The 144,179-nt window shown below is 43.1% G+C and overlaps 1 protein-coding gene and 1 pseudogene across 3 annotated transcripts; both read right to left on the bottom strand.

The window, feature by feature from the left end:
• LOC147459639 (uncharacterized) overlaps positions 1 to 6,272 on the bottom strand; it is a 7,757-nt pseudogene extending 1,485 nt beyond the window's left edge.
• A 54,444-nt stretch (positions 6,273 to 60,716) lies between these two features.
• On the bottom strand, positions 60,717 to 117,078 carry ARC3 (GTP binding protein). Of its 3 annotated transcripts, XM_086510853.1 has the most exons (15): positions 116,670 to 117,078; positions 88,146 to 88,219; positions 87,621 to 87,658; positions 87,266 to 87,400; positions 74,307 to 74,355; positions 73,907 to 74,019; positions 73,703 to 73,774; positions 64,266 to 64,376; positions 64,003 to 64,184; positions 62,573 to 62,940; positions 61,833 to 62,482; positions 61,646 to 61,747; positions 61,332 to 61,469; positions 61,089 to 61,252; positions 60,717 to 61,018 (listed from the first exon to the last, which is right to left on the bottom strand). In XM_086510853.1, the coding sequence occupies exons 1-15, from the start codon at positions 117,002 to 117,004 to the stop codon at positions 60,949 to 60,951; spliced, it is 2,601 nt and encodes an 866-aa protein (XP_086366979.1). In that variant the 5' UTR covers positions 117,005 to 117,078; the 3' UTR covers positions 60,717 to 60,948. The 3 variants fall into 3 exon arrangements, with proteins under 3 accessions (XP_086366979.1, XP_086366978.1, XP_086366980.1); XM_086510852.1 differs by having other exon boundaries at positions 61,833 to 62,940; XM_086510854.1 differs by lacking the exon at positions 74,307 to 74,355 and having other exon boundaries at positions 61,833 to 62,940; positions 73,703 to 73,778; positions 73,907 to 73,971.
• Between the last annotated feature and the right edge of the window lie 27,101 nt (positions 117,079 to 144,179).

Here is a 144,179-nt window from a genome sequence, read left to right as displayed (position 1 = left end):
GAATCTTATCCATTTCAGCCTTTTCTTCCTCAGACACAGGACAATCTTGTTTGCTAAGTTTCACATATGGTGGCAATGGAACACTCAATGCCTTTCCCTTCTCCATATTGAAACGTTGCAAAACCTTGTCAATATACTCTGTTTGAGATAACCAAATCAACTTCTTTGATCTGTCTCTCTCAATGCGCATACCAAGTATATGACTTGCCTCACCCATGTCTTTCATGTCAAACGATTTTGCCATCTTTGACTTCAAAGCTGAAATTTCTTCCAAGTGTTTGCCAGCAATCAACATGTCATCCACATACAAAATAAGGATCAGCCAACTGCCATCCTTAGCCTTCTTTGTATATAGACAGTGATCGAACTCACTACGTTTGTAGCCTTGAGAAAGCATAAACTGGTGGAACTTATGGTACCATGCCCTCGGTGATTGTTTTAAGCCATAAAGACTCTTTAACAACTGGCATACCAAATGTTCCATGCCTTTCTCAACAAACCCTTCTGGCTGCTGCATGTAAATTTCCACATCTAAATCACCATGCAAGAACGCTGTCTTGACATCCATTTGGTGCAACACCAAATCCAATATAGCAACCAATGCAAGAAAGCATCTCAATGTAGTCATCTTGACCACTGGAGAGAAGACTTCGTCAAAGTCAATGCCTTGTTCTTGCTTAAAGCCCTTGGCAACAAGCCTTGCTTTGTACTTTGGCTGACTATCATGAGCGGTGATCTTATACCTGTAAACCCATTTACAAGGTAGAGCCTTTTTGCCCTGTGGTAATTTAACCAACTTCCATGTCTGGTTTTTATGCAGAGCTGTCATCTCTGACTGCATGGCCAACTGCCATTTTTTCGAGTCAACCACTTGTAATGCTTCCTTGTAACAAGATGGTTCTCCGCAATCTGTGAGCATGACATAATTTAGAGATGGCACATAACGATCAGGTGGTTTGGAGACACGCTCAGAACGTCTCACCACAACTGATTCTGCCTCTCTAGCCACTATAGGCTGTTCCTGAGCCTGACTATGCTGTCTTGATGTGCTAGCACTAGGTCCATCTTCCCTGAAGACAACTCTTCTGATCTCCTCTGTCTTCTCTGGCTTAGAGTGAAACTTGGCTTCATTGAAATGCACATCATTGCTATGAATAAGCTTTCTGGACTCAGGATCCCAAAGCCGGTAACCCATCTCGCCCGATTCTCCGTAGCCAAGAAATATACACTTCTTGCTCTTTGGTTCTAACTTATTTCTGAACTCCTTAGGAATATGGCTATAAGCTTCACAACCAAAGACTCTGAGATGCTTATACGAAGGTGCCTTGCCTGTCCATAGCATCTCGGCCACTGCACTCTTATCCAGAACCCTACTAGGAGACCTGTTGATCAAATGGACTGCTGTAGCCACTGCTTCCGCCCAAAATCCATCAGGCAACTCAGCATTTGACAACATGCTTCTGACCTTCTCTTGTATGGTCCTATTCATACGTTCTGCAACCCCATTCTGTGAAGGATTATATGGTGCAGTAAGTTCCCGCTTAATCCCTTTTTCTTCACAAAAGTCTTGAAAAGCTTTGGAAACGTACTCTCCACCATTGTCAGTTCTCAAGCACTTCAGCTTCTGACCACTTTGATTCTCCACCAGCTGCAAGAATGTCTTAAAGACCTTGAGCACCTCATCCTTGTGCTTCAAGAAGTAAACCCATACTTTGCGAGAATAGTCATCTATGAATGTACAAAAGTACGCTGCTCCCCCTAGTGACAAACTAGGCATTGGTCCGCATAGGTCACTGTGTACAAGAGCTAACCGTTCGTCCCTACGATTCCTCTTTGATCTGTGCGGTTCCTGTGTTTGCTTACCATAAACACAATGCTCACAAAACTCGAAATCTTGAAATGAAAAGCCAGGCAAATAACCATAATGAGAAAGTATTTCCATTCCTCTTTTTGACATATGTCCCAACCTACGATGCCACAGTGACACACTTGGCTGCTCAATCACATTAATTACATGGTTTTTAACCTCTGAAACATGTAAAGTGTACAGAGTTCCTGACTTGCTGCCATGTGCTACAGTCATCGAACCTTTGGAGATCTTCCAAGCGCTGTTCCCAAAAACTGTCACATAACCCGCATCATCCAACTTCCCTGTACTAATCAAGCTCTTTCGGATTGCTGGAACATGTCTGACACTCTTGAGCCATAAAGAAGAGCCATTCTGAAACTTCAACTGCACATCTCCCACTCCAAGTATGTCACAAACCTGCTCATTGCCAAGTCTGACATAATCTTTAGTAGCCACATATGATGTAAACCACTCTTTGTGCGGAGAAACATGTAAAGATGCCCCTGAGTCGATAATCCAATCACTCATAGCATGTCCATCCTCTGCAGTCAAGAAAACAGAATCAAGATTGCTTGTAAGGAAGATGTCACCAGCTGCTATACCAGAATCACTGTCTGAACCAGATCCTGTGACATTCACCTCTTCAATCTTCACTGAACTCTTCTTTTCATCTTGCTCAGAACTCTTTGTTTTGCCTTTTTCTTGTTTCCACTTCGTACAGTCTCGCTTCATGTGACCCTTCTTGCCACAATGGTAGCATTCTATGTCATCCTTTGACTTCGAATCACGAGACTTACTTCGGTTTTGTGCCTTCTTACCCTTCTTCTCTTTAAACTGTTGTCTCCCTCGAACGACCAAAGCACTATTGCCTTTGCCTTTGTCAATGTTCTTCCTGTTCACTTCCTCTGTGAGCAAGCTGCCTTCTACATTGGCACTTGTAAGACCTTCTGGCGCGACAGAATTACTTAATGCTGTACGAAAAGTATCCCAACTGTCTGGCAAAGTGATTAAGAGAAACATAGCCTTCACTGAATCTGGAAAGACTATCTCCTGTGCTGTTAACTGGCTGAAAATTGAGTGAAATTCATTCAGATGATTTGACATGGCTGTCCCTTCCTTCATCTTCAAATCCACCAATTTCTTGAGCCAGTAAATCTGAGAAGCAGCACTTTGTTTCTCGTACATACCACATAGCTTTTGCCATACGCCATACGCTGTAGTCTCTTCTGCTACGTTGAAGTAAACATTTTCTGCCAGTGTCAGCATGATTGTGGAACAAGCTAACTCGTCAAGCTCTTCCCACTCATCTTCAGCCATAAATTCTGGTCTCTCCCCTTTGAGCTTCAGTGGCTTCACTTGTTTTTTCTGCACCAAAACCTGCCAAATCTGCTTCTTCCAGAATGGAAAGTTTGTGCCATCCAGCTTCTTTATGTTGTAAAGAGTCTCACTGTGAGAAGATGCCATATCTGCCAAACTTTTTACTCCTGAGAAAAATCCGGCAGAGTTTCCCCTGTAAACTGGCCTCTGTACACAGTAAACAAGCTGTAATCAACAAGCTGAACACCTCTCCTCAGGAACTGTCAGTATTTTGAAAATTTTTGACAGAGTCTCCCCTGTAAACTGAGCTCTGGGAACCAAACGATAGCTCAAGAAACAATCATAAATAGCTGACCAGTGACAAATCCTGTAAGCATACACTGTCTCCTCTCTGGGCGATGACAGAACCTGTATCTGTCTCAAGACTGAACTCTGAACAATGCCTCAACGGCCTGACGCATAAGATGCAATCCAGTGTCTACACAAAGTCATACATCCTAAGGGATAAAAGTCGCCGAAGAGGATGCGTGTAGAGGGGAACTCCAGCAACCTAATCCACCTCACACTGGGTAACCGAGCCCCCAGTGCTTGGCTTCAAAAAACCTCACACACGACCCTCTCAGATGGCTCAGCAAACTGCCCAGAACTAGCATACATCCTATAATAGACCAATCACTGTCCTATGACCGCTGCGGCGGTCTGTCTGCTAGCGTGACTCACAACTAGCAGACCCATAATCACAGTACATCAATCTGCAATACATGCCAGTGGTGTCAAGCCGTCGTATGGCCACACCTCCCCTGGAACCTGGCAAGCACAAGAAGTAACAATGCAGACTGCAATATATATATCTGATGATATATATGTGTACCTGGTCTATAGATGATGCTCTGAAGACGAATAAGTGATGTATGTCGATGTCGATATTGATGTCGACCACCTCCTGCTTGCCAATCTACACAAGACGGATTTCTTTGCGGCTGAAATCTATCTTCTGCTGTAGTGCTCAGAACGAAATTCTGAGGGCATAAACGGCTTCGAAAGGGGGGTAAAACCCCAGGTCGCCTGGTGGAAACGCTCCCGGAACGCCGAGTGTGAATTTTCGAACTCCGGATCCAGAATCTGCCGGAAAAGTGCGCGCGCGCGCGATTGCGCAAATCCGCACTGAACCAAGGCTCTGATACCAATTGAAGTCGCGGAGCGGAGCGTGGGTCGACTCTCTCTCACACACACACACACACACACAGTGAGCTTACACAGTACAGTACGCAGAGATCTGTTAGAAGGGTTATCTCACAATTCCTTAGTATTCACAAAGAATATGTTAGTATATACAAAGAGTTAGAGGTAAGTGAGTTAGGCGGGCGGCCGGCCATATCCGCATAAGAGGCCACTTGGGCTTTAATCCCAACACTCAAGAAGACCCATATCAGGAAACCGCTCATGCAAATTTTGAATCAAAAACTTAGAGAACTGCATTTGGAAAGCTATTGCATTTTCCATATCCTTACCAGATCTTACCCTTTTGATCTCCACAGATCTATACATGTTGCTTCGCATGGATGCACGTAATGCTGCAAGCTGTCCATTACGTGGTCCATAATCTGGAATTATTGGATATTCTAGACGATCAAGAATGCAAGCATTCACATCCATGATAGGCATTTCTACAAACTGTGCAGTGATTATACGCATTTCTGCTTCAACAAGACCAACCACAATTGTTACATCAACAAATGCACTCTGAAAGATCTTTGACAAAGTGGCCAACCGTTGCAAAATGTCAGCCATAAAGTGCAAATTGTACATAAATTGAAAGTTTCTAACCTTCTCAAAGAGAAAGATTAACAATGGCTCAAGAGACTCGCACACTTTATGAACGCATAGTGATCTGCTCAACCATCTCACCTTATGAATGCGACTCATCTGTAAGGCTGCACATCCAAACTCAGACTCTAACTCTTCCAATTTTGCGCTTTTAGCAGAACTCTTACTAAAAGTCGCTGCAATTTCATTTACGACCTGATCAATAAATTGTGCATATTCACTTGCTTTCACAGCATCAACAAGACATAGACTAGTGCGATGAGCAATTCAATGAATGGAAGTCATGAATGGATTCTCTCGTTTAAAACGGGTTGTCACCCCATTATGCCGACCAACCATGGCTGAGGCACCATCAGTGCCTATACATGCCATTTTGGATCGATCTAATTGCATCTACGACAAAAAGAACTTGCACGTTCATGTAAATGGTGAGAAGTACCTTCATCAATCTCTAACAAACCTAGAAAAACTGTAACAGGCTTTGAGTCTTCTATGAAAGATGCATACACAATCATATGCTGATCCAAACTTACATCAGTTGACTCATCAAGCATGATGCTGTAGAAATTTGAAGCCTTAAGACGTTGCAAGATTTTTATTAGCAAATCCTCACTAATATACCGCACAAAAGAGCTGCATGCTTTATCATTTTGATAAAGGTCTCTCAACAACTGAGGACACTCGCAATACTCTAACAAGTCAAGAGTAGATATGAACTTACTAAAAGCCAAATCTTCTTTCGCAACATAATAAGATGCAGCAAACAATTTTCTAGTGCTTACCATTCCAACATCTTGATGCCTTTGAATCCCATCATCCACAGTCATCTTGGTTTTTCCAAACATGTAGCGTGCATCCTCATGAGATCTGGTACCTGCATGCTCTGTTAATGCACTATGTTGTATATTGATGGATCCATTCTTTCCAAATTCACTTCTTGAATTTTTTACTTGCTTACAATACTTACAAAAAATTCAAGCACTTACTGACTCAAACTCTGCCCATTCAAAAGCACCATTGCTTCCAGCCCAAGCAGGATTCCATGCAAGCCTACGTAGTGCTTTTTGAGATTCGGTATCTTTTTCATGAACATTAGGTGCATTCTTACTATTTGTGGTGTCATCATTACTTACTCCTAAGCTATTGCTACCATGGGCATGCAGCTCTGTGTCCTCCTCAATAGAGAGACCGTCTTTGATACGGCGTCTTTTTTTTGTTTTCTTTGGAGGTGGTTGTTGTTTGTGAAACGGGGCATAGCCCACAACGTTCTTTGAGACATTGTAAAATCTAAAAGAAAAAGGCAAACACCCGCATCAAAACTCCAAACTTTAAGCTTGAGAGCAATTTGACAACCAGACACAACACATGAGATCAACGCAATTGCTAATTGACAAGGCTGAGGAGCACTCACAATATGAGGATTATGCATAATCAGCCAAAAACAACGCACAAAGTCTCTGCAATCTGTAGGAAGGCACTCCTCTGCCCAAAAACAACAATAGATAAAAACTACATTTCATTTTTTTGGCACACACCAGCATTTTTCTTTTCCAAGAAGATGTCACACTTCCAAACAATACAAGCAGATTCATAGTACAAGTCATGATGAAATTGCCATACCTTCTCCAAAAAATGTTCACAAGATAAAGTTCAAACAAGTAGTAGCGATTCAAGAGAATCTGCACATGCAAAATCAACTCAAAAGTTTGAGAAATTCATCATGCAAAATTTTTATTTTGCTAGTGCACAAATTTATCAAGCTGCCATATCTTAGATTTTGCTGCCATACCTTAGACTTTGCGAGAAGTAATAGTTGTCATCCGTGAGAATTTTTTGCACTATGTTTGTGAATTGCAAGGGTGAAGAAGGACTGAATCAAAAGAGTCTCGGGGCTGAATCACAAGGGAGACTCAAGTTACTCGAGATGGAATCATGCCTTGAGCTTGCTGATTGTTGTGACGTTGTTGTAGTTTCCAGACCAAACTTTGTGTTTGTGAATCTTAGAGTCGGTAAGAAAGGCTTGATTGGTTGTGTTGGTGTCCCTACTTGCTGAATGAGGACCCTTGAAACTCCAGCATCTAGACCAATTACCAAAAGGCCATTATAGGCATCAACAAAGTAGAGATTGTCATCAGCCTTGTTGAATTGCATCCCCAATGGGCCAGTACATCATTCCTTGTATTTTGTGCGTTCGTTGGCTCTCGTCGATGACTTGCTTGGGGCCTTGGGTTGGTGAGGCAGCTTGTATTCCTACACCATTCCCATGAGAAAAGAGCTCAACATTGGTATCCTAATCAAGGGATGACAAGCAATTGACAGTCCAGAACGAGTATGCAAAAGCGAATATGCATTGAGTGGCGGATTCATCGCTTTGCATCATGAGACAGTCAAAAGCAAGATAGGTGCTCAGTGCTCACTACTATCACACTTCAGAAAAATTGTTCACTTACGTGTATTAGCGGATGTGCCATGGACCATGAACCAAGTTGAATATCATAAGAAGGTGAGTAACGGGTTCAGCTCCTAACTGTGTATCCATGGAGAAGCTCCTTGCCACAATAGTCTATCGTCTCATTCAGTGGCTACCTAATAGCATGCAAACTCCAAACTTATGCATCTTCCGCCTGTATTCTCATGGGCCTCCTTAACCACCTCCCTGAGCGCTCACTATTTCCTTTTCCAGCTCAAGCTCCATGTGGCACTTTGGGAGCTTGCCTTCCCTCGAGTATAATCTTGCAGAGTCGCAGAATTGCCACTCTTCAAAAAAGGACAATGCAGGTCATGACTCACAATGATGGCGGGAATGAGTGTCCCCTTCATGCTTGCACTAGAGTCAGAGTCTAGACTTTGGAGTCAAATTGCGCTCAAGCCTCAAATACCTCCTCTAGCTACAGCCAGGTCGCTCATTCTCCCCGCCTTCTGCAGCCAACCCGAGTCCCGACTCCCGTAACCCACTATGGTGAATATGCACGTAACGCTATGGCTAGCAGAGCTGCAAAAACAATGTGTTTGTCGTCGACTCATCCCGACTCCCCACTCTCTAGCTACCAGCAGAATCGCAGATGTATCCCGATTCCCATGCCTTCTGAAGTTCTGAGTCCTCAATGCTCACAATTGAGGAACTTTCTTACTCCAGTCGACCTATCACGTTTTGAATTGAATTGCATGTCGCAAACTTCAAAACTGTCGGCGATGAAGCCCCAGCACTCTTTAGTATTTAGTATTTACTAAGGCCTTGTGCATCTGGACGACAACCTGAAGTTTACAATTTACTTTGCCACCTACAGCTCTAAATCGAGACCCCTACCTCTAAGCTATAGGTTAATGTTACCTGCCCCTTCAAGATCTAACCTTGAAAATAAAGACATGCTCTTAAGAAAACCATTTAAATAAAGCGTTCATACCTTTTGGCCTTTAAAGTAAAGGTTTCTTGCATCTATGGGGCAGTTGTATGGAAGGGCATCCCCTTCGGAGATCCGGTTTTGAAAAATTCAAGCCGGTTATTTTACATGTAACCCCGGTTTTTTTCAAACACTGGACGGATCTCAACATTGCCAAAAGGGGCAGCTTCTTACTTTACGTAAGTTATTTGTTCTTAAAGGCAGTTCCCACAGGGCAACAACAAAAAAAAGAAAAAGAAAAGGTGGAGGGTTTCAGCGAAGGGTTCCATCGAACTTCTTCTTGTTGAAGAGAACAACACTCACTTTTGATCCCACTTGCTAGCATTTTCTAATTCACGATGCTTGGGCAAGAAATAAATGAGTTAGGGACTTGTTTTGCATCGACCACTTTTCCCATAATTCCCTGTTTTGCTCATCCTCATTGCCTGGCAAAAACTCTTTTCAAAACATCGTTTCGAACTCTGCCCAAGCGAGGAGATGCTTTGCAAAATCGCGATTACATCAACATGTACTTTTTCTAAGGTGGTCAACTTAGTATTAAAATATTTGAGCATACTGCTAGAGAGCTCTGTCCCAATAAAGATATCAACAAGATCGGCTAGGTCATAATCCTCATCATCATCCTCCAAGGATTCATTGTTGTTTGTCCCCTCGACGATATCGGTCTCAATGACCTCTAGCTCCTCGTCCAAAAGTGGATCGATAGGGCCGACGGCCTCTACGAGTGCGTTGAGTCTAAAGGCAGGGTCTATAATCATGGAGGGCGTTAGTGGATCATATGAAGTGATCAAAAAATTCTCTCCAAAGCGGTAAAGTACCTGGCGTCTATGACAAGCGTCTACGGTCTATGGTCTACGGTCAGATAGTTTGATTGGGGTTACGCCCGCAAATGTTGACAACAAGCCCAAAAATCCTAAAGAGTTAGAAGGTGGTTTTTTTTTTTTTAATTTAGCTAATAAATGCACTAAACTTTTTTTAAAAAAAAATTACAGAAAAACGCTAAAATATAAGCAAGGATGGAGTAGTTACCCCCCTCGACGTAGAAGTTAGCGGTGCCAAATTGACGGAGCACCAAAGTCGACGGTGTCAAGTCAGTAGAGCACCAAAGTCAGTGGTGCCAAGTCGATGGAGCACAAAGGTCGGCGGCGCAAAGTCAATGGAGCCTGCAAATGGTTGAATCCGATGAACTTTGCTTTGACAGCCTCTTGAGACAGAGAGATGGTGCTCAATCTAAAAGGAATGGATGAATTCCAATGTTTTTGGGGCTTAAAGAGGGGCCTCACAAATGACTACCTCGAGGATGTTGAGCCTCTTTAGTAGAAAGATTTATATAAGGGGATCAAATATGCACAGATATCAAATATGCACAAATATATGATGACATCAAGCGTTGTGGTGCACGAGATGGCGCAAATAGGGCTAGTAAAAAAGAGAAAAAGGGGTCAAGGTTTAAATGAAAGGTAGGAGGAGAGGACTGACTAGAGTGATTGTTGGACTTAAAAATCGCGACCTTTTAAAAAGAAAAGAGAGACCAAATCGCAAAAAAAAGAGATTAGTGTTAAAGCGCAAAAGAAAAATCACCTCTCTAGTTGCAATGAAGTAGGACACACCAAAGCCAAATGCCCAAAGCTCAAAGCTAGCATTAGTGCCAATGAGCCTAAGAGAGATGGTAAATCCTCTAGGCAGTTGCACTCAATGCAAACACTTTCTCTCAGTTCTAGAGAGTTTAGGGAGTTGATAGTGTGCCATTGTGATGAGCTCCGTGCTTGTTCAATGACACTAGCTATGTGGAAACCTAGTGTAGATCCGCATAACATGGTGTGCATGCATGGCACCATAGGTGGCCGTAGAGTCATTGTTTTCATAGATGATGGAGCTAGCCATAAATTCTTAAACTACTCATTGGTTAAGAAGTTAAGGTTGCTTGAGACCACGACGATCATGAGTACATTGTTGGCTTGACTAATGGTTATGATAAGATGGTATGGAATATAGTCTTGGGGGTTCCAATAGCCATGCGGGACTATGAGGCTATGCTTGATTTTCAGATCATGCATTTGGCTAGGGCAGACATGTACCTTGGTAGGGAGTGGTTGTACAACCTAAGCCCTAGACTAGTGAGAAGTTATTTGCATTAGAGTTTGAGGAGTTAGTGAGGAGTCCCCTCTAGCCCTCTCATCTCTTCCATGGAGCTACATTGTGCATCCCGTAGAGGCCAGATAGTTGAGGTATTTTCTTATTAATATTAAGCTATTGACAACAGTTGAGGACCGGATTTGCATGGAGCCGGTCCCCCCTCCAAAAGGCTTTGTTAAATCCTGTTGTTTTAAGTGAAAATAATAAAAATGTTTTTGTAGTTGAAATTGCGTAGAGAATCACACTAAAAAATATGGCCTTGGACGAGACCCACTGTTTGAGAACCCTATTTGCCATGCATGCGGTTGGCAAGCATGCAATTTTAAAACGAAAATATCCAAGGAAAAAGAGACCCTTAAGAAAAAGCATATAAATGCTCTTTGGATCAAAATATTTTTTTACAAATTAACATGACATTTGGCTATCATCATGTCAAAATTAGACTAGAAGATTTTGCAAAGACAGCATTTAGGATTCGATTTGGGCAATTGAGTTCTTGGGTATGCCATTTGGGCTAACCAATGCACCAACAACATTTATGGCACTGATGGACAATATATTATGGCCATACTTAGGAAAACTTGTAGTAATTTTCCTACACAATATAAGTCTATAGTAAATCTCCAAAAGAACACTTAGAACATTTGCATCTAGTGTTTGAGCTATTTGAGAAAACATAAATTACTTGGGAAGGAAAGAAAATGTGATTTATTTGAGACTGAGATTCATTATTAGGGTCACATCATATCCTTAAGGGAATTAGAATAAATACTCGATGCTACGTATAATGGATGAGTTGTTTGGTCAACTCTTTGGGTCAAAATATTTTTCCAAGATTGACCTGACATTTGGCTATCATCAGGTCAAAATGAGACTAGAAGATGTTGCAAAGACAACTTTTAGGATCTGATTTTGGCATTTGGGTTCTTGGTTATGCCATTTGGGCTAACGAATGCACCAAGAACATTTATGACACTGATGAATAGCATATTACGTCCATACATAGGAAAATTTGTAATAGTTTCCTAAACACTATACTAGTCTATAATAAATCTCAAAAAAAAAATTATAGCATTTGCATCTACTGTTCGAACTATTGAGAAAAAATAAATTCGGAAGGAGAGAAAATGTGATTTCTTTGAGACCGAGATTCATTATCTGGGTCACATTATATCCACAGAGAAAATTAGAATAAAATCCCAATTTCACGTTGGATGAATTGTTTGATCAACTCTTTGGGTCGATTTTTTTTTCCAAAATTGACCTGACATCTGGCTATCATCGGGCCAAAATTGGACTAGAAGATGTTGCAAAGACGACATTTAGAACCCAATTTGGGCATTTGAGTTCGTGGTTATACCATTTGGGCTAACCAATGCACCAACGACATTTATGACATTGATGAACAACGTGTTACTTCCATACTCAGGGAAATTCATGATAGTTTTCATAAACAATATACTAGTCTATAGTAAATCTCCAAAAGAGCACTTAGAACATTTGTGTCTAGTGTTCAAACAATTGAGAAAATATAAATTACTTGCAAAAGAAAGAAATGTGGCTTCTTTGAGATCGAGAACATTATCTGGGTCACATTATATCTGCAAAGGGAATGTGGATGGAACTTGAGAAAGTAGAATCTATTCTCAAATGGCCAGCACAAAAAAATCTCAAAAAATTATAGATTTTCTCGGTATATTGGGCTTTTACCGACAATACATAAAGGATGCAATCCTATTGACATATCAATTGAGGTCAAAAAGTAAGAATGTAAGTTGGGGGGAAGCCCAATAGAGAAGCTTTGAAAAGCTTAAATGTGGCTATAGTAGTTGCACTTGTATTGACTATAGTGGATCCAAATGAGCCGTTTGTCTTGGAGACAAATGCAAGTAATGAGGCCGTAGGAGTCGTGCTTATGCAAAGGGAACACCCAATTGCATTTGAGAGAAAAAAATTAGATTGTACCTAGCGTAACTACTCGGCCCATGAGCGAGAGTTACTGGCTATAATACATGCACTTAAAAAGTGGAGACACTATTTATATGGTTCCACTTTTGAGGTCCAAATGGACCATGAAATTCTAAAGTGATTTTCTAATCAGAATGAATTGAAGGGTAGAAAAGCTCAGTGGTGGAGATACTCTAGGGGTTTGACCTTCAAATATGTTACTAGAGAAGTAAATATAATAAAGTGGCAGATGCACTCAGCCACGTGTTTCAAATTAATGAATTAATCTTCATAGTTTTCAAGAATGAGCTCTTGAAGTCACTTTGTGGCTTAGATGAGCACGACCTATCCTTTACAGAGGTTTGGTGGACTGTACACGATTGCATTACTTCACAGACATGACCACCTCCCTCATTGGCATATAGTGCGAGTCCGGAGAGAGGCTGTAGGTGTGACAAGTAGGGCAACAAGAGTTAGTACAGAGTGACTAATCAAGACTTTCGGGTATAGTTAGTTTGGGGCTAGAGAGATTTGACGTAGACCATCACCTTTGATAGGTTTGGCTTCAAAGGGGGGTGATAAACTTTGTCGGGGGGGAGAAGCATGCTAAGTACTCCATTGATGAGGGGTAATTATTCTACAAGTGTAGAGTATGGTACCAACTACTCGCAACTTTCAGGCCCACATCCTAAAAGAAAGTCACAATAGTCCAAGTGCAAGTCATCCCGGGATTCAAAGGACCTATGCACCAGTTGAAGACAATTTTATAGGCCTAGTTTGTTTAAGTACTTCTAGGCTTATGTGCTCAAATGCAATAAGTATCAGGTTCAATAAACATGAGCTTCTCAAGGTTTCCATCCTTTGGAGATTCCTCAAGGGAAACGGGAAAGTGTTTCCATGGGTTGCATTACCTATTCACCCAAGACTAGTCGAGGAAATGAATTAGTGTGTGTGGTAGTGGACAAGTTAACTAAAATGGCAAAGTTTATTGCTACAAAGAAAATGGTTAAATGGAGTTGAAATGCTAGATTTGGAAAAACTCTTTATTGGACATCTCTACAAGCTATATGGCATGCCCATAGATATAGTGTCAAATAAAAGTAGAAAATTCAAAAGTCATGTTTGGAGGAGGTCTTCAAAATTTTGGATACTACTCTGAGCATGAGTACAAAAAATCATCTACAATCTGATGGTCAAACCAAATGGTTAACCAAATCCTAGAGGACAAGTTGCATTCTTATGTAAGAAAGAAGCAATCTAACTGGGAAGAATACTTACCCATTTTGGAATGCTTATAATAGTTTCAAACATGCAGCAACAATTGGATTCACACCATTCATTTAGTGTATGGTTTTCAGCCAAGATTTCCTATGGCCGTAGGCTTAGAGAAGAAGAAAATTCAATTTGTTTCTCGGATTTCCTTGAAGATATGAATGATATGCTGAAAGCGCAAAGGAAAGCATTTATAGTGCATAGGATCGTGTTAAGATGTATCCTACCATAATATGGTAATATTGTGGCATGCAAGCTCTCTGATGCTATAGCTGCATCTTAGGGGGATCATAATCTATTATGATGGGTGCTCCTCCCTGTAAGCCTTGTTGTATGCCTCTCCTCATAAAGACGTATGTGCCTACTTATCTTGGAATTGTATGATGAGGGCTCTCTTCTTTGTTGGTTCCCTTCATGGATTTCCAAGCTTTGAAAGGGGGGGGCGCTATTGTGTGGATATCCAAAGAATTTCCATAATGTCCACCCATCTACTTTGGGAGTAGAGTGAAATACTCATGACTCTCGCATGAATATGTGTGCATGTTGCATCTCCTCCTCCTCGATGGCTTTGTTGACAATTTGGAGTCTCTCCTTTTGAGCGTCCTCCTTCACTTCCTTTCATATGTTTTGCTTCACCACTTTCACCCTTTCCTCTCTTGTTGCCTCCATCTTACCCCCAATGATTTTGATTATCCTTTTAGTTAGCTTCTCTTTGATTGCATCCTAGTCTATCTTCATAATCTCTCCTTCATTGCATGATGGGGGTCTCATAGAAAGACAAGCTTCGTTTTATGGAAATCTCATCTCATGTCCTTGTCCTTCTTTCGCTCCTCTTTCTCTCTTCCACTCTTTCCCTTGCTTCCATGCCTATCTCACTTCTCCATTCATTCATTTCTTTCACCATTTTGATAAATATTGCAGAGGATGTTGCAGTTGATAGGTATAATATCACCATCAATTGTCTAGTTGTTGTTTTGGGTGATGTCGGTGAGCTTTGCATTGAGCTTCTCTATGTCCTTTGATGGTTTGGTTGCCAGTTCGTGGTCTGAAAGAAGCTCGGGGGGTTGGGGTGTTGGGGGGGGGGGGGGGGGGGGGGGGGCATGTTGTCCTTTGTGTGGATATCCAAGGCATCTCCATAATGTCCACCCATCTACTTTGGGAATAAACTCGACTCTCTCAAAAATATTTGTGACTCTCACATTGAGTCTATGTGCATGTCACATATCCTCCTTCTCCATGGTTGTGTTGACATTTTGTAGTCGCTCCTTGTGGGTGTCCTCCTTCACTTCCTTTCATATGTTTTGATTCACCACTTCCATCCTTCCCTCTCTTGTTGCCTCTCATTGCTTTTGATTATCCTTTTGGTTAGCTTCTCTTTTATTGCATCCTAATCTATCTCCATAATCTCTCCTTCCTCATGATGGACAGTCACGTAAAAATGCAAGCTTTGTTTATGGGCATCCATCTCCTCTCATCTCATTTCCTTGTCCTTCTTCCACTCATGGGAGTGCTTCCATGCCAACACCATGCATATCTCTCTTCTCCATTCTCTCATTTGTTTCACCATTTTGAAAATCTTTTGGAGGATGTTGTAGGTGATAGGTGTAATATTGCCATCAACGATCTTGTTATTGCTTTGGATGATGTTGGTGAGCTTTGTATTGAGCTTCTCTATGTTCTTTGATGGTTTGGTTTCCATTTTGTGGTCCGAAAGAAGCACAAGAGGAGGAAGGTCCTTCATGTGGATATCTAAGGCATTTTCAAAGTTTCCACCCATCTACTTTTGTAAGAGAGTCTACTCTCTCAAGAATACTCATGACTCTCACATTGAGTCTATGCACATGCCGCATCTCCACCTTTGCGATGGTTGTGTTGAAAATTTGGAGTTCCCTTTTTCGGACCTATGGGTCCAAATCATGTATAGGGAGCACTTTTGTCCCTCTATGTCGCTCACAAGCATCTTTTTGGCTGAAGCATGTTATGGAAATAACACCCACCAAGCTAGAAAATGGAAGCCTAGGGCATTGTGGCCACCACATGTGCCTTATCTCTCTCTTGGTGGAGTAAAAGCCTCTGCTATCCTTGTTGAGCTTGCCTTTGCCTTTGTCCTTTTACTTGCTCTTCCTTTTTCCTTTAGCTTCACAATACCAAGACAACCGGATCGACACTTCCCTTGAGGACTTTGAGAGTCCTAAGGTGAGTACTATTCGAGTCACTTCCCATACCCATGTTGATCTTCGAGGTCATGGGATGATACCATGGGAATAGTGTTGCCTTAGGGCCTTGAAACAACTAGCGAATCAATGTCCACCAAAATGTTGGTCCATAGAGCCTAGACCTTTGTGTTTCAAAATGCTAGCATGAAGGAAAATCCATCCTAAGGACTGCTTCTCAAAAGGCAAGAAATGGGGGGCCGTTTGAAGCCCTCTTCTTGCCTAGGCACCTCAAAGGCTATCATCAGAGATAGTTGCCGCCAAGCATACACCACAACATTTTGTAACACACCCAGACCACCCAGCCCTCTTTGCAAACAATGTCTTAGCACGTTGGAGGATGAATCTCTTACACTTCAAAACGCTTGGCATGTAATGGAAATGGCCTATGAACTTTGAGAATAGCGGAATTAGGAGAATTAAAGAGAGCATTTTTGTGAGACTACTTTGAGAACATAGAGGGTGAACTTAATTGACTGTAGCAACGTAATCATAGTACTTAATTAACTTGGCATGAATAATACTTTTGCAAGAGAGAGAGTTTAGAGAACTTGACAACATTTGAGGACCAGATTTATGTGGAGCCGGTCCCCCTCCAATAGGCTTTTGTATTATAGATTCTCCCATCAAGAGAGACTTGGTACAATACAACCTTTGTGTTCCTTGTCACCTAGGTAATGCAATGAAGATGGAAAGCTTCATGCATCACGAGCATAACATAGACTTTGGAAAAAGCATTAACTATCCCAAGCCTCAGTCCCAAGGCCTCAAACACCTTCAAAGGTGGAAAGAGCTAGTGAGGAATAAGGCTAGGGAAGAGGAAGAAGAAACATTCATAGGAGAAAGAAGTAGTTCCTCACTTATCATCACTCTTCTTGCGAGCATACATAATAGCATTGAATCATGGCTCTTGGTTGGATTTGTATTCCATAGCCAAGAGTGTTGGTGTAGGCTCTCAACTTCTCTACTAGCTTGGAGAAGGAGAAGGACCTCTTGCACTTTGCACTTCACACCATGAGAGAGATAGAGAGAGAGAGAGAGAGAGGGAGAGAGAGAGAGAGAGAGAGAGTGTTGGGGGGGGGGGAGAGTATATCCCCCAAACAACCCCCCTTTTTTCTTTGGTCGACCCCCTCTTCTAGCACTCTTTGGCATTTGATTGGACCTCCTCAAGCTTGGCCAATCACAGGTCTAGTGCATAACAAGCAACAAGGGTAGCCTTGGAACAAGTGTCCCCCTTTCCCTTTTGAGAGAGAGGACTTGATAAATGCAAAAACAATTAATTAAATCAAATAAATTATCATTGGACCCCTTGGGAGGCTAACCTATAGTGTGCCTAACAATTAATTAAATCGACTAAATTATCATTGGACCCCTTAGGAGGCTAACCTATAGGCTTTAGGCACACTATGAGAGCAACATGAGGAGGAGCTTGACAAGTGTCCTATTTGACTTCTTGGTACCAAGCTTGCCTTGTGTGATGGTGTGTGTGTGTTCTCTCTCTAGCCCCTAGAATGACGGCTCTCCCCCCCTTGAGTAGGGACATGCATTGACTTTGTGGAACACCTTACCCTCAAGTACCTTAGTCATGGAGCACCTTAGCACCTTAGTCATTAAGCACCTCAAGCACCTTAGTCAGCAAGCACGACAAGCACCAAAAGTTCTAGGTGCTTGTCGTGCCCGACAAGCTCCTCCCTATGTGGGGCATATAGGCATTCAACCTACTCTCCGAGGAGTAGAGAAGTATTTCTATTGGCCGACCATGAAAGTGGACATACAAGAGTATGTTTCAAAATGTGTGGTATGCCAAAAGACTAAGTATGATAGAGGGAAGCAACCTGGAATACTCCATCCATTGCCTATCCCAAATTCACCATGGGAGAGTATATCCATGGATTTTATCTTTGGATTACCCAAGTCTATCCATGGGAGTATGGAAATATGGACAGTAGTCGACAGGTTTAGCAAGCAAGCATACTTTATTCCTGTCAAAAAGACTATTAAGGCACACTGGCAAATGGAAACTCTCTTCATATCCCAGATTTCCAAACACCATGGATTGCCAACATCCATCATGTTAGATAGGGATCCTAGAATGACCAGTAATTTCTGGAAAAGTCTCTTTGAAAATCTATGTACAAGATTGAATTTCTCTTCGGCCTATCACCCACAAACGGATGGTCAAAGTGAGATAGCCAATCTTACAATACTCGATCTACTAAAGACTTATGTTATAGAAGTAGATCAACACTCACAATGGGAAAAGTAATTACCTCTTGTGGAGTATGGGTACAATAACACAGTCCATGCTTCTATGAGAAAATCACCTTTTGAAATCATAGAGGGAAGACCTAAAAGTCCCTTGCTACTTAAAGTACATGGGAAGATCTTCGTTGCCGATGAGTATAGTCGTGAAATACAAGAATCTCTACAAAAGATTAAGGAGGCTATATCCATCTCTCAACAAAAGCAAAAAGCTATTATTGACAAGCATAGAAGGGCCCTAATTACCTTTTGTGGAGTATGGGTACAATAACACAGTCCATGCTTCTATGAGAAAATCACCTTTTGAAATCATAGAGAGAAGACCTAAAAGTCCCTTGCTACTTAAAGTACATGGGAAGATCTTCGTTGCCGATGAGTATAGTCGTGAAATACAAGAATCTCTACAAAAGATTAAGGAGGCTATATCCATCCCTCAACAAAGGCAAAAAGCTTTTATTGACAAGCATAGAAGGGCCCTAATGTTGAAAGAAAATTATTGGGTCTTACTTAAGTTTCCCAAGGCTCGATTGAGGCAAATGACAGGTAAAAATCCTACGGGCCATCAAAAGTATTATGTTAAACTAACAAAAAGATACTATGGTCCTTTTCAAATTTTGAAGCCAATCAATGAGATGGCTTATCAACTCAAGTTTCCCTAAGGCATAGATCCTTCTTAAAGAACCCTATCTTCCACAATCTTTGTATCCATTTGTAGACCTTCCTTGCCAGGCCTCTAATTTGTGGGCATTCTATAAACAGGTGGGCGAGGTCTTCGATACCCAATTTGCACCCTGAACATCTATCAGACCCCATACCACATGCCTGAATTTTGACACCTGTTGGAAGAGCCCCCCACAACACCTTCCACATAAAAACCTTCATGAATTGAGGCCACTTTAGATTCCAAATGTTCTTTGTGACCTCAACCCATCGAGCTTCCAACCATTGTATCTTCCACTATTTGTTCAAGGGGTCAAACCAATCAGCCTCGTGCAATAAAGCTTGGTAAATGCCCTTGGTTTGTGGTTTTTTTAAAAAAAAGGAAATTCTTGGGCCATTTCCAAGCTTTCCACTCGAAAGTAGAATCTGAAGGAGTACGAGCGGAAGTGCGACGTGAGAGAGAGTGCGAGAAGAAGAGCACGACGATATGGTGAACTCGCTCTACTGTAATGTGTAGAGCATAGTTAGTTCTTATTAGGTTTTTACAAAAGAATATGTGTACATACCTGGCGGCCCGCCCACTTACCTGGGCGACCACATTGGGCTTTATACCCCAACAACCTCCCACTTAAAGTCCAATGTGGTACTTTAAGTGTGAGAGAAGCTACTATACAAGCTAATATACAAGAGATGTTGAGAAGTGATGTACTACCCTACACCTACTACTTGCGAAAATGCGCAAAGCTCTCTGAGGGAAGTCCTTTTGTAAGTAGATCAGCAGGATTTTCTGTGGTGTGAACTTTGACAAGCTGAAGTTGCTTATCCTCGAGCATTTCCCTGATGAAATGATACTTCACATCCACATGCTTTGTCTTTGAGTGATAAACTGGATTGCCAGCCAATTGTATAGCACTTTGACTATCACAATATAACACAGGCATCTCTTCTTTGATTCCCAAATCTGTTACTAGTCGATTAAGCCAAATTAATTCTTTGCATGCCTTTGATGCTGCAACATATTCAGCCTCTGTAGTAGACTGAGTAACACAATCTTGTAATCTAGAGCGCCATGATACTGCTCCACCAGCCAATGTAAAGACATACCCTGACGTAGACCTTCGGTTGTCTAAGTCACCTGCATAATCTGAGTCTGTAAAACCCTTTACACTTAGCTCCTGACTCCCATAGCATATACGCATACTCTTTGTAGCTTTCAGGTATCTCAATATTCCTTTCACTGCCTCCCAATGTTTCTTGCCTGGGTTTGACATGTATCGACTTACTACTCCCACTCCAAATGCAATGTCTGGGCGAGTAGCAATCATTGCATACATCAAACTACCCACTGCAGACGCATATGGAATCTTATCCATTTCATGTCATTCTTCCTCAGACACAGGACAATCTTGTTTGCTAAGTTTCACATATGGTGGCAATGGAACACTCAGTGCCTTTTCCTTCTCCATATTGAAACGTTGCAAAACCTTGTCAATATACTCTGTTTGAGATAACCAAATCAACTTCTTTGATCTGTCTCTCTCAATGCACATACCAAGTATATGACTTGCCTCACCCATGTCTTTCATGTCAAACAATTTTGCCATCTTTGACTTCAAAGCTGAAATTTCTTCCAAGTGCTTGCCAGCAATCAACATGTCATCCACATACAAAATAAGGATCAGCCAACTACCATCCTTAGCCTTCTTTGTATATAGACAGTGATCGAACTCACTACGTTTGTAGCCTTGAGAAAGCATAAACTTGTGGAATTTATGGTACCATGCCCTCGGTGATTGTTTTAAGCCATAAAGACTCTTTAACAACTGGCATACCCAATCTTTGCCTTTCTCAACAAACCCTTCTGGCTGCTGCATGTAAATTTCCACATCTAAATCACCATGCAAGAACATTGTCTTGACATCCATTTGGTGCAACACCAAATCTAATATGGCAACCAATGCAAGAAAGCATCTCAATGTAGTCATCTTGACCACCGGAGAGAAGACTTCATCAAAGTCAATGCCTTGTTCTTGCTTAAAGCCCTTGGCAACAAGCCTTGCTTTGTACTTTGGCTGACTATCATGAGCGGTGATCTTATACCTGTAAACCCATTTACAAGGTAGAGCCTTTTTGCCCTGTGGTAATTTAACTAGCTTCCATGTCTTGTTTTTATGCAGAGCTGTCAGCTCTGACTGCATGGCGAATTGCCAATTCCCGGAGTCCTTCATTTGCACTGCTTCCTTGTAACATGAAGGCTCATTGCAATCAGTCAACATGACATAGTTCATAGATGGAACAAACCTATCAGGAGGTCGCGTGACACGTCCAGATCTACACACAATAGGTGGCTCAGGCTCAGCCACAACCTGTGGTTCCACTCTATCCTGTCCTTGCTCCTCTTGAGCCCTGACATTTTGTCTTGCACGTGCAGGTCCATCTTCTTGGAAGACAACTCTTCTAATCTCCTCAACCCTCTCTGGTTTAGAATGATATTTGGATTCATTAAAGTGAACATCATTGCTGCGGACAACCTTTCTGGATTTGGGATCCCAAAGTCTGTACCCCATCTCACCAGAATTACCATAGCCTAGAAAGATGCACTTTCTACTCTTTGGCTCAAGTTTGTTCCTAAATTCCTTTGGAACATGAGTATATGCCTCACAGCCAAAGACTCTGAGATGCTTGTATAAGGGCATTTTGCCTGACCATAATCCTTCTGCAAAACCTTGCTAGGAGATCTATTTACAAGATGAACAGCTGTTGATACAGCTTCAGCCCAAAACCCATTTGGCAGTTGTGCATTAGACAACATACTTCTGACCTTCTCTTGTATGGTCCTATTCATCCTCTCAGCAACACTATTTTGAGGAGGATTGTAAGGAGCAATAAGTTCACGTTTTATACCTTTTGACTCACAAAAGTCCTGAAAGGCCTTTGAAACATACTCTCCACCATTGTCAGTGCGTAATCATTTAAGCTTCTTGCCACTTTGATTCTCCACAAGTGTCACAAACGTTTTGAAAACACTAAACACTTCATCCTTGTGCTTGAGAAAGTAAACCCATACTTTCCTCGAGTAATCATCTATAAATGTCATAAAGTAAGAAGCTCCCCCTAGAGATAGGTTAGGCATAGGTCCACACAAATCACTATGAACAAGTGCCAACTGTGTATCTCTTCTACTGCTTCTATGCTTATGTGGCTGCTGTGTTTGCTTACCATACAGACAATGTTCACAGAATTCAAAATCATTAAATGAAAATCCAGGCAAATAACCAGAACGAGACAAGATTTCCATTCCCTTCTTGGACATATGTCCTAACCGGCTATGCCACAAAGAAACGTTCGGCTGCTCGGTTACATTGATTACATTTTTAGAGACATTTGATACATAAATCATGTAAAGTCCTCCAGACTTTACTCCATGTGCTACTGTCATAGAACCCTTGGATATCTTCCACATGTTCTGTCCAAAAATGGTGACGTAGCCAGCATCATCAAGTAAACCTGTGCTGATCAAGCTCTTTGTAATTGCGGGAACATGTCTCACATTCTTCAGCGTGAAAGAAGAGCCATTCTGAAACTTCAATTGAACATCTCCAACACCTAAGATCTCACATGTCTGCCCATTGCCTAGCCGAACATGATCTTTAGTGGTCACATAAGAGGTAAACCACTTCTTGTTTGGAGACACATGAAGTGATGCCCCTGAGTCTATAATCTAGTCACTCAGTGCATTTCCATCAGATTCTATAAGAAGAGCTGAGTCCATTGTATTCTTCAAGAAGTAGATGTCTCCTGACACTAGACTGTCATCCTCTGCAACAGTGTTTGTCACATTTATTTCTTGAATCTTCACTGAGGACTTGTTCTTCTCACCATGGTCTTCAGCTTTCTCTTTGCCTTTTTCTGCTTTCCATTCTCTGCAGTCTCTTTTCATGTGACCCTTCTTGCCACAATGGTAGCATTCTATGTCACTCTTGCCTTTAGCACTGCGGGACTTGCTACGAGACTGATTCCTCTTTCCACCTTTGTACTTTTCTTTGGTCCTTCCCCTGACAACTAAGGTTGTTCCTTTGCCTTTGTCCATTGTCTTTCTATTGGTTTCTTCAGTAATCAGACTTCCTTCTACACCTGCTATGTTCGAACCATCTGGAGGTGCAGAATTACTCAAAGCTGTGCGAAAAGTGTCCCAACTTTCCGGCAATGTGATCAACAGGAACATAGCTCTAACAGGTTCATCAAACTTGACACCTTGAGCTGACAACTGACTATAGATTGTGTTGAATTCATTCAGATGATTGGACATAGGTGTCCCTTCTTTCATCTTCAAGTCAACAAGCTTCTTAAGCCAGTATACCTGTGAAGCTGCACTCTTCTTCTCATAAAGATCACTCATCTTTAACCATGCTTGATAAGCCGACATCTCGTCTGCTACATTGAAGTAAACGCTTTCTGCCAAAGTCAGCATAATGGTAGAAAGTGCCAATTCATCCATTTCGCTCCATTCATCTTCGTCCATATCTTCTGGTTTTATCCCCTTGAGATTTATAGGTTTTATCTGCTTCTTTTGTACCAACACGTGTCAAATCTGCTTCTTCCACAATGGAAAATTGGTTCTATCTAGCTTCTTGATATTGTAAAGAGCAGTGTCTTGTGATCCAGCCATAGCTACGCTTCACAATGGTTTACTTTCCTGGGAAAAATTCGGCAGAGTTTCCCTTGTAAACTGACGTCTGAACCAATATCAACCTGTCAAATGAACCAAGAAAGCTTCAGATTCTGTATAAATTTTGGCAGAGTCTCCTTTGTAAAATGGCTCTGGTGTACTCAAAAAACAGACCAAAAACAGCTCAAAAAACACTGTCTCTCTGACACTGTAAGCTGCGGGTAAACCTGTCATGCACCTGTACTGTCTCTCACTATCCTGTCACTGTCCTGTAAGCATAGACTGCGACAATGCCTCAACAGCAGTAAAGCAAAGATGCAATCCCAACTGTCTAACTCACAGTCAATACATCCTAGCTGCCTATCTAAGGGTGCTCGAGGGATCGCTCCAAGACCTGTATCACCGAAAGGATCTCAACATTCGAGAATCCCCCAGCTCAATAAAACCTCACTCGACCCTCAACAAAGGCTGCAGTAAATCTGACAGTACATAGACTTCCCACAAAGTCATACATCCACAAATTTCCCACTATATGTTGTAACCGCTGCAGCGGTTGTTTGCTGCGTGACTCACAGCCAGCAAACCCTCAACAGACATACATCATCTCTGACAATACATCCCATGTGGAAGTACATGCAATGTCAGGATGAAATCTGGAATATCAAGCAACAAGCACAAGCTACCTGATGAACTAGTGGATGTCGCCTACAGTCTGTGTGTAGATGCGCCCGTGTCGTATGTGACACGCCTCCAAGAACTGTGAGCCGTCCTTCGATGTGTAGACAGCCACAAATCAGCACTCTGGGAGTGCGGATATCCTCAGCACCTGCAGTCGTAGGCCGAAAACCCCAAATTTACAAAGTCGGATCTGCACCCACTGAGACCACGTAGTCAAAAATGGCCTGCGCAGAACTTTGTCGAAGCCGAACGGTGACCGAGATGTCCTCAGAATGAAATTCTGAGCACACCAAGCCCTACGGACTGACCCACAAGATTTGGGGCCGTGTCTTCGCCTGTCGAATTTCACTCCAATCTGAGCTGGTGACTCTAGCCTCCTGCAGTGCTGCCCCGAGCCTCGATCTGAGCTCTGATACCAGTTGAAGGAGTACGAGCAGAAGTGCGACGCAAGAGAGAGTGCGAGAAGAAGAGCACGATGATATGGTGAACACGCTCTACTGTAATGTGTAGAGCATAGTTAGTTCTTATTAGGTTTTTACAAAAGAATATGTGTACATACCTGGCGGCCCACCCACTTACCTGGGCGACCACATTGGGCTTTATACCCCAACAGAATCCCATATCGGCATCATAATATTGCCCATAACTTCTACAACTCTACTGACAAGTAGCTTCTCAGTGCCATCGAGTTGAAACTTGGCAGTTAGGTCGTCAGAGGATTTCCAGTCCTTGCTGTTTATATCCCAAAAGTTGACGAATCGTTGGAGTCCTTTATTGTTCACCCTTCTTGCAATTCTCTCCAATAAGAGTTCAAGATTACACCATCACCTTTACACAGCCAAGGGGATCAGTGTGAGAGGGAGTTTTGGAAGTATTTGGTTAATTCACCCCATTATAGTACCCTAGTTTCTCTATTGCACTTTCATACCAGCTCTTTCGTGATGCCACCGAGTCTCAAGCTAGACCAACTTGGGGCTAATAGTTTGTCGTGCACCTCGATCCCTTTCCACTGACCACCTTTAGAGCCAAGTTTTGCCTTGTCTATCATATCCTTGGTCTTGATAGCCCAAGACTAGTCTTGTTTTGCTATTGAGACCACAAATTCAACATGCACAGCTGGGTTGAGAATCCCAAGGCCACCTTGTAACACCAATCAAGAGCGATGATGTCCCACTTTGCCCATTGCCATGGCAGCGAGGATTTAGTGTTGTTCCTCCATAAGATTCTTTAATAGTTCTCAAAAATTCCTTCCATTTACATTTGGCTATTTTGAGGAGCGGGCTGATGAAGGCAATATAAGGAAGCATAAATGAATTGATCACTTTGACCCGACTCAAGAATGGAAGCAACACATACTCCCACCTTCTCATTTTTCCCTGTATCTTTTAGCTTTTTTGGAAGTTAGCCGAGCAACCTCCTCTTTGAGCTGCTTCTAATGCTCTTCCCGGGCCTTATTCATTCAAGGGCCTGAACTTTTGATCGCTTTCTATATGCTTCGAGAAAAGAGTTCCCAAGCTTTAGTTTTACTAAAGTAATATTTATATTGAGTTTACTCAAAGATTTCTTAGTAAGCCTTCTAAACAGAGGATATTTGAACAGGTGTGCCCCAGAAACCAGCAACTTCTTACGCCCTCTAGGGGCCTACCCCTCCCCTTTAACTTTATCGAGTTTCATGTTAAAGGAAGATGGTCCGACACACTCTTTGTTGGCAGCACCTTCATCTCAAGTAGTGGTGGGATCTAGTCAGCTTGGTGAGAGCAGTAACATATGCCAAGCCGAGAAGCCGTGTAGGCATACTGAAGGCTTGCGTATGTGAATCCATGCGTGCTGCTCCAAGGTCCGACCTCGCACACGTACATCATAGTCCATTTCTCACAGAGACCCAATATTTGGTTTTTCCAAAACCTGCCAACAGATTGGATGATTCTATTTTGTCCTTGTTCTTTTCCACCATATTAAAGTCATCTATCAGAAGCCACTCTCCTTCAATAGGGGAATCCCTAAGGTGCACCCACAATTTGGCTCTATCCTTGGCATTGCATGCCTATATGTTTACTATGGTGATATGTTGACCTACCCACGTTACTCTCACTCCTAAGACTCTCCCAGAGGGATGAAAAGGACCACTTTGGGCTCCAGGTCCTTGTCCACAATAGAGAGAATGCCATTGAACCCGTCCACTCCCTCTCCATAGAATACCAACTTCTTCCCCAATGCGTGTTTTCTTTTACTGCGAGAATCCAGATGATGTTCTTGGATGGCCCAACAATTAGCTTCCTTATCCTTTCTAACTTCCTCTTGAAAGAGGGTGTGCTTCTTCTGGGTCTTTAAACCTTTTACGTTCCATGGTTCAATAGCTAGAATTTTCCATCATTGTTGGGAGAGCGGGACGAATTCCTCAAACTTCCGCCAGCCTCCCAGTCCCTGACCCGGAGGATTACCTCGATCAGGGGATTTTTTTTCTTGAAGTACATCAAAGGGGTTGTGAAGTGGGCTGAAACAATCTCCGCTTTTAAGTTGACCGAGGGGGGGAGAGAAGCCTTTCCCTTTCAAGCCTCCAATACCCTCTAGCGTCCTAGTCTCTCTGGCCACTACTTTCACCCTTTTGACCCTTTTTAGACCTGGGGTTTGCATAGTTGACGAAGTTGTTACAGTCAGAGGCTTATGTGAATAGGTAGTAAAAACAAGGGAATTCTCATAGTGTAGCCTTTGTGGGATATTCATTGTGAAGCTCTGTTTCTCCACAATCTTCTCTTGTAGTTTGGTGGCCTCCTTGTCACAGACCATAGCCTCTTTTTCCTCCCCTGCTCTTGTCCCTTTGCAAATATGTAACTGTTCCTCATGAGCTCCTCGCTCCCCATCTCAGTTGTTCCCTTGGTAGTGTTCTAAATGCCGCCTCTTGATCAAGAGTCATGTACTATGGGATTGGTATTTTTTTTAACCTTCATGGCGCAGTCCTTTGCAAAGTGCCCAAATTTGGTGCACTTGTAGCAAGCCCAAAAGTATGTTTCGAAATTGAGCGGAATGGTAAGTAACCCAACTCCCACATTGATCACCATGCTCTTTGGTGGGGTCTTAGATATATTCCACCCTATGCAAACCCTATTAGAGGATCTGCCTAGACCCCTCTTGTTGTGGACAAATAGGTGGGTGTCCAACTGACTGGCCAGCAACTTGATATTATCCCAGAGCTAGCTCGGAAACCTCGCGAACTCGACCCAAACTGCATGAATCCCCTGGAGGGATTCGATCGAATCAAAAGTTGGTTCCTAGGGTACGACACAGACAATTGTCCTATTGAACAGTAGGGGATCCTTCTCCAGAATCTTCGAAACGTCGGAGTCCTCCTTGAACCTAACTAAGTAGAAGCCCTTCGCAAGGTAGTATTTTCGACTACTCCACCATGCCCAAGGATTTGTGGACCCTGAATCCATTGAATTATCTCATATCTATTTGGAACTCTCCCATTAAAGCCAAACACAAGTGTGAGCTTAGCTTGCATGGCTAATTGCTTTTTGATGGGTGTAGGCGGAATCGCCACAGTGATCACCTCGCCACCTCCACCTGCTGCGGCAGAGCCTTCTTTAGAGAACTATATGCTCGATCTGCAAACCCATCTTCGAGAAGCCCCCTACTATTTTCTTGTGAGCTAGTTCTTTTGTTTTTGTTGGGACCGGCCTCTATCTGCCTATTCACTTCTTTGAGTTCCTTTTTGAGACGAGCATTAATACTTTACAACTTTTCCTGGTCTTCAACACATGTTGCCTCAACGGTTTTAATGGAGTCAATGTCCATAGGGATATGACCCTTCAGAATGCTAGCAAAAGAGATGCATGGTCTGAGGGATGTTGCACCGGCACCCACCTTGCTACTTATCATGTAGATCGAGGATCCCCTGCCCCGAGCGTCCACCTCGAAATTGATGCCTTTTGCCAATTTGTCAATCAATTTTTGCTTTCCTTTACCCAAGGGGGACTCCTCCAATGGCCGTGCTTTATCATCCCCTTAACTCGGGCCCTTATTCAAGGCTTCTCCTGCCTTTATGTCCACAATCGATGTGCACGGCTCCAATCCTTCCCCTTCTTCAATTGGCACAACCCCATCACAAAGTGGTGGTTTCCTAGCTGCAAGCATATGCAAAAAAATTATGATGTCCTCCTGCATAGGTAAAGCGTCAGACTCCATGGCATGCACCACAAAAAAGCAATATAAGGCTAGATGGAGAAGAGGGCAAGCAACAGCGGGGGACCAACTCCTAGGGAGGGACCACAAGCAAAAGGGTGTGAAAGCACTCCTAAGGTGGCCCACCTATGTGGAGGATACAACCAAAAGGTGTTGAAGATAAAAAGGCCACCTGCAATAATAGCAAAACCCAACCACATATATTGTGATGTACATGGGAATAAGACCAAACTAAGTGTGCCTCTCTCTCTTCCGGCACTTCCTTATATTACCATCAAGTGGTTACAACCATAATGTGTCCGACCACACTAGGTGGCCGGAATCTACCTGCACGACCACACACGACACCTCCCCCTTTAGGGAGAAAAAGATGGACATCTTTTTAAAGTTTTGGGCTGAGAAAGGACTCGACACAAAGGGATCAACTCCAACGCCTCATCCGGGGGGAGTGATCATACAACGGCTTCAAGGCTAAAGGACTGAGCTTGGGGGCTAGACTCGTCATCATGCCGACATCAAGGCATGGAACTCATACATTTTGCTCATGCAAACATCAGGTCACTATCCCGATGTAATGGACGAAACGAGGAAGGACAAACTGAGGACTCAACAAGAAAATCTCTCGACATAGGCAACGCACTAGGTCGCTATCCCAATGCGAATGGCTAAACAAGGAATGACTACGACATACAATCTCCAATCCACTTCAGAGTTTGGTGTGGGTGTGGTGTTGTTTATTGAAAAAGAACTACATGCTTGATTAAAATGCAGAACAGCTAACGAAGTGGCATTGTCGACCTATATGCGGAAACTGAAACAACAAGTGTAGATGTGGCTTTGAAAAACTCTGCTGGGCTTTTGACTTGTTGAATAAAACACTTGCGAAAATTAAGATGCATCAAAAATCTCGCCACTGCTTTGTTGTGATTGACTCGTATGTTTCTAGAAGGCAAGTGTAGGACAGTGAACCCTTGATTGCTGGCCCCATTGGAAATGATGGCTTGCTTCTAACTCATTGAATCCAAAGTGTTGTTTGAATTTTCATCCTCCCACTTTGCAGCCGGCGGTGTGTGCGAAAGACAGCTTGCAGCTTGACTGTTCATGACCCTCCTGGGTGATACTGTACCAAACAAACCCACATGCAATTGCTGCGTGTTGTTATACGTGTGGGCACTTGTTGTGGTCAAACGGCCATTCCCTTCTTCTTCAGCTCGCACAAACTTTGAGTCCTCTCCATTCAGTTTGAAAGGGCCTGTAACCAGTAGCAAGCCAGAATCTAGCTGCTTCAAGAAGACAACACGCTTGCCCGTGAAGTGACCAGCCAATAAGATGAGCACTGTTCCTGGGGTAATGCTGGCCCTGATCTTGGTCTTCTTGATTGCCCGCCTGTTGCACAGAGGCTTTGGCACATCGTCTGCTGGGTAGAACTTGGGTGCCTTTGCAGCAGCTGGGGCGGCCACCTCCTTCTTGGCATGGGTCGGAAAGTATCCACCATGCTTGGCCTTGATTGCCCAAAGGCCGCGCTTGTGGTAGACACGCGATCGTGAAAGGCGCCCAACGCTACGCACTAACTCCTTGTTGCGAGGGGCTCTCGCTGCAGACTTGGCCATCGCTGCGGCCGACCTTCTGACCTCCTTAGTCCCTCTGCCTGATCGAAGCCCTCAGCAAGTGCAGGTAAGAAAGGCCATGTTTTTGCTGCGGCTCGATTCTGGCTATGGAGGGGAGAATGTACGAGAACTCCTTCTCTCTCTCTCTCTCTCTCTCTCTCTCTCTCTCTCTCTCTCTCTCTCTCTCTCTCTCTCTCTCTCTCTCTCTCTCTCTCTCTCTCTCTCTCTCTCTCTCTCTGGTGGACAAGTATCAGGAGCAGGGGTTGCAACCGATTGCAAGAAGAGAGTATTCAGACAGTGCGGTTGAGCTTTGAGGCTCAAGGGCTTGTGAGCCTGGGCATGCACTTTGAGTGTGTAGGGCAACAAGCTCTCTCACGATGTTATCACCCTTCTTGGGCCTGGCCGATTGGGGCTGCAGAGAATATTGGAAGCTGCTAATCTGGTTCTAAACTATAAGCCATCACCGAACTCACTGCAAATCAAGAAAGGGATTCAAGAAAATGTGCCCGTCAACTCCACCAATGTGATGTACATGGGAATAAGACCAAACTGAGTGTGCCTCTCTCTCTTCCGGCACTTCCTTATATTACCATCAAGTGGTTACAACCATAACGTGTCCGACCACACTAGGTGGCCGGACTCTACCTGCACGACCACACACGACAATATTAAAGGAAAATGTGTGCACGTAACAATGCCCAAAGACGATCGCGGAAGATAAATTCAGCGTAGATAATTAATCACCACAACCACGCATAATAACGATAATGTGCGCACCTAACACAGCCCTGAGGCGGGTACGGCAGGCTCGCTAAGGCCGACAAGGGAGAATGGAGCCACAAGAGGTGAGACGCAAAGCCTTCCCAATATGCTCACAAGGGGCAGCTGCTAGCCGAGGATGCAAACCACAAAGGCACTATGCTACAAAAACCTTAGTAGCAGCCCTAGCTCGAGCAGGAAAATGATGGTCACAAATCCCAAACCTTAGCCACGGTTTGCGGATCTTTGACAGAGCTTACCCTGCACTTACTATGCACCCATCACTGTAGAACTCTACCATCACAACCTAGCTCCGAGTTAACCTCTCCCTCTTTGTTGTTCTTATTACTATTACATATGGATGCTTTTAAGAGTGTCATTGCTTGTGGTGCAAATAATTCTTCACTGTAAAACAAATACCTCAGTAAAGTGCTACGAAAATTTGTCTCAGAAAGAAATGGTTCGATAAAAGAATGTTGAGGTGCTCCAAAGTTGGTAATGGGGTTTGTAAGTGATATCGATAGAAAGGTTACCAAAATCATATAAGTGCATATACCTATTGTGCTTTTTTTTAATTTGCCAAACTCACAATACGTCAATGAATTGTATTAAGAAAAGCATTGAATCACAAACCAACCTCAAGCTCAGATCGAGCCTTGAGGTGTTGATGACTACAAATTGGATATCTAACGCCTCTCGTTGAGGCATATCATCATTGGCCTAAAAGAGTAGGTGAACTATATCTCTAGGCTTTACTTATTGCATGGGTGGCCCTAGACCAGTCTTCCAAGTCTTGCTTGCATCCTAGCATAAAGATCACCACTTTGCTTTCTTGTATAATCTTTATATGATGAAAGAAGAAGCACTTGATAGTTTGAGTGCAGATGGGCAAATCAGAGCTTTCCAACTTCTTGCCACCAAGGAATTTATCAATCTTGAAGAATCTGATCTGCCATGTCCTTTGGACCCATTTTCAATTTTTTCCTATGAGACCTTTGATCGCCTGACATTCCATGATACCTAAGGTGCTTCTTAAAACAAAGCAAAGAACATGGGAAGTAAATGTACAATTTTCTTAAACTTATGGGAAAGCATATGCATGTGGTAATTCATGGAGAAACTTAAAAGGAAAGAGTGAACGGATCGTTGGTAATTCAACACTCATGGAAACAAATATATATATATATATATATAAAGAAAATTTAGGTTCAAAGGCGGTGAAGGTCCTCTTGCATTCACTGCAAACTTTCTTTCATTGTCCTCGAACCGCTTCTTTACCCCGGGGCAGTCACTTTTTAGAATGTGTATGCTATCACATGAGTTAACCGGAGAGGATTATTAAAAGATCAAAATGTATACATACAGAGGGGGGTGGGGGTTTTTTAAATAGGCACGTAGTGTAAATATAGTATGTATATTGAGGTATTATTAATAACCTCTTGAACGCACGTGATATAGGAAGCTTTTGATAAGTGACCGCCCCGGGTTCTTTACCACCTTGTGCCATTGAGTTTTCTCTAGCCGTGCACTTGGTGCCTTGGCCCTCAAGCCCAAATCAGCCTTGGAGGGGTGACATGACTTCCATACAGAGATGTGTATGACAAGGCCATGCTCTTTCTTGAGATGATTCTCCATTCGCCACCTCTTCAACTCAAAGCAAAAACGTCCAAAGAATTCATCGCTTGCACGACATTTCCAGGCAAGCCTCCCTTCGAGCAAGAAGACCTCCAGATATGGTAGCGGCACGAAATACATCTACTACGTGTTACTATCCGAAATCCCTTTGCCATCTTCCTTGCATAAACCTGCTACTATTTTGACTCGACCTAGCTGCTCAACCTCCACCTAGAACTCACACACCTCCTCATCTTGGATCAATTTCCCTTTCCTTTTGCAATTGCAGTCTTAAATGGCTTTTTGGCATGTTGTCCAACCAACGTCTCATCCACCTTCTCCTCATGGCAATCAAACACCTTCTCCAATTTCTTCTTAGGTCATGCATTGATAGAAACGGGCGTTTTCGGTTGGTGTTCTCCTAAAATGAAAGGGGTGGCATTCAAGTCAAACTCTTGTGTGTCTGTTAAGTATGGAGCCTGATTTACCCCTTGTAATTTTCTGTGGTAAAAACGCACATTTATAAGGTCTCCATTATGAGGAGAAGCCATCATGCGTGAAGGAAAATCACTCGCCAAAAATAAAAATCACTCGCCGGAAACCAAAATTTTCACGGCCAAAATTCAGGGGCAACTTTAGGGGCCTCGCGGGCAGAAGCCTCCGAGACTATTTTTTTTCCTTCACTGGAATATTATGGCCGGACGGCGGCCGGAAAGTGGTCGGCAAACGACCGGTCAGTTGGCCGGTAGTCAATGGCCGGTGGCCGGTGGTTGGAAGTCAATAGCCGGTGGTGGCTAGTGGCCGAATTCAAAAGTGGACTTGTCTTCTCAAGGGCGGCCACACATGGACAGATTGGAGGGTCCGATTTGGACTTATCTACACAAGGGCGGCTACACATGGCTGCCTCTCATGAGAGAGGGCAGCCCCTTTGGCCTATAAAAGGAGGCCATTTCTACACACATAATATAGTGTGAAGTTGATGCAACAAGGTGGGAGGTGGTGAGAGTGAAGCAAGGCGGGAGCTCTATTAAGGGTATAATCCCTTTGTAAACTACTTCTTGTTTTGAAGTACTAAAGCCATTGAGTGGCTGCTTTCCCGTGGACGTAGCCCACATTGGGTGAATCACATATATCGTGTGTACTCTCTCTCTCTCTCTCTCTCTCTCTCTCTCTCTCTCTCTCTCTCTCTCTCTCTCTCTCTACTCTATAATCTCTTGTGTGTGAAATCTATCTCTCTCCATTAAGTAATCTACTCAAATATCTATTTAGCTACATCATATTTGTTAACAACTGGTATCAGAGAAAGGTTTGCTCGTAGCTAAATTATCTCAAGAAAAGGATTCCTTGAATTGAGTGGGAGTTATGGCGGAGGAAGGGAAGCTCAAGATTGAGAAGTTCAACGACAAAAACTACCAACATTGGAAGATGCAAATTGAAGACTATCTCTACCAGAAGGACCTCTATTTGCCACTAGGAGGTCTTGCGAAGAAGCCCGCAACAATGACAGATGAAGCATGGATTGTCCTTGATTGAAAGACACTGGGAACAATCCGGTTAAGCTTGGCGTCAACAGTGGCCTTCAATGTTTCAGAGATGAAGACCACGGAGGACTTGATGAAGTCACTTGATGACTTCTACAGGAAACCATCGACATCCAATAAGGTATTTCTAATGAAGCGCTTGTTCAATCTAAAGATAGTAGAGAATGGTTCACTTGCAGAACACCTAAATGACTTTAACACAAACATAAGTCAACTTCGATCGGTGAAAATCAATTTCGATGACGAAGTGCGAGCTCTCCTTATACTATCATCTCTACCAGATAGTTGGGACAGCCTTGTGATGGCTGTAAGTAATTCTATCTCTGGCACAAATACTCTTAAGTTTGATGATATTGTGGGTGTTCTCCTAAGCAAGGAAATGCGAAGGAGAAGCACAAGAGAATCATCAAGTGCTGCACTATCAGTGGAAACAAGAGGAAGGCCTAAGGAGAGGTTTAGAAACCAAAAGGGTCGTGATCGCTCAAGACGGAGCAAGTCACGCACAAAGTCAGTTCTTGAATGTTGGAACTTCGACACGAAGAGCCACGTCAGGAAGGATTGCTGGTCCAAGAAGAAGAAGGAGACTGAGTCTCAAGACAACAAGCCAACATCGGAGGCCAATGTGGCAGGTAAAGTAGAGCAAGATGCTCTAATTCTCTCATTAGACGATGTGTCTAATTCCTAGATAGTAGATTCCGGGGCTTCCTTCCATGCGACACCACACAAGCAACATTTCCAAGATTACACCAAAGGTAATTTTGGGTATGTATACTTGGGAGATGATGAAGCTTGTGAGATTGTCGGCAAAGGTACAGTTTCTATCAAAACTGCTAACGAAAATGAATGGAAGCTTAAAGATGTTAGGCATGTTCCTTCTCTTCGCAAAAATTTGATCTCTACAGGACAATTGGACGAGGAAGGTCACAACATTGCATTCGGAAACAAACGGTGGAAGATCTCAAAGGGATCTTTGGTGGTTGCCAAGGGAGAAAAGGTCGGTACACTTTACTTGTGTACTATTAGCACGCAACCTTCAGCTTGTGCAGCAACTGCAGAAGTTGACAGTGCGGTGTGGCACTATCGGCTTGGGCATATGAGTGCCAAAGGAATGCAAATCCTTCAAACAAAGAAGCTTCTACCATGTTTGAAAGAAGTGAACTTAGAGTTCTATGGAGATTGTGTTTATGGTAAACAAAAGAGGGTAAAATTTCAAAAATCAGGAAATGAAAGAAAAAATAGAAACCTTGAGTTGGTTCATTCTGATGTTTGGGGTCCTGCAAGTACACCATCACTTGGTGGCTCATTGTACTATGTAACATTCATAGACGACGCGACTAGAAAAAAATGGGTTTATGTCATGAAGAATAAGTCCGATTATTTTCCATATTTCAAAGGTGGAAAGCCTTTGTGGAGAATGAAACAGGTACCAAGGTTAAATGCCTCAGATCCGACAATGGAGGCGAATATTGCAGCCAAGCTTTTGAAAGCTTTTGTCCTAGCAATGGCATTCGGAGGCAAAGGACAACCCCAAGGACACCTCAACAAAATGGGATTTCGGAAAGGATGGATAGGACAATCATGGAATGAGCATGAAGCATGCGGCTACATGCAGGCCTACCGCTTGAGCTTTGGGCGGAAGCTGTAAGTACGTCTGTGTACTTAATCAACGGTCACCCTCAACGGCATTGGATGGGGGAGTTCCAGAAGAGACATGGACAGGTAAACCGGTGAATTATGCATTTCTCAAAGTGTCTGGGTGTGAGGCTTTCATGCACATAGATAGAAGCTTAAGATCAAAGCTAGATGCAAAGTCCAAAAAGTGTTTCTTCATTGGCTATGGAGAAGGTGACTTTGGGTATCTCCTATGGAATCCTGAAGATGGTAAAATCTTAAGGAGTGGGGATGTAATTTTTAACGAACAAAATATGTACAAAGATTACTTGGAAAGAAAACAAACAAAAGAAATAGGTGATGAGTACATGGAGCTTGAGGATGGTGAAGACTCAAGGACTGCAAAGGGGGACAATGTGCAACAACGTTAACCAATTGAGGAGCCTCAACCTATTCCCCGAAGATCTACAAGAGCAAGTAAACCTCCAGAAAGGTTTTTGCCGTCCTTCAACCATCTCTTAATCTCAGATTCTGGAGAGCCGGACTCAAGGAATGCAAACGGGGACAATGTGCAACAACGTTAACCAATTGAGGAGCCTCAAACTATTCCCCGAAGATCTACAAGAGCAAGTAGACCTCCAGAAAGGTTTGTTCCTTCCTTCAACCATCTCTTGATCTCATATTCTGGAGAGCCGAAATCATACGAAGAAGCTATGCAACATGAATCCAAAGAAGAATGGACGAAGAGCATGCAAGGGGAGATGGACTCACTACATCGCAACCAAACATAGGAGTTGGTTGAGTTGCCTAAATGTAAGCGGGCACTTCAAAACAAATGGGTGTACAAGGTGAAGGAAAAAGAAGGTGGGAAGAAAAGGTACAAGTCTATGCTTGTGGTAAAAGGGTTTTCTCAAAAGAAAGGTATTGACTTCAATGAAATATTTTCTCCTGTTGTAAAAATGAACTCAATCAGGATTGTCTTAAGCCTTGTGGCTGCTCATGATCTAAATCTCGAGCAAATGGATGTAAATACGGCATTCCCTCACGGTGACTTAGAGGAGGAAATCTACATGCTTCAACCAAAGGGGTATGAAGTAAAAGGTAAGGAGAAAATGGTTTGCAGATTAAAGAAGAGCTAAAACAAGCATCAAGACAATGGTACTTGAAGTTTGATCGATGGATGTTGAATCATGGATTCACAAGATGCAGCTCGGATCACTGCGTCTACACAAAGAATTTGGGAGATGGGAAATTCATCATCCTAATGTTGTATGTTGATGACATGTTGATTGCAAGTGCTAACATGCAGGACATCAAAGAGCTAAAAGAGGAGTTGTCTAAATCTTTTTCAATGAAAGATTTAGGTGCTGCAAAGAGGATACTTGGTATGAAAATATCAAGGGACGGGACGAAGAAGACAATAAAGCTATTTCAAGAGGATTACATCAAGAAGATACTAGAAAGGTTTACAATGCAAAATGCAAAACCAGTTTCTACACCTTTGACTGGTCACTTTACATTAACAAAGGATATGTGTCCAAAGACACAAGAGGAGATAGCCTATATGTCTAAAGTTCCATATGCTACAGCGGTAGATTCTCTAATGTATGCTATGGTCTGGACAAGGCCAAACATTGCACATATAGTGGGAGTTGTGAGTGGGTTCATGGACAACCAGTGTAAAGAGCATTGGCAAGCTGTGAAGTGGATACTTAGGTATCTAAAAGGGACAACAACAAATGCTTTGTATTTTGGAGGAATTGATATTTTTCTTCAAGGGTATGGTGATGCAGATATGGCAGGTGACAAAGATACTCGAAGGAGCACTACGGGCTATGTCTTCACGGTTGGAGGCACAACAGTAAGCTAGGCTTCAAAGCTGCAGAAAGTGGTCTCACTTTCTTCCACGGAAGCAGAGTATGTAGCAATGACAGAGGCAAGCAAAGAAATTATGTGGCTTCACATATTATTAGAAGTGCTTGGATTCAAACAAGACAATTGTGTCTTGTACAGTGATAGCCAAAGCGCTATCCACCTTGCGAAGAACTCAGCGTTTCATTCAAGGACAAAGCACATTGAGGTGAGATATCACTTCATACGCACTCTATTAGAAGAGGGACAGCTAAAGCTAGGAAAGGTGCATACAAGTGAAAATCTTGCAGACATGTTTACAAAGGTGGTCAACAAGGAGAAGTTGAACTTTTGCTCATCTTCAATCGGCATTCAAGGATAAGAAGCCAGGATGGAAAGCAGTCACAGGTTTGGTTTGGAGATCAGTCTCCAAGTGGGAGATTGTTAAGTATGGAGCCTGATTTACCCCTTGTAATTTTCTATGGTTAAAAACGCACATTTGTAAGGCCCCCATTATGAGGAGAAGCCATCATGCGTGAAGGAAAATCACTCGCTGGAAATAAAAATCACTCGTCGGAAACCAAAATTTTCACGGCCAAAATTCAGGGGCAACTTTAGGGGCCTCGCGGGTGGAAAGCCTCTGAGACTTTTTTTTTTTCCTTCGTCGGAATATTATGGCTGGACGGCGGTTGGAAAGTGGTCGGAAAATGACAAGTCGGTTGGCAGGTAGTCAATGGTCGGTGGCCAGTGGTCGGAAGTCAATAGCCGGTGGTGGCCGTTGGCCGAATTCAATGGCCGGTGGCCAAATTCAAAAGTTCACTTGTCTTCTCAAGGGCGGCCACACATGGGCGGATTGGAGGGTCCGATTTAGACTTATCTACACAAGGGCGGCTACACATGGCTGCCTCTCATGAGAGAGGGAAACCCTTTTGGCCTATAAAAGGAGGCCATATCTACACACATAATATAGTGTGAACTTGATGCAACAAGGTGGGTGTGAGGTGGTGAGAGTGAAGCAAGACGGGAGCTCTATTAAGGGTATAATCCCTTTGTAAACTACTTCTTGTTTTGAAGTACTAAAGCCATTGAGTGGCTGCTTTCCCGTGGGCGTAGCCCACATTGGGTGAACCACGTATATCGTGTGCACTCTCTCTCTCTCTCTCTCTCTCTCTCTCTCTATATATATATATATATATAATCTCTTGTGTGTAAAATCTATCTCTCTCCATTAAGTAATCTACTCAAATATCTATTTAGCTACGTCATATTTCTTAACAGTGTCGACACCCCCTTTCTCTCAAACTGGGGACTACTTCGAAGAGGTTTTGGAGGTGTGACCTCTCCTGCAAATATATTGTTGGTGTTGCACCTTCTCCTCATGGCAATCAAACACCTTCCTTCAATTTCTTCTTAGGTTGTGCATTGATAAAAACGGGGGTTTTCGGTTGGTGTTCTCCTTCAATAAAAGGGGTGGCATTCAAGTCAAACTCCTGTCGACACTCCCTTTCTCTCAAACGGGGGCTACTTCTGAGAGGTTTTGGAGGTGTGACCTCTCTTGCAAATATACTATTGGTTCTGCTTCATTCTTGCCCACAACAAGCTTCTTGCCACCAAAAAATATTCCTCCTCTTATTTATGCCATTGGGGTTTCAACCTTGAGATGCTAAGGCATGAAAAAATTAGAAAGAGTTGTCCACATACATTGCTAAAACGAACACACACACACACACGCATCTTGTCATAAAATCTAATATTTAACCAACCCAAATGATTCTATCATATTAAACTGATCATTTAATGTGGAAGAATAAATGGGAACAAGGGTTAGAATATAGACATGTGCTTTCAAATCTATCTCAACACGGGGCCAATGATAAAGGGGTCCAAATGAGAGATGGTCTGTCAAAGAGCAAGGCTAGCTAATGGAGCTCAAAGACCTTAGGGTTAGCTTCATTAAAGGCCTCCAAAGGTTAGTGTTAAAAAGTCCTTGGACCTTAGGTAAGCTAGGGCTGAGCTTGAGGTGGGAACCTGACCCAAGCTTGAGGTGCTTGTCGTGCTTGCTGAGTAAGGTGCTTCAGGTGCTTGTCGTGCTTGCTAAGTAAGGTGCTTGTTGTGATTGACGACTAAGATGCTTGAGGTGCTTTATCATGCTTGCTGACTAAGGTGCTTGGGGGTAAGGTGTCCTGAAAGTAAAATCCCATCCCTACAAGAGAGGGGGCGAGTCCTAAAGCTAGAATGATGAGAGAGAACACACACACCCTCACACAAGGCAAGCTTGGTACAAAGAAAGCAAAAGGGACACTTGTCAAGCTCCTCCTCATGTTGCCCTCATGGTGTGCCTAAAGCCTATTGGTTGGTCTCCCAAGGGGTCCAATGACAAATTAGTTAATTAATTAATTGTTTTTGCATTTATCAAGTCCTCTCTCTCAATAAGGAAAGGGGGACACTTGTCCCAAGACTAGCATGCTTGCTTGATATGCCTCTTGCTTTGTGATTGGCTAGGCCTAGAGGGGTCCAAAGAGCTTCAAGCATGAGCTACAAGGGGGGGTCAACCAAAGCAAGCTAGGGGGTTGCTTGAGGGTATACTCTCCCACACACACTCACACACACTCTCATTGTGTGAAGTGCAAAGTGCAAGAGCTCCATCTCCTTCTCCAAGCTAGTAGAGAAGTTGAGAGCCTTCACCAATGATCTTGGCTATGGAATGCAAATCCAACCAAGAGCCATTCTTCAATGCTTAAGCTTGCCATCTTCTCCATTTTCATTACTATGCTATTATGTATGCTAGCAAGAAGAGTGATGATAAGTGATAAACTATTTATTTCTCCTATGAAATGTTTCTTCTTCCTCTTCCCTACCCTCATTCCCCGCTAGCTCTCTCCACCTTCGAAGGTGTTTGAGGCCTTGGGACTGAGGCTTGGGAAAGTTAATGATTTCCACAAAGTTTATGTTATGCTCATGATGCATGAAGATTTCCATCTTCATTGCATCACCCAGGTCACAAGGAACACATAGATTGTATTGTACCAAGTCTCTCTTGATGGAAGAAACTATAATACAAATGTCTATTGGAGGGGGGACCGACTCCACATAAATCCGGTCCTCACCTGTTGTCGTATTCTCTAAACTCTCTCTCTTGCAAAAGTATTGTTCATGCCAAGTTAACTAAATGCTATGTTTATGTTGCTACCATCAATTAAGTTCACCCGCTATGTTCACAAAGTAATTCACATAAGTACTTTCTCTAATTCTGCTAATCTCAAAGTTAATAGGCCAATTCCATTACACGTATCATTGCCCATCCTCGCCCATGGGCCACAAGAAAAGACATCTTGTGCTTTGTATGTTGTTCACAAACAAACCTTAGGCACACACATAATGACCAGCCAGGAAAAAACACACACACACACACACCTGGTGCCTCACACACTGCCACCTACCACACACACGCAAACACACTGTTGGAGTAATACCAAACCTGCTTTCAAATCCTCGAGGTCCCCTTTCCTCTGCTGTGTCAATTGCAATTCTCTCACAAAGCCATGTTAACATGCCAGCATGTCCTTTGCCATTTGGCTTACTTTAACTCGATCTACGGCCATCCAATGGCGATGACAATCCTTCCTTGCATGCTCACGAGGCCTCAAAACCTCAGCTCCCAACCTTGCATGCACGTGACTCTCTCCATTTTTGGTACCTTCTCCACTTGCATGGAGGGTACAACCCACGTGCCTCCATGATGCCCCATTTTTGGTACAACCCTCCACTTGCATGGAGGGTACAACCCACGCGCCTCCATGATGCCCCTTAGTTAGCCTCCATGCAAGCTCCACCTCAACGTCACACTCCCCTGTCAGCCCCCCCATCCCACCCCCTACACCACATCAAAACTGACGTCCAAGAGTTTACTTTTAACGATTATGTGGATGGTCGCGATCCTCTCTCCTCTCGGGCCACTTCCCAACCATGGTGAAAGGCCATAGGGAAGATAGACATGCCAATAACCACCCAACCATACCTATATATATGCCCTTGGCCTTGATGTTCTTAGCTATATATAACCCCTGTACTGCATGTGTATCCGTCGGACCTTGGCCAGGGTCGTACCCTCCTATAGTCCTACCCTTGGCGTGACATTACTCCCCCCTTGGAGAAGCGTTTTCATCCTCGAAAACAAGAGTGATGATACACTAATGTTTTCTACAGTGGTATCCTTCATGGATCCAGCTGTTTGCTTCACCGGAACACGGTTCAATAGGAGTTTCAATGAAACCAAGAGGAACATCTTGATTTTCCACATGGTTGTCCATTTGCAACTATCTTGTGTTACCGGTTCCTACCCAATCATAATGTGTATACTCCATTTAGAATGCACATGAGCATGCTAAACGAGTTATCACAACAAAAATGTACCTAAAAGAGTATTGCTTTTCACTTTCCATGAAAGTAACTTGCTGACATACTTATTAGCCAATTTTAAGTCCTTGACTTGTTCTCAAATTTCATCAGTAAACAACCCCACCATAACTAGTGTTCAAGGTTGAGAACCTGATCTATACATGAAAAGACTATACCTAGTAGCAAACATGCTTTAACTTATGGTAAGAAAACTCCAAATAGAGCATTTAATAGTAGAGCAATAAATGCTTACTAATTGGATTCCTTGTGCTAACGTACGCACTTTGCATATCCTTTAGCACAAGATTACACTTTGTAATCTGCCTATCCCCTTGGATAACGGATATGACTGAGGTGTTTTCCCCATGGTTTATAGATAGTCATCCCAGATGACTGGTAAACGGGGATCACAATATCGTCCAACATTGCTAAGGAATCAACAATGTCCCGAATAACCATCGTGGTTAACTTGAAAGATCCACAAGCACCCAAACCGAGCCATGACCTCTAGTGGTGATTGGTAGACCCAAAACTAATCTCATAGAGATATTGCACATAGAGTGCAAAATGCTTCAAAAAAGCAACTAATGTGATGAATATGCATGCCGCTCCAAATCAGCCTTTGCTAAACACTAGGGCCCATAACACCTAGTGTGCCTGCATTTAGCAAAAAAGAGATCCGAACCTGTATATCCATGATCATCCTTGCCAATACTGATGGCGAATGTGATACTCTTAGCACACATCAAAGAGGAATGTAAATAGTTCTGAAAAGAAACTAAATACTTTCTACTGCAATCATTTGCGAGCCTTGCTAAAATGTTTGAACCATAATAGAAGGTGAAATATTAATCACTTCTAAGTACAAACAATGAAACCTTTTCATTAACAACTCATAGCCATGCTATATGCATAAACAACAACCCGTTGATGTTGTTTAGCAACACTTGTACCTTAACAAGTCAGTCTGAGTATTCGACAATTTCTGGCCACGAAAATTGTTCCTGATACAACGTGCTGAAAACAGTCTAGAAAACGGATTCGACAAACACCTAGGGACTTTTCGTGACACAAAATTGAAATAGTGGGCGCCAGTATCAGTCCCAGAAACTTGTATTCTCCACATGTGGAATATGTCTCATGTAAGGGTGTCTGAAAAAAGAACATCCTTCAAGTACGAGATGTACTTGTGTGTGGAGGTAACTGCAAACACTCTACGACGGGAGTGAGAGGGACCCTCATTAGCCTTGCTCCACACTAGCTAAACTGAACTCCTTGAGTTCCTAGACCATGTTGTATCCCATGTGACAACATGTGCCAAATAAACCCTACAAGTGGGTCTATAACTGCATAATGCAAAAACTTATTTTAAACACTATAGCCAAAGTTTCTTGGCTGTTACATGACCTTGTCATTTCTCTTAAGAGCAAAAATGGATGATAACATAGTTTGTGCATCCTACGTGGAAAAGGCAAACAAAAAGGAAACAAAACCAAATCAGATGCGTACCTGAAGGTTGAACATAGTGTTCACTAATCTGTAATCAAAAAGCACTGCCCAAATTTCTCACCTGCAAAGGCCTAGGAACACTAACTGAAAATTAGTGAAATGCAAGTAGTATTGCACATGTAACCTTGGGTGTTGCCTTTGCAATCCAGACCCCTTGGTTAAACTTTGCAAGAAAACTGCTCAAGTAGCAGCCGGCCCTAGGCCCTTGGCCTATGTCCGTGATCCCCCTTGGGTTTGCCCGTGGCATTACATCCTTTGGAAGTTGAAAGTTTTCCACTACCCCTTGGTAGTCTGTGGACTTCTTTTCTTGGAAATGCAAGTGTGAAGGTTCCAAGAATTGATCATCAACCCTTACTAAGCGATCTAGTAATCACGAGCTGGGTCTTACCCCAAAACTATACTCATATAAGCACTCTTAGTGCTAATAGGAGCTCCACTGAAGTTGAAATTGTATTCACAACTAGATCTTTTCCGGACCCAAAAATCCATAAGCTTGGTTTTTTGTGAATAGCCGTGCTGTCGGAAATGCTGGCATCATCTATACACCTTGGTAGAGATATGCCCTTGCGAGTTTAAGACGTTCAAGAACACCCAAAAAATCGCTAATGGCAAGACTCTTTCTTGTCCATTAGAATTGAGGGGCACTCAACTGAATAGAATTGTGCGAGCTTGAAAGCAATCATTGATGGATTACAAACCGATGGCTCTTAGCCATTCCAAAATAGGTGGCAATAAAATCATGCTTAGTTTCACCTTATTCGAATGTGTTGTATGCCACTTGCATATGATCTCGTGCAGACCATGTCTGTGTCTTAGCTTATCCTATAAGCGTACAACTATGTACTTGTACCACGCCCTCATAGAGAGAGGGACCATAAGTCATATCTTGACCCACTTACCTTGTATGTGATCGTGAATGTATCAGGGTAACTTTAAATATGGCACGTTGCATGTGAATAACATAAAAAATGTTTTAAGATATCAGTTACGTACCTTGTCCTTGACAGAGTATTTAGTGTTATAGCGGAAGCATATCCATATATGCAAATACCTTGAGAGTTGGCGCATGTCCCGCACATGCCTTCTTGGCTTGGTGTAATCTGATCTCTAGGGAGAAAACATGCAGACAAGTTGCAAAGACTCTATGCTATTAGCATATTTCGAACATTGGAAATCGCTATGCCGAATGTGAAAGGGAAGTCGTGCCTCACATAAGTCCTCATGCAATTCTGGTGCTCTTGGCTATAACATACTCTTGCCAATTTACAATGGCATAACAAAAGAAAGTCGGCCTTGGTGAGCATTCACAAATAATCGACCTTGTCAAATTGTAAGTAATGGCTGGCCTTGCCGAGGTACCCGTGCCCTCGTCACCAAGGCGAGCAACAGGTCGTGGCAATCTCCATGAGATTCGCAAGCACTACGATGCCTTGACTTGTTTCCATGCAGGGTAAAAGCTTTGCATGTAAACGAGCCCATTTCTCACGCAAGCCTTGCTTGACTGTGAATGGTTGTTGCACACCGTGTGTGAAAAAACAAAATTATCATGCTTCTAGTAAAGCTAACAAGCCTTGCTATAGCTTAACATAAGTTGTGCTTGTGGGTAGCCACATACACAGTCCTACTCCATAGGCAAAACATGCTTTATGTACCTTGTGTCCAAACTCGAAGTCGAGACAAGATTGACAGAAAAGTGTGTGTACCGTTCCCCAACCGTGTCGAGGAGGACAATTTTCGACAAACTAGTGTAATTGTAGGAATAAAGCATACTTGTACTCGCTACAATTCTCCTTGGAAACGCGTTGGATGCAGCATGCCGATACGGAGCTGAATGAAAACAACTAGTCGGCCATGCCGAGTTTCTTTGCTCTACATATCACAGGCCTTGCCTGTATTTGCATGTGCCACGCCTTGCCTGACCTGAAGGTCCTGTTTTTGAAATAAATAGCAACGGGGATTGCATTAGCCTTGCTTCACATTTAATCCGTGTGCATCTTGCACAATTGCTCACGATTTCCATATGCTTGGAGTTGCTGACGATCTCCATATGTTTGGATTACTCCTCAGTGGTGAATGCATAATCGAGCTCATCCCAGCGCGAGTTCATCGAGCTCAAGACTTCCCGATTCGGTGTTGGTCGATCTGCACCCTCCTTGGCTAAGCGGGCCTGCACGCGGTGAGGCAAGCTTTTCCATGCATGGGAACCCCCCATATATTTTTGCCCTTTTACCAAAATATTTCCAATTATATAAGTTACTTTTGATTTTTCTTCCCTTTTTCACAAAAGTTTTAGCCTTTATTAAATAAATAAGACTTATGCTAATCAATCATGATGTAGCATAAATAAGTAAGCTTTCTTTGTTGATATCTCTTTTGACCTTAAATATTAAATATATATATTCTAAATTACATTATATAGTTTAGTATTTTCTAATATATTTTTCATGTATATATATTATTCCACCCTACCAAATATTTTATTCACTAGTTTTCATTTTCAAACCTCAATCCCACTTTCAAATTTCAATAGTACCTCCATCTAGATGATTGCCAATCTTTTCAAAACTCTAGGTCATGTTTTCATACACATGAAGGAGCTTACACTTGAAGGCAAGAGAGAAGTCCACTCAAAGGGGACCACCAAAAGGCTTTTGCAGCCACAAATAATACATTATTTGGCTGAATTTTTTAAGTAAAGAAGAACCCCGAATCTGAAGGAGCGTTCAACATGAAAGATGTAGCTCGTGATCTCAACTTTTAGCTCAATTTTTTTCAGAATTTTTGGAGTTATGAACACGGAGATATGATTTTTGTAGTGGACCGCAGTTTTCTCGTGTAATGGTGACACAGGCCATCCCCAATTTTCTTCCCTCTAGAATGGCTATGGTTCTACAAGTCTTCAAGCATGATTACAAGAGACAAGGCTCTTTTAATGAGGTCTTGGCAAGTCTAGAGTGATTCTATCACCATTTTTGGAGGATCCATCCTCATCAACAACTATCCACCTTTGACAATCTCTCTTGTAAATTTCTTACCTCTCTCTTCTCTCCCTAATAAGTTTATGTCTAGCCAAAGCTAAACTATTGTAAATATCTCCTATCCTCTACATCCTACCCACATTCTCTCATCTTCTCTCTCTATTGACTCTGGTATTTTAAATAATGAGGAGACAAGATGGGAGCCACAGTCACATGCACCCCATTTTCCTAGTCACCAAGGTGGGTCACTCACCTCAAATAGAAATATTGCTAAATCCTCCCCTCCTTCCCTATATAAGGAGGCCATGGGAGAACACACACACACACACACACACACACACACACACACACACACACACACCTATCCATACACACTCTTGTGGTACATGCTTGTAGCATGAACCCTAATCACATAATCACAACACCATCATCATCACCATTACCATGCACAAAAGATGAGCACCACACCTCCACACCACTTGTAATTAAGGGTTGAAGGCACAATTTCAAGAAGAAGAAAGGTGGACACACTCATGATATTCCTCGCCATCAACTCCCATCTCTCCATTATGTCTCCTACGATCTTGTCCCCTTCTCATTTTCCTGCCATACGCTACCTATTGTATTCATCTTTTGCAAGCAATCAACACACTCCATCTTGGTGCCATACTTTGTGTCACTTTGGATACATCTCATTGTGAGTATGGTATATGCTTGTTCCTTGCCTTTTTTTTTTTTGCTTATGTAAAGGTGTGCGGATTCGCCACCATACACTCTCTCTCTCTCTCTCTCTCTCTCTCTCTCTCTCTCTCTCTCTCTCTCTCTCTCTCTCTCGCATATTCCTATCATCTTGCTACTTCCATCTTGAGGTGTGCGGATTCGCCACCTCTTGTATGATAAGTGAGCATACTCGCAAGTTTCCCCTACCTCATTATCTTCCTTACTAACATGCACGAGTAGCAAGCCCATTCTCACTCATTCACCACTTCTCTCACCTTATTCTCCGACCATCCCATTCCACATTTGGGCATGGATCTTGAAATTGTTTTCCATGGCATGCTTCATTGTGTATATGTATGCGTCCTAGCCTCATATCTTGCTAGGTGGTGCCCCTATTGTGTATCCCCTATGATGAGGCCATTGTACATAGTCTTTGTGTAGAGGCCACCGAGTCTATTTTTCACTTCCGCCTCTCAGCAGCTCGGCTCATCGGCTTGTTTGTTCTTGCAAGTAGCCGCTCCCACGCTCGACACATTCGACTTTTTTTTCGGATCTCAACTTTGTCCTTTTCATCTCCATAGAACTGCCATGCCCTTGCATGAGAGAGAGAGAGAGAGCCATGCCCTTGCATGAGAGAGAGAGAGAGAGAGAGAGAGAGAGAGAGAAAGAAAGAGAGAGCATCCATGCAAAGACTCGCCGTCCATGCAAAAACTCGTACCCTTCTCCTTCCCCCCTCCATAGTTCTCCTCCCCTGAGCTCTGATACCAGTGAAAGGCCATATGGAAGATAAACATGCCAATAACCACCGAACTATATCTATGTATAGTCCCTTGGCCCTGGTGCTCTTAGCTATATATAGCCCAGGGCCGTGCCCTCCTATAGTCCTACCCTTGGCATGACACATGGAGGGCCAATGGCCAACCTTCATTGAAGACCACGTGGGATATAGTGTTGAAGGTAGTATCGATCACTAGAATTTTCATTGGGAAATTACAAAAATACCCCTCTAAGTTGTGGAAATTCGCAAAATATCCCTCAAATTTCAAAAATTCGCTATAGAAACCCAATATTTTGTCATAAACTCCCAAAATGCTCTTCAACATAAGAAGATTGATTGTCTATCGTACAAGTGGCTAAAACAAGAATTTGAGTTGGTTATGTAGGCTTTGGAGATGAATTGTTTCATTATTTTTAGACATAATTGCCTTATTTTGTGAGGCCAAATTACACGCTAAGCACTGAGAAACGAATATCAATTGTCAAACAGGAATAAAGATTAGGAAATTTTGAAGAGTCCAACTGAATTAGATACAAGGGTGTTTTGGGAATTTCTGATGGGGAATCTCCACAAATTAGAGGGGTATTTTTGTAATTTTCCCTTTTTTTTTTTCGTTCATGGTGGACGTATATAATGCTTTACCATGTAGGTAGAGAAGAATGGAAATTAGGGTTTCAAGCAGAACCTGGGGCTCGATGATGACGATTGTCTTAACCACACTGAATTTCACATGGAAGGCGGCTGCCCTCTCTCGTTCCCTCCTGATCTCCCCATGCCTGTGTGCGCGTTGTGTGTGTGTGTGTGTGTGTGTGTGTGTGTGTGTGTTGGAAGCGGAGGGAGGGAGGGAGGGAGGGGACGTTGAGCTGCGCTGCCTTCCAGGAATGTGGACAACGTGGCCTTGACTGAGAGCTCTTGCTTCATCAAGTGATTCAGGTACTGTCTTTGGTCGCCCTAACTGTGGTCTCGGCCCTGTTTACCTTCCTTTCTGTGCTTGTTGCAATTTCTTTCGTTTCTGCTGCTTTCCACAATTTTTCTGTAGGCGATTTTGCTTCATAGTCGTAAGACCTTATCTGCCCTGTCTTCATCTTTGTATGCACACCTGTCGTTAGAGGCTCTGAGTTGATGGCCTACAATCATGCGTTTGTGATCCGATTTAATGTAGCTTGATGCTATCTTGTGCTAAGGAAGAATAGCCATAGCACGGGACTGCCTTTTCAATGCCAACAGAGGTGCACAATATCACTGATCTGGCCTCTCCTTGGCTTTTGCAATGAGCACATGAAGCTGATTTGGCCGGTAGCAATTGTTGTCATGGACACTGGGTATGTTGGCATGCTAATTGGCTGTTGCAGTTCACCGCTCTTCCCACTCAGCCGCCTATTGCTTCCTATATCGTGCGACCACAGATTTTCCACTTCTTTATTTTCAGTTGGTTCGATCTCTTTGCTCATTGCCAGTTGGCATTCATGTGCCCAAAGCTCTACATCTGCTGCCACCTAGCATGCTTAGTCTTCCCTCGCAGATCCTGTGGCTGTCTTCATGCGCTAAGGCTATCTGTGTATAGCTTAAGCTGAAGCAAGCATCAGTACTGGCCAATGTGTAGGGATGAATGGTTTTTAAGGTGATAACTGGGAAAGCAAGTGAAACCTCTCTTCTGCTACTTTAGCTGCTGATAGCTTTTGGCTTTTTGGATCGTTTGTATGGTGTCACAGTAATGAAAACTAGGAAAATGGAGTCTCTCTCTGGTGACACCCTCTGCTGGCTTAATAAAAGAGTTGGTTGTTTTCATGTCTTCTTTTTCTTTAGAATGTATATAAATTAGTTGAATGTAAACTATGCAATTGAATGCAAACTTGGAGGCTTGTGTAGATGAATGCACTGGATTCATCTAGGTATATTTTTTAGTCGTATAGCGGTTAGGCAGACTTCACATTGTGAAGTTTTCGTCCGAGTTACAACCAGTTGATATTGTGCTAATTCTTTCTATCTTTTGTGGTGCGTATGCCCTATCAACTACCTCATTTTTGTGCTAATTTTTTCGACTTAATGCTTCTTTTAGTGCTAGGCTTCATTATGGCTGAGTCTGCCCTTGATCTCCGGAGTCATGATAGAAACTCAGTACGTTGAACTTTGTGTTGATGTATGCTCATGTGTGTGTGCGTGTGGTGTTTGTCGTGTTGGGAAGCATATGTTAGTACGTAGTTCTACACCCACTATTGGGCACTGACGACGTTAGTGGGGATGTCGTGGTATTTAGTCAATACTATGCATGATGGAGCTGATGGTTATATTGTCTTGTGGGTGACTACCATTGGTCTATACCTTGCACTTTCCTTCAAGGGTGAATTTGGGCTTATCCTGGATTCATCTAGGTATATAGATGAATGCACTGACTTTTGGATACTGTACATTTTGTTGGGCCCTTACATATTTACCTCGACAACTTCGATCTTCATGTCAAACAAATGAGTTTCCTTTTAACATGCTTACTGAATTTGTGAATGGCATATTTATGACCAGCTTAAGCTATTAGAGGTTAATAGCATTTAAACAAATCAAGACTTGCTCATCTACATCTGTGGGATCTTGCAAGAGGATTTATTTATAGGTCTTGAGTTTCATACAAAGCTCGAAAAATGTGCTGGCACTCTAAACCTTTAAAGACACTTGGGGTAGCTGTTAGCCTTAGAGACTATGAGAAAAGATCAATAAGGTCTGAAGCCTTTAGCTTGAATGCCATGGAGGGAATTTGTGCTCTTCATATTGGTAAAACCTGATGCATGATTAATATTATAGTGACTTATTGTTATGATGAAAGGTGTGGTGTGTCTTCAAGGAATAAGGAAAAGCCAAAGAGCCTACTGTTAGGCAGTAGGGTATAAAATGGAAGTCTCCTCAAATGTAAGAGTCCGAGTTTGTTACACTACGCTAGATATATCAAACTACCTTTGTCAGCAACAATGGGCTTGGTATAGTTGATGGATGGAGTAGATAGGGAGACATTGACAAAGCTATCACGTGCAAACACTATGATCAAATAAAGTTGGGTTATTGAGTTGTTGGCTCACTCAACATTTTATCTTGTTGCTATCATTTGTAGAATGTTCCCAGGTTTTTGTACAGTTTGATCCTAAAGTCCTTACAATACTTTGTATCCATAAGGCTTCTTAATGAAACATCTCATTTCTACAATGTACATGCAAATTTCCATCTAACTCCAATTGTACTTTTGGTCTGCCAATATGAGCTTAAAGTTTTCTGTCTCCATCTTCCATCAACATGAGACTTTTATCAGTCTCTATTTCAATTTTAGCTTATTCCAAGCAATAGTCTCATTGATTTTTGAATCTAGTAATCCTTAGAAATTATTGAATAACATCTTTCCACTAGGCTAAATCTTAAGCAATGAAGATGCAACACGTGGTTTATAGCACTGCAAAAGTGTCAAAGAAAGGGCATGAATATACGAACTTATGAAATTTGACTCAAATCTTTTGATAAAATCCTTGAATCAAAGACATACATTCATTTAAAAATAGCATATTGTCATTCAAATGCATGGATAGTAGAACTCTCAACTTGAAAGAAATCCTCTACATTTAAGTACAATTTTAGTGCTTAAATAAAAAACAATCCAACCATATTATGATAAGTTGGGGTAAATAATTAGAAGAAATTTAAGAAATTCAAGCATTGCAATCAAGATTCAACAATTATTCACAATACCATAGGTTATGATGCAATTTTTCTTAATGAGAGTTAAAAATGGCAATTTTATTGTCCTATTTTATTGTGCTTTACGACAAAGAAGATAGATCTCAACGTAACATCCAAAAACATGCTTTGAAGGCTCAAGCTTTGATTGTAGCTCTCGGAACATGTTTGGATGTCTCATTGGATATTGTACCTATTTATATTTGGTGTTGGAATGTCAATTCTCTTGCTTTTTGGCTAGCCTACAGCCACGTCTATTATCCAAGATGCAAAAATGAGTGCTCTACTTTTGATCACATTTGAGCTTTGTTTTCTCACATTTTCACCCTAGACCACTCTAGGTATATCTTCGTCCCCTTGGGCATTGTATGGACTCTCAATTGCCACCCTCATGTCCACAATCTTCAAGCATTTAGTCATTGATCAATGCAACATAGGTTTCATTTGATAACGCAGCATGCGATATGTTTCATTTGGTGCCATAGGTCATATTTGATCTTCTAGGATGATCCTCTCTCTCTCTCTCTCTCTCTCTCTCTCTCTCTCTCTCTCTCTCTCGCGGTAGGTCATGAGATGAAAATTATCCAAAATTTTCTCTATATCAAAATGGTAGTTGTCCTCATGATGCTCTCATAAATTTGTAGATAAGATATAACCCAATCAAAACAAGGGGGTGCCCCCTACAAAGATAATTTTTGAGCTATGATCAAGTTGGGGTTTTGGGGGATTGGGGGGGGGGGGGGTGTCTCTAAATCCTTGCACTGTTTCAATGTTGATTTTTTGTTGACTGCTACAATCAAAGTAGAAAGGAACTTCCGTGCAAAATGTCAAAATGACATTTTGTATAGAATGATAAATTGCCATATACAAGGACAAAATGCATTAAATTTCAATCCATGCAGCCACTTGTGAGCAAAAACCAATGCTCTTAGGTTTATGGAGAATCATTTTTGCTCATATTAATACTCATTTATGTTCTTTCAACAGCCAGTGGGAAAAAACTCAGGCAGTATGAAACTTTTTGCCTATTTTATGCCAAAGTTGGGGTCAAGAGCTTCCAGTTTGTATTGAGGGAGCGCTCACTTAGCGTTTTAGCCAAAACCTATGTATAAAGGTCAATTTTATTGATGTGACAAGGAATGTTTGTACGGGAACGATATGTGTTGGAGACAATACCTTGTATTTTGAGCTAATTTTGTCACTCTAATCCATATATCTACTGGCTTTGAGCATGTATTAATCTGCGATTCAAATTTCATTTTGTTTGGTTTCTCGTGGATAGAGAAGGGGGCTACAAGTGGTCTCTCTCTCTCTCTCTCTCTCTCTCTCACACACCTCTACGTCTGGCGAACGCTCATCGGTTAGAGAAGATTTGGCCACATTTGGCCGTGGATTGTTTAGCCGGACTGCTAAAGGTGAAGGATCTCTCTGTGCAAGAGGTTCAAGGTAGAAGCTGAGGGCGATTGCAAGGCAATGTGCAGGCCGGAGGATGTTGTGGCCGCTGGAGTTGGAGGAACCAACCAACCAACACACACACACACACACACAGAGAGAGAGAGAGAGAGAGAGAGAGAGAGAGAGAGAGAGAGAGAGAGAGAGAGAGAATGACGAGGCGGGCGGGTAGATCTGCAACCATTCTACGGCTAGTCGTGCAGAGCAAGCTAGGCTTGGGGAGGATCCCATCAATGTGCAGACTAGGGCTCGTAGAGCCTCGTTTATAAGTGACACGGGGTGGGAGTGAAGTGATCGATGGCAGGAGCGACTTATCGACGTTGCGCGTGATGTGGGCCGTCAGATCCACGCAACAGAGGGGGGCAGGATTATATACACGTGGGCTCGTCTTATGTGCAACGTCGTGTGCTAGTGCAGGTGGATAGGATGCTAGCTTGTGGAGTGGGTTCAAGGGCGTGAGGCAATGCAGAGAGACGTAATTTTTTTTCCCCATTCAAATGGATCAACGGCCCGAAGACCCGAGCCATTGATCCCTTCACTCTACCCGTGTCACTTATAAACAAGGCTCGCAAAGAGGGGTTGCGGATGGGCAATGGGGGTTTCGAGAGCGTGGGAACTACGGTAGAACTTTGGGACTTTGGATTATGAGAGAGGGAATCTCTCACTCTAATTAATTAATAAAATGCAATGTAGACCGAGTACGTACGTTATAGGTACGTACTAGTGGCTCTAACTCTTAAAACAAGTGAAAGGGTCACAGTGGCTTTCTAAAACAATAAGAAAGTGATAAAATCATTAGGTTGAGTTCATTCTCTATGCATTTTGTAATCCTCACGCTCTTCTTAGGCATCCTTGCATTGGGCTGGACTCGAAACTTCTTACAGACACCTTCCATTCCGGATGGTTACAAGCATTATGAGCTGCAACATTCAAGAGCCTTGCGACGATATCTTGCTTCCTCTTTCCTATGTTCACTTGATATTTCCTTGTGTGAACTATCCTACCTGCTTATGTGTTCACAAGCATACCCCACACTACATGCACGCACGATTGCATCAGAGAGTTCTTCACAACTACATGTACGCTCGATCCTTTCCTTGCACGGTTGCACACACGCTCAGGCCTTCCTCATGGGCTGGCCTTTTGCCTAAGAAGATTGAGCCCATTGGAATCTTTAAACGAATTAAGTGTTTTTGGTTTTCTAAAAGAAGCCTACGAGGAGAGTTTGGTTAGCATACTTTCAACGTTTTCAGTGATGATGATGGAGACTTACCTTAAATGTTATTTCAACTTTAAAATAGTAAATGGATCTTGTTATTTCACCTTCCATTTTACATCTTGACATGTTTTGAGTGATCTTACATTCTAATGTTTTAGAATGTTAAAAGTGAAGCTTCACCTTGCATGGTTCTAGTAAATGTTTATAAAAAAAAAAAAAACACACACACACACACACGTATGTATACATATTTATTTATGAGTTCTTTTTATTTTACATTTCATTTCACAACCTCACATGGATCTTGATTTTTCTTGCTTTCTATAACTTACTTTCAGTCAATATTTGGGAAAGTCTCTTTTATTAAGCAATCATCGACCAAAGAAGCAAACCGAAAATACTAGCATAAATTTAAAATTTGCATGATTTTTGAACTATTTTCTAACATATTTCATCAGTTTTTTTTCCCTTTACCATGGTTTACAACCACCAGCTAGTCTTCATTTTCAACTGGCTCAACAAAGTGGTTATCTTCTTGTAAATAACCCTTTGAGCACCCGACCTCAAACACAACCCATTAGCGGCACACACCCAATCATGGATCCTCTTCGCCACTTTGGTTGGACCCTTAAATTTGTAACTATTTCCATCCACCACATGTGGTAGATTAGTTAATCTAGTTTTCCTCTGCTTCAACAAGGCTTAAGTTCAAGACTCACTGGATAGATATATGAGGTCTCTTAAGAACGTTTCTACGATGATCAAATTTTTCTTCTTCTTCTTTGTTTCTCTCTCTCTCTCTCTCTCTCTCTCTCACACACACACACACACAGTTTAAAAAATGCATCCAACCAACCTCAGCTTCTATATATTGTAAGCTTGTATCTTCCTTTATGAAGATGATTATTTAGTTGTGCTCTTGTAATAAGGTCAGACACTATACTAGAGAGTCTCTAAGGATCATACCACCTTTAAAGTACAATGAGAGAGAGAAGGGAATACAAAGTTTAACGGTGAAGGTTCCATACATGGAAAACAAAACTTAGGGTTATTGGATGAGAAAAGGCCTTTGATCCATAGTGAAACTCCCTAATGGCCTTACATATAGAGAGAGCACCCAAACTTTAGCCATAAAGTGCACAAAACTTAGTGAAAGATGAACAAGCATCACCTTACTCCATTTGATGAATGTGTTGACATTTACACAAGCTTGAGAGGTAGTCACCATCCTAGGCGACAAGTGTCTTTGTAGGCCATCGAGGGAAAGCATAAGGGAGACGGAATCTAATTCAAGGGGAAGAGCCTTAGCAATTTCATGCATTTTCAACATCAAATAATAATATCAAGTCGCGCTTCCAAGTATGGGAGAACTCTAACTCTAGACTTGCACGATGTGGTGAGCTCTTTGTAGGCAAGTGAGGAAAATCATAAGAGAGGCACCATCTAGTTTAAGGGAAAGAGCCTTAGCAATTCCATGCATTTTCAGCATCAAATAATAATATCAAGTCGTGCTTCGAGTGTGGAAGAACTAGACATGTAGCAAAGGATACCAAGCCATGTGCTACGATTGGAAGAAAGAAAGTTCTCTTTCCAATCTTACTTGCAGAAAAAGGGTAGTTGTAGTAGCAACATCAAATTCACAAGAACTTTTGGACAAAGTCTCACAATAATTCGCACATTGTGACTTACCTCAACATCATGAGCTTTTGTGAGGGAGGCACCGCATACCTAGCTAGGTACGGTTGGGGGTAGGGAACCGCCGGCCCAGTGGGGGGGGGCGGTGGTCCCCTGCCCCCAATCGTACCTAGCTAGGTATGCGGTGCCTCTCGAACAGAAGCTCATGATGTAATGCATTGTATGAAAAACACTGAAAAAAACTCCGTTTTCCTACATGAGAAAAATTCTTAATCTTCTTGTGAAAGCATCACCACATATAATCAAGGAAGAAGAAGAGAGAGCCAACAATCATATAAACTCTATGTATTCTGATAGTGACATTCTCTCCTATCTTATTTTGTATTGTACCTCTTTCTCTTGCATAGTACCATATGTGGGATATCTTGGGTGAGCTTCGTCCCTACCATGGCTACTTTGTTTGAAGGTTCTTTATCCTTGATTGGAGGTTTCCTCTCTTTTCATGGATTAGAGAATTTATGGTTCTCTTGGATGGGAGGTGTTATCTTTGATCTTGGATTGGAGTTCTCTTTTGCTCCTAGATTGTAGTGACTCGTATCCAATTATCATAGGCAAAACTCCAAGGGGAGGTTTGTCGGGTAAGAGCCATGTTTTTTGCGACCATCGGTTATCCCTTAATATACCTTGCCATGTATCTGCTCTTGTCTACATGGAGCTTATGTGGCGGATATTCATGTGATGAGCATGCATTAGGACCTCTTTGGGGGTATTCATGGGCCCTTGATAAGGAAGATTAAGAGTTGCATCCCGTTGGACGCATGCCTGGCTTAGAGTGCAAGGGCCCTTGTATTGTATGCACTACAAAAAAATCAAAAATCAAGCAATTTTTTCATTTATTACAAGCCCTTGCATTGTATGCTTTGCATGCGTCCAACGGGACACAACTCTAAGGAATAGGCAAATGGGTGGTTGCTATGTGTGCACGAATGTTGGGTTTGTCATAGGGTGTAAGACCTGCCAAGTTATTGAAAAACCCACGTTTAAAAGAAAAATGAAAGCCACTAGCACTTTGTGGTGTGCACTTAATGGAGAACGTGTACATTCATTAGGCCTTGAAGTTTGGTTTAAATTATTTAGAATGGGTCATGCATGCGATGCCTACATGACATTTTTGTTGTAAAAAGGCTAAGGTGGATAATCCAATGTAACATTCATTATGTAATCATGATAAGAGAGATTAAGTAGAGCTTGATTAAGGACAATAGTCAATGTTATGTAATAATAGAGAGACATGGTGCAAAAGTGATTTTATTATTCCACCGGCAAACAATAGTTTGCACAGCCTCTTATATAGGCATAGTAGGTAGAGTTTTCATCTCTTCAAGAGCTGAGATGCTCATCACCTTTTTGACTTTACAAGTGGCTATTCACATTGCTTTGAGGCTAATATCACATGAATTCACATGGCTTATCACATGGTTTGTCACCCGTGGCAATTTACATGGCTAAAGGGTGTTCTTATGGTGCAACAAAATTCACACTCCAACAACCCTTCCCGAGTGGGTTTTGTTTACACTCACATAACATCCTCCCCTCAAAACACACATAAATGGAGTTACACAATACTCGTTTCATATTACAAAAGGGTATGACAAATAGAACCTCTCCTAAAACTCAAAAATCCCTTGAATACACACAAAAGGGTAGATACTCGACACAGTAGGGTATGGAACACAATAATCCCCCAAACACAAGGTGAGAGACACAAATCCTCCCTACAACACATGAGGATTTGGCTCACAAAGAGTGCTTACAACAATATTGATAGGGTGTTAATTTTAATATTTTGGAGAAAGTTTTTTCCATATACAAATATATTTTGGTGTTTTCACTATTGTCGTGTTATTCTACTGCTGTTGTACGTTGTTGATATGTTTGGCGATGCAATCATATGTGGTACATCATATGAGATTGATGTCTTGATAGTAGGCATGGCATACAAATCAAGGGTGCACATGATGTTCGTCCATGAAGAAGTCTTTACTATTATAAAGGCAATATTGTATATTCCTCTCACAAAAGGTGGGCATAAATACAAAAGCATTGAAATCCATGGCTTTTAGAGATGTGAGTTTGATACACAAATTCTTATGCAAAAAGATTTTACAAGGATGCTTTTTCTTCATATATTTATTTGGCAGTAGTCGTTGATGCTCTTGGTACCTCTATGAAAAACTTCTATGTAAGTGAAGATTGCGCTATGTATGGCACCTTTGGATGTCAGCAACTACCCTTATTAAGAGGAAAATACCCTTGTAACACCGTGAGAAGACATTTTTATCTTTTGGGCCCTTGATGGGGAGATGATACCTTTTATATTGAAGGCTTGGTGTGGAAAGCGGCTACTAGTGGGACAAGGGATTATTGGTATGTGAGTTCGTTGATAGCACTGATTTGGGATGAGTTGGTAAGCACATGGCATGCCAATATGGCAATAGAGAATCTTTCTTAGGTGAAGTTGTAGACGTGCAGGTTTTGCAAGTGCTAACAAGGACACACCAATGGACAACAAAGCACATGAGAGCCGGAGCCTTGAGGCATGTGACAAGGGATGTTGCGGTAGTGTAGTGATCACGAGTAGGCTAATTGTGCAGTGACACAAATATATTAAGAGCTATTACGTAGAAATTTAGATTGTAGTCAAGGCTTAATATGTGTGGCTAAAAATTATCAAATGCGGTATGTAGTTGCTCAATGAATAGCTCTAAGAGAACAGAGGCCATATATACAACGCAATCCTAGTCATGGAAGGATCGATGGCTTGATTAAAACTAGAGGAAAAATGAAAGTCCACACACACAAAATTGATGACACCTAAAAATTGAACTAATTTAGTTTTAAATTGGCCTTAATCACTTCATGAAGGTAGTGTCCCATGGACATGCCCTCAATAAGATGATTAAGAACGTTGAATGGTGATTGTTATGGCAAAGAGAGGGTGACAAACAATCTAGCATAGAGAGGGTAACTAAGATCAATAGTGATAAGGAAATGCAATCTACATGGCTAAAGGGTGTTCTTGTGGTGCAACAAATCGTACGCCCTAGTAGTTTATGATGCTAGATCCACTCCCATGTTTATAGCATTCGACCCATTCTTGTAGGGATACTTCTTGACTTCTATTACATACTTGTGATAGCTCTAGATGTCATACCTCTCCTACATAAGGAGGATGCAAAGCTCCTATTGTTTTTTTCTCCTTCATTGTGCCAATTAAGCACTGTCTTAATCCTAATGCTAGTCATATTAAGCATCCATCAGTTCTAACACTTTCATGTGTAAGGTAGTCAATAAAACTAAGCCAATAGATTACGGTTTTTCATGCTTAATCATTTGTTGTTGCTTTTCAAAGCTAATTGAGACTAATGTCCTCTAGTTGTATAGGTTCTCTCAACTCTTGATTTGAAATTTAAAGACAAATTTTGAAACTCAAATGAAATTACGCCAAACCTAGGTTTTTTTTCAAGCACTACGTTTGAGTAGGACATGAATGCCGTGTGCACATAAAGCTAAACAATCATAGAAATGTTTACATATCTCATGTTGGTGATATGTTTCATCACAAAAATGTGTTTCTAAGTATAGAGCCATGAATAGAAGCACGATCTAGTCTTATGTTCATTCTATGCTTCCTAAACTTGTCAAAACAATTTACATGAGATCATGCTATCAATGATTGTAACTTTCAGGTAAAAGATCAATTCCTCTACCCTCTTTTTTTCGAAACATCTTTCAACTTGTTATGATTGTGCATTTGGATCCAATGCTCATGCTTCAAGAATTCTACAAGTTTTAAGAAACATTTCTAGCTTGGGTATGGGGGCTTGAGCTAATGATTGTGGCATCCTACTCTTACACTATTCATGTTTTTAAATAACAATGTCTTTTCCTTTCTTGCATGCCATACCGATGAGCCATCTCCCAAAAGTGAGCAGTTTATCCAAATTGCAACATGCAAAGCAATGTAGCACCAATCAGCACAAAGGTGTGCATAAAGCTTGACTATTTTTGAAGGAGGTTCCTCTCTATAAACATGAAAGAGCGAGTGTTATATCAAATGCTGAAGCTTCAATTGCCACAATGAAAAGTAACAAAATATACACAATTTCATATTGCTTGACCTTTGCTTATGTTACATATTAAGTGTTATGTTCGACCATAAACTTTCTTCTCTAACCAATAAAAGGATGGGTCCCAAAACTTGGGACAGTCCACCATATGAGGTAGACACTCGTGTACTTCGAAGGTTTCACATCAACCAGGCATCATTTTGATTCAAAATCATGGAATAAAATGGGAGATTGAATTGGGAAAATTGGACTTTCCTTACATTGGCTCATACAATTCGAGTGTCTCTAGACCGGCTCCTCTAACCCATGACTACTGTTACGCCTTGAGGAGTTGAATTGTGCATCCAAGCACTCGGCTTGTTGATCATGCCATTGGTGCTTAATGAAGAGAGCGTAGTAAGGCGTAAGTTCTCCCATGTCTCCTCTTCATCCAAATGAAGATGCAAGCCTTGTGTATCAGCATCTACTTCTTCATTACCTTAAAGCTGAGGAGGACACCATTTGTGTAGGTTCCCATTGCTTAATGCAAGTTTGTATAACAACACATTGGACATGATATTGCAAGAGAATGTGAAGCTTCACAATCCATATTGTGGACTTTTCCTCATCCGAATAGTATGTAGAAAGCTCTTTTCATCTTCCTCCAGATTGACCGCATTTTATGCTTCCCCGTCTCAAAATCGATCACAACATTTGAACCTTCAGTTCTAAATTAGAATAAGCACCTCACATTAACAGCCTGTCCTAGTCTGCCAATTTCACGAGTAAATGTTCATTACTTGGGAAGTAATAAATATATAAATGATTTATCGAATAGAAATTACAATAAGCAGAAGAATTCTGCTGCTCTGTCTTCTCATCACTCGATTGATATACACACAGTCAATATTATGTACAAAGGGGCAAAGCTTTCCTGAAGACTTGACCACCAACATCCGACGCAGTAGCTCCAATGCCACTTGCCGATTTCAGGGAGCGTGTGCCAACATGAACTTCTAGTACAAGATGATTGAGGAAATCTAGTTCCGCTCGTTATCTTCAAATCGGGAATGCAAAATTAGTACGCCCTGATCCCAAATCTCCGACCACCTATAACAGTGCACATCATGAGTGCAGAACAACAACAAAAAACTAGCAAAGGCTGCCAAAGATATGGTACCTTACTCCACTCTCAATTGAAAGAGCCTCTCCATGCCTCCAGTTTTCTTTGAAATATCCAAAAAAAACATCCCCTTCAGCTGAATAATATCGCCCTTCCCCATTTGCCTTGCCTTTCCAAAAATCTGCATAAAGTCTATCACCAGTGTGAAAATAGAACCAGCCCTGGAGGAAAACACAGGCCAAGATTTCAGCTTCCAGAGAGATGGTAAGTGAAAAAGCAGGAGCCAAAGAAATGAAAGACCTTGCCATGCTTCTGATCATCCCGCCAGTAGCCTTGAAATACATCACCATTAGCGTAGTAAAATGACCCCATCCCAGCCCTTTTGCCTTGCTTCCATAGACCATAGTAGAAGCTGCCATCTTCATAGCTGAGTCGTCCCTGAGGGTGAGATTGAATAGTCCAATCAGCTATTTGATCCCACGCATATGCATGATTTAGCTCTCACGATTAAAGTGAAAATAGAAGAAACGTCTTTGCCATGTTTAGGCACCGCTACAAGCATGATAGTGGGCGAAAAGTAAAGATACAAAATCACAACACATGAAAATTAGCACCTTCCCCTCAGGCAGTCCCTCTTGACATCGCCCTTTGTACATTCCATTCTTGTATCGCATTTCCACCATAGGTGGTAATTTCATGGAGCTTCTCTCCGATTCCTAATCACCATTACATGTAGAGAGATGGTTAAAATATGTTCAAATGTTGGACACACAAATTTGACACCTGATCTTAACTACTAACCAGCATTGAAGAAGCCCTTTCCGACAAGAAAGAAGAGGCTTGTCTCACATCATCATCCTCTTCTTTCTTGAAAATTCTTGAAGATGCTGCATTATAAATGTCTGTTACAGTTTCCAAGCCACTCGCTAGAACCCTGCCAAGTGGAGCAGCAAAGCTGAACAAGGTTGCCTGTTTTACATTATCCTGTTTTCTACTCTCCTCCCTGTCATACGTTAGTGTGCCGTTTTCAAGATCAGAGATGCTCCTTACACCAATGGGAAGCTTGTAGGATATATTCCTTTCCAAGGTTCCAAGATTTCCGAGCTGCTGCCGGGCTCGAGCCCACGCTTCTGCAGCAGCAGAGTGGGGACCAGATTCCCACCCAAAAATGCCTTTTTTTTCTCCATTAAAGTTCTCTTTGCTACGTACAAGTGTAGACAACGATGGGAATCTCCATCTTTCATCAACGTCTTTTTCCAAGGCTAAGTCATCCTCGCCGAATGCAATTGCTTGTGTTTCGATAGAATCAATTTGGCCTTCAAGATCAGCCGATGAATCACCATCTAAGCCAGCATTAAGATCGTCATCCTCAACAGTGCCTATAGAAGTTCTCCGAAGGTCATTCAGAACACCTTCCTCCTCAAATGTACCTCCATCAGCTGCGAACAACCCTTGTACAACACCATCAGAAGGGCTTGACAAAGTCAGGACTCTATTTTCAATAACTGCAGTAGCCAGCTTAAACATTGGTGACCATTCACCTGCCACCGCTGTTTTGGCAGTTTTGCTACCCTCAGAGCCATCCTGAACCACGTCATTTTGAGAACTGAGCATGTCGGCACTTTCATGTGTACCATTGGGAGGTTGAGTATCACCGGCATTTAGCTCACTTAAGGCCTCATCTGTGCTGTTCAAAGACACAGGTTCACTGACATCCTGCTGCTTCCGTCCCAAGAGTTGAATGTCTGTACTTTCCATAGGTACCTCCATTGAAGCCCTTCGAAGTTCTCGTCCATTCAAGCTCTGTGAGTATCCCATGCTTCCTCCAGAAAAGAAACCACCTGGTGAAGAGAAATCTGCAGCTGTAGTGCATTGCTTTGAAACATCATGCCCCCCACCATCATCAAGCCTGAACAGCAAACACAGCTCTGCTTAGTGAGTTGCAATTGTTGAATTGCAATGTGTGTGCGCATAAATTAGAGAAAGGTAGCTACAAGAGCATTGTAGGTTTTCAACTTAGCTCAGGAAAATGGTCTCTACTCTAGTGCCGCCCACTACATGCAGTAGTTGCCAAGAATGCTACGAGCTAGACCTATCTGCAGATATCATACTGGTCAGATCAGAATATTCCAGGCAAGCAAGCAATTAGACAAACAGGGTAAGGTTGGCAGATGACATACCGCACAACCTGCATTCACTTGTTCGACGAGGTCTGAAATGGCATCCCCAGTAACCAGGCAGCACACTCCTGGTGATAAGACACACTGGCCCTTTTGGGTGCCCATAGTAGGAGCTCAGCTTGTAGCTCACAAGAGTCAAGACTAGGCTAGGTTATGTGATCACGAGAGGTCTGAAACGCATCCCACATAACCATGCAACATATTTCTGGTGGTAAGGTGCATTGGCCCATTGTGACGCCCATGGTATGTTCATACGCGCCATAGTGGACAGGTGTACCACTATTCAGTACAATGAGCATCAATCAGGCATGATATTTTGTTGTGAAGAGAACTCACTCATGCACCATGCCGGACTGACCCCTATAGAACCTCTTTCGGCAGCGCACAGGCAACATAGATCACTTCCAGCAGTTTGCAGGAAATAGTTTCATATGAAGACCAAATTACCTGGACACATATATGTCTCTTGTTATGAGGGCCACTATTGGAAAGCTTTGAGTTTATTCTCACACTCTACAGCTCAAGGTAAATAAAACTGTAGGAGTAAAATGGACTTAGGAATTTAAGACATTAGCAGATATACCGTTGCCTGGACAATTAGGGCAGAATGCGGTCTGCTTGGCACATGTAGCAGACCGCATGTTTAGGCCTTCAGGGAGGTTTCTACAAAGTTAAACCGCCAGAGGAGAGACTACTTAGTGACTATCATTTAAGGTTAGTTGTTTTCAATGTTGGGAACTGTAGTCATAAACGCCTTGAATCTCTCAACAAAAGCAAAACATCAGTGTCACCTTGTCAAAAGAACTGTAGCCAGAATCAAGCCTCTCTTTAAATGTGGCTCTTTCACACTTGTACAAATAAGTTGTGCTCTTGGACCTATGGTACACCGTAAAGCATGTACTGCAGCCTGAATGTCTTGCTTGCCCTTCTCGTCTGCACTGGCAATTGTGCAAACTACAACTCCTTTAACACCCTGTCATGTAAGTATAACAGCTCTTAAAGACTCGCCAATAGCTCGTTAAAAGTGAAAACTAGACATTAAACATACACATACTGGAATCAAACCCCGTAGAAAAGGCGACTCCAATGCAGCTCGTTTCACTGCAGATTTGATGCTGTAGCTTAATCCAAACCCAGCCCATGTGTTTCCAGCATACTCAAGTCTCTGCTTGGTTGTGGGATCAAATAAACAAACAGAGTAAGAAGCAACTTAAACGGAAGAGGATTCCGAGAAAAGGCAACATTATACACTTAAAGCAAGCAATCCCACGTGCACTCAGGAAGTTATGATATGTGATAAGATAGCAAAGGCAATGACAATCAAGAAGAATAGCAACTTCACATGCATCAGAAACATGAAAAGAGCTGTGACTGTACACATGATTGACTTGAGAGCATAGACAGGCTTAGGTACAGGTGGTAGTGGTATTCTTTTCACACACACACTAGCTCGTGCATTGTGTGTGTGTGTGTGTGTGTGTGTGTGTGTAGAACCTCTGTGCAATAATCTGGTTCATGATACCTTACTAGTATCCATTAGTATAAGAATGGAGAACTTTTCCGGTTCAAACCGACCCTAAGCTATACGTGACAGTTGCATCTCTCACCTACTCATGTACTTAAGGGCATATGAATGGATGGGTTTCTAATGTGCTACTGCTACGCTCCCCTCCTTGATGATTAATTATTTCAAATAAAAAGTTGCTATAGATACTACTCTGAGAGATTGGGAGCATGTTATTTTACCTAAACTGTTCGAGCATGCTGGTTTTTGTTTTACTTGGTCTGTTTGAAGGGGTGGGTCTGTTGAGGATAATACCTGTTTCCTACTTTGATCTTGTAATGAGGCTAATTCAAGGGCCTTACTGTACTAGTCTAAAAATGTAGTGAAGAAACTGGCCAATTCTCTTTATTTAAAGAGACTATCATTTTCGTAATCACTTCAGCAACTTTCTTGATATTCTTCACTTACTGATTTGATAAAAGCTTTAAAAAGAGATGATGTGCTTTCTGAAAGTGATCACATTCTTGATTAAAAATCGAACAAAAGAATTATTAAAACTATTCCGGAAAAAACTTTATCTAAAGAAGACACTCGATTCCTAGCAAAAGGGGTGATGGCCTTCTGATGGAAATCAAAAATTAAAAGCGTTTTGATGAAAATAAATTACTGTTCAAACATTGTAGTAGGATCCTTTGAGGAAGCTATTGCCTCTTTGGGTTTCTATGATTTGTTTAAATAAAGATAAAGATAATAACTGTAGGTTCTTTCCATGATTTCCATAGCTATAGTGTGACAAAGATAATAACTGGTAGGTTCTTTAACACCGATAAAACGTATCCAAAGGTAACAGAATTTGTTATCTTGTTTATACGACGCGTGTGAGAATTCTATCCTTTCTTAAAGAGGTTTAGTTTCCGACCTTAAAGAAGAAGACTTAGTTGATCCATAGATTCATTTGTTGTCCTGATGTATAAGATAATTGAAATGTATCTCATTCTGACTATATTGTATGAAATTGATTCAAACATAAAGTTTTGGTGCAAATATTTTCTTGTTGTCTTAAAACAGATATCGTTTGAACATAGAGTTCTTTTGTATTATAATTCATGCAGCAACACACACAATCTAAACAGAAGGTCTTTCCACACAACTGAGGAGGCCTGGACAATGGCCGTAGAGTATTTCTTGTCTTAAATCTCTAAAACAAACCGATTATCGCTAATTCTTCCTTGGTGTTAGGAAGATCGAACAAAGACCTTAGACGTGGTTCCTATTCATAGTCATTATAGTCCTTTGACTTTACTAGTTTCAAGAAATAAAAGCTACCAATTTCACTTCCTCTGTTAGATTTCGTGCCTAAATTTGATGTCTTTTTTGCGAGCAAACACTACTTCCAAAGGACTACTTGAATGAGGGTCATCTACTAGGATTTGCTGATTTTCTCTCTGCAGAAGGTGAAACTGCGTTCTTGATTATATTGTTGGACCAAGGTAGGAGAGCTGGCTAATCATTTTATAGATCATTTTGCAACTTTTTTGATGCTTCTTATCAAGTCGCAAAATTTTTGACCCTATCATCAAAAGAGATCATACGCAAAATTGAAGATTTCTTTTGTTGAGCTATGGAAAAGGATTCAGAAGCTAATTCCAAGCCTTTGGAGAGGGCCAAAGTCTACCATATATCCAAGAAGTAAAAGATTAACCGTAAGTTTATCATTTATTCAAAGTATCAATTTTTTTGCTTTTAGCTTTCTGGTTTAGGAAGGGCCCAGATATAGAGGAAGCATTTTTGTGTATAGAAGGTTCATTTAAGGCTTTAAGAATGTTCTCTATGATTTTGGCTCTTGTTGGGCCAAGACAGTGAGTTGGTTAATCATTTCAGAGATCATCTTGCAACCTTCCTTACACGTCTTATAAAGAGCTGCAAAAATTTTAACCCAATCGTTGAAAAAGATCGTATGTAAGATAGAAGATTTCTTTTTTGGAGCCAACGAAGAGTCAATACATTAATTGAGAAGCTTCCAATCTATTAATACATCTGCGGACAAAAGAGCTAGTCATAGATAAAGGTTCAAAAGCCGACTCCTAAACCTTGGGACATGACCAAAGCTTGTCATATGTCCAAAAAATTATAGATTACCTTTAAGTCTATCAAATTTCAAAGTATACAATTCTCTCACTTTTAGCTTTCTGCTTTAAGAAAGGGCTTAAATCTAGAGAGATAATTTTTGTGTATAGGAGGTTCAATTAAGACTTTTATATTGTTATCCATGATTTTGACTCTTATTTTGGGTTGTACACGACCCTCATTCGAACAGCCCTTTTCCTAAGTAGGAAGAGGACATCACATTTAGACATGAAATCTAACAAAAGGAAGTGAAATTGATAACTTCCATTTTATGAAACCAGTCAAGTCAAAGGACTAAATGATTGTGAATAGAAATCCCGTCCAAGGCCTTTGTCCAATCCGCCTAACACATGTCAACCTAAGGTGGAATTACAACAGTGGATGTGTTAGGAGACCTAAAACAAAACGTACTCCAAAGCCAGTGTCCCAACCCACACATTTGCCTGAGAAGACTTTGCTTTTAAATTGTGTATGTTGTTGTATAAATTACTTAGACACAAGAACACTATGTTCAAAAGTCATTTAGCTCTAGACATCATTGCACAAGACATTTTCTGCATTCAAATTATTTTTGTATCATATAGTTAAAATGAGAATTTATTCCAATTATCCTATACAACAGGCTAACAAATGAGTCTATGGATAAATTAAATCTTCAATCTTCAAGGTCGGATTGCAGCTACACTAAACCTCTTTAAGTAAGACTAAAATTCTCACATGCATCATCTAAAAAAAACAACACATAATGTAAGCATTGAATATGTTTTACAAGTGTTAAAGAACCTACACTCCAAAATTATTAGATTAGCTACTCTCCTAAAAAGTTTAGATTAGCTTGGGTATGCAAAAGGTACCCATCGACACGTCGTCGGTCCGAAGTAGGGGAAACAACCGCAAATCCATGCGCTGTCGATTCTTGCTTAGTAGCAGGTTTGATATGTGCAGGATAGGAAAAAAAGAAAAGAGAGAGAGTACGTGGCACATTAATGCTACCTAACTCCTAAGTAGCCACTCCCCATTATTCAAGAGGAGTATCCCACCAAGTCGTATAAAAGTGGAGGGGGAGTCCGCGGCAGCCAGGAAGGTGAGAGTTGAGTGGGGAACGAGTTAAGGAGATCCACATGGAACAATCCCGCAACATGTCTGCATGTGCGTAAGTTGGAAAGAGGAGACAAGGCATCACGCCAACTCCATAAACTTCTACATTAAATTAAGAAACACTAGCTGAGAAAAAACCTCATTAATAATACATTATTTTGAGAAGAACACCAATGAACATGATAGAAATTCTTCGTTGTTCAAGTAGGTCAAATTCTCAACAAATGGCTCCAATAAATGTGGTAACGCGTTATAGACTTGGACACCAAAAGCCAAAGATCTACAGCAACGCACGTGAGAAAACTGCAAACAACTGAACTGAACTTGAACAAGGGGAGAGAGGGAGAGAGAGAGAGAGAGAGAGAGAGAGAGAGACGAGGAGAGTCGACACAAAACGCTGGAGTTCTATCCGAGATGCATTGGCTGGTGCCCTTTCTAGTATTTCTTTATTGATTGCTAACAATACAAGGGATGCCCAAAAGCAAAGCCCCAAAAGCTTCTCATCCAAAAGCACATAATCCCCGAAAGCACTGGCTCTAAAAACAAAACGAAAACTAGCCCCCAAAGCCAAGTTTTTGTACGCTGATGCCATGTCAACAAGGATTTTCGCGTTTTCAGCCAGAGTGCCACGTCAACAGTTTCACACAATTTTTGGTCTTCAAAGTCTTTAGGGTTTAGGCCCCTCGGCCAAGCTCTTCAAGCTGATCACGGTTAAGAGTTTTAAACTTTAACCCTCAAGTCCTCTCATCCAATCTTTTAAGTTGGGCATGCCACGTCACAAACTTGTGACATAACGAGAGCTCAAGCTAAGGAAGCCACGAATCAAAAAAGTGGTGAGGAAAGAAATCATAACTTAAATTAAACTAAAAAAGCTGGCATGTCCATTAGAACTCAACATAAATCTCAGAAAAGCTAAACCGGAAAAATTGAAAGCAAAGCGAGAATGTGAACAAGTGGCTATGGCAGTAGAGCGCTTGACAACAACTAAACTAGCATAGAGAAAAGGAAGCTTCACAAGTAGAACTAGACAAACCCTTTGAAATCGGCCCGTAGGGCGGTAGACTTTAGCTTTCACCCGATAATTACTCTCTTTAACTTTACAACACAAAGAAACCTGTGACAGGAATTCAACGCTTCAAACAAACCAAGGCTCGGTAGCTAGAGCACTCCCAAGCAGACAACGACACCCTGTTGGCCCCAAAGCCTGACACCCCTTTCGCTATTTCTTTATTCTTATTACACTTGAGAAAAACCTGTAAACTTCTACAAGCTGTCCCACTTTTATCGCGCTGAAATTCCCCTACTCTAACCCGATTTTGGCAGCATAACCACAGTAGAAGTCTCCATAGGCAAAATCCAAAGTAAACATTGACTTTCCACGCACTTAAGAGCACTTTACAAAACCTGACGAGAAATTATAGCATGCTGAATTCTCTATTTTTGGCCCCCAATTTGCACCAAAACATCTGTTCGGTGATTCCCTAGCTTCCCAGAAGCTCCTGGGACCTGTAGGCATCAAAACTAGCCAAAACCCTAAACCTACAAAAAATTACAGCAAGCTGTAATTCTCTGCTTTACACTCCAATTCCTATAGGTAGCCCTCAAGTTCCTGCACCTGTAGGGTCACTTGCCCTTTTCATTAGACGAGATTCCTCGCAGGAAATCTCTCTAAATTGTCTTGTACAAGCACCCAAGGTTTTCCCGAGGCTTCTCTTGCCTTACCGTGCGAAACCCTAAACCTGCAGAAAAACACAACAAGCTGTAATTTTCTATTTCACATCATTTTGAGCGGAGCAAACACATCTACGCCTATCTCAAAAGCTCCCGCACGCAATGGGACAGCTCCCCTATAAATCAGACGAGTTTTCACGCAAGAAAACTCTCCGTTTTTGCATTCCTTCGCGATGGAATTGTGCGTACTTGAAGGGGATTAGCAATTAGCTAATCCAGTTCTTCCTGTACAAAAGGCTCTTGCCTTGGCAGATGCACATAAAACCCCCAGAATTGTACATGGTCATCTAAGAAGCCCTACTAGTGGGGCATTACCATATGTGCAAAGGGGAGAGAGAGATGCGCAAGAGCAAATCATCGCGCTGCATGAGACAAGGGAGAAGGCAAGCTTTCCATTAAAGTTGTGAGCACTTGAACCCACTACTCACACACACACACACACACTGTGAAGCACAATGAAGTTCAAAAATAAGCCCCCACTAAAAAATGAGCACCCCCTCATGAGAGAGACTTCTAGAACTGAGTATTGACCTACAGGTTGCTCTCCTACTACCATGTGTCCAGTTTGCTCCTTTTGGTTTAATTCCTAGTACCCACCAACTTGTAAAGTCCTGCCGAGGGGCTAAATAACTTTTAACAGAGCCTAGCCACTTCTTTACTCGTCAGATTCCAATGTTGCTTGGCCCAATCATCTCGTGGATGTCTGGCCGTGACTCTTGCGGGGAAACTCTCGGCCAATGGCCGTTTCACACTGGCCATGCAATGTCCGGGCATTTGTGATTTCAACAAGAAGGTCCCAAAAATTAAATAGAAAACAAGGGAAAGAAACTGGCATATATATATATAATGGCTCGTGACACTCTACGATCAGTTCAAGAGGATCATTGTTGGTTGATAAAGTCCTGGAACTGATAGATGCTTTTAGAATAAGAGATTTATACATGATAATCTTTCAGGTTTGGCATCGTGTATGGTTTTAAAATGCACCATAGGCCCGTACTATCTTAAAATGTACTAGATAACCCTAGCCATAAGAGGGCACTTTGACCAAAAATTTGATAGGTTTGATTGGTGTTGACCATGTATTGGCCAACCGTTGGCAAAGCCTGTCACACGTAAAAACATGTGTGCAAACATGAAGAATAGTCTGTGTAGAAATTTAAGGCTAAATTAGATTTGATTTTCAAGCACAAAAAGCATGTTTTGTTCCTTTTTTGCTTCTCACATTTTTTTATAAATCCCTCAATTGGGGTGGCAATTTTACTATTGGTTTTGTTTGCTCTCTAATCCTTTTCAAAACATTTCGACGTTCCCTAGGATCAGAAACAGCTGTGTTTATATTCCACGCCCCTAAAATTCCATTTCGTTGGTCACTGTCACCTCAGGGCCCCATGGCTGCTGGTCTGTCCAGACTTCTGGAAAGTGGATTTGGTTTTGTAGCCGACCAGAGGATGTCTAGATGGGGGAGATTTCTGGAGGTAACGGAGGAGGGGCGACACTATCGGGTGACACTCTCAAATACAGTGCGAGTCTGCCCGAGTACACTTTCCAGAGGATTTGAGTTCCTGCAGTGGCAGAGTGTCAATGGATTAAAGATCCTACTCTTGAGGAGATAATTAGAAGAGGCTAGAATTTGTGGGCTTTCGAGCGCACAGCCTCTAGCATGCATACAATGGGACCATTGGGAGTAATTGTGGAGGGATTCCTACGCCCCCCTACCATCCTCGGGTTTCTTTCTTTCAGTGCACTGCCTGAATGGGCCGTCACACCTTGATGGCTAGGCGAGAGGCCATACTAGCAACTGCTTAGCACTGACAACGACAGGCATCACCGAGGATACACTCTGTGATTCCTGGTCACGACTCAGAGTTGATCCCAGGCTCAAACAGTTACTGTTTTTCATTGGCTCGTTGCACAAAGAGCGGGAGCGGTGGAGGTTTGGCTTGCATATAGTGGAGACCCCTCAGTTTGCCCTTTGTGTGGGCATCCAACGGAGACTCAGTGACACTGCTTATGGGATTGCCTGCAAGCCGCATGGCACGCTTGCATCAGCATTCTTCATATGATGGCCTCCATCCTCCCAGACAAGGTCTTCACTTGGGGATCAGCGGCATGGTCAGCTAGCTCAAAGCCAGCAAATTGCTATGAGACCAAGCAGGACAGCCGGCTCCACAGGGCCACCTCAGCAGTGCCCTATGCATGACTTCTCTCCAGCAATATGAATTTAGGAAAGACCTTAGATGGGAGCCGATCAGTAGCCTCAGCCTCTGGTTCATAAGAAGGGCTCCTGTTTTTGTGTCTTCAATGGCAGCTCGCTGCAGTGCCACTTTGAGCTTTCTGGCTTGAGCTGATACACACAGAGAGTAATATGACAGCATTCAGGCCAGCTCAGACAGGGCCGAGAGACAGGACCAGGTAGTTATTTGTCTATGGAGGTTGCCAGGACGTTTTTTCACAATGGAGCACAGTCTTCACCACCCGTTTGGCGTTTGCCCCTCCCACTGTGTTGCAGCCATTGTATATACTTTGTAACACATATTTGGAGTCTCTCCCCTCTTTGCAAAGTTAACTCTCATGGTAGAGGAGATGTAGCCCAGTGGGCAGATTTTAAAAACTAACAGAACTTTTTTGGAAGACAGTCTTCACTAGCACTAGAAACAACCTGTTTGGCTTTTGCCCCCTCCCACTGCGTTGTCTCCCCTCTTTGCTAAGTTAACTCTCATGGTACAGGAGATGCATCCCAGTCGGCAGATTTTAAAAACTAACGGAAGGATCTTCTTTGTGCATTTAAAAAAAAGATATGAAAACAGGCAGTGCCTGATGGGAGAACTCCTTCAGACAGCCTTTCAATAGTTCCCCTTAAGGCTTCCAGTTGAGGCCAAAAAACTATTGAACTCTGTGCATTCAAAAGCATAAGCCCATTCCAACTTAGGAACTCAATCAGCAGTTCTTCCATAGTAAGTGCCACTGTAAAAAAATGCTGCTCAAATCAAGCATCATCAAGCGATATGCATGTGGTTCTGGTTCAGTTTACAGATGAAAAAAGTGGCAGGGAAGCAATAGACTAACTGTCAAGGAGCTATCCCTAAAATATAATCCATGATGTTCACAAAGAAATAAGGAAAAAAATATTAACATCTCTTGAAGGCCAAAATGGCCCATGAGAACCAACTTCATAGGTGAAAAGTTAAACTGCACAAATAAAGGAGGGATTGTAGATAGCAAAGCTTAACTTTTACACTGAAGAAAGGGAACACTACTTGTAGATTGTTGAAGTCTTGAGGTCACCATACAAACCAGATAGTGACGATAACATCCTTGGCTGTGGGAACAAGCTATTCGAGGGCCATTGCATATGGCCCTCAATAAATGTGGCACTACAGCAAAATGAATTTCTAGAAAGTTTAATTACGCTTTGAAGTACAGCAATCAAGATAGAAGGTACCAAACTAAAACCTTAACAAGGAGAAAACATTTGGATTATGATTACACATAATGTCTGGTATGCAATGTTGTGCATCTAGAACAGAAAAAAAGTGATTCAACCCCAACACAAAATATATAAGCTTGCAAAGAGGATAACAAAATTTATCGCACAACCTAGACCAAAGTTAAAACAGTCAGTGCTACAATAGACTATCCAATTTGAAAACAAGAGTTCAATTATGTGAGAAACAGCCAAAAGAGGCAAAAACAATTGTAAGAGTGCCTAGTGTAGCAACTTCATGTGTTCCATTCCCCAGAGAAGATGTGTAATGAAAGCACACCTTCTGGCATACTAAGTCCCACCCTTCAGCAATTTTGATGACCACATATTTTAACAACTAGAAGCAAGAAAATGATGACTTTTACAATGAAAATGAAGCAAGAAAACAATGGCTGTCGCAATGAATTTATTGTATTGTTCATACCAGATAGGACAAGCATATGATTATTCAGAAGCATCTGATAACCGTAAGTATCAGCTTCACATACATGAGAGGGTGTGCCAAGAAGAAAAGAGTGAAGGGGTCTAATATATTGCAACTTACAGAAAGGATCTCAGAATTCGAGATTTCCCGCAACCCTTCTGGAGGAGCATCACAAACTTTGAGTTGATCGCCCTGGCTTCGAAAGCAGGACACCATATGCAGTCAATAGCAATCCCATGAACTGCCTATAAATGTAATAGGTATCCTCTGCAAAAATTACAAAATATGCAACTAACCCAGTACCTACGATGATTTAAAGCTTACCAGAACCATATCCGAAACAGCCTTGATGGCATAGAGAACTGTGCTGTCAGCAACTCGCAAAGCCTCTGCTAACGTCACTTTCTCTCGTTTAAAAAGGACATCAAGTTCAAAAACTGTCGAAAGGAAGATGGCCTTCTATTAGGTGATCTCATTTTAACCACATATAAAAGTGCTACATTTTCATATCTTCACTGCCTTATCACACACTTTTAAAACAAGATATCCATACAAACAGTTTCCACACATAAGAAGACCTGGCAATTAAGCCCCAGATACAAAAACATGGAAACACTGGAAATGCAAACACCTGCTGTTTAAGGACCTCTACGTTGAGCATCTTTCTACATAGTAGTAGAGGCAATGCTTGCTTAGACATTCAAGAAAGTTTCAATATGCATACCAAGACACATATCAATGCGGTCCAATAAACTTTCTGCAAACTCCTCTACCTGCAAGCCAAAGAAAAACCATTAGGACAAAAGAGCACACTATATTTGTAGCCTGTCATCCCTACATTGTACCTTTAGAACATTTCTCATATTTTAATATTTTGCCCCCCGCGCGCTGCACCCCCGCTCCCTCTCTCTATCGCCTATCGCGCTGCCCCCCCCCCCGCTCCCTCTCTCTATCGCTTTTTAATCTACTAAACTCTCTTAACTCTCTATATTTTTAACTCTATCGTTTTTTAACTTTTAACTCTTATCGTGCTGCTCTCTATCGCCTATTGCGCTGCCCCCCCCGCTCCATCTCTCTATCGCTTTTTAACCTACTAAACTCTCTTAACTCTCTATATTTTTAACTCTATCGTTTTTTAACTTTTAACTCTTATCGTGCTGCTTCTCTCTCTCTCTCTCTCTCTCTCTCTCTCTCTCTCTCTCTCTCTCTCTCTCTCTCTCTCTCTCTCTCTCTCTCTCTCTTCTCCGTACTCTATCGCTGCCCCTCCCTTGCCATACCTCCTCGCGTTCCCCCACTCGCCCAGCTACCACGCCCGCTGCTAGTGTGGATGCACACGTGCGTTTAGTGGCTCTTTTTCGGACGGCGATCAAGCATAAGGAAGCTGAACGATAAAGCCGACCCCCTAGAGGATGCCATTCAAAAGTGCAAAGAGGAAATGACGGAGACCATTACCAAGATGAACCGCAATCTCTTGGGCACAATAAACATGCTCGAAGGACGCGTGCTGGTCCAAGAGAGCAAGATAAATACGCTGGAAGACCGAGTGACGACTCAAGATGAAGAGATTGTGTCACTCAAGAAAGATCTCGCCGAAGCGCGATCAAGAAACACACTGGAAGAGGGCGAACTGCAACCCTTAGTAATCGAAGAAATCAACACGATCAAGGAGCAAGTACGGGCCATCAAAGAGGGAGAAGAGCAACACAAAGAAATGACGACTTCTTGGGTGGATGTTCTTACCAAAACTCAACAAAAGGCGGACACAGCCGAGAAATGGATCAAGGTGGCCAAGAAAGGAAAAGGCAAGGCGATAACGCCCACGTCCACACCCACTATCATTAATCAGACACTAGAGGAGGAGCAAAGAAGACGGGTGAGCGCTTTACATGTGAGAATTTACGGTCTTAAAGACAAAGGCAATGTGGACGAAGAGGTAAAAGAACTCACAGCCTTGATGGGGTTCATGAGCCGACGCACACAAGAGCATGGAGAGTGGGCAACATAAAGAAAAATGGAAGCAGTGGGGAAACCTCAAAAGAAAGAGCACTCATCCTCCGTTTTCCCTCCATGGAAGCGAAGAATTCCTTCTTGAAGAAAAGACCAACTCTTAAAGAGACTGGCATCTTTCTCGGGGATGATCTCACCCTCTCGCAGATCGCTCATATGCAAGAAGTAATGCCGGAGACTAGAGCGGCAAGGGGAAAAGGCAAGATTGCCTTTTACCGAGATGAAAAAGTAGTAATACTAGAGCGACGCTCCACATGACAGTGCGAGACTTATGGGACCACACTCAAAGTGGCTGCCTGGAACTGTAATGGATCTATGTGTCTTGATGTGGGTGCTTTTGAGGATAGCTTTACTAGAAGAGACATCATCTTTTACTTTGAGACACACCAGGCCCCTGGGCAATCCATGCCTCACATCAGTGGATACAGGTGGGAGACAGCTTACAGACAGGAGACACGCTCAGAGCACACAGGACGAGGCTCGGGGGGAGTGGCAGTGTTATTTTGAGAGGATCTGCAGCCATTGATACATATAGCCCGCAGGGATGAGCAAGCTAGGTACATGTGGGTGAGATTGAAAGCAGAGACAGGCAGATATCTCTACCTTGCTATTTGCTGCTTTCCCACGAGTACATCAGTTTATGCATCACCCAGAGCACAATCCCCTTTCTCTATTTTGAATGATGACATATGGGAGTTCTCTAGAGATGGTGACATTATCATCCTGGGGGACTTCAATGCTAGGACTGCCCATCACCAGGCAATGTTTTATGATACTTCAGAGGAGATGCTAAGAGAGCTAGATGTTGTAGAGACGAGCCTGTCTAGACTATCACACGATGTGGAATATACTGAGTATGGGCAACACCTGATAGACATGGGCACCGCACATGGATTGGCCATCTTGAATGGCCTACAGAGATGTCCTGTTGTGGGAGGTTTTACATGCTTCCCACACAGACATGGAGCCACAAAGTGGACTATGTCATGGCACAGCCGGATCTCATCTCTAGTATCCAGGATCTCACAGTTGGGCCTAGACCGGTCGGGGTGGCAATGGATCATGCTCTGGTGTCGATGACCATCTCCTTCCACTTCAGTGTAGCACACAGGCCATGGGTAGCAGCCCCTACTCGCTACACCTTCACACGGGAGACGGATTTTGTATACATAGACGGGATCTATAGACGCCTATGCACTGAGGACCCGGGGTGACCTCTGGAGGAGCTAACTACTATACTGACACAGACATTACATGATGCAGCAACAGAGGCATACCCACACACCCAGCCTGAGCAGAGCCGTCGATCAGGGATGCCTCGGAACACCTAGTACGATGAGGAGTGCCGCCAGACTAGAGCCATACTTCAAAGGGAGGTGCTTTCGGGGGACGTCACTCACAGACAGTCACAGATACACTTCCGACGCCTAGTGCGGCGGAAGAAGAGGGCTTTCTTGGCTCGACTCGAGCAGGATCTATACCAGCTATTCTTGAGTTAGGACTCCCATGAGGCGTGGCGGCTCTTTCATGAGCAGTCCCCCCCCTGCTATTTCCTCCACAGAAACCTGGGGTCAGTACGCATCATCTTTGTACACAATACCTGGACAGCCGTCCCTTTCCAACCCCCCCGATCCATGCCCACACACATGTGCTTTTTTCATCGCTGAGATGGTGAAGAAAGCTATTGACAGGATGAGGACCGGGAGAGCATATGATCATGATGGCTTAGTCGCGGAGCATTTCATGCATGCCAAAGACCTACTAGCAGAGCTTCTAGCAGTTATGTTTAACCGTGCCATGTGTGAGGGCCTACCGGACACTTGGAGCCTATCTACGATCGTACCTATCTTCAAGTCAGAAGACCCCATGGAGCCTAGGAATTATCGCACTATCATGATTGGACACACACTGGCACGGTTGTATGCATCCATTCTTGAGCAGCAGCTGAGTAGATGGGCAGAGAGGGAAGGAATGCGTGCAGCTGGGCAAGCAGGGTTCAGGAGAGGCTTCTCTACTCTTGACCATATCTTGACACTCAAGGCCATCATCGAGGAGGGCACATCTCATGGGAGACGGATCTATTGTAGCTTTGTGGACTTCCGCAAAGCTTTTGACACAGTACCCAAAGCTAGATTGATGCGCAGATTACAGGAAATGGGAGTACCCACAGAGCTTATTTGGGGGATCATGGCATTGTACAGATCAGTAGTAGGGCATGTACGAACCCCTGAGGGACTTTCTACACCGGTTCACTCCACTATTGGGGTGAAGCAGGGCTGCCCGCTCTCTCCTACTCTTTTCGGTATGTATGTGGATGAGGTTTCTGACTACATTGAGAGCGATGGTGATAGAGGTGCACTGTTGGCAGGGACATGGATTCCACTTTTGTTATATGCTGATGATATAGTTTTGATCTCCGAATCTCCAGAGGGAATGCAACGTCAATTGGATGCTTTGCATAGGTTTGCCCACGAAAGTAGTTTGTCTGTCAACCTTGGTAAAACCAAGGTTATGGTGTTTAATACCACCCCACAGTGGATCAGGAGGTCAGCACCTACATTCACATCATGTGCTCTTTCGGAAACTGTGTCATGCCAAGGAAGAGACATGAAATGTGACTTCTTGACATACAAACTTTTCAGCTTTTCATGCACAATCCGCATACATTCGTGCTCATCCATGAGAGAAACGTGCTCAACATACAATATGTCATGCCTAGGAAAAGGGATCACATAACAATGCTGACTAAAATACAGGAAACCTTGACGAATGAAACACTCGAACAATGCGTGCGTATCAATCATGCGAACACATAATACTTCATGTGAAGGTTCTTTGGACCAAGGCTTGAGAGCCAAGATCAGTTCGTCCTGAATGATCGAATCATCCTGTGGGGGTTCTTTGGACCTCGACTCGAAAGCCAAGATCAGATCTTCGTGACTGCGCGAATCTACAACGAGGTTAGCTTCGCTAGAGAAAGCATCAACTAACATATCATCCTTGTGAACAATCACATCATCTTCATGCAACTCATCATGCTTGGGAGAAATCCTATCTTGATCATGCAAATCATCATGCTTGTGAGAAATCACATCTTGATCATGCAAATCATCATGCTTGTCATTGTCATCCAAATCATTATGCAAATCATTGTCAATCAAATCATTATCATGCTTCACACAATCATGCAAATCTTGTGTGTCATGCTTTGGAGAAGAAGAGACTAAGAGAGTCTTCTTTTCCCGAATTTCTTACATTGGTGTCGACACTTGAGAGAAGAGTCGCAACATCTCTTGCATTCGCGCTTTGTTCTCGCGATAAAATTCTGCGTGTCTTGCTTTGTTCTCTCAATCAAATTATGCTTCTCTTGCCTTGGCTTCCAAGCGTGCTTGCTCATTCTCACGCGCTATGGCTACCATTCCTTCTTGGTACTTACGCTCGATGGCTGCGATTCTTTCTTCACTTTCTAACTTCCTGTCCATCATCCTTTTGTCGAAAGCCTCCTCCATAGGAGTTAGTGCAATCCTTGTCGTAGATGGGGAAGGGTCAGAAAAACCTCCTGGTGTGGAAAATTCTTCTTCGCCTCTCTCATGCTCATCACCTCCAAGCGAAGTATCCATTCCGCTTCGAGTGATGACCATTCTGAAGTCGTGGGGTCTTGTGGGTTCTTGGGGTCTTGGGTTCTTGGGTTCTTAAGTCCACGAGGAACTTGGGTTCTTGCGGGTCTTGGGTTCTTAAGTTCACGAGGAACTTGGGTTCTTGTGGATCTTGAGGTTCTTGTGGATCTTGAGGTTCTTGAGGTCCTCGATTCGTGAGAATCTTGGGTTCTTGAGGTTCTTGAGGGGTTCTTTCGCTTGCAAATCGCGTTGGAGAAGGATCTTCTCTTCACTCGAGTTCTACTCCTTTCTGCGGGCGCACCCCTTGGCGGCCTTGCGCTCACACCAAGGTTGCTTTTTCCCACCTCACGTCGATTGGCCGGCCGCTGAGTGCACGGTCCGCTCTCAATGAGTGAAAAGAGACACAAGGGGAGGCTGGACAAGCCCCTCTTTCTTGGGATTCCTGTCACTCTTCAACAAAACACGATTAGGAATCGCCACACCCAAGTAAACTTGGGTTCGTGCGATCACAACAAGCAAAAAAAAATCTTGTGGTTCTTATGGTTCTTTCCTTGAGTAATGCAGAACACTTCCAAAGCTCTAATACCAATGTAAGGTGCAACGGAATGAATGTTGTATTTTCTCAAGATTAGTGATCTTTATTTCTCAAGGTTCCTTTTAGTTCTTAGGGAAAGAGAGAGCTTTCCGTCTTATGGAGAGTGCTATGATCACGAACAAAGTGAGTGGATATTGTGCGTGCAAGTGAATGAGACTGAGAGAAGGAGAGAGAAGAAATACGACACCCGAGAGGTTGTAAAACCCTCCTCCGAAGGCCCCACTCTCGTCGGCGAGAGTGGTCTACTTTGATTGCACAAAGGTGTACAATGCGTATGCAATGGACTGATGCAACTGGGACTATGCCGATGACGACGACGGTGATGACGACGACGACTTGGTGGCTGAAATCTGAGATCTTCTAACTGCTGATTTTTGGGACTGTTTCGGTGGCTGAAAATGACTGTTTTGGCTGTGTTTTTATAGCTGAAAATGGGGGAACATCTGCAACCGTCTAGGCGCTGATCTGCTACTGTGTCATAGGCTGAAAACTGCGAGAATCCAACTGCTGAATTCTGCGTTTTTGCTACTGCTGAAATCCAAAACGCTAGAGACTGAGGTTGACCAAAAAAGCTAGCTGATCTTGCATTTCCAAAAATGCTGGGCATGTGAAAAACGCCAGGCATGTGATTGTCTTTCCGGCGACAATCTGATGCAAAAACGCCAAGGGCTTGGCTTTTCGGCGATGAATGCTGTTAAAAGCGCTAGGGATAGGAATTTGCTGCTTGGAGAAAACGCCAAGGCTTGGGATCTTGCTTGAAGGGAATCCACCAAGGTTCTGCTGAGAAGTTGCCTGTTGAGCAAGGTGCTCCTGCTGCCTCTTCTGCCATTTAGTGCTAACTTGGGTTTGCTTATATATTAAGTTAGCAAAATTGCCCTACCTACTCTTGTTGGAAAGTCACTTAATAATAAGTGAAAATAACCAAAAATAGAAAAATAGGCTAAATGCACTGAAAAATTCCCCTAACTGATGCTAATGGATTCTGATGGGAATTCCGATGATCCATCTGTGTGCAAACGGAGGATATGCATCTATGCTAAGTGACTGGGCATGCACGGTCTACGAATAGACTCACAAAAGTGCCAGATCACTGCTAATCTAAACTGACTGAACCCTGTTGTGGTGTAGCTTGTCCACGGACACATAGGGTTGGGATGTGTCACGTGACACCCCGTCAATGTGTGTCCTCTCGCCTAGCTGACCCCCCTGTGAATCTGTCACAAATGTATTCCAAACTAGTGGTTGCCTTGCTACCTCCTCTACACAAGAAGGTGGATGTTGAATCAAAGCAAGGCGCAATTCCTTTCAAATTCGCAACAAGCAGCACATGAAAGGTGACAATTGAGCCATATCAAAAGGTGCATTTGTGAAGATGAATCGCATGGTCCGGCGCCAAGCATTGGCAAGATCTTTCGATCCAAACGAGGAGAGAGACATGACAAAGCATGGTGCAAAAACTGTTTCCACCGCTCGGCCCAAGGAAACAATCCTCGTACAATGAGCTTGGCAAGCAATGCCTTGCTTTGCATCTTTGAATCAATATTTCTCAAGTCCCCCCTCCTCTCTAGGTCCCAATGAATTGTGTCAATGGAGCCATCGAAGCCGCCCCGCGAAACTTGTGCACTAGGCGCTTCAATCTTGCCATGATGCCAAAGTGAGCAGTCATTCAGGATGTGGTGAACAAAGCTGTTGCAAGAAGAACCTGAGTGACCACAAGGGCTCTTCCAGGCAAAGACAAACGCAAGGAAGACCAATGGCAACGTTTCCTCCTAATAGAGTGTAAAACGGGCTCAAATTGCTACTCAACACACACTTCAATGCCAACATGAATACCTACAAGTCTATCCTCTGGGTAGCCAAGTGAAATTATCCTACACACCCCATTGAATGTCCTCATCAAAACCTACAAGAAAACCAAAAGACTTGTGTTAGTTGATGAGCACACCACTGGCAAAGCAAAAGGTAGAGAGAGCATCCCGTAGACTGTCCAAAGCGTATGTGCCATAGCGTACAAAGAGCATAGTGGCATCTGCATACTCCTGAACTAATAAATGTGGCGAGCCATCCAAAGGCATAGCTAAATCTCTCAATTGTGGCGTCCTGCAGTGCAAGAAGAGTGACATGGCCTCGACGAAAACAAGAAAGAAGCACGATGCCAAGGGAAATTGCAGTCGGACTAAACAAGACACAAAGGAAAACTCCTTCTAATGTGGCCTCTAATTGTGATGGCACTGGAGGCAATACAATATAATGCAACTACACCCTTGATCCACTGTAAGGGGGAACCCATTCTTTGGATAATGCCCTCCAAGAAACCCCGATCTACTCTATCATAAGCCTTCTCAAAATCAAGAAGCATGATAGTTATCGGCTATCCTGACTCACGAGCCCACTCAATTGCCTCATAGAATGTGAAGATGTTGTCAAAATGCATCGATCCAGCACAAAACCTGTCTGAGAAGCATAGATGAGGTCGGGCATTGGCATAAAAGGTCTCAAACGCAGACTAACCATGCAAGTGAAGATCTGTACATGCAAGACATAAAACTAATCGGCCTCCACTGTCCGAGGGATGATGCATCTCCTGGTATAAGAGAAATGAGTCCCAAACACAAAGCCAAAAGGCATAACAGGGCTGAGTACATCCCAAAACTGTAAGAAAAACTATCAAGACAGCCGTCCTCTCCAAGACAAGAGGCACCATCACGAGGCCAACCACTACATCACGCATCTCCTGCAAAGTGAAAGGGGCCAGTAAAGTGTGACACATAACCTTTGTAACCACAGGTTGAACATGAGGCCAAACCTCCTCTCTGAGATGCAAAATATCATCAGTCAGCTGATCTGCAGTAAACAAACGCTCGAAATAATTTGAAGCTATGTCAAGGACCTTATGAGGATTTGTGTGCAACCTGTCTAGAGAATCTCGTAAGGCCCTAATAGAAGTCCCTTGGGATGGTCCCTAAAATGTGCAAAGAAATCCTTATTCATCCTAGCCGCCTAGGATATCCATGTCAAAACCAAAGCATGATAGCCAAATTCAGATTTCTCACTCTGAGTGTGACTAAGAGTCTCTCTAGTGTCAACTTTGCGCTCACCCAAAAATTGATCTCCTGAAAACTCCTCAAACTGACGGCAGATGCATCCTAATCCATCTTGTAACTCTTGTTCTCTGTAGAATAGAGCTCGTCACCTCTCTGCAGTTGTCCATCAACAAGCTTGAGAAGACCCATTGATGCATGTAGCCAAAAAGGTCGTTGGACCTGCAAAACTAGTGTGCGACCAAACATACTTACTCGTTTGAGACAAAGGACCATCCTAGAATACCAAGTCGGGGATGTGTGAACCTCATCTAGGCATAGAGGAAGTCTCAAATCTCAAATGCAAACAAACTGGGGCATGATCAGAGAGTACTCTAGGAGGCCAAATCGTAATTGTCCCACCATGAGATGTTGCCCAAGTGCCTATGTAAAATCTTTCGAACCACTCCAGTAAGCGACCTCACTGCCTCCTGAAACCCCACGAAAATTGCAGTGATTGCGGAGTGTGATCAAGGAAGGGACATGTGAGGCATTTGTACCTGAAAGCGCTAAAAGGAATCTCTCCCAAGCATCTCTCTCCCGTGTCTCAACAAATGGTGGAGAAGGAGGCTGAATTGCACAGCAATCCTCAAAGGTCTCGACATTGTTGAAATCATCCATAAATCCCCAGTAGGCAATACATCCACAATCTGTTGCCAAAACTTAGCTCTCTCTTGAGGTGCAGTGGGGGCATAGATACACATCACACTACCAAAGAGTCACCAATCTCTAGAATAATCCACATCGCTCTACCATGTACCAATGTGCCATGGTCACATACGCAATGTCGACAACGGGGTCCCGCAGAAATGCATACACCACTGCTAGAATATTGTTGGCCTATTGCACGTTCCCAAAATGTGAGAGAATCCCAAGTAACAACTTGCCACATCTACAATAATTGTCCATACATAGCTTGTGCTCCTGCACAAGAAGTATATCCACATCTCGATCTACATGAGCGCAAATCTTTGCAAAGCAAATTCTCTCTTGAGCCATTGATGCTAGTGTCATGCAATCCATCGACATTCCAAGTGACAATATGTAAATCCATGTGAAAACCAATGATGAACATCAACTGTGTCAACGGCCATTGATGCTAGTGTGATGCAATCCATTGATGTTCCAAGTAACAAAATGTAAATCCATGTGATAACCAATGATGAACCCGAAACCTAAAAGGCATACATCAACAGTGTCAAAGCTACAAGAATAAGGCCGAACGTCAAGCACTCTTGATCCATGGCCGAAGCTGCGGAACAAGAGCTAATGAAAGCACATCCTCGTCATGTGGTGGTGGTCGAAGGAGCTGTCCTAGAACAAAGGAGCAAGCAACTATAAACCAAGAGCTGAAGTAGTCTAGAGAGCATCGTAGTGTGGAAACTACTGCCAACTCCGACCATACTTGCATGGTTCTAGGAGTCGGGGTAGTGTGGTCCACAGACAGAACCAGCAGTAAACAGTAATTGTCCTTTGTATGTAGTCATTGTATGGCCCTCATACTCTGTGCAAGTCTGTCTATAGCAATGCAGGATGAAATGCAACCTACCCAAGTTTGGATAGCTAGCAAAGTACTGCAAAGAACAAAATCCATGACTGAAACCTTTGTCCATGTCTCCATGCCAGTAAAAGGTAGGGAGAAGGAGAGCATGGGACTCTGCCTACTACCTAGGAATGAGCACGCCTTTTTGCGCACGTCGCAAAATGTACAACCGGACTAATAATGGATCTATGTTATCACCATTGTGCTCAGCTCTAGAGAATTGCCAAGCTGCTATAACACTAGCTATGAAGGATAGAGGAACATGAGGAGCACATAGAAGAGGTGGAGAGGATGAGGGAACGACGTGTAGGGGTGGTGACATTGGAGCATCAATCAGTGAAGGCAGAAAGGGAAGCAAGTGCTAGTAAGGATGGTAGAAGTGGAAAATCAATCTCCATGGCTAAGTGTGAGGCAGCAATTGTGATGGTGGGCCTAGATACCTGTGGAGCCCTGGGTGGATGCCGCAAAGTAGAGGGAATGTACTGCAATGGCTGATTCGACGGAGTAGCTAAAACCTGTGAACTCCCGGGGACAAGGGTTGTCGAGGTGGTCGGTGTGGTGCTACAGGATGATGTGGCCGCCAAAAGGTACGACGGCAAGTGGCCTTGTGCCAACCCCCCGCGGCGTCCTGAGGTAGAGGTGTTGTGGCCCGGGGTGGCAAGGAGGGTGGGTAGGCAAATCTCTCGCCAAGTGCCCAAACTCATGGCACCTGAGGCACTGATCCAAGCGACCAATAACCACAAACCTCTCTAGCAGAACCGCTCTGTAATGGGATCTCGAAGTTGTGTTGTATTTGGGAAATGGTCGCCTCCAAGTATGTATACATGTATCTGTGATGAGCCAATCTTCATAGCCAGTGAACCTCGTATAACCAAGCTCCACTTAGCAGCTACACTAGTAAGACAACCTGAAGGATGGACTGGAGCGATGGAAAGAAAAGAGTGACAGGAAAACAAGGGATCTGTTGTTGGCAATCAAACTCCTCAATGTAGAAGTTTGGAGTCCAAAGCTCTAAAACCTCCGGCCGAATCCCAGCCACAATAGGAGAGCGACTGTAGGGAGACTCGCAACAGCGCGCATCTGAAAGCTATACCTGAAAGATGCCATGGCCAAGCATTATGAGCTCCAAGATCTTGCCCTCGAAGCCATCCAATGCAAATTGAAGGCACTCTCGCCACTGTGCCGCGTGAGGGGGAGAGGCCCACCACCTACCCAACCAGAATCCAGCCCAAGCACCGTGTAGATGGTGGGAACCTGGCTCTGGAAGCGGCTTCTACATAGCAGATTTACCATTAGTTCCAGCAGTTACTAGTCGGTGACTGTACACATAGTGACAACCCGAAACGAAAACGGAAAAACCCGAGTTTCGGAGTTTCGACCAAGGTCAAAGCGGTTAAGAAACGAGGTTTTTTTATTTATTAAAAACAATAAGCCTAAAACGATAAGTCATTGATCAAAAAATTCCCCCAAAAAAATTTGAGAGGAGATGTCTAACATTCTAGGACTCAGATTCTTGAGCATCAATAGTTCCATTAAAGGACTATGTTGGGCTTGGCTCAATGGATTGCTTATCTTTATGTTTATGAACCCTATCTTTTTGTCTTGCGATGATCTATGGGTTTGAAGTCTAGACATGTTATGGCCTCGAGTCTTCACTTCTGACTCCATCACTTTTTGCTTAATTTTTTGACATTGAGTAGTATTATGTACGACTTTCTTTTTTTGACATTAAAAATTGTTTTTGAATTGAAGGTCTCTTGATTTCTTCACAGTTCAAAGTGGTCATTGGTAGACTGTAGGTTGAAGGTTCTAAGTTTTTGTCATAAAAATTGTGAAGTTTTATTTTTTTCACTCAAGAAACTCCCGTTTCTTCCAGTCTGAAACTCCCAAGAAACTCCGTTCCGTTTCTTAGGGCAAAAAACGGCGTTTCGTGTCACTATGGCTGTACAATCGTACAATAGCCAAAACCCAGTGCAGCGCCTATAAACAGGACCGACTACCTTCATTTTGGGTTCCTCTGTTATCTAGCTGTCGGTGAGTCAGTCTTTGGCAAAGCTCTATTGTATCATTCATGCGTCAATGGAACTCTTCTACTATCTTGTAATTCAGCAATCACTGCAACATCAACTGTTCTTCTCAATAATCTGAATATCGAATTTCCAATTGTTTCAATTCGTATCATCTCACTCTATTCTTTCAATTCGGATCAGTTGTCTGTTTAATTTTCCCATCTGGCCTTTTGAAGTCTGATTCTGTTCATTCCATCTGATCCGATACCTCCTAAACTGGAATAACTATCAAGTGACCAGCTCATTCCATTTTGGCGATCATGGTGGTGAGCTAAAGCTTTTGAAAAGACCCAAATTCCTACTTTAAAATTCAAAGTCCATCATCTGTTCGCAATGCCGCCACACCAAATCCCTCTCTTAAATATCCAACAGCCAAGCCCATATAAGTGCTTGGGAAGCCACATGGACAAGAAGATGTCTCATGGAGAGCAAAAACTGAATGGAGAGTAGGACTCTCTCCATCACGAAGGGACATCCATAGAGAGTATGTACCCCCAAACCCAAACCCCCATCCAGCTGCATGCCTTAAGATCGGGTGTGACATGAATAAGCATTTGTATCATGTGCAGTACTCTGAAATTATTAATTAGCTTCAAAATTGTCCTTCAGCTGCATAAATTCAATATGAATCACATCCTGAAAACTGTCATCATAAGCAAAGGTCTAGGAAACAAGATTCATAATAGCTATTGACAGGATAGAACAAACATAGTCATCTTCGCAGAAAGTGCCAACAAAGAAACCGATCACAAGACCTTGGGGAGCAATGAACCTCTTTTTTTCGTTTGGGTCCCTCAAAGTTGAAGGGCTCGATAATTATCATCAGTGAAAGACTGCTTTGTGCTTTGTTGATTTGCAACATGTCTGACACTTCCTTCCCGAATGAATTGGCTCCCATTCCAAGAACCTGAGAAGTATCCGTAATACAACCTTTCAATGCACCTTTTCAAAAGATCTTCCACAACTACAAGCATGTATTGGGGGCGCCCAGTACATGAGAAAAGGGCACCCAAAATCTCCAGACCTCTGTACAAATAATTACATGCATATGCAACGTTTGCAAGCCTTTTTTTGAAGCTGAAACAAAGGAATTCTGGGAAAAGGCTGGATGGAGCAAAGGCACTTACCAAGATGAAAATCTTTTGTTCTTTCTGTGAAGCTCGACCTGATGAAAGAAACATAGACCCATCAAATACTATAAAACTGAATGGCAGCTTTGAAGCCTTTTATAGTAAACGGAATATTGGCATTGGCTGAGCTGTTAGGATCCAGATACCTCACAGACAGTGAAGGGGAAAACTTGAAAATCAAAAAACAAAAGAAAATGCCCTGACCAACAGCCTGCAACTTGGAACCAAACGGTAGTTAATTACTAATTTCGTCACCAAAATCACCAAGATACAAATCATACCTGAAATGATTAGCACATGCACCAATTTACAACCAGTCAGAGAGGTGTGCTCCTTTTTCTTTGTGTGTGTGTGTGTGTGTTGGGTGGGGGGAGGGGGCTTTGGTTGGGGTGGTGGTTTTCCCTTGCTGCCGTGATAAAAGCTGCTGTGCTTTTTAAAGAAATCAAAATGTAGGTTTCAAGCTTGTAGGGTTCAACTTATGACTAAACATTTCAAAGAAAGTACAATGTTATACATGCTCACCATTTGCGATCTTCACATGATTCTTGTTGAGTAACCCAAAAGATTGCAAATCCGTACCATCCCCTGAGGATACCCTGTGTAAATAACATGTCTGAGTACAAGAGACCAAATTCTTTTGATCCAATGACAACATAGAGCAAGACTAGACCCAATGATGAACATCAGAACTATTTAAGTTTCAATTTTTCCAGTGTCCGTTGCATATTTTGATACTTCAGTAATTTAACAGGGGAAAATAAATCATCATAAAAAACAGCACTTGGGAAGATAAATAGCGTCCATTGCACTGAGGACAAAGTAGACTGGAGAGATGCTATTTTTAGATTGAGCAACCTTGAGTAGAAAAACGCTTTCTTTTGAAAAGCCTTGTATGAATAATTTTTCTGCTGAACATTTGAAGAGATTCTGAAATAAATTTGTTTGTAGCCTTGCTAGATATTTAGAGTGATACCTTATATTTTAGGCATTAGCCAGTGTGTGACAAAAAAATCAAAAAATATAGACCAAAGCCTTTACTCTCATTGGCTCAACCTGAGGAACTTAAAGTTTATAAACGTATAGTTGCGTAATTAACCATATGAGGGTCCACCATCTAAGAAAGAGTTATTTGAGGCTATCTTCTTGAAACAGATGTTGTTATCGAGAGTGATCACAAGATTTCGGTATTTTCTTCAACAATCACGTCACACACGCAGCCGATGATAAACGTGACACACATATCAAAAATCACGCTTATCCTAACACCCTTCCTTACTTATTGTGCTAATATTTTGTTCTTTGGTTTTGTGCTTGCAGAAGGTTCATTGACCTTTAGAGAGAGTTTTTATAGCTACTTCTTGTAGCACCTCTCTAACAGAGGTTTCCAAATGGCTTAGTTATTGTTTCACAGCCATTTTACCCCAGTGTAAATGATCTTTGGAGAATCTTCTAAAAGAAGCAAAAGTACCTACTGATCTGGGTTGGATTTTAAATGATTCAGTAGGTGTAATCCATACAATAATTTTCTTTTTAAATTCAAGAAGCATTAGGGAGAAATCTTCTCCTTTATGTCTCCAAACTTTTGACTTTACAACGCTGTATACGAAGCTGAATTTGGAGGACCTTAAATTAAGAGTCAAGTCTCTTATTTCAAAAGTTTTCACGTACAAGTTTCAGAGGATAGGTATAAAGCTTTGCTAGTAGAAAAGTCAACCTTAAACTTTTTATGGTTAAAAAGTAAGAATGTAGACATAGACATAAGAAGAAAGAGATTCACCAAGATTGTAGATGACATTGACATCATATCCTAGTTGGATTTTCTTTTGGATAATTCATATGTAACCGTTAGTGACTCTTTTTAAGTAAACAATTGGTGTCCCTATGGGCACCAATTGTGTTGTCTTTCTTGCTAATTTCTATCTTTTTACTTATGAGTTTGATTTTATAGAGTGTCTTGTCCTTGCTAACACTTGCCCAATATTTTTGCACAAGTTATGCAATGTAGGATGCTTTGTAAATGATCTTTTTGATCTTGATGTTCCTTCTTTCCAAAATTTTATGTATTTAGATTTGAGTTCCGCAAAGGTGACAGTGGAAGATGCAATGAAGACAAGAGCTGGCTCGTGATCCGGTGGGTACCTCGACTCCGATCTAGAACGCCTGCAATGCCAAACACATGAACAAAACACACCTGTGGAGAAGAGAGATCGTTGAGGTAGAAAGAGACAGGACATCTAAGAATGAGAGAGAGAGATCTGGAAGAGGCTCTCTATTCTGATAACAATCTGCTCATACTAGTGACAAAGGGTGGTCCGACATAGAACTGACATACCCAATGGATAGACCCGAGGCACACACAACTGCAACTGCTACTGACACTGTCAATTGCTCCAGCACACGAGACCACTGATACAGTCTCCACTGTGAGAGTGAGCAACGGAGAGGGTGTACCGTGTGAGCCACGCGCGCCGAAAACGTTGGAGGGAGAGAGAGAGAGAGAGAGAGAGAGAGAGAGAGAGAGAACACAAGTGCTCTGCAAATGATGATCTCAATACAACTACCAAGACCCTAATCATTCTATTTATAGAATGTTTGGTTGAGGAAGGGAAACCAAAGTTGGCTACAAGAGCAAACATTGTGTGTATGGTAGTCATGCGAGCCGTGAGAGCAAAGGTCTCGTCAAAGTCCACGTCTGGTCGCTATGTGAAACCCCAAGCAACAAGTCTTGCCTTGTGTTTGTCGAGGGAACCATTGGCCTTGTACTTCGTCTTGAAAATTCATTTCGTAGAAACCACCTTCCGCTTGTTGGGCCTGGGAAGCAAAGTCCAGGTTTTATTCCACTCAATAGCGTCCAGCTCTATCTGCATGGCACGCTTCCAACAATCATGCTGGAGTGCTTCCTCCATTGAGGAAGGCTCAACTAGTGAGCCAAATCTGAGACATGAGTGCAAAGTTCACGAACTTTGCGCCGTCATAAACTTGCCTTTGCTTGAGGCGTGCAGAAAGTCGAGGCTGTCTAGGATTTAGCAAGTCTGGTAACTTCGTGACTCCACAGAAAGAAACCGTAGAGTAGAGCCAACTAGGTACTAACTTCTCCTTGCGAGGTGGGACCGCCTTCACCAAAGGAGAACCATCATCCACATCAGAATCGGAATCTGACATGGCATGATCGGGTGAAGTAACTCGTTGCGGTGTAGAGGGTATAGGGACAGGGATAGGGGTAGGATCAGTTGTAGGAGGTGGACGAGGAGGAGGTAGGGAAGGTATAGGCTTGGACGTTGCTCCCTCTGCAAGTGTGTTCAAAAACTCCATGAAAGTCACATCACGGCTGACTGTGGTGGTCCTGGCGTCAAGATCATAAAGCCGGTATCCATCAAACTCTCGTGAATAGCCCAAGAAGATGAGCTTCTTCGCCTTGAAGTCTAACTTCTGTCGCTTCTCCTTTGGCACATGGACAAAGACCAGACACCCAAAAACTCGGCAGTGTGAGATCGAGGGCTTGCGCCCGTAGGAGTCATGTCCTAAAAATCATGGGTAGGAGAACGGTTCTGGATGTAAACCGTCGTGTTACACGCCTCCGCCCAATAAATCCGAGGTAAAGAAGCATGTGCGAGCATCGCACGAGCCATCCCCATGATAGTCCGGTTCTTCCGCTCACATCTCCGTTATGGGAAGGAGTGTAGGGAGTAGTCAGTTGGCGCTGGATACCCTCTGACTTGCACTACAAAGTCCTTCAAGGTGAACTCACCCCCTCTGTCTGAGCACATACATTTGACGTGCAAGTCCTTCTCCTTTTCGACCATCATCTTGAGACTGACAGCCTCCGACTTGAGCTTTAAGAACGAAGCCCAAGTGTGTACATGTTACAATCATCCACAAGCACAAGCAAAAACTATGAGCCAGAAACTGAAGGAGTGCTCATCGGGCCACATAGATCAATGTGAACAAGTGCGAGTGGTGTCAAAGCTCTGTTGGATGCTTGCTTTGAAAAGGCAACCCTGTGTTGCTTGCCCGTATGGCAAGCCTTGCATACGCCTAATGAGGAGCGTATCGCTGGTAAACCCTCCACCATAGAGGTCCTAGCAACCTGCTGAAGTTACTGATAGCATAGATGTCCAAATCGTGCATGCCATAGAGAAGAAAACTCCATGGTCCGAGACAGAAGAGCGGTGAGGCAATATAAGAACCATAGCGCTCATCGCGTGCAAGAACAGTACCTGTCATAGAATCAAAAATGATCACTGTGCCACTCCTAAAGTGTATGTCAGGCTTCAGCTCCCTAAGAGTCCAAAATCGACAGAGAGAGGAGGTTGAAGGCCATCTCCGGAACATAGAGCGCTTCCACTGAACTGAACTTCGAGTCTGGGGTAGAACGGAAGAGGGTAATCTGGCCTGTGCTAGACACCCATAGTGACTATCTGCCCATGAGTCTCCCTGAGAGAGCTAAACCAAGACTGTTAAGGTGTCATGTGAGTGGGGGCTTCGCTGTCAACAACCCAAGTACTTGACTGCAATGTAGCAAGAGCGTGATCCGTCGTAACTATAACCGGCCTATACAACGTAGAGGGCGGTACTATTTCAATTACCTGTTAACTTTACACAGAGCACTGAGAAGGGGAGAGAACACAGTTGCGTCCAGCGACTAGAATGTCACTACGCACACGAGACCGACACCCTGTAGGCCCCAAAGACTAGCGCCCCTTTCGGTATTTCTTTATTCAAATTAAGGTAAACGATCGGACCACTTAGCACAAGCTTTCACAAAGCTGTCCAAACCTGGCGAGGGCTGAAAACGCAGGTTTTTGACCGGATTTCGACAACATAACGGCGCAAAAACCCCTGTAGGTCAAAAACACCTGTCTAGGACGGATTCCCTCGATATATGGAAGCTTTCTGGTGAGCTGTCACAGAAATTCAGCGAGCTGTAATTTTCTGTTTTTCACTGCCGGGAGCCCAAAAGCTTGTACACGCATCCCAAGGCTCTCACGAGGCTCCCCCGATGTTCCCTTGCAGTTTAGGTGCGAAACCCTAAACCGGCAGAAAAACACAGCAGGCTGTAATTCTCTGTTTCGGATCGTTTTTAGCGGAGCGAAGACGCCTTCACGTGTCCCAAGGGCTCCCGCACGCAATGGGACAGTTCCCCTGTGAATTGGACGAGTTTCACACGAGAAAACTCTCCAAACTCGCCATCTTTCGTGATGGAATTGTGCGTACCTGTGGGGGATTAGCAATTAGCTAATCCGGTTCCTGTTTAGAAGGCTCTTGCCTTGGCAAACGCGCATAAACCCCCAGAACTGTACATAGGTCAAATGAGAAGCCCACTAGTGGGGCATAACATACTGTACGTAGGGGAGAAAGAGAGCAGTATGTAGCGTGCGGGGCATCACTCCCGTCACCATACTGTGCATAGAGGGCAAGTTAAGCATTCCATAGCTTCTGTACCTGCTACAATCCACCTGAGGCTGAAAATGGCGCCCCCTTTGTTGATATGCAGCTCGTTTTTGCCTCCCAGAGTGGCAGAATTGCTCACAGGCTGACACGTCGCCCAATTTCCGAGTTTGGGCTTTCCCTGCTAAAAATATCTCAATTGGTGCGTCAGTTGACTTGACAGCAGAGCAATAAAATGTTCCCCTTGTCATTCCAGAGCTAATGACGCAAGCACATTTTCTGGTCAAAAATAGCAGTTCCCTAAATTTTAGGAGATGCTTCCATGGCGTCCCTATCGGTCTCCTAACCATCATTGAAGACTACCATTTGACCACCATCTACAATGTGGGTTAATTTACTGGCCCCTTTCAACTTATAAAGTTGCAGTGACTTGACGAGTGGCCCAAATTCCAGTTTGGCGCACACGAGCTTCCATACTCATCAGAATTCAGTGCTAATTGGCCCGGGCGGTCCCTGTCTGACCGACCTAGATCCCCGATGTGAGAAACCCATTTGGCTGCAACCGTTTCACACTGGCCATGCAATGTCCACTTGCACCTTTTCAAGGGTTTTGGGACAAACAAGTAAAAATAAAATAAATATATCTAATACTTATTTACGGAAGGCAATAGGAAAAATACACCTCCTTGTGACACATCCCACCCTTGAAATACTGCAAGCGACCTCGCTTGCATGCCAATAATACATGCAGATATCTCCTGATATCACATATATTCTATGATGGGAATCCAAGATATACATGCTTCCGGAAATGTAGCGTTGGACGATTAAACAATCCCACCAACCTGGCTACGACACATATATCAAGCATAGAAGTCTTCTAGTGTACTCTTGAGCACAAACTTCTCTAGCTAAATTCTGTATGGAAAGAGTAGATACAATTGCTTAACTACTCTCTTGAGCATCATGAACCATGCTCTTGCCTTGCTCCAAAAAGGCTGCATCAAGTCACTGTGGGTTCCATTTGAAAGGCTTCAAGATACAATTGCAATAGCTGAGGTGAATCAAGCAATTCGGACTCTTCCATCCATTTGGCATCTAACGATGGATAGTTTTTGAACTTCACCAAATAGCGTCTTGCAACTTTTCCTCTAACCTTTCTTTCTTTATGTGCCAATATCTGTTCAGGAACAAGGATTTCATCCAATTCTTCCACTTCGGGTTGTTCCTCATCAAGCATATTCTCTGGCACATCACCAACAAAGGGCCTTAGAAGGCTGACATGAAAAGCATTATGTATTTTCCAGCCTTCTGGTAGCTTTAACCTGTAAGCTACATTGTGATCTTTTCTGAAATCTGAAAAGGACCATAATATCGCATACTGAGCTTAGGAAACAAGCGTTCCTTGCCTTTCCTTTTCCTTAACCTGGCCTTTTCAATGCGCAAAAGTACCCAATCACCAAGTGAAAATACAAGTTCACGACGGTGACGATCAGCAGCTTTCTTTTGCTTAGCCTGAGTCTTCTCAAGAGCAATCTTTATCTTCCTGTATGTTTCATCCATATCTTGCACATACTTGTCTGCCTCAAATATCTTGTCCTTAGTCTGCAAAATGGGTGGGACTTTCTTTCCTCCTTCCACTATCTCAAATGGTGCCTTACCTGTTGATGTATGCACAGTGTTATTGTAAGCATATTCAACCAATGGGAGATGGTGTTCCCAAGTTGCCTTGTGCTTTGAGACATAACATTTGAGTAGGTCCACGACAGTAGAATTTTCCTCTTCTGACTGTCCATCAGTTTGCGGATGAAACGAAGAAGAGAACTTTAGCGTAGTGCCCATGTTCTCAAACAATGCCTTCCAGAAAAGACTCGTCATACGTGGATCCCTGTCACTGACAATTGACTGAGGCATCCCATGATATTTAAAGATATTGCTCATGAATATCTTGACCATGTGTTGTGGCTTTATCTTCTTCCTAACAGGAATGAAATGGGCCTGCTTACTGAACCTACAAATGATAGTCGAAATCCCATCATTTCCTGTTTGCGTCCGTGGAAGATCAAAGATAAAGTCCATTGCTATACTTTCCCATGGCCTATCAGGGATCGGCAATGGCTGCAACAATCCCGGTTGCTTTTGTCTGTCAAATTTAACTTTTTGGCATACTAAGCATGATCTTACAAAAATGTCAACATCTTGACGCAAAGCTGGCCAATAGAAGAATGCCTCAACCCCTTTCACTGTCGCATCAATTCCACGATGCCCAGCATAAGGTGGAGCATGACTTTCCATCAAAATCTTTGGCCGTAACTGTTTAGTAACGCATAACTTTCCATGCATCATGAGAAAGTCATTCTTAAGCATATAGTGCTCATGATGTTGCCCATCAACAAGCTGGTCATAGATCCTTGCTAAATCTGAATCTTCAGCATATTGTGTCTTCATTTCGTCTAGTTCACAATGGTACGGAATTGACACTGCTGAAATTAGGGGCTTTCGTGACAACGCATCAGCCACCACGTTCTTTTTCCCTTGCACATGCACAATCTGAAAATGGAACATTGACAAGATGTTTGCCCATCGCATGTGCTTCTCAGACAACTTCGTCTGTGTGAGAAAATATCGCAAGGTTTGATGATCCGTTTGGACAACAAAATCAGCCCCTAGCAGATAGTGTTTCCAACTAGTGAGAGCATGAATTACTGCCAGCAATTCTTTCTCATAGACTTGCAAGTTCCTTTCAGTCTTCAAAAGAATTCTGCTCTCATATGCGACTACTCGGCCATTCTGCATTAGAACTGCACCAAGACTATGGCCACACGCATCACACTGAACCACAAAAGGTTTAGAAAGATCTAGCAAAATAAGTCACCTTCTCTTTCAAGTGTTTGAACGCTAAAATTTCCTTGGCTGTCCACTTGAAAGTAACTCCTTTTCCTTGCAGTGCATGGAGTGGAGAAGCAATCTCAGCAAAATTTCGGATGAACCTCCTGTAGTAGGAACATAAGCCTAGAAAGATTCGAATGTCATGTACGGACTTCGAGTCTGGCCATGACCTAATTGCTTCCACTTTAGCAGGATCCATGTGTACCCCATCCTTTGAAACAATGTGCCCAAGGAAGTGAATCTCTTCCAAGAAGAATTCACTCTTCTTCGCATTGATGAGTAGCCTATTCTTGCGTAGCTCATTGAAAACTGCGGTCAAGTGATCCCTATGCTCCTCTTCAGACTTTGAGTAGACGATCATGTCATCAAAGAAGGTACCCACGAAGTTTCTATGTGGTCTAAAAATTCTGTCCATCATCCTATTAAATGTGGCAGGAGCATTTGTGAGACCAAATGGCATGACAAGAAACTCATAGAGACCAAATGTTGTCCTGAACGCAGTCTTATGGACATCTTCTAGTCTGATGCGTATCTGATGATACCCGCTCTTTAGGTCTATTCTTGTAAACAATGACGCTCCCTCAAGTCGATCAAGAATCTCATCTATCCTCGGTATGGGGAACCTGTTCTTGATAGTATTCTTATTCAAGGCGCGATAGTCAATGCACATGCGCCATGAACCATCCTTCTTCTGCACTAAGAGTACAGGCGAACAAAAAGGGGATAAACTGGGCTGAATCAGCCCCTTCTCTAAAAGCTCGTTGACCTGACTCATAATCTCTTTCTGCTGGGCTGCACTAACCCTGTATGGTGGTCTATTCGGTGGACTAGAACCTGGCACAAGATCTATAGTATGATCCTCAGGTCTCTCAGGAGGTAACTCCCCTGGCAAAGAGTCCGAAAAACAATCACTGAAACCACTAAAAAAAGTTGACTTGTCTTTATCTAAGGTAGACAAATTAGATACAACTTGAGGTACTTCTTTTGCAAAGATCAAGTACGCATAGCAGAAAGATGATTCTTTATTACAGATGAAATAGCAGAAGCAGAAACAACTGGAACAGACTCGCCTTTAAGCTTTACATCAAGGACATGAGTCTTTCCTCTATGTACAAGGGTAATCTTTTTGTTGTAAGTATCCACCATAGCATGCAACCTGTAACACCATGGGATACCCAATAACACATCACAACCCTCAAGCGGCATAATATGAAATTCTTCTGCATCCACATAGCTCTGAATGTGCAGACGAAGCTTTCCCACAATGGGAGTAACAGGCTCTGAATGTCCTGGGCATGCCAAACCTGCTTCGCTTGTCATACCCATCTCCTCTGCACGAATGCCCAACTTTGATGCCAATTCTAGTGATATGAAATTTGCACGGGCTCCTGGATCAAAGAAAACCAGCACTGTCTGGTCTCTAACTTTGCCCCAAGCTCTGCACAGCTCCGTGGCATCTGTGTTTGGCTGATCTCCAACCAAATCTGGAACAAGTCTTGCACTCGGCTTTGGCTTCTTCCCTTTATGGTCTGACTTGTCATCCTTATCCTGTGACTTCTTCTGTGGGCACTCATTTGCAAAATGTCCTTCTTGTTCACAAATGTAGCATTTCTTGGCCTCCCTAAGAGCTTTCCTTTCTTGAAAAGTTTTGCCAGAAAAATGCCTTTTTTGTCCTTGTCCTCGTTCTGAAGAAGATTTAGACTACTTCTTGGACGTATCAGCTTCTTCAGTGGAGGGCTTCTTTGCAGGAGACTCAGAAGGCTTTGCTGCAACATTGCCCTTGGCTGAAAACTGTTTGCCCTGGGACCCTTTCTTGTGGCTATTAAATCCATTGGAATCTCCCTTCGACAGATTACTGGCCACCCTTGCATTCTCTATCAACTGAAACATATTCATGACAGTAGTCTTTGTGCAGTAGTCCCTAATTTTCTTGGGCAATCCGCAACAGTACTTCTCAATCTGTTCTGACAATGGCACAAACCTGTAAGAGGTGACTGGCAACAGTGCAGCCAAAAACCGTTTATTGTACTCTTCCAGATCTGCACACTGTTTAGCATTCAACTCGTGCCATTCCGTCATCACATCCACTTCAAAAGTGTTTGTCAACCATGCAGGCGCAAAAAGTTGTTTGAATTGGACCCACGTTGTTGGGGCTTGACCCTGGTTCAACAATGCGGTCCACCATTGAAGCGCATTCCCTTTCAAGAAAGTGGCAGCCTTGCGTATCTTTGAAGATTCCGTGAAGTTTCCTCCAGCATAAGCTGCATCGAACTGCTGTATGAAGGTCAAAGCCTTTAATTGGTCCTCAGTTCCTCTGAAAGTTTCAAACTTCACTCCCTGCCCACCTTCCTTGTAATCCTTAGGCTGACTCAAAGGAGCCACATTATCATAAACAGGTGCCTGTAGCAGTGGTGCTCCATGAGTGTTCATTCCAGCACTCGCATCAACTGTTTTCCCTGTCATATCTGCATTTTGTACGTATGGCTGCGAAAAACCAGCCATACCAAATTGTGTTCCAGGCACTCGAAACTAGCCATAGGCACCCTTAAAACCAGGTTGGACACCCATGTTCGCGCACATAGGGTTACCCATGCCTGTTTGCATTGTCCCGAACACATTCCCTGGCATATAACCTGTGGAAGGTCCAGCCATAGCTTGAAACACTGAACCACCTCCAAAATAACCAGGATAAGTATTAGGTAATGGAAGGGTCTGACGCATAGCCTATTCATTGCTCCCTTGACCATTCACAAACGGTTCCTGTCCAGCTAAAGCAAGTTGCTTTGGATCATTGGACACCGCTAGTTGCTCAACCACATGGGCTTTCCCTCGAGCACCATGAGTCCTCTGCGCATTGGAAATCTCCTTTTCCTGCAACGGCTCAGTCATGCCCTGTGTAGGAGGCTGAAAACCCTGTGTCGGAGCTTGTAAGAATTCCTGCATCCTTGGGTTGTTAGCCACCTGCTGAAACATGTCCATGCAACAACGCAGTTGAGTTCTAAACAACCTATCCTCTTCTTGAAGAGTTGAAGGAATTTTCTCTGTGCCATGTGAGGAAGATCCCTCTTCAGGTACTTGGTCTCTCTTCTCTACCATATCGACAATCTGTGTTGCTTTCACCCACAACAATCCACGCTGCACTTTTTGAAGAAAAAGTGACTATCCCGTCGATGGAACCATATAACCGGCCTATACAACGTAGAGGGCAGTACTATTTCAATTACCTGTTAAATTTACACAGAGCACTGAGAAGGGAAGAGAACACAGTTGCGTCCAGCGACTAGAATGTCACTGCGCACACGAGACCGACACCCTGTAGGCCCCAAAGACTGGCACCCCTTTTGGTGTTTCTTTATTCAAATTAAGGTAGACGATCAGACCACTTAGCACAAGCTTTCACAAAGCTGTCCAAACCTGGCGAGGGCTGAAAACGCAGGTTTTCGACCGGATTTCGACAGGATAACGGCGCAAAAACCCCTGTAGGTCAAAAACACCTGTCTAGGACGGATTCCCTCGATATCTGGAAGCTTTTTCTGGTGAGCTGTCACAGAAATTCAGCGGGCTGTAATTCTCTGTTTTTCACTGCCGGGAGCCCAAAAGCCTGTACACGCATCCCAATGCTCTCACGAGGCTCCCCCGATGTTCCCTTGCAGTTTAGGTGCGAAACCCTAAACCTGCAGAAAAACACAGCAGGCTGTAATTCCCTGTTTCGGATCGTTTTTAGCGGAGCGACCACGCCTACGCGTGTCCCAAGGGCTCCCGCACGCAATGGGACAGTTCCCCTGTGAATTGGACGAGTTTCACACGAGAAAACTCTCCAAACTCGCAATCTTTCGTGATGGAACTGTGCGTACCTGTGGGGGATTAGCAATTAGCTAATCCGGTTCCTGTTCAGAAGGCTCTTGCCTTGGCAAACGCGCATAAACCCCCAGAACTGTACATAGGTCAAATGAGAAGCCCACTAGTGGGGCATAACATACTGTACGTAGGGGAGAAAGAGAGCAGTATGTAGCGTGCGGGGCATCACTCCCGTCACCATACTGTGCATAGAGGGCAAGGTAAGCATTCCATAGCTTCTGTACCTGCTACAATCCACCTGAGGCTGAAAATGGCGCCCCCTTTGTTGATATGCAGCTCGTTTTTGCCTCCTAGAGTGGCAGAATTGCTCACAGGCTGACACGTCGCCCAATTTCCGAGTTTGGGCTTTCCCTGCTAAAAATATCTCAATTGGTGCGTCAGTTGACTTGACAGCAGAGCAATAAAATGTTCCCCTTGTCATTCCAGAGCTAATGACGCGAGCACATTTTCTGGTCAAAAATAGCAGTTCCCTAAATTTTAGGAGATGCTTCCATGGCGTCCCTATCGGTCTCCTGACCATCATTGAAGACTACCATTTGACCACCATCTACAATGTGGGTTAATTTACTGGCCCCTTTCAACTTATAAAGTTGCAGTGACTTGACGAGTGGCCCAAATTCCAGTTTGGCGCACATGAGCTTCCATACTCATCAGAATTCAGTGCTAACTGGCCCGGGCCGTCCCTGTCTGACCGACCTAGATCCCCGATGTGAGAAACCCATTTGGCTGCAGCCGTTTCACACTGGCCATGCAATGTCCACTTGCACCTTTTCAAGGGTTTTGAGACAAACAAGTAAAAATAAAATAAATATATCTAATACTTATTTACGGAAGGCAACAGGAAAAATACACCTCCTGGTGACAGTAACGACAAGAATTGTCCCCGCCGTCGCATGAGAGGCTACAACTGCAGTCGAGGCTCTCTGTTTCTTGTTGTTGGCCTCTTCGCGCTTCTTCTTTCTACATTCTGATTCTTTGTGCCCTTTCTTGTGGCAATGGTAACATTCGATGTCCTTGTTCTTCTTCTCCTTCTTACCTTTACCTTTCTTGTTGCCTCCTTGAGCTATCAAAGCTCCTTTTGCATCAACAACACCTCCCGTTCAGAATGCGAGTTCCCCTCAATTTGTCTAAGGGAAGAGAGAATCTCATCCCAGGTGGGAAAAGAGGTACGTCCAGATGTGAGCAAACTCTGAAAGTAGGGATCAAAGCGTGAGGGAAGCTTGTAGTAAGAGGCCAGCCATGTGAGCCGAGGTGATGTCGCCTCTTGCAGAGACAAGGTCGTCCCAAAGCTCCCGCATGCGGCGGGTCAACCCATCTGGCATCGAGTGAGTTGAAATCCTTGAACTGGACATTGTACAACTCTCGTTCAAGTGTGATCTATCCGGCAAACGAGGTTTTCTCAAACTTGTCAAGAATCCGTCTCCACAATGGATGTGCATGCTCCTCTTTGGAAACTTCTTTCGTGATGCGGTCCGAGAGGTTCATCATAAGAAAGGTAAAGACTCGTATGTCTCGATCCACCCACTCATCGATCCACCCACTCATCGATCTGGTCCTGAGTGGCAGTGGGAAGGTAAGGCTTCGTAGCCGAATGGGTGACATCATTCAACCATTCCCAGAGTCGATGGTAGGCAATGATTGTGCGGACTCGTGTCCTCCACACAGAATAGTTGTGTAAATCCAACTTCTTCTCCTCAACCAACTAGGTTAGGGCATAATTGTTGGATGTTGCGTTGGCAGATGTCGACGTAGTCGCAGAAGTGGAAGTGGCCCCCTTCTAGGATTGTTGTTGTTGTCCCTTTTGCTTCGGAGTCGACATGTGGCATGCTCAAAGAGTAGTCCCAGAGATAGATCGATAAGATCGCAAGTCGCCGACGAAGGTACCGACTCCAATGTTGTAGTAGTCCAAAATAACCTCTTAGACAACCATCGGATGGTGTCCTGACGAGCAAGGGAGGGATCAACCGCACAAAGGGCAAAAGATCAGCCTATTGTTCGCCCAAAAAAACGCTGCGAAGGGTGCTGAAAACGCTGCTGTAATAGAGATTTCAGCGTGCATGTACGCCATCAATCGGTACGAGAGCGTTGCAGTGTGTTAGAGGAGGGGGTCCTTGTACTTCTCAACCATTGAGGGGCTGAAAACAGAGAAAAAACAGCAAGTTATCAATGCCAAAATAGTGCGGATTTCGAGGGATACCTGACAATGGGGATCTCGGTCAAGGAAACATGCTACTGCATGGGCACAAGACCTGTGAAGGGCTGCCTTGAGGAGGTACTAGACCGTGGAGAAGATCTCTGAGCACTGCATCTACTGCCCACCAAAAATGCCAGGGCTAAGTGCTTCCCTATGGCAAAGGGAGAAAAAACGATGGGCTGCATGGGTAAAAACACTAGGGCTGCATGCCCCATCTGCCCTCTGCACTCCTAGAGCTGCCCCCTAGGGGCGCCCTGTGCTCCCAAAGCCTGCACACACACTGCCTCCCCCAAGCGCTCTTGTCCTACCTATATACCTGGCAGAGACCAAGTTGACCAGCCATCAGCCAGTCCTCACGACCTGAGAAATGTAGGAAAACAGATGGAAAAGGCAGCAGATGCCCTGTGGGCTACAAGGAAAAATACCGGCAGGGATGGAAAAAATACTCCCACCCTACAGGAGCCTAATGGCCATGGAACTTAGCCAAAAACCAAGGTTAAATACGGCTAGACACAACCCGAATTGAGAAACCTACCTCACATTGGCTGGGCACAGCTACAAAACAGCCCTCACTCCTTAACACCTGTCCCTGGGAGAAACTGAAACCGACTGGACAAATCCGGAGAGATGCCTAAACTGCAGCACCCCCTCCTAGCTCCTGGAAAGGAAGTCAGACCAAGAAGCTGAGTGAGCAATCTGCAACTGTAAAGAGAGGGTTTCGTGGACGAGGATATCTGCTACAAAACTCCGAGGTCGAACAATACAAGGTGCCATAGTATCATCCAACCACTATCCCCGAAAGACGTCCGGGAAGACTATGTTGTAGGCTCAAAGTGAATCCAAAAACAAAAATCTCCTCAAGCCTTCTCTAGCGCAGCTTATATAGGTGCATAATGCTGGGTCGAGCAGTGGCCAAATCAGCCCCCACGATTTGGAAGCTGGAAAGTCACCTATTTATAAATGAGCACATAAGAGAAGGTTCACACGCGGTAAAGAGCATATTTGTTGAAATGCGGTACTATGCAAGAGAAGGTATGCAACTACGACCGGCTTGGACATGCACGTCCTACTAGAGGCTCACAAAGTGCAATGCTAGGTCCTAAGCTAGACTATGATTGACGCTAGACTATAACCGAAGCTTGTCCACATGGCGCAAGTGAAGTGCGCACATGACAGTATGATGTCTCATAAACCCACCAAATAACTCATCAAAGATAGAGGCTTCTCTTGTGACTTCAACTAGATTGTTGTATGATGGAAGCTCTAGATTAATCCTCGTCTCTACAACGGATGTGGCTGCAAATGTAGGCTCACAATGCTTGTAAACTCACGCGGTGGTTGCCTCAGATTGGAACCCTTTGGCTCCGGATTGATGGCTACTGATTGCTAAGACAATGCAGATGATGTGGACTGATGTGCTGCCAAAGATGTGTACAGATCAATGAGGATGCAATGCCTCTTTAAAATGATGGAATCCTCTAAGCAAATGGGAGAGATGGTTGCGCAGTCAATGCCAAGACTCTAAAGCTAATAGGCTGATCTGGATGGTGCCTTCCTTTGTCGTCATAGGCCGCTAACAAATCCTGATACTCGCAATTAACATCTTCATGTTTCCAACGCATGTCTTCAATGATGCGATCTGTGATGTCAAAGAATTTATGAGTGCAAAAGAACAAGGCATACCACTTGTGGAGAAGTCTAATCCAGCAACTGTAGAAGTCATTGATGGTCGTCCCCTCGCTTCAAGGGATGTCAGGTATGAAACTCGCCCCATAGAAGTAACATTGCAAGAGCATGTTTCAAGAATAGCGTTCAATATTATACAAAGCTGTAACAGACTTGGACACTCCAAGTCAAGAATTAACCGCGACAGCACCAAATAACCACTTCAAAACAATTCATCGATCACAATAGATTTGCACTAGCCCGGCGGAGTTCCGTGCCTAGAGATATTGGCCCCAAAGACTGGCGCCCCTTTTGGTATTTCTTTTTGTATTAATCAATCATCAAAGTACAAGAGAGCGGTTAGGGTTTCACTCTCAGACTCTGCGTCCAGATGCTCTGAGAAGTGAAGCCCTCACCACTTATTTATAGATACAAGGGATGCCCAAAAGCAAAGCCCCAAAAGCTTTTAAAATAAAAAGCATCAGTTCTCTCTCTCTCTTAGAGTCTTTTCTCTTTTTTTATAAAAAAAAGCAAGATTCGCGTCGCTCATCATTTTCCAAAAAAAAAAAAATTAATAGCCTCCACGATTTCCAGAAATTAGGGTCTGCAGGAATTTTAGGGTTTCTGGCAAAAATTAGGGTTTCAGCTGTCCGCCACATCATCACTTTGTGACATACCCCCCGCTTGAAAGCATTGTAATCGACCGCGATTACGCTTGCAAAACCGACAAAAGCCATAAACCGTCTTAGCAGACACTGACTGTTAGTACCTACGTACTAGGAACACACATCTAGCACATGTACGAAATCGACAGTCACATCACACGACATCACAGGACATCACCAGACATCACATGACATTCAACATTCATTCGGATCTTAGACCATGATTTATCGGCGACGTAACTAGCAATCACATCTAGGTCCAATCGGGACCTCATCGATGTCCGATTCACTAACCCCTATTGCAACCATGTCTATTCGAGATCAATCAGACCAAAATGCTGCAGTCATTTCGTCTATCAGTTCCTGCACTCACAAGAAGTCAAGAACAAATCAGTATCATTATCAGGAATTCCATTTCATAAAGTCATCCAGCAGAATACTGTCAGCTCTCAGTATCCCTGAAGCTCAAAGAGACATCAGTGACTTTAGTATCAAAATCGAGGCATCTGTTGACAAGGGAGCGGAGTGACTCCCCTCTTGTGCATCCCACTGCACCAGATCTCCGGCCAAGCTGAATTCTGGGTTCCGTTTGGAGTAGACTATGCTAAACCAAAACATCGAGGTAAAGTTTCACAATCCGAGGAGTATCTGCTAGGTCCTCCTCCTCCATCCACTTTGCATCAAATGCAGGAACGTTCTTGAACTTAACCAAGAACCGCCTTCGGACTTTACCTTTCTTCGTATCATTATGTGCCAAAATCTGTTCAGGAACAAGGATCTCCTCGTTTTCTTCCACTGCGGGTTGCTCATCAAGCTCCCCATCATCAGGCACATCACCCTTAACAGGGTTCAAGAGACTCACATGCAATGCATTGTGAATCCTCCAAGTATCTGGGAGTTTCAATCGGAAGGAGACATCATTTATCTTTTCAGTAATCTGGAAAGGTCCGTAGTATCACATACTAAGCTTTGGAAAAAGCCTCTCCTTTCCCTTTTTCTTTCTTAAGCGTGCCTTCTCAAAAGTAAGAGCACCCAATCATCCTCCTTCAGTTTCAAGTCGCGACGATGGCGATCCGCTGCCTTTTCCTGTCGTTCTTGAGACTTCTGCAAAGTCTCGCGAACCTTGGCAAAAGCCATATCCGAACGGGATGGGGAGACAATAGTTGGATACTCCCTTCGGGAAGGCTACTTGATGAGAAAGACTATGTTGTGCATTACACAGCTGTTGAGGGATAAGGTTATGACTGAATGCCACTGTCCACCTTTTACGGGTCACCGCGGCATTGCTACCACCATGAAAGGGGTAGAGAGAGACTTCTTTGGGCCGAGACTCAAAAAGGATGTGGAAGAGTTTGTGCGCAGTTTCTTGGTATGCCAGAAGGTCAAGTTTGACAGGCATAAGGCACAGGGATTGTTACAGCCTTTACCCATACCCACCCACCCTTGGGAAAGTATTGCAATGGATTTCATTTTTGATCTCCCGAGAACACGGAATGATCACGATGATTTTCCGATTACATGGCACGTCTGAGACGATTGTCTCTGACAGAGACCCCAGATTTATGAGTTTGTTTTGGAAGGCAATTTGGGAGAACATTGGCACGCAGTTGCAGTTCTCGTCATCGTTCCACTTGCAGATTGACGGGCAATTTGAGATTGCCAATTCAATGATTTTAGATTTATTGAAATCTTGTATCTCGGATCAAAAGACTCAATGGGAAAAGAACCTATCTTTGGTGGAATTTGCCTACAGTAACACGATACACTCTTCGACGGGGAAGACGCCATGTGAGATTGTTGAAAGTGCTTATTGCACTGGCCCGGCGGAGTTCCGTGCCTAGAGATATTGGCCCCAAAGACTGGCGCCCCTTTCAGTATTTCTTTTTGTATTAATCAATCATCAAAGTACAAGAGAGCGGTTAGGGTTTCACTCTCAGACTCTGCGTCCAGATGCTCTAAGAAGTGAAGCCCTCACCACTTATTTAAAGATACAAGGGATGCCCAAAAGCAGAGCCCCAAAAGCTTTTAAAATAAAAAGCATCAGTTCTCTCTCTCTCTTAGAGAGTCTTTTCTCTTTTTTTATTAAAAAAAAGCAAGATTCGCGTCGCTCATCATTTTCTGGAAAAAAAAATTAATTTTTAATAGCCTCCGCGATTTTCGGAAATTAGGGTTTCTGACAAAAATTAGGGTTTGCAGGAATTTTAGGGTTTTTGTTGTCCGCCACATCATCACTTTGTGACACAGCCCCCAAGCACTCCAATTGTTATTGGGCTACCGTGGCTTGAATTACATAATCTTGACATCGATTGGAGGGCTCGGAGAATTGAACCACGAAAAGTCCAAAAGAAGAAGGGAAGACATAATAGGCCTATATATCTTGGAGCCAAGGTCTTCCAAAAAGTATCCAACTTTCCTGATATTTGCGACACCAACCGACACGTCGACAACAAAAATCATGGAGGCATTGCCACGTCAATATCAAAATTACAATGATGTTTTTGAGAAGAAGAATGCGGACCTCTTACCGGAGCATCGACCCTATGATTGTGCTATAGAGCTTCACGAGGGAACCCAACCCCCTTTTGGCCTAATATACAAGCTATCTCAAGATAAATTGGTAGAATTACGAAAAAATATTGATGAGAATCTTGCTAAGGGGTTCATATGGCATTCAAAGTCCCCAACAGGAGCTCCAATACTCTTTGTAAAAAAGGACGGAACTCTCCGGATGTGCGTGGATTATAGGGGCCTGAACAAGATCACTGTCAAGAATCGCTATCCCCTTCCCTTGATCCCAGAGCTTCTTGAGCGCCTTGGCAAGACAAGAATATTTACAACATTAGACCTTCGTGGTGCTTACAACCTAGTCAGAATCAAAGAAGGTAATGAATGGAAGACAGCCTTTCGGACAAGGTATGGCCACTTTGAATATACCGTCATGCCATTTGGTCTCACAAATGCCCCAGCTGTTTTTCAACATTTTATAAACGATATCTTTCGAGAGTATTTGGATTATTCTGTGGTAATATATTTGGATGATATCTTGATATTTTCCAAGGATCAAGAAGAGCATGAGCACCATGTACGATTAGTGCTTGAAAAGCTTCGTACATCAGGGTTATATGCAAAGTTGGAGAAGTGCTCTTTTCATTAATCTAAGGTGGAATTTCTTGGTTATGTAATTTTTGAAAAGGGTATCTCCATGGATCCAAAGAAGGTTCAAACCATCCTTGATTGGGAGACACCCACCTCGGTAAGAGCTGTTCAATGTTTCCTCGGATTTGCAAATTTTTATCGTATCTTTATACATGGATACTCCAAGGTGATTGCAGCACTCACAAGGTTGACAAGCCATAATAAGTTTGTTTGGGACTCAGAGGCCGCAAAAGCATTTCAGACTCTCAAGCAAGCTTTCACGACCTCACCCATTCTAATTCACGCAGATCCTACAAAGCCTTGCATCCTAGAAACAGACGCTTCAGATTTTGCCCTTGGCGCTATTCTATCCCAAGTAGGAGAGGATGGTCGAGTACATTCAATGGCTTTTCATTCCCGCAAGTTCTCAGCTTCACAAATCAATTATAAAATCCATGACAAAGAGCTCTTAGCAATCATCGACTCCTTCGACACTTGGCGTCACCTACTTGAAGGAGCTCCTCATAAGATCACTGTCTATACAGATCACAAGAATTTGGAATACTTCATGGCATCCCGCGTCTTGAATCGTCGCCAAGCCAGGTGGAGTGGTATCCTATCAAGGTTTGATTTTCTTATCTCTTATAGACCTGGCCGTCAACGAGGTAAGCCAGATGCCTTATCAAGAAGATCCTACCTTGCACCTAGAGAAGGGGACGCAGCATTTGATCAACAAGAGTCGGTGATTTTGAAACCTGAGCAGCTTAAGTTGAACGCCACCATGAGCCAAGCTCTTGAACATTCTACTCTTCTTTCCAAGGTGAAGACGCAAATTGCCAAAGACCGACTTGCTCAAAATATTAGACAACAACTACAAGGACAAGAGGTTAATGAGGACTTTCAAGAAATTGATGGACTAATTTACTATAAGGGTCTTCTCTATATTCCGCCAGGACCAACACGCTTGGAGGTACTTCGGCAACGGCATGATCTTCCATCAGCAGGGCATTTTGGGGTTAATAAGACAATTGAGCTTCTCTCTCGTGACTTTTGAAAATTTGATGGCCTCAAATGTGGAAGCTTGTCAAGGAGTATGTAGGCACTTGTGACACTTGCAATAGATCAAAGGCCCCTCGTCATCGTCCTCATGGGTTACTCCATCCCTTGCCCATTCCAAGCAAACCATGGTCATCCATCTCCATGGATTTCATTGTAGAGCTACCCTTGTCACAAGGATTTGACTCCATTTTAGTAGTCTTGGATCGGTTTACAAAAACGGCACACTTCATTCCAACCACTAAAACCAACATCGGCGAAGGTACGGCCAAACTCTTTCTATAGCATATCTATCGTTATCACGGATTACCGGATGACATAGTTTCTGATCGAGGCCCACAATTCATCTCTAGCTTTTGGAAAAGCTTATTCAAGCTACTCGGAGTACAAATCAACCTCTCCTCAGCCAATCACCCACAAAGTGATGGACAAACAGAGAGAGTAAATCAAGTTTTGGAACAGTATCTCCGTTGTACTATCAATTATCACCAGGATGATTGGGTCGAGCTCCTATCGCTAGCAGAATTCTCCTATAATGACAGTTTTCATGCCTCCACCCGTCACACTCCATTCTTTGCTAATTATGGTCAACATCCCAAACAAGATATCCACAGACACCATCAAGTCAAGATTCCAGCTGCTATTCATCTTACACAACACTTATCTGCAATTCACAAAGAACTTACAATTCATATCAAAGAAGCTCAATCCAAGTATAAGGAAAGTGCAGATCTCCATCGCATGCAACATCCAAAATACAAAGAAGGGGATAAAGTGTGGCTCCTCCAGCGTGATTTGCGTTCATCTCGTCCCTGTCAAAAGCTTGATTATCAAAGGCTTGGCCCATTTAAAATTATCCCTCAAGTCAATCCGGTCACCTATCGACTCCGATTGCCCTCATCCATGAAAATCCATCCTGTCTTTCATGTCTCAGTCCTAGAACCTTGTCACACATCTAAGATCCCAGGAAGAGCCCTACAACCACCTCCTCCGGTTGAAATTCAAGGACATGACGAATATGAGGTCGAGAAAGTCCTAGATTCTCGAGTTTCGCGTGGCAGGTTACAGTACTTGGTGCATTGGAAAGGCTATGATGTTAGTGAAAGAACATGGGAACCAGAACACAATCTTCAGCATGCATCCCTCAAAGTCCAAGAGTTCCATCAACAGCATCCATGGAAGCCCCAGTCAAGGAACACCACTGCTCCTCGTGGAACTCGTCGCTAGAGGAGGGGGTATTGTCATGGATTCTTGAGAGTCAGTCGTTGCTTGCATCATCGCCTATGTTATCGCCTACATCATCGCTAGAAGGCTCTAGAAGAATCTAGAAGGATCTAGAAGATTCTAGAAGATTCTAAAGTATCAAGGAGATTCTAGAAGTTTCTAGAAGCATGGAGAAAATTTTGGAAGAATCTAGAAGTTTCTAGAAAGCTCTAGAAAGTTGAAGGAGGATCTAGAAGGTTCTAGAAGAACTAGAAGGATCAAGAAGTTTCTAGAAGCTTGAAGAAGATTCCGGAAGAATCTAGAAGTTTCTGGAAAGCTCTACAAAGTTGAAGAAGGATCCAGAAGGTTCTAGAAGAACTAGAAGGATCAAGAAGGTTCTAACCTCCTCAAGAAGAACCTAGAAAGTCCTAACCTCCTCAAGTACCCTCCTCAAGCACTAGTATAAATAGGGGTCTTGGGCCACAAGCCCCTCAGTCTTGCCAACACCGGTTGTGAGGCTCCTATGAGAAAATCCCTCTTCTAGTTTTTATTTTCAAGTCTTGTCCTTGCAATCAAGCCTTGTCTTGTACTCAAGTCATGTAATCCAAGTCTTGTATCTAGCTCTCTTAATAAAGTATTAAGTCTTATGATCAATATTAAGCTTATCATCAAGTCCAAGTTCTTGTACATTGTGAGCGCCTCCTCTTGCTCTCTTCTAGCTCTACACACGCTCATAACAGATTCGGGGTTGATTTACGCTCCCGATGTGAGAGGAAACAAGGGTTGAAAGCTGGCTGCAAAAACATAAATCTGTCGCGTAAAGCGGGGCTGAAAAAGCGGATCTCAATGATGTCGATGATGGATAGCAAAGGGAGCACTTGACGTAGCGAGGGAATGACCGAGAAGAGGCTCAATGGGCTGCCGAAGTACCGGACCGCGATGGGATGGCTGACGCTTGCAGATCTCACATGTCTTCCACGAGAGAATGTGCTGAAAACTGAAAACGTTGGCTGATCTGCAGGGATCTAGTAGCAGTAGGGCTGATCTGGTAAAAACGCTGGCTGGCTACTCCCAGACTGTCCAAATGCTCTCAAAGATTGGCCCTTGGGGCAAGTATAAACAGTACAAGGGATGCCCAAAAGCAGAGCCCCAAAAAGCTCTAGTCCAAAAGCACTTGGCACCCAAAGCATCTGCTCCCAAGATCATGCACCAAAAGCTGCCAAAATCAGCCAGCACAAAACACAGAAATCTGTCCAGTCTTGCCACGTCAACAATCAACGCAAATCACGGATCAGTGGTACAGTGCCACGTCAACAACAGGTTCGCAAATCTTAATTTCCTTCGTAAGGGCCCCTCGGCCGGTGTCTATAACTTGGTTGTCACGTGCACATCTAACCCTATGTGCATGTGGAAAAGTTGTGACTCCTATTTCTAGGGTTTAGGAAAGCACAGGAAGTGTTCAAAACCCTTGTGAGCCTGTATGCAAGACGTGCATGTCCAGGCACTTTAGATTAGTTATGATTGCACATGAGCATAGCCAGTGTCTGCTACGAGTAGGCATTGGGGAGTGTTCCCATACAGTTACATTACTGGTATTTATCTAATAAGTGACATTTTTGCATCATTTTAAAAATTGTGGGATTTCTAAGTGGCATTGCCCTACCCAGCTTTTATCCCATATATAAGTGACCCTAGGGGTCACTTCTCAACCCTAAGTCAGTACCCGCAGTACAAGTACCAAGTACCCGCAATACCTCAGCACACCTCTGGCGTTATTGCACCAAATCAGCCAGCGTTTTCAAAATTCAGCCCATCGTACCAGATCAGCCAGCGTTTTTCAATTTTAAGCCCATCGCCACCACCGGCGATAGCAGATCAGCCCATAACCCCGTTGCAGCTCCAAAGCCCAGCCGTAATCCCCAACATTTTGTATTTTCAGCCCTTAGCCTCACAAGTCCAAGTATCTACTGCAAGATCCCATCAGCATCTCAACATCTAGGACCATTTGTCAAAGGTGGTAGCGGAAGTTGCAATGGGGACAAGAACTGGCTCGTGATCCAATGGGTACCTCAACTCCGATATAGAACACCTAAATGCCAAGCACATGAACAAGGCACGCTTGCATAGCAGCTGAAATACGCGTATTTTATTTAGAATACACGACGTCCCGTATTGAAACGTACAATATGTCTCATAACGTTTTCTATTCTAACGTTTTTTTGCTCAAAACGTATGTCTTTTCCTAGTTGATCAATTGTGTTTTAGAGCTTCATGGTGCAATATTGAAGAGTCATCGAGGAGGTCCATGAACAGCTTCATTTGTCCTTATTAAAGTATCATATCTAAAAAAAGTGGACGTATTTTATTTTTGATTCTCAAAAATACGTCTAGTACGCGTATTGTACACCGTGTATAGAACGCCTCGTCCCGTACCGTAGCTGCTATGCACACTTGTGGAGAAGAGAGATCAATGAGGTAGAGAGAGACAAGACATCTGAGAATGAGAGAGAGAGAGAGAGAGAGAGAAATTTCGGAAAGGCTCTCCATGCCGATAACAATCTGCTCATTCAAGTGGCCAAGGGTGGTCCAGCATAGAATTGACATGCCCAATGGACATTGGATAGATCCGAGGTGCACGCAACTGCGACTGCTACTGACACTGCCAACTGCTCATGCACACGAGACCACTGACACAGCCTCGACATGTGCATCACCTCCAACATGCTCTGAGAGCATAGATCCGGTGCATCTCCTCCTGGTTAGATCTAGACGTGGATCTAGATCTCGGTCGAGGAAACCTACTACTGCATGGGCGCAAGGCCTATGAAAGGCTACCTTGAGGTGGTACCTGCACCATAGAAATGATCATTGAGCACTGCTCCTGCTGCCCATCATCGCGCATGCTGCCCTCATGAGATGACACAAACGTTGACCTGCTACATGCCAAAAACGCTAGGCTTGCACCTACTAAAAACGCTAGTAGATGAGCCTCCTCCTGGCCGGCTTCACAAGGGAAGGGGCTGCCCTAAGGGGCGCCCACCTGGGCTGCACACATTGCCTCTAGCAGTGACCCTTTGGTGCCTACATATACGCACCAGCCAAATCTGCCCATCTCAACCATGAACCTCCACGACCTGACATAAATCCCATAAATGGGAAAATAGGGCAAGAGAGTGGCTACTGACCACTAGGGCCCTGGGTCTTGGGAAGTCACTAGACTGAAAGGGGGAAGAGTACCCTGTGGCACAAGGAGCCTACATGGCTATGGAACTGAACCAAAAACCCGAGCTAAACATGGCTAGACACAACCTCACATGAGAAACCTACCTCACTGGTCGGGCGACGGGCATAGCTACAAAATAGCCTTCGCTCCCTAGCACCTGTCCCTAGGAGAAACTGGGACTCACTAAACGAATCCAGAGAGATGGCTAAACTCTAACACCCCCTCTCAGCTCCTGGAAAGGAAGTCGGACCAAGGAGCTGGAGTGAGCAATCTACAACTAGAAAGAGAGGGTTTCGTGGACGAGGATATCTGCTACAGAACTCTTAAGGTCGAATAATATGTGGCCATCACACCATCCAACCGCTACCCTCGAAAGACGTCCGAGAAGTATCATGTTGTCTGTTGAAAGTAAATCCAACTTGATCAAGAATCTCCTCAAGTCAACCAACTCACAAGTCGCACAACCAACATCTACAGAAGGTACTGCTGCTGATAGCTCCAAGAGTATGCATCAAAACTGAGGGTAAAGGGCATAAAAGATTGGTATCCGGATCATTTCCCAACTCTAAAGTGTCCACCCTCGAAGAAAAGAGTCAAAAATTTGCACTTCCAATCATACACCACATGCCGAAAACTCCAAGTTGCTACGGAAGTCCAAGGAAAGGGACAACCGAGGCTACTAAGAAACTATAAGTCCGATGACGAAGAACCACAAGAAATGTATGGAAGTAGTGTGCAAAAACTAACTCCCAAGCTGGCTCCACATCCCCCTCTAAAGAGAGAACACCCGAACCATAGATAAAGGTCATAACTCTCCAACAGTCTCTGCCTGTGTAACAATCCGAATAGGAAAAATAATAATATACCAACCTGGAACCAAATCTCGGAGAACCAAGAAAATTGTCTCCCCACTGTAAAAAAAATGCTCGAGCTAATTGTAATTGGTTCCTAGTTTGAGAAAGACAACTATCCACATGTAGGAAATAACATGCCCGTCTAAGGATAAGGAAATTGGGTGTGTCCTAAATAGTACAGTCTCCAAGGATCAATTTGGAAGACGAGGCATAGGAACTACTGCTCGGATGCATTGGGAAGAGCAACCGTCACACCACAAATCCGAAAGACGAGACCACCACCGAAATGGCTAAAGAATATACGCCAAGATACTAACTGCAATGCGGGCTCAAGCACACCATCCAAAGCCGCAAGAAATGGGCAAGGGAAACCAAGGACTAGAAGACACCATGTGTGGTACTCCACTCTATGGAGCACCCGTAATTGATTGAAGATAATAGCCTCGAAGCCCCCTCTGAAAGAGAAGTATCTTCAAAAGTACGCTCTGAGGTAACAATTGACTCAACACACGTCGGAACAGAGCAAACACTGTCACTGAAAGCTCCAGAGCTAAGCTGAGAACTCCCTCAAAGATAGGAAGTCCCCCACCCGCTCAATCCTGGGAAAAGAGAATAAGTACCACCAGAAAGAAATCTGAGACAACCTGGAGTAAAGCTGCTTCCTCAATAACTGAATAGCAAAGCCTGAAAGGTTATCTCCTGAATAGCAAAGCCTGAAAGGTTATCACCTGAGGATCATGTTTGCCAAAGAAGCCGTCGACGGTCGGGGTCCAAAATGAACCTAGCTACTCAAGCAAACTCCCTGAGATCAAACCAAATGTCTGTTACTTCTCTGCATCTACCAAGATCAACCCTGTAGGTACAATCCAATACAATCTACCAAACTGCATACAAACTCGGAAGAGCACATATACTCCTATTGTTGTAACTTGCTTCCTTAAAATCTTCATCAAAAACTGTCCTTTGTACTTGTGCTAAAGAGAACATACCCACAACTGAACTGAACAATCAATATCCAATACTCAAACGAAGAGGAAAGGAACCAGCTTGGGGAACAAGCCCGTAAAGGACAATGGGGCTGATTTGTAACATACTAGAAAGCTGGGCAAAAGACTGCAAGGGAAGAACCTGCTAAACTAGCCAACCGTGGCCAAATCTGCACACCTTAAGAAGGGTTGCCCCTAAGGTTGAAGCTCTTCAAAGGGATGTATGGAAGAAGCATCAAAATGTTGTTGGTTACGGGAGTAGGAACTAGATGTCCCCACCAACTGTCGACACAACCTGTAAACCTGTCATCCAAAGGATCTCGACAAAATCTATTGTCGATCATCAAGAAAGCTACCCATAGTAGGTTGCAAACCTATCCTGAAACTGGTGCTGACAAGCTCACAAGAAGTTGTGAACTGTCCCACAACTGATACTGACAAGCTCACAAAAGGACAAAGAAGTGACCACACCTGTAGGACCACACTACCATCAGGGAAGGAGAGAACATGGAGAAAGGAAGGATCCACACTCAAACAAAACCTCCTTGAACTGTTGTCATTGTTGGCTAAGGGTCTAGCACAACATGCTCCACCTCTAACCTCATCCAAGGAAGTCGAATAATCCAACAAGAAGTGGTTCTGGAGAGAAAAGTATTCCGCTTTGCTAGTCAAGGCCATGGAGATGAACAAGAGTCACCTGAAGCCAGAACTGGAACTTCCATCCTTAGATGGAAAATGAAAAATCAAAGAACATCCTCTGATTCAAGACGGAAAGAGATCCCCCTCTGTCATCCTCAATCCAGAATCTGGTACAAAAGTGTAACTGAATCATCAACCTGCTACCCATTGCATAGGTAGCTCCGTCGACAATTGTCAAGAAAGATGTGCATGTGCAAAAAGCACAGCAAATCTCCCAATCCATCTCCATGCCAATAACAATCTGCTCATCAAGTGACCAAGGGTGGTCCGGCATAGAACTCACATCCGCAATGGATAGAGCCGAGGTGCATGCAACTATCACTACTATTAACACTGCCAACTGCTCCTGCACACGAGACCACTGACACTGCCTCAACATGTGCATCACCTCCAACATGCTTTGAGAGCACAAATCTCGTGCATCTCCTCCTGGATAGATCTAGATGTGGATCTGATAGATCTCGATCGAGGAAACCTGCTACTCCCTGGGCACAAGGCCTATGAAAGGCTGTCCTGAGGTGGTACTGCAACGTAGAGATGATCATTGAGCACTTGCTCCTGTTGCCCATCATCACGCATGCTGCCCTCATGAGATGACACAAACGCTGACCTGCTGCCTGCCAAAAACGCTAGGCTACACCTACTGAAAACACTAGCAAATGAGCCTCCTCCTGGCCGGCTGCACAAGGGAAGGGGCTGCACACACTGCCTCTGGAAATGATCTCGTGGTGCCCATATATAGGCACCAACCAAATCTGCCCGTCCCAGCCATGAACCTCCACAACCTGGCATAAATTCCATAATGGGAAAATAGGGCAAGAGAGTGGCTACTAGCCACTAGGGCCCTGAGAAGTCACTAGACTGCAAGGGGAAGAGTACCCTATGGCACAAGGAGCCTGCATGGCTATGGAACTGAACCAAAAACCCAAGCTAAACATGGCTATATACAACCCGACATGAGAAAGCTACCCTCACATGTCCCTGGGAGAAACTGGGACCGCCGACTGGACGAATCCGAAGAGATGCCTAAACTCTTAACACCATTGTATCAGCATTTGTGAAATCTAAAGCAAATACCTCTCCAGCGATAGAGAGGGGAACCCTTGGATGAACCCTTGGACGGGGGTTTGGGACCCCATCTAGTGTTAGTCCTCTCTCTCTCTCTCTCTCTCTCTCTCTCTCTCTCTCTCTCTCTCTCTGCGCGCACACATGCAATTGGAGAGAAAGATACCATAACTCGACTGACTGGAGAAGTTCAGATTCGTGGCAGAATTGAAGAGCCGTGGAGGCACGAGTGCCCAGCCCAACTACTTTAACACATTGACCTGAGCTCCAGTCTGTCAAAGAATCTACAACAATGCGAGCAAGTTTGTTGTCTGAAGCACAAAAAAGGTTGCCGGCAAAGCGCCATGTCTGCTCATACAAAGGTGCTCGTAAAGCTAAGACAGCGCTGCCCAAGAAGAGACTTCTCTTGAAACTCCACAGCTGCTTACGGATCCTGCGTGCTGTGTATACGCAGCGGGCACCGGTGAGGAGGACGTGATGTTGTTCCAAGCGGAGGCTCATTCTGTAGTGTAAGCTACTTTAAGTCCTCGAAGGGACTGCCCTTCTGTTCAGTCCCTTCTGTTAAAAAATCCTTCGACTGTGTGAGCAGCGAGCTACTTTAAAGTCCTCAAAGGGGTGGGCCTCGTCGATTGATCTTGCCCGATGGAGATAAAAAATTGGGAAAATTACCAAAATATCCCTCTAATTCGTGGAAATTTCCAAAATACTCTTCAAATTTCAAAAATTCCCAAACCCCTCATATTTTGATCATAAATTCTCAAAATGCCCTTCAAATTTTCCAAAATTCCCAAATTGTGAGAGTAAATTTATCAAAAGATAAAAAAATTTGTAGCTTTTCATAAGAAGACTCATTGTCTATCAATACAAGATACTAAAATTAGAATTTGAGTTGGTTATGTACGCTTTGGAGATTAATTGCTTCATTATTTTTAGACATAATTGTCTTCTTTGGGGAGGTAATTTGTGACTAATTACATGCTAAGCACTAAAAAACGGATCTCCATTGTCAGAAAAGAATAAAGATTAGGAAATCATAAACATTCCAGCTAAAATAGATACAAGGGTATTTTGGAAAAAAATTTAATATGAGGGGTATTTTGGGAATTTCCACAAATTCGAGAGGTATTTTGGTAATTTTCCCTTAAAAAAATTTAGGTGCCCATCGTCGCAACGGCCCCTTGAACCCACAACCTCCACGAGCTCTAACCACATGCGTGCCGTGTGTTGATGCACGTAATGCGTCTCTGCACGTACACCCCTCCCCTCCCCCGCTGCGGAGATCGGACGACCCAAATCACGCGCCTCGCCGATAAAGCACCCCTGTCGTCGTCGATCCTCGTCTCTCACTCCGTGTCATGTATAAACGAGGATGGCCCTCCTCGTCTATATAGACCATGGGGTCCAAGAGAAGGGATTGAGGGCTCAAGTGAATTCGGCCTTTGAGTTTTCTTAAGGCCTTCAAATCGAATTTGCCAAGCCTTTTGGGGGAAGGGAAAGCGACAAAGGGGCCCTCTGGTTTTTTTGCGAAGGAAATTTAAGCGCACCGTTGAAATAGGGTGTAGTAGCGCGCAAACGATGCCACCCATAGGTCATTTCCTGGGCCTGTGCACCTTGCCCTGTGGTCATTTCCGCGGCGCCAAAATTGTGCACACAGTGGCCTTCTGCAAAACGAGCATGTATCTGACTCTGCGCAAAAGCTGAGATTACTGTGCTCAGAAAAGGGTGGTCGATTTTCAGTTTCCATTGCAATGCCCTCATGTGGCTCCAATCAGCGCCCAACAAAGAAGTGGGTTTAGGGTTACTTTTCGTGCACATCAAAAATTCATTTTGGCCCTTGTGATTCTGATATTGGTGAGTAGAGTTTGCCATCTTGGAGCAGAAATCAATGCACCACTTGTAAATGTGATGGGGTTATTTATCAAAACTTTGATGTGGTCTATGCAGAAGAGACATTGCCGGTTTTGTGAGCTTCTTGACCTTTTTAGTTGACAAAGAGTCACAAGGGCAAAGATGACTTTTTAGGCAGAGAACCCAAAATCGAGGGATTACTTCACAATCAAAGACCAATTTATTGAGGGGAACACCATTAAGATGCTTACATTGACTACTCCAATCTGGACAATCACACTTATTGCTTTGCAAGTTGACATGATACCATATACTCTCATTTGAGTTGCTTTTAACCTTGAAGAGAAGTGGCCCCTCATTTATAATCCGAAAGGTAGATGGTGTGGTTAGAAACCTCTGCAATATTTTCTCCCCTTCATGCATTTTTACAGTTTGCATCTTTGTCCCTCCTCGAACGCCAAATCGTCCAGAATTAGCTATCATGAAAACCACCTTTTAGAATTGAATGTAAACCTTCAATTTGGAAATTGCTTCAAGGAACGTGAAAGGTAATAATGCCTATTTCTTGCTTTAAATGAAAAAAAAAACTCAAAAGAATACCACCAATAGGACTTCCAAACTTTGAATCACCCACAAGCACATGCAAGAGCTCCAAGATAGATTGATTAATCCGAGCATCCAGAAGGGTATACTAAATATATTGCCATAGGTGCTCCACCAAGTTTGTGGTGTCAACATTTCCATGTTTAAGCATTCGTCCAAGCCTTGGCCATCGGGTTCTCCACATGCGTTATGTCCACACCATCCATTAGTGATATAACAAACTATATTTGGGTATTGTGAATACTTCACAAGAAGCTCTTGAAATCTGCCCTCAAACTATGTATCTGTTGCACAATGCATTAAGTCTGACAAAGTTATATAAACATCATCTCTTAACTCCTTTGGAACATATACTTCAAAACAAAATGCATATAATGTGGTCAATTCTGTTGTTATATCAAAAAGTTACATTTAAGTAGCTTAGCAATAAAATACCTGAGGTAGGAGATTCTCAACCCATGCCTTCTTAGTACGGAACCAACAAAGTAGAATTCGACTTGCAACCTGGTACTTAGCACCATTGGCAACATTAGTCCAATGTGCGGGTCTTCATCCATGACCTTAAGTATTGCCTCAAGCTCTTGTTGTGACTTATCAATTACAATAGCGGACGAACGAATGTGGCCCATCCTCTCAAAGACTACATTTAGAGTCGGCTCTAAAGCAATGACGCCATGACGACAACCTGGATCTATCGTACACAACATGAACCAAATTGGTAGGCCAACACCTTGTTGGTTTGGCAACACTGCATCATACAATGAAAGACCATATATGTTTTTATAAAATGTGCTATCAATAGCCCATGAGTTATTTGTAGAGAAAACTTGGCCAATTGCAGCATCCATTCATCTTGAATGATCAAGATAAAAGGCTTGTCTTTGTCGTTAGCTACTTTTGGATTGTATGGTTGGCAATAAGCCACCTGCATTAAAAAAACTATGTTTCACAAAAATAATCTTAAATACTCTCTGTAACTTATGAAAAAGTTATTACCTTGTTGTTTTCACACAATTTCAAAGCCCAATCATCATCTAATATGTGATCTACATCAACTTGCTCAGTTAGAGGGTATCTTATACATAGAGCAACTTAATTAAAATCCAAGATAAAGTGCTACCTTGATAACGCAGTTGATCAGACAAGATATTGATTTCGTGAGGTATCGTAAAGAACCTGTAGATAGTACATTCAAGAAGAGAGGCATGCTCCATGTTAAATTTTTCTTTTGATAATGACATTTGTACAACATATCAAGCACCCTCAACATCAAAGAGGTCTTCCATGCAACACTCACGGATGGATGGATGGGCAAGTGATAAATATCACTTCTTGTAACAGGGACATGGCCACTATGAGTAGTGTTTAGGTAAGTCTAGACATCATTACTCCAATCTGCAATTACCACTTGTGTCATAAATGGACAACCACATTCCTTTGATGTCCTTGTTCTCTTTTTTTCCCCCCTTCATCAAGGAACATCTCCTTGATGACATATGTAATCAATCACAATTTTTTATGTCTCGTACTTTTTGGATGAGCAGACCTTCACTAGCCTTGTCTTGTGCTCGATCATATGGTCTTTATGTGCCTCTCTACATCGGATATGTTTGTGGTAATCACTTTTGGAGGCTCTTTATTTAGGCCCATTTTTTATGCCACGATCTTGTAACATTTAATGGCCTAGTAACTTGTGTGTAGTGGAAAATAGCATGAACATAATGAGCATTTCATTAGAATAGATTCCTAATGATATTAACAAGAGTGCTTGGGTGGAGAAAGCAACAAAAAGAATAACACCTAGTTAGATAGCATGAACAATACTTCAAAAGAGAGAGAAATTAAGCAATTGACAACAGTTGAGGACTGGATTTGCATGGAGCCGGTCCCCCCTCCAAAAGGCTTTGTATTATGGTTTCTCCCATCAAGAGAGACATTTTACAATACAATTTCTTGTGTTCCTTCGATACTAGCCAGTGCAATGAAGATGGAAACTTCATGCACTACTCAAAACACTTATCAAACACAACATCAATTCCCTCACGGTCTCAGACCCAAGACCTCACACACCTTCGAAGATGGTGAGAGCTAGCGGGGTATGAGAGTAGATTGAGAGGATGAAGGAGTATTCTTACGAGAAAGATGTACATCTCCTCACATGATCACTCATATTAGCATAGCTTAGCTTGGTAATTAGCATGGTAGAGGAGATGAGCATGCATTGAAGCTTGGATCTTGGTTGGATTTGCATCACAAAGCCAAGATTTGTTGGTGTAGGCCTTCCTTGTCACAAGCTTGGAGTAGGTGATAAGCTTTCCATTAAAGCTTGAGAAGGAGAAAGATTCTTCTTTACTTCACACATGAGATTGTGTGAGTGTGTGTGTGATAATTCCTTGTAAAAATCAGCCCCCTCTCTCTCTTGGTCGACCCCCCTTGCTAATTACTCATGCTAGCATCCTATTGGACCTCCCTAGGCTTAGCCAATGACAATTAAGCAGCATAAGTGATAGCCTTCTGACATGTGTCTCCCTTTCCCCTTTTGTGAGAGCTTTAGGTAATTTAATAATTCAACTAAACTCTCATTGGACCCCTTTTTGTGAGAGCTTTAGGTAATTTAATAATTCAACTAAACTCTCATTGGACCCCTTTGCCTCCTGGCCAATAGGAATCAGGCAAGCCATTGGGCTGTTGAATGCTCATTGGTCCCCTTTGCCTCCTGGCCAATAGGAATCAGGCAAGCCATTGGGCTGTTGAATACTCATGCTAGCATCCTATTGGACCTCCCCAGGCTTAGCCAATGACAATTAAGCAGCATAAGTGATAGCCTTCTGACATGTGTTCCCCTTTCCCCTTTTGTGAGAGCTTTAGGTAATTTAATAATTCAACTAAACTCTCATTGGACCCCTTTGCCTCCTGTCCAATAGGAATTAGGCAAGCCATTGGGCTGCTGAATGCTCATTGGTCCCCTTGGGAGACTGTCCAATAGTCTTCTAGAGAGCTTTATTCTTATTGGTTCTTTTATTAAGTGTTTTTTAATTAATTAAACTAGATTTACTCTAGCCTAATTCTCATTGGTCCACCTCCAAGGCCATCCAATAGGATTTGAGTACACCTTGTGGGCATCTGGGCTAGGGAGCTGACAAGTGTCCCTCTTTCCCCTTGTGTACAAAGGGAGCTTGGATGTGTGTGCATGAGTTTCTCTCTCGTCCCCTACTTCTTGGGCTCACCCCCTCCTTATGTAGGGATTGACAAAGACTTTTGGACACACATAAAGCATCCAATTTTCCCTACACAACCTTTGAATTTTGGAACCTTAGCATTTTGGAAGTTTTAATGGGCTAAACCTTAGGGTCTTTTATGCCCATTGTTGCACATTGATCTTTTGCAGATGGCCCCCCTTTGGATCCCTATTTTCCCTCCTTTGGTTCCCTACTGTGGCCGGTCTGCTAACTTAACCAATATTCTAGCTTTTTCTCCCCTGGCACTTCCCCATATTAAATGATCATTTTAACATGAGAAAATCATTTAGAAGAATTAGATATTGATTATTATGACATTATCTCTCTCTTGAAATCATAGTCGTCCTCGACTATGGTGTAGAGAAGATAAAGCGACATCGTTCCAAAATGGATGACTAGTCCATTTGGCATTTGACAGCCTGAGGCTGCCGCAAGCATGTCTGCACATTAGTCCTATCAATCTTCCATAGTACAGTGACAAGCTCTACTTCGTGTTCGGGAGACGTCGTCTCCGCAAACTTGATTTAAGCATGCATACTACTTCATTTTTGTGCACAATAAAGAAAACAAGAGTCTAACAAGACAAAAACTTTGTTCATTTTTAACATTTGTACATTTGCTTACTCTAGGGAAGCATTCTAAGCATTGACAAGGTTTAGGTTATCCTTTAATTGTATGCCTTGCATCCATCTAGCATCTTCAAAAGGATAATTTTTAAACTTAATAAGATATTGTCGGATAGTCTTACCGCCTCTTAGTACCTTGTCTTCATGTCAAAGAATGGGCTCGGGCTGCAACACCTCTTCTTGGTCCTCGATCTCCGGTGGGTCTTCAATAGTTGGTTCTTGAGGTAGCTCTCCTTTGTAAGGCTTTAATAGGCTCACATGGAAAGCATTGTGTATGAGCCAATGATTGGGCAACTTGAGTTGATAGTCCATCTCATTGATTGGCCTAAGAATTTTGGAAGGGACCATAGTACCTTTTTGCTAACTTAGCATAGTACTTTTGGTGTCCCGTAGGATTCTTGCCCGGCGTGTGCCTTAATCGAGCCTTGGGAAATTTGAGTAAGACCCAATCATTTTCTTTAAAGGCTTGGGCTCTTCTGTGCTTGTCAGTAGCAGCCTTTTGCCTTTGCTGTGAGATAGAGATAGCATCCTTAATCTTTTGAAAAGATTCTTGTAGGTCTCGGCTATACTCATCTGTAGCGAAGATCTTCCCGTGTACCTTAAGTAGCAAGGGACTTTTTGATCTTCCCTCAATTACCTCAAAAGGTGCTTTTCCCGTGGAAGTATGTAAAGTGTTATTGTATGCATACTCCACTAAGGGTAAGTACTTCTCCCATTGGGATCTTTGATCTACTTCCGTTACATAGGCTTTTAGTAGATCGAGAATTGTTAGGTTAGCTATTTCACTTTGGCCATCCGTTTGCGGGTGATAGGCCGAAGAGAAGTTTAGCCTTGTTCCTAAATTCTCAAAGAGACCCTTGCAAAAATTACTGGTCATTCTAGGATCTCTATCCGACACTATGGACATTGGCAAGGCATGGTACTTGAAAATTTGTGAAATGAAGAGGGTTGCCATTTGATGGGCTTTGATAGTCTTTTTGACAGGTATAAAATGAGCTTGTTTACTGAACCTGTCTACTATCGTCCATATTCCCGTATTCCCATGGATAGACTTAGGCAATCCAAAGATAAAATCCATGGATATGCTCTCCCAAGGTGAATTAGGGATTGGTAACGATTGAAACAATCCAAGTTGCTTCCCTCTATCAAACTTCGTCTTTTGGCATACCACACATTTAGAAACATACTCTTGTATGTTTGCTTTCATGGTAGGCCAATAGAAATAGGTTTCAATGCCCTTTAGGGTAGACTGAATCCCTCTATGTCCTACATAAGGAGGAGCATGAGATTCATACATTACTGTCTCACGTAGTTAGCAAGTAACACATAGTCTATTGCCATAGAGAAGATAACCATCTTGTAAAGTAAATGGTTCCTCTTTCTTCCCTAGTGCAAGGGCTAAAATCACATCTCTAAAATCGGGATCAATAGCATACTCATCTATCATGGAAGATAGATCATTGTGAGTTGCTATGGAAACCTCATTCACTATCAACCGTCTTGAGAGTGCATCGGCTACTTGATTATGCTTGCCAGCAATGTGAGCAATATGAAAATGAAATTGCGAAAGGAAATTTGCCCACCTCATTTGTTTGTCGGAGAGCTTGGTCTGCGTCATGAAGTACTTAAGACTTTGGTGATCCGTTCGCAGAATGAAAGGAGTCCCCAATAAATAGTGCTTCCATGAGTCTAAGGCATGTAGAACTACAAGGAGTTCCTTTTCATATATGCCTAGAGTTTGCTCAACAGGGTCGAGCCTTCGACTTTCATAGCCTATGGCATGCCCTTCTCCAAGGCAATCACCACAAGCATCACATTGGACCTCAAATGGCTTTGAGAGATCCGGTACTGTAAGCACAGGTTGAGAGATAAGCTTTTCTTTAAGCTTTTCAAAAGCATTGTTCTCCTTGGCAGACCATGTGTACCTAACGTTTTTCTTTGTTAGGTCATGTAATGTCCTGCTAGTAGTGAGAATTTTTCTATGAAGCATCTATAGTATGTGCACATACCTATAAAGCTTCTTAACTCATGAAGATTCCTTGGTTTAGGCCATCCTTTTATTACCTCTAACTTTGATGGATCCATTTGGATGCCATCTTGAGAGAAAATGTGACCTAAATACTGAATCTCTTGTAAGAAAAATTCACTTTTCTTTCGATTAACATAAAGTTTATTCTCTCTTAGAACTTGAAATATTACCTGGAGGTGTCGCTTGTGTTCGTCTAATGAATTAGAGTAGATGATGATATCATCAAAGAACACTCTACTAAAGGTTCGGTGAGGCCTGAATAGCTTCTCAATCAAGCGATTGAATGTGGCTGGTGCATTGGTCAAGCCAAAAGGCATGACAATGTATTCATAAAGACCAAACGTAGTGTGAACTGCGGTCTTTACAATGTCTTGATCTACTATCCTTATTTGATGATAGCCACTTTTTAGGTCAATCCTACTCAAGTAGGTGGAGCCTTGTAGCTTATCAAATAGGTCTTCTACTCGTGGAACGGGAAACCTATTTTTGATAGTGATCCTATTTAGTGCTCTATAGTCGACACACATACGATATGTGCCGTCTTTCTTTTGCACTAGTAGCACATGAGAACAAAATGGAGATGAGCTAGGCCTAACCATGCTCTTCTCAACTAACTCATGCACTTGCCACATAATCTCCTCTTGTTGAGCTTGAGAAACTCTATAAGGAGGTTTATTAGGCGGCGAACTTCCTGGAAGAAGTTCAGTTGCATGGTCATCATTGCCTCATTTAGGACGTAGCTCACAAGGGATGCCGTCAATAAAGACATCTTGAAACCCCTTGAGAAAATTGGATAACTCTAATTCCTTTTGATTGTGTATATTTTCTTTTGCTAAAACATTAGGTTCCTTTTGAGAATCTTTAACAAAAATCATGTACACGAAAATAGAGCTCTTTATCGACTTGTTGAAAGCTTATGTATGTACAATGGGTACAATGTTACCCATTTCCTTAGCATCTATATACATATCTTTTTCCCTGAACTTAAAGAAGATTCTCCTTTCAAGGAATTTAACATTGGCTGCCATGCGATCAAACCATGGTGCCCCTAGGATTACATCCTCATGCTTGAGAGGAGAGATAAAGAAGTCCTCTTTGTCCACATAGCTTTGGACACGGAGCCTCAATTTCCCGATTAAGGGAGTGACTGAAGCTTCTTGCCCCTTGAAAGCACCGTCTGCGGGTAGGACATCTCCCATCTTGTAGGTTTGTATGCCTAGCTTGGTGGCCAACTCTATAGATATAAAATTGTGAGTAGAACCGGGGTCAAAGAGAATAGAAGCATCATGTTCTCTTACCTTTCCCCAAGCATGGCATAGAGGAGATCCTTTGTGGTGAGTTTCCTCCTCTTGGATTTCAACCAAGGTAGCTCTAGGAGGATCATGGCAGTTGTTCTTTTGGGAACAAGCGCGGTACACATGCCCTTGTTCGTCGCACTTGAAACACCGGTTATCCTCGCGATAACACTCAAGCTCTTTAGGTGAGAGTTTATTTTTGCCTTTGTAAACTCCCTTCTCCTTAGCTTTGTTGGAGTTGCCCCTAGGAGACTTTTCGACATTGTCCTTCCCCTTAGGCTCATTGGAACCCTTGTTTTCAGGGGGCTTAGAATTCCTCTTAGCCCCTGTTTGGAAATTGATTCGAGAGGCCACCATAGTATGATGTATTACCACCGATATGGTGCGTGGCCTTGTTGACATACTCCACCATTTCTTCGATTAAGCCCGCACTTACAAATTGCTGCTTTTGCTCTCCAAAATCCAACTTCTTGAAGATAGTGGATTTGAGTTGTAGGTCCCAAAACTTGTCTACATATTTGTGGATGGCTTCATAGGGAAAGAGCTTTAAGCTTCGCCATTCGGTGAGTAATTTGTCTTTGGCATCGGTGGCCAAAAACTGCTTCATAATGGAAGCTCTTAAATCTTTCCATGTTCGTGGAGCTTCACCGTTGGCCCATAGGCTAGACCACCATTGTCTGGCGGACTTTTGAAAGTGCATAGCTACATGGCATAGCTTAGAGGACTCCATGAAGCCCTCATCTGCGAACGCCACATCAAATTGTTGGATAAAGGCCAAGACTTTGTCCGTAGCACCAAAAGTGCCATCATAGGTAAGGAAAGAGATGCTCTTCCCTCCCTCTTTGAATTTCTTGAGCTTGGACGACCTCTTCCATGCGGCATAGGATTTCCTATGGCCTCTTCTTTTTGATGGTTCAAAGGTTGCACCATCACTTTCTTCAAAAGATGAAGAATTTGAGGAAGATGGAGAAGAGGGTGACCTCTTTCTCGCCTTTTTCTTTCCTTGATCTTCTTTGTCTTCACCATCACTTTCATAAGAGGAAGAGGATGAAGAAGATGGAGAAGAGGGTGTCCTCTTTCTCGCCTTTTTCTTCTCTTGCTTTTTATCATCCCTCTTTGAAGTATGGTGTGGAGAAGTATGTGATGGTCTTCTCCGTTTTGGAGGTGATGGAGAGCGTTTAGCCCGCCATCTTCGTGGAGCCATGTCCGCCGAGGTGGCGGGAGACTCACTTCTTTCTCGTTCCTTTGGTGGAGGCTCTTGAATTCTCCTTTGAGACGGAGATGCGTCATCAAGGAGCAAATTTTTGAGACCTTCATAGGGATCGTCTTCTTCTTCCCGAATCGAAGAGAGACCTCTTTTGGAAGTTTCACAAGGAGGCTTCCTAGGTGTTCTCTCGTCGTGGTGGGGAGCTTGAAGAATCCCATGAGCACAAAGCTGCCGTTGCACTTCACTTTGGAGGGATGTATTGCCCATGGCTTGTTGAAGCCTAGAAACAAGATAGTTAACAAGCATTGGGGCATCATTAGTAGCTTGCTCATTAGCAAAATCAAAGTTATCAACATTAATTTCACTCTCTCTACTATTGTCATCCATTCTAACAACTTTTAGGTGTAAACTTTTTAGGTGTACTTTGGCACTTCAAGCCCTAGTTGCTACTCCTCTTTACCCCTTTAGAAAAAGCACTCAAGCTACTGTACCCGTGGCTCGAATACCATTAATTGCAAGGAATAGAAGAGAGGGTCGTTCAACACCAAAATAGCACCGGCTCCTATCAAGCTTCTAATAGCTCAATAGTGGTTAAGCCGTAGGGAAGCCCCGTAGGACTCCACTATTAAGACCATAGCTCTCGACGAAGATGCCCCGTTAACTGCACAAAGGCAGGTGCACTGCAAGGCTGAAAAATCCCTATTCTACTTACTCACATGCAATTAATAGTACCAACCATTTATAGCTAGCTTGAGGACCTCCCTTCTTGAGAAAGAAAAGAGAAACCTTGTGCTCTGATACCAATGTAGCACTTAATGGCCTAGTAACTTGTGTGTAGCGGAAAATAGCATGAACATAGTAAGCATTTCATTAGAATAGATTCCTAATGAGATTAACAAGAGTGCTTGGGTGGAGAAAGCAACAAAAAGCATAACACCTAGTTAGATAGCATGAACAATACTTCAAAAGAGAGAGAAATTAAGCAATTGACAACAGTTGAGGACCGGATTTGCATGGAGCCGGTCCCCCCTCCAAAAGGCTTTGTATTATGGTTTCTCCCATCAAGAGAGACATTTTACAATACAATTTCTTGTGTTCCTTCAATACTAGCTAGTGCAATGAAGATGGAACTTCATGCACTACGCAAAACACTTATCAAACACAATATCAATTCCCTCACGGTCTCAGACCCAAGACCTCACACACCTTCGAAGATGGTGAGAGCTAGTGGAGTATGAGAGTAGATTGAGAGGATGAAGGAGTATTCTTACGAGAAAGATGTACATCTCCTCACATAATCACTCATATTAGCATAGCTTAGCTTGGTAATTAGCATGGTAGAGGAGATGAGCATGCATTGAAGCTTGGCTCTTGGTTGGATTTGCATCACAAAACCAAGATTTTTTGGTGTAGGCCTTCCTTCTCACAAGCTTGGAGTAGGTGATAAGCTTTGCATTAAAGCTTGAGAAGGAGAGAGAGTCTTCTTTACTTCACACATGAGATTGTGTGAGTGTGTATGTGATAATGCCTTGCAAAAATCAGTCCCCTCTCTCTCTTGGTCGACCCCCCTTGCTAATTACTCATGCTAGCATCCTATTGGACCTCCCCAGGCTTAGCCAAGACAATTAAGCAGCATAACTGATAGCCTTGTGACATGTGTCCCCCTTTCCCCTTTTGTGAGAGCTTTAGGTAATTTAATTCAACTAAACTCTCATTGGACCCCTTTGTCTCTTGGCCATGTCAGAACAAGGGTAGGACTAGTCACGGCCAAGGGCCAGGATGGACATGCAGTCAAGGGGGTCCCTATATTTAGCACGCCAAGGGCCTATATAGGGCATGGCTGGGTGGAGATTAGCATGTTCAGTCCCCATGCCCTTTCACTGGTATCAGAGCCAGGGGAGAGGAAGGAGAAGGAGTGTGGAGGGTATGGAAGAAAGGTCTCCTCTCTCGCTCGCTCTCTCTCTCTCTCTCTCTCTCTCTCTCTCTCTCTCTCTCTCTCTCTCTCTCTCTCTCTCTCTGCCTATGCAAGGCTATGGAGGCTTTCTCTCTTTCTCATGCCTGGAAGGAGGAGGAAGAGCGTGCTTGCATAGCATGCTTGCATGCCATGCATGCTCGGTTGCAAAAGGGAGGTCGAGGTTGACATGACAACAAAAAAGCTGTGGCGTGGGCATGGTCCCTTGTATACACATGAAGGTCAAGGAGGAAAGTCGACAGTGTATGGCCGTGGGAAGTGACTCTTGCATGGACTTGCATCGCAGGGCGATCTGCACCAAAACTAGCGCAGGTGGGGTTGAATCAGAGCGCCCGGCACGAGGGTCACATCGTGTTTCTGGAGAAAACGCCGTTACGGCCATCACTGCGTAGCACAAGGAAATTGCTGGCTCTTTGCTGCTTGCTGTTTAGCCATCGCTGTGCAGTCATGTTTTTTTTTTTTTTAAAAAAAGATTTTTACCTTGCAGGGGAGCTTTCCCACATGACCTAGCATGCATTAACATGCAAAGACATGCTAGGGCCCCGCACCGAGCTCCTCATAAGATGAACGGTGCTCTCATCGCTCTCGGGTCGACAATCGGGTTTTTGCATGGAAAATTCCAAGGCAATTTTACAGACCATCAAGGCAAAGCGTATTTTCTATAACTTTGCGATCATGTAAAGGCACGACCTGCTCTATTTGCCGTGACACTACACGTCAGATGTTGCTAACAAGACCATCCAGAATATGACAACATGGCTCCATCGCTTGAAGAGGGCTTGTCAGCATTGGAACTTGTGATTTTTGACATCGGGCAAGGTTCTGAGCAAGGCTGCTCGGCAAAGACGATGTTGATGCTCGGTTCGAGGTTCATGAAAGCTCGAGCATCCCGGCCATGTGATCAACACGACAAGTTTATACAAGTAAACTATGAGGTAAGCATTCAATTTTACTTGTATTTATCAAACTATTCAAGTACCTGTTGAATAGTATAACATGCAAGGGCTATGAGTGATGCCGCGTAACCGCACATGTACTAGAAGTGTATATGCATCCACAAGAAAGGCTTGTCCCAAGCACGATTATTCTCCATCATCAGTACGATCAGGCATGCACGGCATGTCTTGAAAAATTATCGTGCTATGTCTAGGCCGGATGTTTTCAGTCAATCCGGATTTGCATATAGCTTTTCCATGCTTCGACAACCAATTTCAGGTACGCTTTGTCGATGCATTACAATGTTCCTATTCCATTGTTATCAGCATAACTTGATCTATAGTTAATTGTTGTATCTCTGCATAAAGTAATGTATGAGAATCGAACGATAACCTTTCCATGCACCAGCTGTGCGTGCAATTTAGGCACTTCAAGCACTTTAAGCATTACACTTTTGTTGGCATCGAACCAATGCTTAACTTGCCAACGTGACTCAAGCATGACTTGAGTACCTGCAGTCCTGATCTGCTGCACGGATCAATAGCAGTTCACTTTTGCTGCCCATGGAATCTCAAGGAGATTGGCACAACCTGTGGCTCGACTTCATCAAGTGTGCACAGAGCTTGGCATGGCCGACTTCTTGTCACTGCTTCCACAAGCCGACAAAGATGCTCGCCACATGGCACTAGCCAATTTCAATAGAAATTGCTAGACAAGGTCAATTCTTGTTTGCCATGATCTTTGTACGTCGGTACTAGTATCTGTTGACTACGATTTAGGCATCTGGCATCAAAGATTCCCGCAATTGGACTATGCTATGAGCATACAAAATTGGCATGAAAAAGTACTGCCCACTGACTTGGCATCAAGGGCAGTGGCACACAAGTTTGAAAAAACACTGGCAAAATAGGGAATATCACCTCATCGAACCCCTACCAGTCTACACTGTGCAAGGCACTTATGATTTTGGTTCTCATGGTTGAGGCCATCACTCTACACAGGGCTTACAATTCTACATGCAAGGCATGCTAGTAAGGTGGATTCAATTCTATCGCTTACTACATTACGCTTTCGCAATCACACTCGCAACTTTGTCAAGGACAGACTAAGTGATGGATTGTTTAATATGATTGTTGGTTGCTATCAACACACAACAACACTAAAAGGAACCTAAATCCAGGACTTATTTCATGGGCAAAGTGCCAATGCTAAGTCGTCCTCATACAATCACGACCCCTGCAAGGTAGGTGGGTCGGAATGAGTTTTGTGTTTTTCTGTTACCTCTCTCGATGAGAGAGTCATACCGGAAAACTGGGGAATGCTTATACGATAAGCTACAAGTCAGGCATAAGATGCGTAAGAGCACATAGCTTGGGCACACACTCTAAAAACTTAAGTAAAGTTCCTCAACCCAGCATGCTCTTCTTTTTGTTCTCTATCTCTCTCTCTAAGAAAAAAAATGAACATCTTCTAAGAAGCTTTTGATACATGTTTTGCTCGTGAGTCAGCTTGAGCTAAGGTGCTCTAACTCACAGCTAGCACGTGGCTAAGATGCTACTCAAATTAATCTTCATCGGTTCGTCGATTGAACACTATTTTGCATAAGGGCTATGAGCCCACCAGGCTAAGAGCCGTTGTCAGGCCAAGGGTAAGACCCAACTATTGGCATTCTTTGGGTGATTGTTTTCAAGATCTACTCAAGGAAGTACACATCGACGTTAATGGACAAGCAAGAGTCTTGCCATTACGGATGTTTAGGGTATCATTTTTGCACTACATGTTTTCAGCGCGACACTCAAGTTGAGTTTTTGATAATCTTAAACTCATAGCAGTTGATCTCTACAAGAAAGTATAGATGCAACAATCAGTTGCAACAGCATGGCTATCCATAAGATCTCGGCAGTTCACTTGTTTGGGTCTCCTACTCTCTCTATAGCACTACGGAGTGTCTATGGACATATTGTTTTGGGGTAAGACCCGACGGGTGATTTCTACATCACCCCATAGGCATTAAGGATCACAATTTGATATGCATTGAGGATCATAGTTGATCTCTCCCAGTTATACTTTCAAGGAAATAATTCCGCAATCTACCACGCGGTAGCGAACGAACACACTTTTCAAGTTGATTTCAATCATTCTGTACATGGTTGACTATTTTGGTTACCGTTATCTGCTAGTTGAGCAGTTTCTACAAAGAGTCTTACCAAGAGGTTTGACTATGTAGATTCTAATCCCATCTCCTTCTTTGAGTTTACTAGTTTAGGCTTCTTGTGTGCTTAGAGCCATTTGTGGCTCGCACACGGTGTATCGGCAAGTTCCTTGCATTGACACGTGCGACATACGCACACATTTTTGGCGTCGTTGCCGGGGAATGCCATACACCAAGCTCGAGTAGCACTCTGTGCTTCTCCGTGGTGCAATTTCTATTGTAGGAAAGGTAAGGAAGGAGTGTGTGTGTGTTGAGAAGAGGAATTTGGTGTTATACTGTGTTTTTTTTTTTTATTAATGGAGTTTTCAAAGGTTCTGTGTTTATTCTCTGTGTATTAAGGTAGTTAGTTTTCTTTGTTAATAGAGATTTCAAAGGTTTTGTGTTTATTCTCTGTGTATTAAGGTAGTTAGTTTTCTGTGTATAGTAAGTAGGAAGTAGATTAGTGAGAGTTAATAGAGTGTATTAGTGTGTAAGAGTAGGTGTATTAGTTAGAAGTAGGTAGAGAGAGTGTGTGTGTGCTCTCGCGCAGGCCGCGGCGGCCTTATCCTTAAATTTAAAAAAATTAAAAAAATTATTTTTTTTAAAAAAAAGGTAGGACCGGGATCGGGAATATCTCCCAGACCCAAGCCCAAGCTCAAGCTCACGCTCAGGCCTACGTCTCAGTCGCCTTTTTAAAAAACGAATTTTAGCTTCACACGTAGCTAAAAATTGATTTTTGAGGACCAACAGAATGTCAGATGCCCGAAAATTGTGCTGTGAAGCACACAGCGACCCTTTAAGTGATACGCTCGTTTCGAGCTATCACACACTTCAATTAAAAAAAAAAAAACATAAAAAAACATCAAAAACAAGAAAAAATCAAGCAGAAAACGGGGTGCAAAACACCCACAAATCAAAGCAAGTAACCTTTGAGGGTACTTGCCGACACTTGTAGGGCACCCAAAGCACATGTATCTACTCTCTGGTCATGTGCTAGAGTCCGAACAACTAGCTAGTGCTTCGATTTACGGGGGGTACTCACTATCCTTCCATGCTAGGGTCTACGCCCTCGGCGAGGAACCAAGGTAGTGCAACCCAAGACCCAAATATAGCGGCTAGCGACTCTTCCTCTGACTACGATATTATGGAAGAGCATCTTACACAAAGCCCCGGGGGAACAAATAAAATCGTACCTAGTTGGGCCCAACAACCTGGAACTAGTGTTTTTAGCCGTTTGATGGAAACTTTTAGTAGAGCTACACGCTCTGAACCTACTGCTAGTGAAGTAAACGAAGGGGGTGGGGAAGTAGAATCACCATTCACATCTCCTGTAGACCCCACACTCCCTCAGAGTGTCCACATGGACATTCTACCTACCTCATTTAATGAGGGCCCTACCGAGCTACCACCTTCCAAAGTCGTCTCTAAGGTAGCGGTGACTAAAAGTCAAAACACGGGAAGCAACAGTGCATCCACCTCACGACAACCCTCTAGTACATCAAGTTTGGACGGGGCATTTCTCAATGAAAATTGGGAATATGACCTACACACGGAGACTTTGACCGACCTATACATGGGCTACACATACCATGTGGGTTGGTTAGAAGTTGTACAATCCACATCTAGTGCCACTAGTCTAGACGAACAACAACACATGATCTGCAATGTCATCCATAGGATTATCCAGTCCGAGAGGCAAAATCGAGGAATAAACATACCTTCGACGGGTCCTATGCGATTTTTAGACACGGGCAAAGGGAAACAACCCACTCTATCACAAATGGAGACTCCCCCAATGAGTCCCATTGATCCCCCATATGTTGTTTTGCCAGGGGTCTCAATGCAATCTGAGCCCACAAGTGATAGCTTCACCTTTCCAAGTCTAGCTCATCTTTCCCTTGATGACACCACGTCTTGGGGTATAAATCCCAATGTGGTCGCCCAAGTAAGTGGGTGGGCCGTCAGGTATGTACACATATTCTTTTGTAAAAACCTAATAAGAACTCACTATGCTCTACACATTACAGTAGAGCGAGTTCACCATATCGTCGTGCTCTTCTTATCACACTCTCCCTCGCGTCGCACTTCCGCTCGTACTCCTTCAACTGGTATCAGAGCTCAAATCGAGGCTCGGGGCAGCATTTGTAGGTAGCCAGTGTCACCTGCTTAGATTGGAGTGAGATTCGATAGGCGAATACACGGCCCAAATTCCTGTGGGAGAACCCAAAGGACCTGGTGTTCTCAAAATTTCATTATGAGGTCATCTCGGCCACCGTTCGGCTTCGACAAAGTTCTGCGCAGGCCATTTTCGACTACGTGGTCTCAGCGGGGCCGACTCTGCAAATTTGGGGTTTCGGCCTACGACTGCAGGTGCTGAGGATATCAGCACTCCCAGAGTGTTGATTTGTGGTTGTCTACACATCGAAGAACGGCTCACAGTTCTTGGAGGCGTGTCACATACGACACGGGCGCATCTACACATAGACTGTAGGCGACATTCACTAGTTCATCAGGTAGCTTGTGTTTGCTGCTTGATATTCCAGATTTCATCCTGACATTGCAGGTACTTCCACATGGGATGTATTGTCAGAGATGATGTATGTTTGTTGAGGGTTTGCTGGCTGTGAGTCACGCAGCAAACAACCGCCGCAGCGGTTACAACATATAGTGGGAAATTTGTGGATGTATGACTTTGTGGGAAGTCTATGTACTGTCAGATTTACTGCAGCCTTTGTTGAGGGTCGAGTGAGGTTTTATTGAGCTGGGGGATTCTCGAATGTTGAGATCCTTTCGGTGATACAGGTCTTGGAGCGATCTTTCGAGCACCCTTAGATAGGCAGCTAGGATGTATTGACTGTGAGTTAGACAGTTGGGATTGCATCTTTGATTTACTGCCGTTGAGGCATTGTCGCAGTCTATGCTTACAAGACAGTGACATGACAGTGAGAGACAGTACATGTGTAGGACAAGTTTACCCACAGCTTACAGTGTTAGAGAGATAGTGGTTTTTTGAGCTGTTTTTTGGTCTGTTTTTTGAGTACACCAGAGCCATTTTACAAAGGAGACTCTGCTGAAATTTCTACAGAATCTGAAGCTTTCTTGGTTCATTTGACAGGTTGATATTGGTTCAGAGGTCAGTTTACAAGGGAAACTCTACCGAATTTTTCCCAGGAAAGTAAACTACTGTGAAGCGTAGCTATGGTTGGATCACAGGACACTGCTGTTTACAATATCAAGAAACTGGATGGAACCAATTTCCCATTGTGGAAGAAGTAGATTTGGCACGTGTTGGTACAAAAGAAGCAGATAAAACCTATAAAGCTCAAGGGGATAAAACCAGAAGATATGGACGAAAATGAATGGAGCGAAATGGATGAATTGGCACTTTCTTCCATTATGCTGACTTTGGTAGAAAGCGTTTACTTCAATGTAGCAGACGAGATGTCGGCTTATCAAGCATGGTTAAAGTTGAGCGATCTTTATGAGAAGCAGAGTGAAGCTTCACAGGTATACTGGCTTAAGAAGCTTGTTGACTTGAAGATGAAAGAAGGGACACCTATGTCCAATCATCTGAATGAATTCAACACAATCTATAGTCAGTTGTCAGCTCAAGGTGTCAAGTTTGATGAACCTGTTAGAGCTATGTTCCTGTTGATCACATTGCCGGAAAGTTGGGACACTTTTCGCACAGCTTTGAGTAATTCTGCACCTCCAGATGGTTTGAACATAGCAGGTGTAGAAGGAAGTCTGCTTACTGAAGAAACCAATAGAAAGACAATGGACAAAGGCAAAGGAACAGCCTTAGTTGTCAGGGGAAGGACCAAAGAAAGTACAAAGGTGGAAGAGGAATCAGTCTCGTAGCAAGTCCCGCAGTGCTAAAGGCTAGAGTGACATAGAATGCTACCGTTGTGGCAAGAAGGGTCACATGAAAAGAGACTGCAGAGAATGGAAAGCAGAAAAAGGCAAAGAGAAAGCTGAAGACCATGGTGAGAAGAACAAGTCCTCAGTGAAGATTCAAGAAATAAATGTGACAAACACTGTTGCAGAGGATGACAGTCTAGTGTCAGGAGACATCTACTTCTTGAAGAATACAATGGACTCAGCTCTTCTTACAGAATCTGATGGAAATGCACTGAGTGACTGGATTATAGACTCAGGGGCATCACTTCATGTGTCTCCAAACAAGAAGTGGTTTACCTCTTATGTGACCACTAAAGATCATATTCGGCTAGGCAATGGGCAGACATGTGAGATCTTAGGTGTTGGAGATGTTCAATTGAAGTTTCAGAATGGCTCTTCTTTCACGCTGAAGAATGTGAGACATGTTCCCGCAATTACAAAGAGCTTGATCAACACAGGTTTACTTGATGATGCTGGCTACGTCACCATTTTTGGACAGAACATGTGGAAGATATCCAAGGGTTCTATGACAGTAGCACATGGAGTAAAGTCTGGAGGACTTTACATGATTTATGTATCAAATGTCTCTAAAAATGTAATCAATGTAACCGAGCAGCCGAACGTTTCTTTGTGGCATAGCCGGTTAGGACATATGTCCAAGAAGGGAATGGAAATCTTGTCTCGTTTTGGTTATTTGCCTGGCTTTTCATTTAATGATTTTGAATTCTGTGAACATTGTCTATATGGTAAGCAAACACAGCAGCCACATAACCATAGAAGCAGTACAAGAGATACACAGTTGGCACTTGTTCATAGTGATTTGTGACCTATGCCTAACCTATCTCTAGGGGGAGCTTCTTACTTTATGACATTTATAGATGATTACTTGAGGAAAGTATGGGTTTACTTTCTCAAGCACAAGGATGAAGCGTTTAGTGTTTTCAAAACGTTTTTGACACTTGTGGAGAATCAGAGTGGCAAGAAGCTTAAATGCTTACGCACTGAGAATGGTGGAGAGTATGTTTCAAAGGCCTTTCAAGACTTTTGTGAGTCAAAAGGTATAAAACGTGAACTTACTGCTCCTTACAATCCTCCTCAAAATGGTCTTGCTGAGAGGATGAATAGGACCATACAAGAGAAGGTCAGAAGTATGTTGTCTAATGCATAGCTGCCAAATGGGTTTTGGGCTGAAGCTGTATCAATAGCTGTTCATCTTGTAAATAGATCTCCTAGCAAGGTTTTGCTGAAGGATTCAGTGCCAGAGATGGTATGGTCAGGCAAAATGCCCTCATACAAGCATCTCAGAGTCTTTGGCTATGAGGCATATACTCACGTTCCAAAGGAATTTAGGAACAAACTTGAGCCAAAGAGTAGAAAGTGCATCTTTCTAGGCTATGGTAATTCTGGTGAGATGGGGTACAGACTTTGGGATCCCGAATCCAGAAAGGTTGTCCGCAACAATGATGTTCACTTTAATGAATCCAAATATCATTCTAAACCAGAGAGGGTTGAGGAGATTAGAAGAGTTGTCTTCCAAGAAGATGGACCTGCACGTGCAAGACAAAATGTCAGGGCTCAAGAGGAGCAAGGACAGGATAGATTGGAACCACAGGTTGTGGTTGAGCCTGAGCCACTTATTGTGCGTAGATCTGGACGTATCACGCGACCTCCTGATAGGTTTGTTCCATCTATGAACTATGTCATGTTGACTGATTGCAATAAGCCTTCATGTTACAAGGAAGCAGTGCAAATGAAGGACTCCGGGAATTGGCAATTGGCCATGTAGTCAGAGATGAGAGCTCTGCATAAAAACCAGACATGGAAGCTAGTTAAATTACCACAGGGCAAAAAGGCTCTACCTTGTAAATGGGTTTTCAGGTATAAGATCACCGCTCATGATAGTCAGCCAAAGTACAAAGCAAGGCTTGTTGCCAAGGGCTTTAAGCAAGAACAAGGCATTGACTTTGATGAAGTCTTCTCTCCGGTGGTCACGATGACTACATTGAGATGCTTTCTTGCATTGGTTGCCATATTAGATTTGGTGTTGCACCAAATGGATGTCAAGACAGCGTTCTTGCATGGTGATTTATATGTGGAAATTTACATGCAGCAGCCAGAAGGGTTTGTTGAGAAAGGCAAGGAAGATTGGGTATGCCAGTTGTTAAAGAGTCTTTATGGCTTAAAACAATCACCGAGGGCATGGTACCATAAGTTCCACAAGTTTATGCTTTCTCAAGGCTACAAACGTAGTGAGTTCGATCACTGTCTATATACAAAGAAGGCTAAGGATGGCAGTTGGCTGATCCTTATTTTGTATGTGGATGACATGTTGATTGCTGGCAAGCACTTGGAAGAAATTTCAGCTTTGATGTCAAAGATGGCAAAATCGTTTAACATGAAAGACATGGGTGAGGCAGGTCATATACTTGGTATGCGCATTGAGAGAGACAGATCAAAGAAGTTGATTTGGTTATCTCAAATAGAGTATATTGACAAGGTTTTGCAACGTTTCAATATGGAGAAGGGAAAGGCATTGAGTGTTCCATTTCCACCATATGTGAAACTTAGCAAACAAGATTGTCATGTGTCTCAGGAAGAACAAGCTGAAATGGATAAGATTCCATATGCGTCTGCAGTGGGTAGTTTAATGTATGCAATGATTTCTACTCGCCCAGACATTGCATTTGCAGTGGGAGTAGTAAGTCGATACATGTCAAACCCAGGCAAGAAACATTGGGAGGCTGTGAAAGGAATATTGAGATACCTGAAAGCTACAAAGAGTATGCGTATATGCTATGGGAGTCAGGAGCTAAGTGTAAAGGGTTTTACAGACTCAGATTATGCAGGTGACTTAAACAATCGAAGGTCTATGTCAGGGTATGTCTTTACATTGGCTGGTGGAGTAGTATCATGGCGTTCTAGATTACAAGATTGTGTTACTCAGTCTACTACAGAGGCTGAATATGTTGCAGCATCAGAGGCATGCAAAGAATCAATTTGGCTTAATCGACTAGTAACAGATTTGGGAATCAAAGAAGAGATGCCTGTGTTATATTGTGATAGTCAAAGTGCTATACAATTGGCTCGCAATCTAGTTTATCACTCAAAGACAAAGCATGTGGATGTGAAGTATCATTTCATCAGGGAAATGCTTGAGGATAAGCAACTTCAGCTTGTCAAAGTTCACACCACAGAAAATCCTGCTGATCAACTTACAAAAGGACTTCCCTCAGAGAGCTTTGTGCATTTTCGCAAGCACTTAGGTGTAGGGTAGTACATCACTTCTCTATATCTCTTGTATATTAGCTTGTATAGTAGCTTCTCTCACACTTAAAGTACCACATTGGACTTTAAGTGGGAGGTTGTTGGGGTATAAAGCCCAATGTGGTCGCCCAGGTAAGTGGGCGGGCCGCCAGGTATGTACACATCTTCTTTTGTAAAAACCTAATAAGAACTCACTATGCTCTACACATTACAGTAGAGTGAGTTCACCATATCGTCGTGCTCTTCTTCTCGCACTCTCCCTCGCGTCGCACTTCCGCTCGTACTCCTTCACCACGGCTACCGTGCCTACCCCAATGATGGGCATGTCGAGAAACACGCCATGGACCTCGTTTGTTAGTAAAGCACCGCTACATGGTAGCTCAATGCCTGCAATAGTACATACAAGTGCGAACCAATCGTATGCACCTATGGGTCCACGTACTCATGTAGTCCCTACCCCTCCCATTGTTTCAACTACCTATGCTCCACAACCACAATACACAAGTTCTTATTTCCATGGGACTATACCGGCTAGCATTAGCATGTCACATCCGACGTCTGCTATGCTTAGGGCCACCCATATGAACTATGGACCACCACATGGCAGAACATCGTACCCAACATGGAACCCAAGGGCTTCGTATGTGCGAAGCCCAATGCCAATACCTACTCCACATGTAGTCTCTGGAGCACCTTCACCCACGGTGCCTGCTCACTTAGGTGACTTGGCAACATTTGCTCAAGCTATTGGTCCATCTATTGCTGAGAATATGCGTAACATGTGTGATAGAGAGCCTAGAAGTAAGGCAGTACAAATAGCCAAGCTCACACAAAAATTTAGTGGAGACGGGGATGTGAGAAAGCATATCGAAGTGTTTGAACAAATATGCGATTCTCTAGGAGAACACAATGACCTACATAAGAGCAATGCTTTAAGCCTAACCTTAAGTGGAAAGGCTGGGGATTGGTATAGAACCCTAAGGGTGGAAGAAAAAACGATTTACCCTACTCCTTAGGAGACTGTTCTTAAAAGAATACATACGAGAGGGAGTGCTTTGGGGTGTAGCCTCTCAGCTCCAAAAGGCCCAACGAGAGGAAGGAGAGTCGGTGAGAGACTTTATAAGTCGCTTGAAGCATTTGAATTCTCGTTGTAATCCAAATGAGCGCTTCAACAATAACCAATTGCTTGATAGATTCATTAGGGGGTTGCGACATGAGGATATCTACAATTTCCTAGTCATTAGAGGTATCACCACTTGGGAAGCAGTCACCACCAATGCGATCCAATTGGAGGATAATTTAATGATTCAAGGAGAAAGAGTGTCTGTTGAGTCTAAATCTATTAGCTCACAAGCATCAGGGCATCAACCAATGACCCTAAAGCCTATTGCTAAAGAGCCAAAGATATCTGAGATGACTTTAGCAGATCTCACCAAGGCTATTCAAGAGAGTCTTAGAGAAAATCGTGCTCCGCAAAACAATCATATGTATCCAAGAAGGGAGCAGCAATGGTGCTCAGTATGCTATGGACCGCATAATACTAGTGAATGCCCTACTTTAAGAGTAAAATTCAATGGGAACTGCAATGCATGTGGGAGGTATGGTCATCAAGCTAAGGATTGCATAGTATTTAAGTATGCGATGGCCAATAGACCAACCTTAGCATGGACAGACACACCTCGAGTGCCTGCCTTGATGCCGGCCCCACCTCTTGAACAAACAGCACAACACATGGTCCCTAGGGCCCAAAATGTTGTTCAAACAACACCCTTACCACTTGTAGTGCTAGAACCGCAACCACCACATCCGAGAATCACTTCTGTGAATCAAGTGGGTTGTGAGTCATCTATTTCTTGTTTGGAAGGCTATGAGGAAGATATAGATCCTAATATTGCCTATGGGATGGATGTGCTTGAAGAAAGTCCACAATACTACATGGAGGACTATTGGGGACAAGTCAAACCTGTATATCAAGTAGCTGCTCTTGTGGCAAGAGGCCAAAATATCAATTACACCGCTAAGAGACCACCTCTTCAATGCTATGAGTGTGGAGGTCCACATCGTGTAGCTGAGTGTCCTATTAGGCTACAAAAGAATGCCACACTAATGCAAACCAATCAAGCGAGCACGTCTACAATGCCGATACTCATGTGTAATCGATGTGGCATAAATCATTTGATTGCCCAATGTCCAAATAATCCAAATGCACCGAAGATCACACCATTAAACTTGATTGAAGTTACCGAGGAGCCATCACAAAGTACACCTGTGGTACCAGTAAACGTACTCACACGATCGATGCTCCAAAAACAAAATTATATTCTTGAGGAAAGGGACACGGTATCAATTGTCCAATCTCAGAAAAAGAAGAAAACACGAAGAAAGAGAACGCAAAAGCAACGAAGTCAGACCCTAGTTCAAAGACCAACATAGGGACTGGTGATTACCCCTTATATATGAACGACGCTGAAGAAGATTCTGATTCAGGTGAAACCATGGAGACCAAAACGACCACTAACATAGAAACCAACAAGGAAGATCTTCATGAGCCACAATGGCCAGGATCCAAAAAGAAGATAGGAACTTATCCAAACCCTACGGAGGAGATTGAGCGAGTCAAGCAATTAAGGAGTTTGGTAGCAACGGGACCTAGAACCAACACCTAGGCAGATCCAGATTACAGACACCGTGTTCCCTACGCAACATCAACCTCACCAAGTCAATAGACCCTTAGCCATACCTAGTGTCATCCAAGAAGAAAGTGACTTAAAGTCATGGGAAAGTGGGCGTACTCACTTCTTGATGGAAAGAATGTTTACAGAGGGACTACCTGATCCTATCGAAGAAAATGAACCCATCTTTCCCACGTCAAGGGACTCAAGGCCAAAAGGTGCCGTTAAACATTGCCAAATTGATGGATTTCATGTCTTCAGAAGTTAGAACCACCATCATGTCCAAACTATATAAAGACCTTGAGTTAGTCTCAGCTCTTCGAGCCTTCCTCAATGGAGAACTAAAGTTTGGGCTACCACAATTTTCCCAGATGGATGGAGCTGGTGAGATGCCAATAGTGGAGGAACACTTAGATCCACAACTCAACCTAGATGAGAACCTTGTTATAGAAATACCTGTTAACAAGATGGGACAATACTTTGAGGGTGATGAATCCAATGCGACCATACCAATCACTACTAAGGGATTAACTGTGAAGGGAATCCTTGATGGTGGCACTGGGGTTAGCATTGTGACTAAAAATTGCTGGGAAACTATGGGGAGACCTCACCTTGCGACCACAACCATAGTAGTGAAGATGGCCAATGGGTCCATTGTTAAACCTATTGGGATGCTAGAAGATCCCAAGATCAAGGTCTTTGGACATAAAATAAGGATTACCTTTATTGTTATGGATTTCTCCAAACACACTATGGCATCGGAGATGATCTTAGGACGTCCTTTCATGAGGGAAGCAAAAATGGTGCATGACTGGTCCAAAAACCATGTCTACCTGCAGTTCCAAGATTCTGTCATTCAAGTGGATCTTGTGATGGGTCGAGCACATCCTCTAGGAAACAGGTTTATAATTGATCATAGATCTGACACCACAGTTCACTTGGCCCCATTGCAGTATTGTTACACGTGTAAAGCGGACACTGATGTTGGGGAAGATTCTCTTTATATGGATGTACTACCTGGGATGACTGAGTCGGACAATGTGGATTGGGTCCACCTAGCAGCAACCATAGACACTTGGGGAAATAGGGAGACGACCTGGGTAACACCTGAGGGGGATGAAATTCCACCACTCGTACCCTTAAATATGCTAGAAGCAATGCATGTAGCTTTTGACAAGACTCATCCTCATATAACGAAGAAAACATACAAGTGGGTCCCTAAAGACTCTTTAGCGACCATAGCTAGTGCTAAAAAACAAAAGCCTAGTAAGAAACGTCCCACTCGCCCCAAGAAATGTAAGAGAACGTGGCGTTGGATCCCTAAACGATTATTGGAAGCCCAAGGCTACTATCGAGGAAATGATCAAATTTGGGTGCCAAAACGTAGATTGTGTTCTTACCTGTCACTTGATCCATATGAACCCACTCCTGTAGCTCCAAAACAAATCGACAATCGCGGAAAGAAAAAAATCACAGAATGCTACACACCCGCTCTAGAGCTAGTTTGGGTACCAAAGAAAGAACGATTTGTTCCACCTAGCTCAAAAAGGGGGGAGTCTCATGAAGCTTCCAGCTCCTCATGTAATGCATCCATAGATGTAAAAGCTTCTCCACAGCCTCCACCTACAATAGTGGACCTCCATGAAGCTACAAAGGAATCCACACCTCCCAGTGTTCAAAAATCACCTGATGAACCACTTCAAGTTCGATCCTGGGAAAGTACCTTACCACCCTTGCAACTCGACGAGACACCTAAGGTAATAGAAAACTACTGTCAAAAATCCCCACCTATTACCAACTGGAACAATTGGTTTCAAAGGGTGACAAGCTCATTTCAAACGATATAATCTACCCAAGGAAGGGGGGAGTGTTTGCTGACAGTCATCATTCACTT

The sequence above is a fragment of the Adiantum capillus-veneris genome, chromosome 4 (genome assembly GCF_014529385.1).
Source record: "Adiantum capillus-veneris isolate H3 chromosome 4, ASM1452938v2, whole genome shotgun sequence".
NCBI lineage: Eukaryota > Viridiplantae > Streptophyta > Polypodiopsida > Polypodiales > Pteridaceae > Adiantum > Adiantum capillus-veneris.
Note: the sequence above shows the minus strand (reverse complement) of the source record. Positions and strands in the feature narration are given on the sequence as shown.

What these genes read in the sequence shown, in the direction of transcription:
- ARC3 (XM_086510852.1), bottom strand. Translation starts at nt 117,004, where the DNA reads ATGAGCCTCCGCTTGGAACAACATCACGTCCTCCTCACCGGTGCCCGC. An exon ending in GCTACAGTTCTTTTGACAAG is followed by an intron (nt 62,941 to 64,002) that starts GTGACACTGATG and finishes TTTGCTGTTCAG; the next exon opens with GCTTGATGATGGTGGGGGGC. An exon ending in AAAGGGCTTCTTCAATGCTG is followed by an intron (nt 61,748 to 61,832) that starts GTTAGTAGTTAA and finishes AATGGTGATTAG; the next exon opens with GAATCGGAGAGAAGCTCCAT.